The 144179-nt window shown below is 39.4% G+C and overlaps 3 protein-coding genes and 2 long non-coding RNA genes across 9 annotated transcripts; 4 read left to right on the top strand and 1 right to left on the bottom strand.

The window, feature by feature from the left end:
* Nucleotides 1–38843: 38843 nt before the first annotated feature.
* Nucleotides 38844–44862, bottom strand: CCNA1 (cyclin A1). The gene is made up of 8 exons (XM_014895380.2): nucleotides 44554–44862; nucleotides 43228–43471; nucleotides 42883–43004; nucleotides 41986–42209; nucleotides 41170–41374; nucleotides 40225–40338; nucleotides 39435–39568; nucleotides 38844–39111 (listed from the first exon to the last, which is right to left on the bottom strand). The coding sequence occupies exons 1-8, from the start codon at nucleotides 44683–44685 to the stop codon at nucleotides 39060–39062; spliced, it is 1227 nt and encodes a 408-aa protein (XP_014750866.2). The 5' UTR covers nucleotides 44686–44862; the 3' UTR covers nucleotides 38844–39059.
* A 307-nt stretch (nucleotides 44863–45169) lies between these two features.
* LOC148224788 (uncharacterized) lies at nucleotides 45170–54748 on the top strand. 3 transcript variants are annotated; one of them, XR_015801955.1, is made up of 4 exons: nucleotides 45170–45276; nucleotides 50433–50579; nucleotides 52047–52176; nucleotides 53239–54748. It is a non-coding gene; the product is annotated as an uncharacterized LOC148224788 (long non-coding RNA). The 3 variants fall into 3 exon arrangements; XR_015801953.1 differs by lacking the exon at nucleotides 53239–54748 and having other exon boundaries at nucleotides 52047–53218; XR_015801954.1 differs by lacking the exon at nucleotides 53239–54748 and having other exon boundaries at nucleotides 45196–45606; nucleotides 52047–53218.
* A 2542-nt stretch (nucleotides 54749–57290) lies between these two features.
* LOC148224787 (uncharacterized) lies at nucleotides 57291–63796 on the top strand. The gene is made up of 2 exons (XR_015801952.1): nucleotides 57291–58737; nucleotides 61029–63796. It is a non-coding gene; the product is annotated as an uncharacterized LOC148224787 (long non-coding RNA).
* A 15149-nt stretch (nucleotides 63797–78945) lies between these two features.
* SPART (spartin) lies at nucleotides 78946–95674 on the top strand. Of its 3 annotated transcripts, XM_014868913.2 has the most exons (10): nucleotides 78946–79011; nucleotides 83907–84742; nucleotides 85865–86062; nucleotides 87062–87166; nucleotides 88914–89043; nucleotides 89821–90015; nucleotides 90992–91150; nucleotides 91229–91319; nucleotides 92301–92361; nucleotides 94032–95129. In XM_014868913.2, the coding sequence occupies exons 2-9, from the start codon at nucleotides 83909–83911 to the stop codon at nucleotides 92359–92361; spliced, it is 1773 nt and encodes a 590-aa protein (XP_014724399.2). In that variant the 5' UTR covers nucleotides 78946–79011; nucleotides 83907–83908; the 3' UTR covers nucleotides 94032–95129. The 3 variants fall into 3 exon arrangements, with proteins under 3 accessions (XP_014724399.2, XP_014724397.2, XP_014724398.2); XM_014868911.2 differs by lacking the exon at nucleotides 92301–92361 and having other exon boundaries at nucleotides 94032–95674; XM_014868912.2 differs by lacking the exons at nucleotides 87062–87166; nucleotides 92301–92361 and having other exon boundaries at nucleotides 94032–95674.
* A 5529-nt stretch (nucleotides 95675–101203) lies between these two features.
* Nucleotides 101204–131465, top strand: CCDC169 (coiled-coil domain containing 169). Its single transcript, XM_088159569.1, has 8 exons — nucleotides 101204–101302; nucleotides 107217–107299; nucleotides 107776–107886; nucleotides 107983–108023; nucleotides 121865–121963; nucleotides 122163–122216; nucleotides 125525–125601; nucleotides 128386–131465. The coding sequence occupies exons 1-8, from the start codon at nucleotides 101226–101228 to the stop codon at nucleotides 128486–128488; spliced, it is 645 nt and encodes a 214-aa protein (XP_088015695.1). The 5' UTR covers nucleotides 101204–101225; the 3' UTR covers nucleotides 128489–131465.
* Nucleotides 131466–144179: the final 12714 nt, after the last annotated feature.

Raw genomic sequence — 144179 nt, 5'->3', positions numbered from 1 at the left:
GAAGAATTAGGCTTTGTTCACAGAGAATTCCTGAATAGAAAGAATATTCATAAGTTGCTTATTAGAAATTGTTTGCCTCACCCCAATGTAAACAAGTGAAATAAAATAATTACCAAATAAGTGAAATTAAATTATTTTGAAAACATAATCTGAATTGTATTAATCTTAGTCATAATTAGTAAAAAGAGAAGCATATTATACACATGCACACATATGTATACATGCATATATATATATATATATATATATATAATGTACATATAAACAAGATAGAGGACAGGACATAAGTATACATTTTGTTTTGCCTTGGTGAATAAATTTTTTTTTTTTTTTTTAGAAAGCCGAAAGAATAAACACACTCATTTTGTTTCTGGATTTGATCAAGACAGCTTTCAAAGGCAGATCTTGAACAGACTATATTTACTTAATTTGCTTAATCTTTGGGCAATTTATCCTTAATCTTCAGGTAATTTTCTAAATTTAACCCAATGATTTGTTTATTATTTTTCACAATTGCCTTTGTAAGAATTTGAGAGGTTTTTGTAAAGCAAAATTTTTCTGCTGCAGAAGTTATTTGATTGGATTTTTTTTCACTGAACTGAAATCAATAGAAGCTGCTTTGAAATCAAAGCATTTCTTCAGGGCAATAAAGCTTCATTTATTGTTGGGAGACATGCAACTCTGACTAACTTTGATCATCTCAAAAACACATGGGGCAAAAGCTTTGCAACAATAGTACAAGGAGAGAAAACCAGAAAGAGAAAATGGAAATAGGTAGCTCACTACAGAACATCTGGTTTCATGCATCAGTAGTCTTGGCAGGGGAGGCTGAACCTAAGCAATACCTTTTTGCCATCTCTCCGTCCCTATTGCTTCCAACCTAACACAAATCAAATCTCCTAAATTTGTGTCAATGTAAACTCATGGGACCAATGATCTTGGCTAAAAACAAAACTTCTCTTTTGGAGATTAATTAATAAAAAATAATTAATTAGATTAAATTTACAGACTCAGAGAAAAGATTGGCAGAGGCTGAATCCAGGAGAGGTGGGAGGATGGGAGGTCCTGGTGCTGAGCAGCTGCAAGCACAAAGGTTTGCCAGGAGGAGAGTCACTTGGGTAAAGCAGATGCTCAGTGAGCTCATTCTGCTTTGTGCTTGTAGGGGCACTTCAGAAAAACTTGGCAATTCCTCAGGAAAAGAAAATGGCCATGAAAGGATTCCCTGAGAGGCTTCAGTGAGACACAAACTAAGGCTCAATTGTGATGCAATGACTGAAGAGGAAAGTCATCAGAGATTATTAGTTTTCTGACCCACAGAGTAGAAGACATGAATGATTTGATCACAGCATGACCCTCTCATATTCCCTCATTAAGCAATGATACACAGGCTTACACACTATCACAAATATTGCTACTCCACAGACAGAAGACCAAATAAAACATTCATTCCCTGACACTTTGGAAGGCTAGTCAGAAGATTTATGACCACTATTAAGTTTAGAACTGCTAAATAGAATAGTTCCTTCATTAGCATGCAAAAAAAAATTGCTAAATATATTTTTTGTTGGGGCACCAGCAATGAAAAAACATTTTATTCCTAAAACAAATACAGTGTGGCTGAAGTGCTACTATTTATTTTATAGACATTGGGTATGTAAAGATTATCCTAATTCTGGTCTTGTTCTCAGGAGGGGTTTAGTAAGATAATATAGCATTCCTGGACCAGAGGAGAATTGATACCTGGTGAAATCTTAGAGGACTATCTCTCTGTGTCAGTTGATAGAGTCACTTTTCTAGTGATTTTTCTGTTAGTAGGAATGCTACTACTTTGTGACAATTTTTCATTCTGGTTTTTTTTTGTTTTGTTTTTTTTTTTTTTTTTTCTTTTGTTTTGTTTTTTTTTTTTCTTTTTTTTTTTGTTCATTTTGTTTATTTAGATGCTGATGAGAATATAAGGGAGAAACAATGAGCAGTTCATTATAAACATTGTAAATATAAAGGTCTAAAGAAAGACAAGCCAGTAGAAACTTTTCCAAAGAAGGAAAGGAAACATAGGTATTTCACCAGCTTCAGGAGATCCAGTGCCTCACAGCTGTCCCTCCAGGATGTTTATTAAAGGGATAGCATTCTGAGAGCTGCCTGGATTTGCCAGCATGTTCCAGTTCTTGGCATTTCCAGAAATTTGAATGAAGCTAATATAGCACTTACTGATCATCAAAATGTCACCACAGCTTTAGAGTGAACTAACTTGTGATCAATACTTTGTCAAGAAAGAACATGGCAATTACTCTGCCAGAGAAGAAACTTACAGGAGATGTCTGAGAAGTGTAAATCATGTACAGAAAAACATATTTTCAGACAAAAATAAAAAGTATCTGTAAGGACAAGAAGTGGTAAAGTGATGGATGTCCAGACATACATACATATATACAATGCTGCAGCAAAGATAGGCATTAAGAACTTTGTCCTTGTCATGTGCAAGATGATGAACTAGCTGAGGGTGAGTCACGGCTTTTTCCCCAACCTACATCAAAGGTCAATGTGCCAGCTTCTGTTGTGTGCTTCAAGCTGGTAAAAAATCACTGTGAGAAAATCAAGCTTCGGCCCCCATCTCAAAGGAAGGCAGATGTCATTTGCATGGACTCTGGTACCTGCAGGAATAACCACAACTAGCAGGTACCCCGGGGTTGAGCAGGGGGAACAGGTTCTGCAGTACTGATAAAGTAAGGTGGCCGTGGGGATTGAGATGGGCATTGATACTGATCAACTCCCACTCCTTTTCAAGGTTAGTGCCATTGCAGGCAAGCAAAAGCTTGGGGAAATGAAGCCTTTCTTTCACAGAACAGAATCTTTGCAAATTCGACCACCACAGGAGCTTTTGCAAGATCACTTTCTGAAACTGCAGAAATTTGTGTGTTGTTTTCAAGTCCCTAAAAGGACATGAAATGCCATATTTGAAGCACAGTTGTTGGAATCTACTTTTTTATGCTAAAAGGTGAAAGATAGGCTAGATACCATAAAGAATTATCTCTTTTGACAAGTATTTCATGTAAGCTATCATGCAAAACAAGTTGAAGATGATCTTTGTGATGTGAGTCCCCTGGGCTGAATCTAAAGTATTTAGACTGACAACTAAAGTAGAAAAGAATTTGTACAGTGGTAAGGCAATTCATTCCCTAAGACCCAAAGCAGTCCTGCAGCTTAGGAAAGCAGCTTTCTCTGCTCCTGCCAAAACACTGAACACACATTAGTGATACAATCAAGGGCACAGAGATCAACAATACAAAAAAACTTTGTGAGCCAGAACTACTATCACGTAGGGACAAATTGTGTGCAGGATTGCTCTAGTGAGGATTTGGAGGAATGGGAGGGGAATTACATGAATATTGTGGAGGAGAAAGAGACCAGCATGGGATTGGTGAGGCTAAACACACACATGTGAAAATGCAGCTCTCTGTGCCTGAACTTGTCACCTAGGTGCATCCAGGGTGTAATTAATTTGTCCTAAAGGACCTATCTAAGCCTTACTACTTGACACATGTCCTCTAAGTGACTTTTCCCCTGCTGCCCCAAGGGTAACCAAAGCTATCAAATTCAGGTATAGATGACTACAGTGCAGACGTTTAACCAGCCAGGAAGTCCCTTGTTCCTGTCTTAAGATAACTTATATCTTCATGAAAGGAAAGTGTTGTATTATTTGTCTGGTATACTTTGAGAGAGCTTATATTTCACTGTTACTAAGAATTTTAAAATATTTAAATATTAAACGTTTTGGTGATAATGTTATAATAATTTTCTTTAATCACCAAAAGGGAGTATTCTGTCATTCTAAGGACAGTTACCAAACTACAATTTGTTCTCTCTAAAGATGGCTTCAGCTCTAAATGTTTTTTAAAAATACACCATTATGGTTTGCAAAATTAGATAATGCCAATTCCTGACCTCCTTAGAGGTACAAATGGGGATTGGCTGAGAAAACAGGCATATGGAGCCTACTACATATATATACTAAATGTATGCTTTTTTTTCTAAGACCTTTGAGGATCAGAGAAAAGGTTTTGCAGAGAGAAAGTTAACAGGATCAGATATCCAAGTAGCATGACTGGTGGCTTGATGCCTGTGCCTAAGTACCTTTACAGGTAATAAAATCTGGATACACAAGAAATTTTAAATCTAGCAGAGAAGGGCATATTTGGGAGAGTACATAGACATATTTGGGTGCTGAAGTTATACACATTACAATGAGAAATTATACACACATGTTTAAATGTAAGGACAATTTTCCCATTAAAATGGATAAAGAGGAGAGCATTAAGATCTTGCAACTCTTGGGGTTTTCAATCTCATCCTTATTCTAAAAGTTGTGCTTTAGTCAAACGAATTGTCTTCATGGATGGATGACTGCATGAAATGCAATAGCTTGTGAAAATGGTCAGACCTGATGATGTAAAGCTCCTTATTCTTACATGTAATGAGCATAGGAAGTTACTAATTTATATAAAGTTGTGGTACATTATTACTACACAGGAACGTTAGCCTTCACCTTGGATAGCCTCTGGAATCCTATTCAGTCTTTGTAAGTTAGAGACAGTGATTTTTTCCTTTCTTCTCAAGGAAAATGCATTCGTCTAAGATCAAGCTGTTTGATAACTTCAGAATTTCTGTTCCCTTGCTGCTTATTATGTATTGAAAAGTACTTCATAGAACTTTTTATGAAGATGCTATCTCCTAGCCCTGGAAGAAAGTCAGGTATCATTATTTCACTTTTTGGTCCAATAAATGCAGAGATGAGCAGTCACTTGCAACTGGTGGGGAATGGATTGGAAGTCCCTGGTACAGGTGATGCTTTTCAGAAGGATTGCACCAGACCCCTTTGCCTAGCTTTCCTTTGTGTGATGCTGGCTCTGTGCTCTGTAGAGAAAGCCAGAATTTCTTATCTTTGTGATGTTTCTGCTCTCTACAAACAGCAGGGTAGGTAATACACCTTCTTTGGAGTACTCACCCTTATTATAGGAATTTTCATCTCAAATTAGGGATAAACCTCCAACAAGCTTAATGAACAAGGAGAGATAAGACTAACTGTGCCCACTACAGGAAGGACATATCAGAAGTGGAGAGGGGAAAGAGGAAAAAAAAAAAAGGGAAAAAAGAGCCTTTTTGTCTGAAGAGGCCACCTGCATTTTTTCAGTGCTTACAATCTGCCCCAGCAGGAAGCACTTCAGCATGAATCACAGCTGTCAGTCTTTCGGTTGATGCTGCTATGTCTGCTCCCCTCTATGAGCTGAGGAGGGATTCAGGGATTTGCAAACTATAGAAGAGGACCTGCTAAGCAACAATGCTGCCAAATGGCCTGGTACTGTAAGTGCTCCGTTTTTACAGTTCTTTCAGGGTTTGGTAGGAACAAAAAGCTTTCCCTGTGCTAGGTGAAAGCCCGTGTGGGGATGCTTGCAGTCAGTCACAATTCCTACATTCCCTGGAAGCAAAGCCTAAGGGGGTAACCTGCAATTGTGGCCAAGAGTGATCCTGTGAGGGGAAAAAACAGGATCCCTGTCAATGTCAGGCATTTGGTCAATGTAGCAATGTACTAATGTTCTTAAATTCCATTGTCCTTCTTATAAAACATGAGAAGTTGACTAAAAGCTTAAGCAGATTTGATTTTTCATGATAGGACTGGAACAAGGAAACTCCTAGACATATAAATAAATAGATGAGAATAGATGATATTGCTAAAATCCAAAATGTTCTTACTTCTGCAGGGTTAACATAAGATTATATAAAATCTTTGTCTTGTTAAAATAACTGGAGAGATTTTAATATTTCCATCTAAATTCAAGTCCTAGGGTCTTTAAAAAGACCAACTGATATCACAGGCTTCGGAACATAAAAAATGCTCACCAGGAACAAAACACCTCAGCTGAAAAATTCTGGCATAAATTAAATTCTTCTTATCTACATTAATTCAGTGCTAAGAGCCAAGTGCTCCAGAAGTTGCAGATTTAATGAGTAACATGGATACCAATCTGAAGCAAAGGGGCATATTGCTAATGCAATGGTCTCGGAAGCCCTTGTGAGTTCTTTCAGCTGATGGTGAAGGTGGCTGAAGTATTTTCCTTTATTAAAATATGTAACAGGACATGCATCATAAGAGGCTGTGTTACCAATAAACATGTTATGAACCTCATCAAAGACAGCTGCTGTTTACCTCACAAATTTCCCCTGCCTGATGGAGTAGGCACAGCTACAGCTTCAAAACTTGCTGGCTCTCAACTCCCAGCAGAAACAGCAACTCATTTAATGCTAATGGCACAGAATGTAATTAGATATATGTGTGTAAGTCAGAATGAGAACCCTTTCCTTTTTTATGTCTATTTTTTTTTCCCTGTATGTTGTGTTTCAGCTCAGGAAAATATATGTAGACAAGCTATAAGCCATAGCAGTGTTAGTGGATAGTAAACCCTTTAGCAGGTACTCAGCTACTGTGATGCAAGTGGTGCTGGTCTAGCAAATTTACATGTTACTAATAACAAATATCTCTTGTTAAACGCATCTTACAACAGAGAAAGAGAATGCAAGTTTACAACATGAGAGCAGAAAGGCTGGAGCCTCACATTGCAGAATCTGAGATAATATTTAGATGTTTCCCTTCATAGTTAGAAGGCCAGTTGCTCTATCATTATAACTTGTCTGTGCACAATATCCTCTGCAGACAGAAGTACATTACAGGCTATGATACAATTCCCTTACTGCAGACACTCATATACAGAGATTGTTGTCTTGGGAAAACTTTTTATTTTCAACATAATTAAAGTGATTCACTTGAAAATAGGCACTTGTTTCTTTTCTTGTTTTATATCAATATCCTAAAATCTTCTTTCTCCTATTTTGTCTGTTTTCTTTTCTTATATGGTCCAGCCGTCTAACCTGATTTTTCCACAACAGGATAGAATCATAGTATGAAAGAATCACAGAATAGTTCGGGTTGGAAGGGACCATCTAGTTGCAACGTGGAACTTTGTCATGATAAGGGAATCTTCCACTAAATCCTGAATTACTCAGGGTCCCAATCCAGCCTGACCTTGGACACTTTCAGGGATGGGGAATATACAACATCTCTGGGCAACCTGTTCCAGTGACTCACCACCCTTATAGTAAAGAATATCTTCCTAATATCTAATCTAAAGCCATTTCCCCTTGTTCAGTCACTACATGCCCTCCTGAAAAGCCCCTCTTCAGTCTTAAGTTGCCTTCTTTAGACACCAGAAAGCTGCTATAATGTCTCCCTAGAGTGGTTTGGGTGAGATCCTTTGCTACTTATTTGCTCAATTCTTTTCCCAAAGGCAAAATGGGGAATCATGCCCAGCAGGAAGTGATTTACATCTTGGCCTGTGAGCCTCTGGGAGGATGTGGTGAGGCTGTTGATGTGGCATTATTGCTTCCTACAGACAGTGATTTGGAATCACAGGGTAATGTTATAATACAGACACTAAGGATTTGCTTGCCCCATTATTTTTCTTATCTATATTGTGTTTTTCTCCTTTCACTGGTACTTTCTCACTTCCTTTTACTGTCTCTACCCTGTGATAATGCCTGCACCCAGGGTGACTATGCAGCAAAAACAAATTATTAGATAATTGGAAAGGCAGGTACTTAGATTTGAACTACATGCTGAAACACTCTCTTGGGTGACTTAACACAGAGGTCTTCACAACAAAAGGTTTCCAGGCTAAAAATTTCTGTTCCACTGATAATTCATTTTCAAAACAGGTAATTAAGCAGTGAGACATTCCAAAGCATTTATTGCTGTTCAATAATGCATGGCACAATACATAAGAATTTTGGTGCTAATTAGTTCTTGATAACCTTTCTGATTCTGCAGCCTCTGCTGAATTTTTTTTGTCTTTTTATTTTGTTATTTTGCTCAAAATGCCTTTAAAATGCAGACTTCAGTGCAACATGTGAATAATATAAGCCCAAGATGACAATTAGGTTGTAAACATATGTTTTATAAAAAGTACATGCCTGTGGTTCAGCTGTGAAAACCTGAGGCTGGTAGGTTTTCTTTTCCAGAATGAAACCAAACCCAGCCAGTTTTAATTAGATATCTGTGGGACCTTGTCCCTCTCTTTCTCCCTGATTCATTTACATGCATGCATATATGAATAGAGAAAAGCAGATTGTGATTCCAGCCCATTAATGAAACTCTTCTGAAAACATAACAGAGAAGAAAAAACATCAAGGGTTTGTTCTGGTTACTCATGTGTAATTTTCTGAAAGCTGTGAAGGAAAAAAGGCAGTGCTGCTAATTGTTAAAATGGGATATGATCCAAAAGCCAGAGCCAGCAGCCATTGGAGCAAGGTATATGTTGGGGGTTTGGAGGATGTTTTAATAATCCAGGCACAGCTGGGAGGCAGGTAAGGCCACTGGTGGTGCCATTTCCTATACAAAGCTGTCAGTATGGCTTGTTTTCCAGTTGTTTCTCTTTGCAAGAATTATGTCATTATGTGTCCATTTCTCATCCCTAGGAGACTTGAGGGCTTCAGATCGATACTTCAAGTAGGTGATTAGTGGATATCAAGGATTAGGGTTTGCAATTATCTAATTGAAAGATGAAGAAGCAATTGGAAGCAGGTGGCTTAATGGGCTAAAATAATCAGATGACATAATTCTTCTGATGTAAAGCACATATATGCTGAAAGACGGAAGAGAAAGAATTAAGTACTCACTCATTTCTAGAACTGCAGACAATCAGCTTCATAGGATCAAATATCACTCTGATTAAAATTATTGTCAAAAGATAGAAGAGGAAAGCACTAGTTTATAAGCCTGCATGTTAAACATTTTTATTCTGTCACTGTAAGTAGCATTTGAATGTAGGTGTCACAGTAGGTTAAATCCCTTTTCCAGGCCCTGCAGACCCTTCAGTGTAATCATCAATGGAGATCAGCCACTGTCCTGCCCTGCCCCGCCATGTGAAGGTCATCCAAAATTTTTGCCATGGATGAGTGTGCTGTGATTGGGTCAGGTGCACTGATTCTGACAGCAGGTGAATCTGGAGAGAAAGCAAGAAATGTATTTAAGTTCTCATCTGATTTTCTATAGGACAAAAAGAGCATTTTGGAAATTAAATAGTCTTCTGCATGATTTTTCAGGTTCTCTGCAATAGGAAAAATGTGTGGAAAAAGACCTAAAGTAGTAAGTGTTGATTTCAACAAAAGGCATTTACCCAAGCACCTGAAATTACTCCAAAACAGCTATAACCTTTTAGAGGGGGGAGAATATAATTCTCTCAATGAATGTTATTGATTCCTCATGTAAAAAGAGAACCTTGAACCAAATTTGTAATCGTTAATGTAAAACATGAATGTCAAACTGATAGAAACTCGAGCACCTTCCACTGAGACACCAGAGCACTGTGAACACCCAGCTGGCAGCTGAAGAAGGGACACAAGCTTCCAGTGCTGCTACAGAAATGTAATTGAGAGTGAGCATGGCAAGCTTCAGAGCCAAGGGGTGTGACATGTCACTAGATGCAGCAGCACTCCTGGATAAATATATTCCTGGACACCTTACAGATAAACTCTGAGCTGATCCCTTACATTAGTAGTATCCACAAAACCCTTCATATCATCAGTAGGTATGTAACCACAACAGCTCTGTGGAACTTTAAAGTAAAAAAAATGATAGAACTTCTTTTCTATTTTTTTTAACATGGCAATACAATATTGGGAGACGCTTTTAACCAGTGTCAGGTTAAAAGTGTATCCTGAAGATGTGTGCTTGCAGTTCTGTGGGCTGTGGCTATATGTGCCATGAAAACTTGCCAGCTGTGCCTGTAGACCCTCCAGCATTTCAGTTTTAGTATCTGACCCCAAACTATAAATAAAAAATATGGTATAGTAGGTGGTTTTTTTTCTTTTACTTCCAGTTTCTGTATTTCTGTTTCATTAAAATGTTATATATTTACTGTTATTATATATTTAATATTCTTTATTAGAAAATACAACAGAATCTCCCGGGTACAACTGGCCATAGCATTAGAATTCTAGAGACAGATTTAAGGACATTGAAAGGTCACCAGAAAGGGAATTAAAAAAATTGATCTCCATAAATCTCAGCGGGATATAAGAAAGTACATTTTGCATGTAGCTAAGAGGAGTTTTGTACTCTCAGTAGAAGAGCCAGTGTTCATGGGTTAAGTGTAATCACACAACATTGTTATCCTCTTGTGAAGTTTCAGCTTCCCTGTCATCATGGACACTGAGTCCTGTGTGACTCAGCGTTGCATCAAAAAAATTATTTGTGAATATGAACCACTTTAGCAAGACTGTGAAAATGTCCTGTTCTCCAAGGTCTTGGGAAGGTCTTCCATTGTGTAGAGTGCTATGAAATGGGTATGTAGGTTTTATTAAACTTGTATAATTTTTGTATGGGTTTAAATTTGCTATTCTTCTCATTCTCCCTCCATATGTCTCATCTGGTTATCTGTATCTTTTATTTACCATATTGGCTATAATGAGAGGCCAGGAGTTAAAGGATTGTGCTGCACATAAACAAAATGCAATGGATCTACACTGTGTGCTGCCACCTTGAACATGCTCTAAAGGTGAAGGCTGAAGCTTTTATGCCTTTGCATCTTCCTTGTGACAGTAAGTTAAAAAAAGTCATGGCTCAGATTTTTAAATGTCTAACTGTGGTGATTTCAGTTTCAGCAAAGAACATGATAGACAGAATCCAACAAATCTGCTGCAGCAGTGATGCCTCTGTCCAGTATGAGAAACCCAAGTTGTTGCTGAGTGCTCCTTAAGAGGTTTTGACCTGTAAAATAAATCTTTATTCATCTTACCTCAGTTTACCATATAAATAATTTTGACAAGTATTTTTCAGGTTTCTAGTGGGCTGCTAGCATAAAAGGGAATTAATAGTATCCATTCTACGGTCTCTTGCTGGAGCATAAATGAATCTGCCTCTAACATGCTTTGTGAGTTACCGTGGATACAGAATCTGGCCTCATGTCCCTGGTGGAAAGCAACATCTTAATTGGAGGGGTTTAATGGGTATAATTACTCAAGATCTCCACTGACATTTCATAAGGCATTTCAGTTATTTAATAGTAGTAAACTCCTAGCTGGTTCTCTGTGCCACCCTCTGTGCAAGTCCATGCTAAAGAAATTCCAGAGCACAAATGCCTTTCATTTAAAAACTACCCTGTCAGCTAGTCTAGCTGTGCACTTCATTACCAGAAGCAGAGGGGTGTGGATTTTGCCAGCTTGCAGAGAGGAAATGACAGTAGTTCAAATAAGCAACAAAAACAAACTAGCGAGAGGCAACCTGCAAATGAAGGTGAGTCAGTGTTGTTGTGTTGCATTCATTCACAGCTGCTTATTAGATTCTGGGACTTAGTCTTCATGGAAACAAAAGGGTTGGTTTTAGAGCAGAGGCTGCTGTGCAGCGTGGGAAGTCTGATAAGCACTGAGGAGGAGCTGGTCCTGCCCAGTCCGGGTGCTGGGAGCCTTGCAGGCTGCAGGGAGGTCTGGTGTCCCTGGTGCTGGGAGCAGAAGGTCTCTGTGCTGCCCAGGCAGCAGCCAGAGCAAGGCTGTTTGCTTCTCCAACAGAGTCCAGTTATCCCTTTTAATCTGCATGCAGAATTAATTACCTGTCCTTCCACACAGATGGCTTTGGAATAAAATTCAGTACTCAGCTTTCATTTAAAGCTCCTTTCATACTAAAGCAGTGGCTGGCAAGACCCTGTATAACAAACCCTGACAGTCAAGTAATATCAGCTAAGGCTCCAGTTAGAGAAGCTGAATTGGAAAAAATTGATCTTGAAACTGTCCTCCAAAAGCTACATCTCAAGGTTACTGGCAGCTTGTGTATATGGAACCGAACAGAGGGCACGAAACCCAGCTCCCTGGGGTACACTCTTCTGTCATCCTTGTATACAGGCAGAGAAATGGATGAATAAACCACACTGTTTTACATTTAAATATGTGGAAACACACTTTTTTGCTGAAGACATTCCACCTCATTCTTAATTTCATCAGTTTCTAGTTTCATATTACAGAACAGATCACTGGGATTTTTTTTGTTAAGGAAACTGTGATATTTCATTAAAATGTTGGCAGTGTGAGGCTCTGACTTTCTTACAAAAATAAATGCATTTTATATAACCTACCAAGTGTACTGACTGTTGCTTTTGCCCTTATGATTAACCTTAGCACATAAGGGCTGTAAAATATTTGAAGTGTATAGCAGACATTCACTAGCTTCAGTGAGGAACTGCCTTTTCTTGAAGAAATCACACAAGAACCATTTAAACATATTGCCCTTCAATATTAATGGCACCTTCTCTCTTTGTACATTGTAAAAAAATCAATTTGGTCACTTGAGGGATAAGAAGTCAATTCTTTTCACTGAAGTTATTTATGGATTTAAATCCCTCGTGCCCTAATGGAAGAACACTCCTACCATTATTACCATTAAAGAAACACAGGCACTGAAAGACAGTACTAGGAACTTTATTCATATCTTCCTTAAAATGAAGGAACATGAGCAAACCCTTGATTTGAGTCTTTGTACCTAAAAAGACAATCAGCTTTGACAGGTGAAGAGATATCTTTTTAATTATACAACTGACAACTCTTTTATTTTTTTGTAATGAGAAGAAATTTAATCTTTGCTTTTTGTCTAATTATTAATTTTTGCAATTCACCCCTCCTTGGACAATGTCCAGCCATTAAAACGTTTTAGTTAATTTTTTTAAAGTTCCGAAAATACTGTCCTCACTGGAAGAGGAAGATATTTCTTCTAAAACAAACCCTTTCATAAACCATACAACAAACATTGGGAACATTTCAGCAAGTCTTAAACCTTATTAAAGTGATTGTGAGTTTATATCTTTTAACCTACTCTTAGAAGCTACCTGACAGATAGCATCTTCCAATTCCAGAATATACTGAGGAAAGACAGAAGCCCACTCTTAGTCCAAGAGCATTGTCCAGCCCTCAGAGTGCCACTGCAATAATCCCATTTCAAGAATTTGTGTTTCTTAGGAAGAATTATCCTGCCTCCTGCAAAGAGGAAAAGTTGTGGCTGATAACCATGTAGAACACAAGGGGTTTCCACATCACAAAAGGACATCAGCCACAGGACTTTTTCCCAGTCTTGGTACTTAGATGACAAATATCTGGACTGTACATGACTCCTATCTGCTGCCTCTGATCACGGGACTTGCCTCTTAATTCCTTCTAGCTCCCTTGTGGCTTCAGTTCAAAGCTTTCCAAGCCTTGCAAAGGCAAAGACAGAGAGGAAGCCAGTGTGCATATCCCAACAGTACAGACTATTCTCTCTGCTATCACATATTCACACAGTAAAGTGAAAGTTAGTCTAAGAATCAATGTTTGATTTATTCTGCCAAGCAGACTAATTCAGCCTCAAGTCAGTAACTCAACATAATAAGATTTCTTCTTTCCTCCAGAAAACAACTGATTGCAATAGCTTATTTTCCAGAGTGCTACAGAAGAAAATGTACTTCCATGTTTCAGCTCATTTCACCCATACATCAAAATGCAATGATTTTAAAATTACACAAATGCCACCTCATTTCAGTTGTACAGCAGAAAGGGCACAGGTTAAAAAGTACTTTTATATTTAGATAACTTTATTTTTCAAATTTTGACTTTTCCTCCTTTGAGGCAAAGGCATCAAATGTAACTCTGAAGACTGGAGAACCTGCAGCATAACATTGATGATATTAAGGATTTCTTTCCAGTGTAAGTGACTTTCTGATATCTGTCTCATATTCATTAACTGTGTCTCAACTTCACTGACCTCATCTGAGTTTATGTGATAGACCAAGATGACAGAACAAAAATTTTTCTATTTTGTACAACTACTGCTTGCAGCTCTAAAGCCTTTAAAGCGTGCTTCACTTGGCTCAGCAATTAAGAAAATACATTTGTTTTACTTACCCTTGGATCTTCTATTTCTGAAGATCAAAAGATAATGTTGTGCTTCTTTGATGATAGAAAGTGTTTGATAGCATTTAATACGTTTAGTATGATTCATAAAGTACGAAGCAAAGTTCTTATATCTTAACTAGCTCAGAGTGTGACTTGCATAATATGCACAGATACATCAAACACTGTCTCTGGCTCATCACTGAAGCAATTTCACCAGAGGGCTGATGGCAGCCTTTCCCACAGTCAGGGCACATTCACAAGAACGAGGAATGCATCTGCTCTTTTAATCAGCCCACTGCTCACAGGAGGAGAAGGAGGAGGAGGAAAGCCCCACCCTGCACCTGTGGGACTAACTCAACTTTTTTATCAACTTTATGATTAAATTTTTTATCTAAGAAATTAATATGCAAAATTGGAACTTACTAAGGCTCATTCCTTGGGGAATATATTATTATGCAGATATGAAGAGAACATAACTTACACATTTCACATTTCCACAGAAAAACGTGGACTGAGAGCCAGCTTTTCCTTGTCATTCTAGTAACTGACTACTTCTAAGAATCTGGTCTAAAATATGTACATTTTTCCCCCTAAGCAAAATTTAAATGTTTCAGTTAAACCAATTTTAATAGAAAATTAATTTATGCTGTTTAAAGGACTAACTGCAGATAGATCTGTGCACAGTATTTTTTTTCTAGTTGTCAGTTAATTATTGCAACAGCACACACCAAGGACTGTGTTCATGTGAGATAACACTTCTCTCAGGTCACTGACAATTGTTGGAACCCTGAAGCTGGGAGTTTTGAACTTTCTGTGCTGTCAGGCACTGATCCCCAGAGGAACACAGCTTTTGACTGGAGGCCTTGGAGAAGGCCTCCAAAACTGAGTGATGGAACTGGAATCACTGGTGTGTAGTTTCAACAGAAGTGTGTAATGGCACATGGTTTTAGAATACAGTATAGATATGGGACAAGATGGAGGTTTTGGGGAGCTGGCTTTTCTTCTTTCTTCCTTCTTCTTCTTGTTCTTCTTCTTCTTCTTCTTTTTGGGCTTAGGTAGTATTTTTTAATTGGATAGAAAATGCTGCATTGCAGGTCACTGTTTGGTCCTTGGGTTAAAAGTAAAAATAATGTTGGTGTTAGCTTTTAATTGGACTGTTTAGTCTTAAAGGACCTTGCAACGAGTGACATAGACCTCCATTTTTTAATTTTTAGCTTGTTAGCTAGAAGTGCTGTAGCACTCACTGCACTATAAATATGAATTAATAAACGACTGAGTCCGAACATAAAATCCTGTCTCTTGTGCTTTCAGTCTTGACTCTGACTGAAGAAAAAAAAAAAAATTCAGTTAAACCAATTTTAATAGAAAATTAATTTATGCCATTTAAAAGACTAACTGCAGATGGATCTGTGCACAATATTTTTTTTCTAGCTGTCAGTTAATTATTGCAACAGCACACGCCAAAGATTGTGTTTGTGTGAGATAACACTTCTCTCAGGTCACTGACAATTGGTTCACAAGCCACCTTTGAGGTCTGTGTTATCTCGGCATAACATGCAATTTCAAGGAATCTTACTTCTTAATTCTAATCCGTTTTTTTACCTAGAGATAATTTTCTTGAACATGAAGGTTTAAATTTTAAAGCCTTACATATTACAAAATACGAAAACACAGCCAAGGCAGTTCCAAGGTCATAGAACCACAAAATATCCTGAGTTGGAAGGGAAACTCAAGGACCATCAAATCCAACTCCTGTCCCTGCACAGGACAACCCCAAGAGTCACACCATGTGCCCCAAAGCATTGTTCAAGCAATTCCTGTACTCTGCCAGGCTGGTGCTGTGACCACTTCCCTGGGGAGCTGTTCCAGTGCCTGACCAGCCTGTGGGTGAAGAACCTTTTCCTGATACCTAACCTAAACCCCCTGACTCAGCTTCAGGCCGTTCCCTTGGGTCCTGTCACTGGGCATCCCAGAGAAGACATCAGTGCCTGTCCTTCCTCTTCCCCTCACAGGGAAGCCACAGACTGCAGTGAGGTGTGCCCTCAGGATGGTCACAGTATTAAAATACCAGCGAGCCTGAGTTTTGTTCTGTCTCCCTCACATAGACACCAAAAATTAACTAGAGTCAGAAATATTGAAAAGAATGAAAAAATGAGTTACCTTTAAATTAGTAATTGTGGTTGTTCTGAGCTTCTGAATTAAGACTAATATTCAAAAAGGTGCAGGGGAAAATCTGCAGAAGAAAAATCCAAATGTAGAGATGTTTATGGGAGAAAATAACTTCTATAAAATGCCATCACTTCGGGGCTCTCAGCATCAGAAATGGCATAAAATGCCATATAATTAATTTGTTAACATCTTTTAATTGCTTCTTTTGTATCAATAAACAACATCTTTTGCTTACATTCTGGATATGAACTGTAGTTTCCATGAACCCTCCTGGATTCAGAGAGTCAGAGGGAAGAGCAACTCTTATCACTGGTAACATAACAGTGACCTATTCAAGATCTATGGATAGCATCCTTTGAGCCTAAGTAGGTGCTGGAAGTCAGCTTGCAAAGTCAGGTGAGGAGAGGTTACCTACTGGAACCCACTCTGGCACACTGGAAAAGATGACATTTCTTTCTTTTCCACATAAATGAGGAAGGCAGAGAAACTGTTTCTGCAGTCTTGCACTGCCTGCCCAGCAGTTCTAAAGAACAAAGACTTCAGGTACTAAAGTGTATTAATGATCCTAAAAATATAAAGATTAAAAAAGAAAAACAACCCAAACCTGTAATTAAACCTTTCTTTGAAATAGCAAGTGTTTTTCTGAAGTGTGAAGAACTGCAAAAATCAGTGCCTTGGGCAGGTAGGAGGAAGAACACAGGTTCCACCAAGGCAGGCAGCAGTGTTGATGAGTGTTGTAGGAGGTGTGGGCACAGCTTTGCCACACACCACAGGAGATGGCTGAAGTACTGACACAGCCTGTGAACAAAAGCTTTTTCCTCCTTAGAATGTCACTGACTCAGGACAACATGCTCAAATATAATTTTTCAGTTCAAGTATAATTTTCCAAACTGATGAGAATCTGGGGTCTAACATGCCAAGTCCCCCTCAGCTCTGCTGGGGGTTAGAAATATACTGAGTAATTTCCCTCTCCTCCGTCAGAGACACACAAAGTCAGTAAAGCACGTGCTCTCCCCTCTGTGACATGATCAGAGTAGCCTGGCTCTGTGAAAGCCTATTTTGAGTCAGACTATATCAGTTCCCCAGGTGCATTGCACTGGATGATCAGTTGTGAATGGTTGTATGAGGCTGAGGTTCCTCAATGCCTCAAAGAGCTCTTACAGCACTCCAGAGGCTTGCTTTCTAGCAGAATAATTAAATTTAACTTCTCAGAAACTATGAGCAAGGATGGACTATGAAAGTTAAGAGAAACAAGTCACTTTAGTAGTGGCAGGTAGCTTTCAGTAGGCACAGTTCCAAAAAGAAGAGAAGATCTGAGACAGAAACTGGGGAATCACAGTCTTTGGAGATGACAGCAGGGAGATAAAAAATCATTCTAGGGAAGATAGAAAAGAGTCATTAGTTACCAAAAACGAAAGATTCTTAAGAATATGGAGCTCTTCAGTCTTGAGACCAAACCACGTTGATACCTTAAGCATATCAACAGAACACATGAGAGGAGATGAAGGATAGAAAGTACCCTAAAATAATGACAAATATTGCTATTTATTCTGTGCTTTGCCACCTCTTTCAGCAGAAAAAAAAAAAAGCCTTTTAGGACAACTGCTATTTGTATCCTCTGTTTCACTTCACTGTTTTGTTTATTGTCTGTAGAAAAATTGTCACTTTTTTTCCCCCATGCCCTTTTCTCATTTCCCTATCCTGCATATTTTTTTCTGCAGAAATTACATCATCAGTGCTACCTATGATGCTAATAAAAGTGAAGGAAAATGTTTCTGGGATCACTGTGCATGTTTAAGATTAGATGTGGAAGGTTAGCTTCCTGTAGCATCCACAGAAATTGATGCCTTGAGGGAGTCATTCATCTCCTCTCAAGGTGGGTGTGTGAGGCACAGGGGATAACACCTTTTGAAGGCACCTTCCTCCCTCCATGGACTGTAGGGAGTCCAACCTCAGGCAGCAGGTTTTGGCAGAACATTTGAATTTTAGATCAAATGAATGAAATCCGCCTTGATACTGCAAAAGTTTTACTGACTAATGAAAAAAAAAGTATAAAAAGGCCTGTATACTGTGCCTATAGACAGATTTATTATGCATTAGAGGCATATTTCTATGGAAGTTTAGATTTTTGAGGATCTTTGGTCCATATAAAAATCTCAGTAGGGCCAAAGCCCCGTTGACACACCCAGTAGGTGTGTCAAAATATGCAGGGTTCAGGAGGAAAGATCACTGAACATGGTTGAGAAAAACATTTACCAGCTACCCTTGGGAAACCGGCTCATCAAGACCTTGCAGAAGGGGTCAGTGATGTGTGGGATATTATTGCAGAAGCATGGTTTGGCTTATAAAATGCTGCTTGTATTCATCTCCTCTCAAAGAGACCTGGTTTGCCACAGAGGATCTGTTTCTCCAGTGAATTTTCCAAGACCAAAATTCACTGCTGCTTACCACGAGGGTAGGACTGAGCCTGCATGCTTGTGTGGCTACAGACACTGCAAATAAGCCTCTGGACTCTCAGATTTGGTCCTCATAGCCTCTTGACAAAAATTATAATGTTACTGGCTAAGAAATATAAGACAAATTGATAATTCTGTGCCTTTCATATTAGCAGATAATAAACACAACATTTAAATTTTTTTTTTTTGTATGGAATCTCCAAGTCATTTGATTAAAAAATAAATTAAAGCAGGAGAAGTGAATTTAAATGTAATCAAATGGCAAGGGAGGGGACTTAGCTACTGCACTACACCTGGGAGTATAGATAAGAAAATATTTCTTTTCTGGCTCAAGTAGGATTAAAATCCAAGAAGATCTTTTCTGTAAAATCCCCAAGGCAATAAATTAATCATTGGCCTGTGTATACAAGGTGCATTACTTGGACAAATAGACAAAGTATCCCAAAGACAAGTGAAAAAAATTACAGAGTTGTCTGAGGTTTTGATTATTAAAAAAGAAGGCATGTTGCTACTCTTTTATCTGTGAATAAATTCTGCAGTAAATGCAAAATAATTCTGAAGGATCTTATTATATAAATGCATACTGAGTATCCTGATTTATGGAAGAGTTTTAGCAGGGTTGACATGGCTTTTGTTTTATTTTTGCTTGAAAACACAATATTTTCCCTCTAACCTCATTAAAATCCTTGCCACTTCAAAATAAATGAAAACAGAATTTCAGGCATGGATTTAAAATGCATTTATCTATGGCACAAATTTTCACCTAGATAGAATCATCTGTATCATTTCATAAGGAAAACTTCCTCATGTAAAATAGGAGTGAGGAGAAGGGAAGAATAAAGGACCTTAGAAGGACTGTGAGCTGTAAACCTTTAGTTTTCAAACACATACATAAGAAATCAGGAGTAGATATAAAGATAGCATTAAGATCTTACAGTTAAAACTAACCCAGTCTATTTCTAGATCTGTATTAAACACAAATCACAAGAGACTCACACTCCTCTTCCAGAATATCAGATGATCCAACCATTATTTAAATCCCAAAGGAGGTACCCACAAGATTTCTACTCTCCCTGTGAAAGCTATATAAAGCAATGTACATATAGAGCAGAATAGTTCATTACTCATAGTTTTCATTAATAAGCTTATTTCCTGACTTTACCTGACATCACTAAAAAATTCTGTTTTAGGTATCTGATGCCTGGGCTAGTTAAACTACATATCTTATTAGTTTGTTTAAAGAAAAAAGGGCAGAAGATAGTTGCCTTTATTTCTGTTTCTTTTTTTCTCAGTCAAAAACTGAGCTTGATGAAATTAGTAAACAGAAAATACTGGGTATAGCATAGTTTAAAAAGGAAGAAAAACTTGGAAAATATTCTAGAACAAGCTTCAGCCTTTAAAAAAAAAGAGCTATAAATGTCACAACCTTATATAAATCTTAGTGGCTCATAAGCTGCTCAAAAATGAAGTTTAGTAGCACATCTTCCTCAGCTGCATATGCCCATGGTAACAATTGATCCTGAAAGGTAGCGGTGGAACAATGGAAGAACTTCAGAGATTCACTGTTTTATGTTTCAGAGACAGAAACTCTGAGAAAAATTCCAAACTCGGGCTACACTGTTGTTTTAACTCTTAGGCGGACAATAAATTGTGAGTCTATGCCCTTTCCAAATGCAGGGGTTAATGGAGCCTTATCCCTGTGGGAAGACCTTACAATTGCTCTCCTATTGATGTTAATGGAAAACACTGCAAGGGTTTCCTTCTCTGTGAGCAGAGTGCCTCTGGGCTTCCACACAGGGCCATGACTGTGATTCATCAACATGGGCTGTGGCTAAGCACTAACAAAGAGGGGAAAAAAGAGAAAATTGAAGGTTTCAAGATGCTTTCCCATAGTTCATTGCCCATCAATTCTCATCTACTATCCATGAGCTGGCCACTAGCCCTCCAGCTCTGTCTTTGCCTGAGCCACAGAGAAATCCAGGGGCTAGTTATACTTTGGAAGAGCTTATCTGCAAGGGTAGGAAAATCATTGCCCTCCAGAGTTAAAAAGGGTAAAAGAGAGATATGATTTTTAAAAATGGAATAAAATACAAGATCTCCACCTAATACACTCTTCCTGTTGTTGGACATGTTGAATGACTAACAAGTACACGCCATAAATGTAGGTCTTTTCCTGCTGGAAGACAGGTTCAGAATTTCATGTCAATGACTAGAACCAGTTACTAAGGTTCATCTTCTTAGAGAAGCATGCTTGAAGAGATTATTTCCCTCCTAATAATCATAAAAGAATAAATACTGTATCTGTAGAGTAGCATACCACACTGGAATAAACTAGAAAAGCTGGGTTTGCTTTCCTTTTGGAATATAGATTCATCAGAAAGGATCAGCCATCCTACTAACCCTTTCTTGCTCACTGGATTTCAATCTAGTACATTGTCATTGTGAAGAACTAAAACTGTACATAGATGAAATCACTGCAGCACAAAGCACATTGCAGATATCTAGCCTCATGAATATGAAGATTTCAATATTTTTTGGCTTTTCCATTTCAGAATATTTGTCATAAATGACAAGTAGAAATAGGAACAAAATGGGAGGCATGGGTCTTTTAGAAGCAATGAAGAAATGATAGAATGATGTTGTATGGCACTGTTTGCTTCATAAGTTGCACCGTCCATGGTTTTATATTGCACTGTTATGTTTTATATTGCACTGAGGAAATGGTTTGCCCTGTATCTCCCCGGGGCTTGTGAAGTTGGTTCAGCCCTCCCTTAGCCCCTCCCCCTTGGCGGTGTCCCATTGGTCGCGGGTCCCTCCCCGCCCCTTTCCCTCACTTTAAAAGCGCCCGCCATCTTCCCTTGTTCTTATCTTCCCTTCCCTCGTTCTCCTTTTGCCGTGCGGATGGGATAATTTATCTCAGAATTACTAGGTCTGATTATTAAAATTTTACAGTTTTAAGTGTTCTCATTTTTCATAATTCTGCTGTCTTTATCTTCCCAGGAAACTAAATAGGTAAAACAAAATTTTGTCTTCTCTCCCCACACTTATAGAAGACTCACTGACTCCTTATAGCTTTCTTTTAGAAGTAATTTAAAACTATCTAAACTCCAAAACCAGAGGTTTTTCAAATAGCAATAATCACACTAGCAAAACCCAGTGTCATCCTCTGTTCATGTCCAGTTGATTATTTGTCTTTCTCCTGGCCTGATTAAACAAAAATTGTCACCTGAAAGACAGAGGCTTGTTGTGATATTACCCAAACCATCAGTGTCAGACAGGTCCTGGGGAATGCCTGAGGATCTAGAGAACAGGGAGACATCAATGTACAGATAAATGCCACAAAGCAAAATCCTCTGAACAGCAAGGATATTTTGCACCTCTGTCAGTATTTTTTCATTTCATGTATTTAATAGTGCACTCTCATCACAGTAACCACAAAAGGAATTAGAATTTCTAAGGCTTTTCAGGATCAGAGCAACTATTATTTCCTTAGAAGTGTTAAATTATTTCAACTGTCACTCTACTTTCATGTGCATTGAACTCACCTCTGTAACAGGCATTAATTTTACTCAATATTGAATCCACTGTCATTTCCACATCTCAGTCCAAAAGGAGGCTGTCAAAGTTATTCAAACTTACTCAAAGTTATCTCAATTACTTGAGATAATAAATCACAGTGTTTAGTCCCAATGCCACTGAACTGGAAACCACAGGGAATGCGTTGCAGAACTGTCAAACAAAGCTCTGTACATAAAGAAACGTGTTCACCATTTCTCTAGCTGCTCCCAACAAACTGTGCCTCTCTGTTCTCTGATATTCACAGAACAAAGTCACACGGCTCTTCCAAAACAAAACATTTCTTCCAGTGCGTAGGACGTGGAGCATGCACTTGAGATGCAAATTCAAATTATGCTCTGCTGCTGACTTTCTCTATCAATCTTAGCCATTTTCTCCTCATGGAATTCAGATCTCTGCAGTACAGGAGGCTGTCTGGGAGCCAGGGCCACTATAGCCAGTAGAATCCCAAGAACCACACAGCTAAACAGAAGTGTGAGACAAACATCTTCACTCTGATGGCAGCTTTGACTTCAGCTCCACTGAGTACAATGGGAGCTTTCACAGTTCGAGTGAAAGCATGCACAATTTGGATGCCTAAAACTCATGGGTCTAAATCTAAACTTAGGGGGAGATGAGTTAGACCTTACTGTCAGATCAACAGGACATAGAAATAAGCTAATGAGATTACTTGGCCGAGATTTGTTGTCTACCTGGGAAAATGGACATATTGATAATTTCCTGACAGTGAAGGACAAATATATGAGAAAACACTGAAAAAAATACTAATAGAAGTGACAGAAAAAAAGGGCTGTGCAACATCTATGAGGAGCTTATCAAAGAGAACAAAGCTGGGCTCTTCACAATGCTGCATATTGGGAGGATGAGATACACTCATCAGTTGAAAAAAGGATGCTCTAGCTGGCTATATAAACTTTTGCACTGTGAGGATAGTGAACAGCCAGAGAGGTTTCCCAGAGAGACTGTGACATTTCTGCCCTTAAAGGTTTTCAAGAACAGGTGGAATAGTTCTGAGCAGACAGTTGGCTCCTCATGGCTGAGCACTGCATGCTACAGGTTGGACTAGACTCCTTCTAAATTACTCTGGCAGAGAAATCTGTCCTCTCTATTCTGTTATGGATATTCAGAATTCATTTTCTGCAAACTTTCTCCACATGGGAAAGGCTTCAGCTGAACATTCTTGAAAGTCAAAAGTCACCTTTTCCTTTTCTGCCATTTCTTCTTTTCAAAAAAAAAAAAAAAAGTAACCAAACCAAATTAAAAACATGGAACCGTTCTGACGTTTGAATTGGAAAAGACTTCTCAGATCATTGAGTTCAACTCTAAGGGGAAAAACTGAGGGGGATGTGTAATTCAAAATACTGTGCTTTATTGATACCTCCAATGAAGCATATCTTAGATGTCTTTGGACCTTTCATGTGTCAAAAGCCTGGGAGACATGTTATCACTGCTGCCAGCACAGAAAAGCAAGGCACCAGGTGGTGTACAGTTAGGTTTATTGAAGGACAGATCACATTCTTCCCCGAAAAAGTACAAAGACAAACCACCTGCCCTTTTAAACAGTGATTTCATATCAGCATTTTAATTTCCACTTGATACTGATCTCCATAAGCATTAAGGCATAACCTTTGTCAGATGCCCATGTTTACCCACCACAATCTCATTATTAATATAATTTTATTTAATATGGAGCATTTGATGTACAAGTACAAATGGGACAAGTCCCTGTGGCTAATATTCATTTTAGTTATATGGCTATTATGTTGCTGAGGGCTATCTGCAGCTGCATCAAAGACAGTATGAATACACAGAACAGTGCTGAGTCCACAGAGCCATGAGAGCGTGAGCTGGCTTTTATTCTCTTCTCTTGCATCAGCAGCATTTCCAAACCATGTTTTAATGAGCACCAGCATGAGCAAAAACAATCGATTGGATAGTCAGCAAGCCCTCCAGCTATATCCTGATTAGGCAGAAGTGGTAGGTAAAGAGCCATATTTTTACTCATATCCTAGGAAAATGTGTAAAAAACGATATGAGTTCTGCCCTACTAGTGCTACTGTGTTTCATAAAAATCATACTATTGCATCTTCTCATGCACTTACTGGCCCTTCCCATTTCTGAGGCAGCAGAATCCATACCTGTATTGCTCAACAGATACTTACCCACATTTCCCTTTCTTAGGTGTCATCATACACAACAGCCTTACTAAAGAAATAAAATAAAAATGATGTATCAAAATGATGTATTAAAGCAAAACACCCACAGAAACCTAAAATTTCATTTTACAGTTTTCTTAAACATACTTGCCCCCCAGTTCTGGAAGAGGATTGCTAATGACTCACTCTTTCAACATTTTATCTATCATAGCTCTACTTCTCATCTAACAGTCCACATCTAACTACAACCACAAAAGGGTGAAGGTTAAAGTAGAAAAGACATTTAATACTTCTGCCTTCCCAGCCCCAGAAGTGGTTAAATTGGTTTTTCTTTCTTTTGGGCACCTATAGAAATATTCTCACATTCATACTCTTACAACTAACATATTGTTTTCTTATAGCATATACATTTTTACCGCTGCAAATTGTTCAGGAAAGAGCCTCAGAATATCTTCAAAAAGCTATATTGAAATAAATTTGCCTTTACAGGTGAAAAAAAAAAGGCACAGAAGAGCAGAAGGCAACATTCTCAGCTTCAGGACTTCCATTTATCAACCACCCACACAGAAAGCTTGATTTTCAGACGAAAAGAGCTGAGCCCCCAGGATTCCCATTTGTCACAATTACCATGAAAAAGAGGCTTAACCTGCCCTAGTAGGAACACAATTGAATCCAGGAGCTCCTGAGCATGTAAACCATCAAAAGCAGGTGTCTCTGACCCACAGCTTTTATCCAGAGATGCCCCAGGGCAAGGCAGTTCTGTACCACAGGCTGGAAACAAAGTCTTTTAAACTTGCTCTTTTTCTTTGGAGGAGCCTTACTCCTGGTAGGGCTGGCATCAAGCCCAAAAGACTGAGAAGGTTTTACTTTATTTCTGGGTTTGGTTTGTTGGTTTTTTGGTTTTTTTCCCCTTTTTCTTTTTTCCTCCCCCTCCCTCACTGCTTTCTTCCTCTTCTGGTTGCGTAAGCAGGTTTGAATGCTCTAACTCACATGAGTAAAGGCTTCTGGAGAAGGGAAGATTACACAGATTATTTAATGAGAGTCAGACTCATCCTCCCCACGTTCCCTCCTTCTAGCTTCGCAATCCCTCATTCTTGGCAAGCTCCAAACAACAACTATCCCTGCACCTCATCTATTGCATGTACTAGCTGTCTTTGTTCTTGACCAGATCTCTTCTCTGAACAGATGCCACCAGTCCCAGATGCCTGCTCACTTACCCTGTTCCCTGTTTCTGTTTTTTGCAGAAGGGAGGCAAACTTAGATCATTCAAACACCCAACCAGAAAAATCTGAGTCACAAATATACAAATTTTCCTGCTATGTGACGTTTTAACAGGCTTTTTTGTTCCTATTACTAGACATCAACTGACATGGCTGTGAGGGATTATTATTACCTTCATTTTTGCAGGCAGAGAAACTAAGAAAATGATGTTTCACATCATTCCTTCAAGCAGGCCTAGAAGTTCTGACACTCCCACCTACTTCAATGGGAATATAGATTAGCTCAACACTGAGTGCCTTTGATAACCCTTCCCAACATTTCTGCCTCAAAGCAGCTCAAAGACTAACTCCCAGGCTCCTTTTAGTCAGTAAACACTGCATCTGTTTCTAGGAAGTTATAAACACAGCGTTTTGTAAAATAACTGTGCAAAATCTCTGGAAAAAAAATGCATAAAGCTACCGCACTTAGGTAATACCAATGTGGACTTCAAGCCATTTCCCATCAAATATATGAAAGGGCAAAAGAGCACAAACACTGCAGCTGCTGATCTGCTCAACACATCTAATGCAATATGCAGTCTTTTCCAGAAATGGAAATCAATTATGCCTAGAATTATTAATGCAGAGGCAATATGTAAATATGCAGAACTGCCAGCCCTAGAGTGAACAAAATACACACTTCTTGCTGGATTACAGCTGAGACATTTTTACAGCATTGGTTCCTATGGAAGTTTGAGTAAATGTGTTTACATAGTCATTTCAAAAGGCACAAACTATTTTAAGTTACTGCCATAACTAAGATCAATGGTACAACTTAAGTGTCACATGACCAAAAACATTGCAGTATGTGTTCCCTTATATGTTAGAGGTGGAGCCTGGCACTGCTTTGAAAATCCAAAACCTTCACTGAGGTTCTAGACAGGCACATCTCTGCTCTTGGTACCTTATAACACTTCAATTCCTGAAATACTAATAAGCTTTTTCCTAAATAATGTCGCAGAAACATTGCTACGGTTTGCAACAACCCATTGCTATATTAGTAGTGCAATCAGTTGAAATAAATTAGAGATGAGAGACTTAGTTCATCATCTTCTTACTGCACTTCAAAATGAGAACAAGCTGCTCAGTGAAGCTTGGAGAAACATTAACACTGATTCTGACAGTTTTTAAGTGCTTAAATAATTCAGGAGTGTAAATCTCTAAAATTTCAGAAGTCCTTGGCTGCTTAGTCATTGAGGCACTCCTCAAAGCTTTCTCCAGGTCCTCAACTGAAACCTGTCACACTCAACATCAAATTCAGCTTTAGCCCATGATTATTTCTAATAAAGTTACAGGATAACATGGATTGGGTTGGTTTCATTTAATCTTCTAGGTTACAAAGATCAAAGCTACCAAATAGCTTTTCTGTTCATCGTGGTAGTAGATGGCATAAAGGATCAAAGAGACATGAAAAAAGTTTTGAACGCTGCTGTGGTGACATTTTTGTCATCAGTTATGACAGAGATGTCTGTAACAGAACAGAGGCCATAGGTGATTGATCAAACATTGGAGCTCTGTGCAGCATCTCAAAATTTAGGAATCGTGTTGGCACGTGTGACCAAGAACAAGTTCAAACCTGTCAGAGGATGTGTGCAGAGGCACATTCAAAGCAACCAAAAGTAGAAACGCCCCCTCTACACACCATATCTCCACGCCAGGTAGAGAATTTTACATTTCCTACCTCTTACTTTGGAACTTCTGAGGATCAAGCCACCAAACTGGAGAAGGCATCAGACTTCAAATTAAATAAATCAAATAAAGTTTATTGAAGAAGATATTGCCTTCTGCTTTTTGAAGAATCACTTTATCCTATTTTTTTTTTATTTTCTTGGCTTTGATAAGCATTGATGAAACCAAAATACTACTGGCATATATGATTCCCAGTTATGAGAACTATATACTCCTGGCATGTAGGGCAGCCAAGCACTGTATTTGTGATTCCAAGCTACAGCAACACAACTGCTGTATCAGCCTGGGCTCTGCAGAGTATCTCCCAAGCTGTGCTATGCACCTCAAGGTTCAACACTGTGAAGATTGCTTACTGTTGAGGATTAATTTGCCCCTGGACTACTTCTCAGTGACAAAAACTCCTAATTTTGTCCAGGTGTCAGAAGGAGGTGACCAAAACTGTCAGCATTTTCTCAGCCTTTGAGATCACATGTTTGGGTTAGGCATAGCCGCTCACCCTTTTTCTTCAATGTGTATGTGTGTGTGTATATATATGTATGTATAGATATACATAAAAACCCAAACTCACACAGAACATACTAAAACGCAGACACTCTCTTGCACAGTAGCTCAGGAGACTACTCCACACATTTTATAGAATGTTGTTCATCATCCTTCAATGTCATTTTATGTCCTTTTAATAAACATTTAGCTGTTCAGCACAGCTGTTGAACACAGGGAAAAACCGGTCCCTCTACACTTAAGTTTGTCCATTCCATCTGTGCATTCCGTGGGATGACAGAAAAATCCAGGTTCTACCTCTGCTCTAGAAGCCCCCAGCCCAGCACAGAGCTAACTTCACAGCCACAGCAGGTGTTCCAGGTTTGGTCCAGTGACTTCTAGACACCTCCAACGGAAAAGATTCCAGGATATTTCTGCTTAAGACCAGTGTCATAATGAAGTATTTTTCCTCAAGTGTAGACAGAGAGTTTTCTTTGCTGCTGTTGCAGCTGCTGCATCCCAGCCTCAGCTATATGCTCAGAGAAACCCCATGCTTGCTTTCTAACAACCTTCTTTAGACAGTTAAAAGCAATTTTCCTTGGCCATCCTTTCCCAGGCTAAACAAACCCTGCTTCCTCACTTGTGGGCAAAACAGACTTGAGTTGGGGAAAATGAACTTAATTTATTGCCAATTAAAATAAATATTTAACTACTGATTTGATTAGTGGGAAAGAAAGAGGCAAACTTCGAAGCAGTTTTGTTCCCAAAGCTTGGCCTCCCTCCAGATGCAGTCAGTCTGTAATGGCTCTGTGTCTGTGACACTCCACCTCCCTTGCTATTCCCTCTGCTCTGGTGTGGGACCCTTTCCCAGTGATGCAGAGAAACCCTTTGCCTCCAGCCTCCATCTTCCCTCGGGTTTCCTCCTGTCAGGTATTCTCCTTTCTCAAATACACTTTCCCTGAGGAACAATCTGTTGGCTGCAGGGCTCAGCTGTGCCCTGCAGTGCATAGGTCAGAGGAAACTGGAACCATCTCTGTCCTGCACGGGGCAGCCCCCCACTGCCAGCACCTCACCACAGACACCCAGCAGAGCCCTGTAATTACATGTTCCCTAACTCAATCCTCTTCCACTGCAGATGGAAGGCATCAGCATGATGCTGCCAGGAAAGATTAGGAGAAAGGCACCACTGCACGCCTCAGGCTTTGTTGTGTCCTTCACTGCTAAGTTGCCTGCTCCTTTCAGAGTTTTAACTTCATAAACTGTTTATCCTCCTTTACCTTAATTATCTGCTTCTGGTTCACTTTGAAAAAAGGAGAGTTAAGAAGTCCAAGCCGTCTCTGACTATCCAAGCAACACGGAAGTGAACATTACTAAAAACAAAATAGGGATCAAAATCCATGCTATTACCTCTGAAATTTAAAGAGATTCTGGAAGAGCTTGAAGTCGTTTAGTGACATTGATTTCAGATAAAAAACAAAAGGTGATATTTAATACTAACATATTAATTACAGTTAGAATACATTAGCCGTGCTTTTCCGCATGGAAGACATCTGGCCAAATCCTAATCTACCCAAGCCTAACTGATGGCTTGGGTAGCTTGCCAGGAGGCAGAGAGGCTGCCTCCGATTTGTATACACTGGGAAAAAAAATGGTGAATCAGCTTTCATCACAAGCAGGCTTCAGCTAGAGACGTATCTCCAGCTGCGTGATGCTGCCACAGCAGTTACTCTCAGTACTCATTAGGAAATTACTTTCCCAGGGACTGTGGACCTTGCGGACCTGCAGCTTGCACCTACTGCCTTCACAAGACTATGATAAGAGCTGCATCCACAGTCCATCCATCTCTCAATGCCCATGATTTTAGAGGATGTTCAGTAACTGGGGAGGACTGCTGCAAACACACAAGAGATGGACCCCAAAGAAACCCAAGCATAGAAAACTCAGTCCATTTTATTTACAAGAGGAAAAACCATAGGGTAACTTAATTGCTGTGATTAAATTTTCACATGAGAAGAAAATGCAGTTAGTGAAGGACTCTTTAGCCTAGCTGGTGAAATAAAAACTAAAGGACTTGAAATTAGAGTCAGATATATAGAAGTTAAAACTATAAGTGTTCTAGTATCAACAGGGATTTAGCAGCACCCAAACATGGTTAAAGGCATTAGAAAGTCTGATAATTGCTTTTGACCTTAAAAATCAATGCATCTATACAGACAACATCAGCCAAGGCCTCTGTACACTTTGATTCAATATTGAGCAAAAAAACCCCATCACGTTTTGTTGCCAAAGCCTGAGCTACAATAAGCCTTCTAATTAAGCATCGCCCACAACCATCCTAACGCACCACTTACTTCAAATTATACACATAGGTTTCTTCTACAGCTGAAGCACAATTCGAGACTGTTCACACACAGCAGCCTAAAAGGTTCACTGGTGAAACAAATGAAAAGCAGTCTGCTCAGCAGGGTCCTACAAAGCATTTATTAAAGACAGAACAAATACAAACGAGACGATGAATTAAGCAAAAGAGTAATCCTGTTCTCTGAAGAGTAGCCATGATCCTGTTCAGCCCCTGAGCAATGGGATCATCCACAATAAGACTACCCACTCATTTCAGTCCAAGTGTTTACTGATGAGCAGTGCAGGCTTCATGTGTTTCCTTGGCTTTCTACAGTGGCAACAGATCTTTCCTTAGGAAAAATCAGAGCCAAACTCTTTATCAAAAAATGGAGGGTTCTAGGCAGAAATTATCATCATCTCTAGATGCAGAGTATGGCAAAAACGCTTGTAAAATATGTTCCTATCCTAAACTCTGATAATGAAATGCAGGCCCCATTTGATGACTGTGCAAGATTCCATGAAGATTTCACTAGCTGAAGATGGGGCAATCAATAAGGTTAGAAAACAAAAAAACTAGTGATAGCCTTTAATCTCTACCCATTTATAGATCAAGGTCAGATGGATTCATTACATTCAATACTGTAGTGAGCTTTTTTTCTTTAGCTTTAATGTTACATTGAATCTTATACCATTACACTTAATGTCACTCTTGACTTTTTAGTTCCTTTGAGTTACCACAAAGAAATTCCCACAATTCTTTGAGCATCCTTAGAATGATCACTCCTGTCACACCATACCAAGAAAAGCAGCAAATGTTCTATTATTTTTTCAGACACTTACCAACCAACCTTGTGGAAGCTTTTCCCATCCCAAAGCATCTACAAGTTTCTCCAGATGGAGGAAATAGCAAATTTTGATTAATGTTGTGTTGTGCTAGAGACAATTCAGTACAGCATTGATACGATATTGACAGCATAGTCTTTATGTTATTTTGATTAATGAATATAAGTTTGGTGGGTGTTGAGTTTTCTATACCTTTTTGTGTGTTTGTTTCTTTAGCTTTAAAAAAAATTGCTTCCCTCTTTACAATACAGCTATGAAAAGTTCTAGAGGTTTCATCTGAAAATACAATAAAGGATTTTTCCCCAGTTAAGTGCAGTCAGCATTTGCTTTAACACAAGTGGAAGTTACAGAGATCAGCAGTTCCCATACAGTAACCAGAGAATTATATTCAACAGCAGAATCCACTCGTACATCACTAACTTACTGGTCAGCTCAGTGATCTGGGAGCACGAGCAATGGTTATGCTGTGAGTACCATGACAGCCTAAAGTCCATGCACCAAAACAAGAAGCCGTTTACAGAAAGTTTTGTGAGTCAAAATCTGGCAAACTGCACTAGAGCTTTCTGCACTGATTACTTGCAGAAAAAATAGGGCCATTGGAGCCTGTTTACTCCCTGTTGGGCTTGTCTTTCCACCAGGTGACACAGGACAAGTAGCCAACAGCAGATTAAGAGGCAGCTTCAGGTTTAAGACTGGATGCAGGGAGATACTTTTTAAACTAGGTGTGCTCTGTTCAACACTAGTGTGTCAGTCCTGCACCATGGGTTATTTATTACTTGCTGGCTTTGGGCCAAGAGCCCTGCACAGTGTTATGCTGCTGGCACAGGAGCTTCTGCAGGGCCACATCACCCTTCCACTTCATTTGAAAGTTGTGAGCAGTCACCAAATAGCAAGAAAAGAGAGAGAGTGTCTAGCAATGTCCAGCTAGCAGTGCACAGGCATACGTGGGAAATTGCATTTGTTCATGGGTGATCAAGTGCCTACTGAAGACATTCCTGCATGATGTGAACGCATTCTGCTCTCCCTGGTACCTCTTTCATTCAGAGACAACACCACCTCCTGAAAGCTGCTGCTGTTAGGCAAAACAAAACATTTGTTTGCCTCTAGCCAAGGTCCATAGAGTACCTCAGGCAGCCCACACCTCTGTGCACATGACATGTAGTTCAGCAACTGTCTTAAAATAAATCTGTACAAATACCTGCAAAAGCTCAAAGAGAGTAAGGAACACAGGCTCAGTCACAGCTCAGCAACATAACTGTCCATGGAGAAGACATTTCTCTTTGACTTACAAAGCTCCACTGACAAGTTTTTTATTGAACTGTTAGACACCACTGCAGCACTCAGATGACTACCCTGGATAGATATTTTCCACTGACTCTGACAGTGCAGCTTCTGCCTCCTATTTAACAGGTTAAAGATGAGAACAAATGCATTTTAGAAATAGCTGTAGAAAAAGACAAGTATAAATTTGAATGGGCGAGCGGCTTGTGAAAGTAAAACTCAATTCAAGTTGGGACAGGACAAGGACAAAATGACCAAGTTAAAAAAATGACACTTAAACACCTGAATTGGGCAACAATTGTCGTACAAAAACACTCTCCATATAGCTAGATTACCTAGAAAAAAAATCAGCACTCAAATTTCAATGAGCAAGAGAAACACATTCAAACTTTAAAATTACAGCTAATTTCCCCGCTCTTTCCTGCACAAACCATACAAGATCTGTAGTATTAGAAGTGCTTCATCTGCCCAGCCTGCAGTACAAGGAGATACTCCTACATCAGACTTGCTTCCACAGAGCACTTATGTCATGAATATTAGCAGAGCACTTTCCATCATATTTTTATCCTCTCTGAATCAAGCTTTCAGTCAACATCAGTTAGCTTGATTTTTATAGCCAGGCAGAAAAAAAAAAATCTTACAGAAAATGTTGGACAGACTAATGCAAAGAGTCAAGCTTCATATACAAGACTAGAGCTGTTCTGAAAAGATTATTTTCTTTAAATATCCCGGGATCACCACATGTGGAGCTCGGCAGCACAGCTGACAACCTTACATTACAACTTTGCTAAATCTGGTTACATTTCAGAAAGCATTAATTGAACAAAGCTGTGTTGTTGCAGTGATCGTGCATGTTGCTGGTCTACATGTAAATCATGTAAAAAGAAACCCAAAACCAAACACCTTGTTGGGCTGTGACCCTTTTGGGGAAGGCTGAGGTTGGCTTTCCCATCAAGCCCCAGACCAAGGATGCTGGTGCCCTCTTCTGGTCCCGTCCTTCGGAGAACATCAGGATACAGCGTCTTCCTGATTTAACAAAACAAAAGGCTCAAGGTCTTTCCTTGTGCCGGCTGAACCCAGCTGTGCCTCTTCAGTAAAAGAGGTGACAGTACACCCCGCACGGGGACAGATGTGCTGTTTGAAAGCATGTTCTTGCAAATGTGCTTCAGAGTGAACCTGCTTCTGCCACCTCAATGCCTCACTCCATTGTCACATGGAGGTACAGCACTGCTGTTGCTGCTCATCTGCACCCTTTTTTGCCATCCATTTCGTTAATGCTCAAATATTTCTGCCCTCTCTATGAGGGGAAAAATACCCAAAAATATCCAAATGGATTATTCTGTTTTGAGATACGTCTGTGTCTGCCTAAACAGGGATGGAGTTTACATTATTCTACTGTAAGGAGCTCACGTCATCTGTTGAATGCTGTGGGGTCTAGCGCCCTCTCTTACTTTTTCAAGTTATTTACACATCAAAACACAAACAACAGTAAACAAGCAGAAAAGGCAGCTTGGTTGCAGATGGTGGAGGGAGGAGACTACTTCTTGCCAGAACTCAATGCTTCATCATGAGCCTGGTTTTTCAGCACTTGGCTCCAGTAAACCTCTTCTGTGTTCAAATAAAGAAGATTTGAAAAACAAGGACTTATGGTTTAACTAGGTATTTACTGGTATTAATGGCAGGGACACTTGGTTATTCTAGACATATTGCTAAGACAAAAGAGGGGCAGACTGCAAGCACAAGCTCTGAGCACAGACACCGGCACAGCTTGTTAGCTTACACTGAGTATTTTGTCCTGCTCCAAAAGCTCTCTCCAAGACAAATCTACTTTAAAATCTAGCCAGCCCTAAACATCATGGAAACAAGCTAAATGGAGACAGACATTTGGCCAGGAACAAAACCTTGCTCAGTCCACAATTATTTTTCAGTACCAGCACAGCCTAACTAGGCAAGCACTGTAAAAAACTCCAAGACAGAGCCATAATTTCAGCATCTTCAGGGGGATTAGGGCTAGGACTGTCTGGTCTTTCTTGGCCAAGACACAAGTTAGTTTGATGCAGGTAGGCATGTACTTTAGGACTGGCTCTATTATGTGGTCAGTATCCATCTGTAGGCTGTCCTGTCTGTGCTAATTCTCTTCAATGTTTGCAGGGCTGCCATCTACAGTGACAAGCCAAGGAGCATACAGAAGAGCTGTAACTGGCTAGATCAGACACTTCTCGCACAGGCTGCCTAAACCACTGCCTCTCTACATCTCTGCACTGCACATCCTCCATAAAATTGTTGTCAGGGATGTTCATTATGGGCATCTCATCATGCAAAGTTTTGTCTTTTCTGCTTTTAAGTAGATGCAATATAAACGAGCATCCAAGAGAAAGTCTGAGCTTCCCATACAAGAGAACTATGAAACAAATAACAGCTAAAATAAGTATTCAGTGCGTTTCTTGTCTTATGCAATGGGAAAATACATACATCCACTATAAACACTAGAGGACCCAAGTAACTTCATAAAAGCCAGCTTGACAGAGCTCTAGAACATCTGAATAGTAGGGGATGGGTCTGTACTGCCTCCAGTTCACATCTGCCTAGCACAGTCTGCACAGCTTTTCAGTATAGGAAGATGATCTTGCTCTGGAGAAGCAGGTGCTGAGGAAAATTGCAAGATAAAAAGCTTAAACCCAGGAAGCAATCACTGATGTTGCTGGCTTGTTGTTCATGCTCAAGAGCAGCCCCACAAGCTGCTTCAAGGTCACCAGCTAAAATAAGTACCCACCTCAGCGATCAGGGCCAATTTGAGTAATTTGCAGAACTGACAACAAGCAGGTATGCACACAGACTAATCACACAGCCAGATTTCCCAGCAAGGCGGACAACCTTCTGTTGCTTAACTGTTCTGAACACAGTTAAAGCATTCTCTCTAAATACCTAATTACCTCTCAGACATCCTTAACTCACCTCAGAGAAGAGGAAAACAAAGGCGGACCATAGCTTTTAAACCAGCACCTTCCCATAAAGTATCAAGTTGCATTTATGCCTTTTAACCTTATGGGAACAATGGATGCACAATACATCTCCAGCTATAAGAACAGCTTTCTCAGGACACCAAAGATGGCTAAAATATTGTTAGAAATTATTGGTTAAAAATGTTAACTGCAACACAGAAAACCACTAGCATACAGCCAAGTTTCTTGAAAGTCACAGCACGTTAATATGGAAATTACTAGAATAATATTAGGGATGTTCGTGTTTGTTCTAATACCAATGTTAAAGATCTCTTGAACTAAACATCAAGGGTCAAAGATAAAATCCTCAACACCTCTCAGTTTCAATCTACTCCACTAGGAGTATTGAGTGATCCCTCAAACCTCTTTGGAGTGCTCAGCCTGCTGTTTCACCAGTAGGTTTTGTCCTAGTAAATATTAACTGAGGAAAGATACTGTGACCTGCATAGAAGTCAATATTCAGCCTTTGAAATCCACATGCTGACATTCAACAGGCTGATCTTCACAGCAGAGATAACTGAGGATGGTCAGCCTTTGCATCTCCAAAACTGCCACAGTTGAAGAATTTCCAAAACAAAAAAAAAAAAAAAAAAAAAAAAAAAAAACAAAACTCAAAACCACCCAAACAAACAACAGCAAAGAAAAGGTTTTATTTGTGGCCATGGTCTAAAAGCCACTAAATTTGAATTGAGACTGTCTCAGTTTAGGCTATAATGCTGATTACTTTTTATTTCTTCTCCAGGATATGGCTGTTTTCAAAAGGTCTGGCTCTGTTTCAAGCATCACACAAGGCTGTGAGCTTTATACCTCTTAGTTTCTCCATATAGCACAGGCACTATATCAATGAAAACTTAAAGCTTCCTTTTGGGTTGCTTTCATCTCCCTCTTTATAAATCCATTTTCCTGTATATCTGATTTCCAGTACAACCTTTAGTACTCCTACATGTATTTTCATCTGTATTCAAGCACTTCATCTATTAAAACAGCATTATTTCACCTTCACTGCCACTTTATGCCAAACTGCAGCATCTTTTATCCCTTGATCTCAGGTATCGGCTGCAGATAACAGCCTACAATGGATAGGCCAGAGTTAAGTGTGATGATTCACACTGAAGAAGAGAGGAGGTAGCACTCAGTTTTCACCTTGGAAGAGTCAAGGCTCACTCCTATAACAGCAATAAGTCTTTTTTCCTTGCTCTGAATAAGACAAATCCAGCAAAAGGAAGTGAGAATAAAGCAGGAACATTCAAAGTGACACTACAGATCTCAGATGAGACCACTTCAAGATGAGTTTCTTGTGTCTCACAAATTAAAATTTAATCCATCTCTCCCAAACTCATTATCAGCATTCACACTGCAGCATTATGTGATTCTTAGCCTTAACCACTTATTTTCTTTTACTATTTTAGCCTTGGACTGAAACAATATTTAAGTCAAAAGCTGAGTTAAAAAATAATTACAAAATAAGAAAGCAGATGAAGCACAGCCTTCACATATTATAGCTTAAAAAAAGCCAAAAAGTCCCCAGTACATTTGTATACCAAAGAATTGAAGCTCTGAGAATGTGAAGTGAAACTGCTGCAATTGCCTTGTAGTTAAGTCAAATCTAAGAAAGTAAAACAGAACAAAAGTGTGGCCTCTAGAAAGACTCCAGACATTAAAACTCATACCAAATTCAGACTCCTAGTTTGTTAGGTGCACCAAAGCTATTGGCCCAGGAACATAAGGCATGACAGTGGTTATAGACTGTTTTAAGAACAAAACTCATCTCTTCCCCATTACTACAGCAGCATGACCACACAAATCTTTAATCTCCTGTAACACCAGGAAAACATTCCTGCACTTGAGACATTCATTTCTGCTTTGAAAATGCCCAACACTACAGTTCACTGCAGTTCAGTGAACACTATTACTTACAGGTAGAGTCTTACTAACATGGGCTTTCAGAATATCTTATGTTCAGCCTGAAACACCAAACAAGCTGGTACTCATAAGCTGGGTAGACCTAGCAACACTTGCTCAGGGCACTCACCATTTCCTTGTGAAACAAGCAACCAAGAGCTGCCTGTTGCGGGTAGGTACCACTGGCACAGCTTTGCACTGAGACACTCTCTTTAAAGAGGTTGACTACAGGCAGGAGAGGAATTCATAGCCCACCTTTAGGACATACATCCACAAGCCATGAAATTCAGTGGATGGACAAAATCCACGGGATCCATGTAATGGGAGGCCCTCACTACATAATGAATGCCACAGACATGAGCATGGGATATCTGGTCACTTCTATTGTTATCAGTATATATCAAGACAAATTCACTTAACTGATTAGAAAGTGTTTGAAGCAAGAGATCAAGACCTAGACTGAAACTGCAGCATAAGACTGCACTAGACTGAAATGGAATAATCCCCTCCCTTAAAGGATGTTTACTTTGAGACAAATGAAGCAGTCATGACTACTACCTCCACTTTGGAGAAATACAAGAGTTTGCATTACTAGGAAGATCCATCAGGCTGCACAGGGAGGAATTAAGGGAATGGAAGTTTTACATACATTGAGGGAATGCCCAAAGCTAAAAGCCTCATGACACACATACTAGCATAATCAGGTTTTAAAATTAAAATAAGAGGCTTGTTAGTTGGTACTTAATATGTCTGCTGAATTGCATACTGGTGTCAAGTGTTAAACCTATTATTACTTGGAAACACATAATGAGCTGTACAGATGGCTCTCTTAGGAAGCACTAAGCCCTAGAAGTTTTAAACTCTTGTAGTACGAGCACAGCTCAGACTTACCTTACCATTTAGGTGAGTGGATTATAGTTCCCTACATGTTGATGAACATGACCAACTGATTTTTAAACTACTTTGGACAGGGGTTGTGTTTGTTTCTTTTCTCAAAGCACTACCTAACAAGTAACTGACAATGGGACACAAGACCATGTAGCAGCTCAGGCTAAGACAGCTAATAGTTCTGTCCCATTGCCCTCCCTTCGTACATGATCACCAGTGCTCTTGTGACATGAGGTCATCTCAGATAGGTTTGTTATAACACCACTCTACACCACAGGAATGTCTCAGCAGCCATCTGGATCAACTCTACTGTTCCAGTACCTCATAGCTTTTAGCATTGCTCTCTGAGGCAGTCTGTTCACCAGTGTATGAAATGTTCCTGAAGCTCTACCAGCCACAATTTCCTCCCTGCAGAGCAATCCCCTATTTAGCCTCCATAAAGGGAAGTCTGACTTTTACCTCAACATTGATGATCTTCTACAAACATGTTCAGAGTTCATAGACCAATTGCATGTGGATGTTCTTGGTCTGATATGGTAAACAAGTCACAGAAAATAGCTTCTGTTCATGCCCACATGATCTTGTCTCATTGAAGAAAGAACAAATAGGACTACAGCAAGTCAGCTGTGCCTACAGGGGTTTCAGGTTGTGGTGGTTCAAGCTCTGCTTTATCCACTCCAGCCAGCTTATAAGTGCTTACAGCAATTTAGTAAAAATACAAATCCCACAAAAAAAAAAAAAAAACCAAACCAACGAACCCAAACAACAACAAAAAAAACCTGAAAAATTCATTCCACTCACTGTTACTGCAGATATTAACAGGAGTCAGAAGATTCACAGAAGCAGAGTGTAATAAGACATTTATTAAAAGTGCTGTCAGTTATGTTAAGAGCTATAGTCTAATATCTATTTTTAAAAAGCATCTCATTAAGCAGTATTAGCTTAAAAACCATTCTGATCACTATGGTTACAGACACATGACCCGCAGTGTTCTATGAAATGTTAGACCAGCTTTGTTGATTGGGACACAGTAATCTTCAAGTCCAGGATCCACAGTGTCTAGCGTAGAGGAAGAACTGCTGGGAGCTCCAGAAGAGACACCTGCAGGTACCTGGAATAGAAATGCAGTGACTACAGATATTGGCTTCAAATTTGTCAGTTGAACTATCACTTGATTGTGCAATACATTGGAGAAGAGAAGCATCATCCTGCAACATTGCAGAAAAAGTTATTATCCAATGCATCTGCATACTTATGCATTAATCACTTTTCTGGTCAGAAAAGTTTTACCCTCAAGGAGCTGATGGAGGCTTCTGTTTCAGAGCTAGAAGCTGACAGCTATGAGGGAGCTACAGAAGTCACAGCCCAAGCTGGAAAACCAGAGTCATCCTGTGCTTACAGCCATCCAAGACACTGGCATACTGGCTTACTTACTTGGGGTGCTTATACTTCTGCTTAATAGCTTGCAGCTGGCAATGGGGAGCATCAAGGCATGCTTTGTGCAGGTCAGTCAGGCAAGGCACTATCTCACTTAATGAATATCCAGTAAATGCAGCAAGTGTTTCTGGCTGGTCAGATGAGAAAAAACAGTGTTACTCTATTGCAGTCAGCAGTCATCTATAGGATGGGTTTCCCACGGAAGCAGAAACTCTTTTCACTACATCAGAGCTCACTCTAATTCTTTAAGTATGAAAAAGATTCAATTGTATTGTGCCATCAGTTTCACTCTAGGTCCTCCTTGGTGCCATGAGATCTGACAAGCTCCTTCTGCTCTATGCACATGCATCCATTACATCTCTCCTGGATCTTACTCTGTACTAAAGCTATTCCTCCAACACACAGCTGCAAGGTCCACCAAGACTTATGGTAAAGCAGCCATACAGTGAAATCACTCAAGTAGACACATTCAGTTCTCCCCTTTCTCCCAGAAATACCATTACTTGTATCTGGGGTTGTAGTTTTGGAGATTTATGAGGCCTTTGGTACAGCCTTGATGTAAATGAGCAAGACAGTAAAATCCCTTCCATTTCAGAGAAGAGGCATGGTATTTCAGGTTTACTTAGCAGTCATTTATCAGGTAGTCTCATTAACTCAGGAACAGCTACTAGTCCTAGGATTTCGGCCTTTAGAACAACATACTTTACAGTTACTCCTCCTTCTCAGCTCAGTTTTATCAATAACAAAACGCTTGAGCTATTTATTAACACACAGTTGTTATTCTTACCCAGAAAGATCTGTTCACTGTATAGTTTGCTAAACAGTAGGCTGCTGCAGCAATTTGGGAAGGAAGGTACTTCAGAAGAGGATCAGCTTGAAGGAGACTCAGCTCTGCAAGATACTGAAAAAGAAAACCCAAGTTTTTCCAAAAGAATCAACCTAGCTGGTACAATCAGACCAATACAGCAAGTATTAAAGTTCAGCAATGGTCTCAGTATGATGCACAAAAGCATAAACTACATATCTAGTGAGGAGAATTAGCATTCTGGTCCTTACAGATCTTACAGAAGATCCTTTATCATGTTTCAGGTGGGACAGAAAGACCACATTTTGCCAAAGCTTAACCCATCTACTCTAATCTGAAGTTCTGGTTCCATCATCAGATCTGACTTGATTTTACAGGTAGAGACACAGAAAAGTCAAGTTTCATAAAAATGACAGACACAGTTCCCATCTGCTAAGGCTCTTGTTTATATAGATGGACCCCACTTGGATATCAGGGATAAATGGATAGCTCTAAGAAGCACAGTATGGGCTCTGCTGGAGTAGAGCCATTGTACAATCCTACACCCTTTGCAGAGAATCAGGTGATCAGACGTTTTACTGTAATTTTGCTGTTTCTAAGCATGGTTGCCTACTTCAGGTAACTGCTATGCAGCTATAGTCTGTGTCATTGTGGAGCAATATGCAGTAGTACCAAATCCAGGACAGATTTGCTACACAGGCACTGTTGAAAAAACCACCAGATTTTAACCACCTAATTGCCTAGTCAGTGAATTATCCTTGACCAAACAAGATAGACCAAATTCAGGATTTCCACGAGCCATTCTTCCAGAAGTCTCGGCACACAAGCCACTGCTATGAAACATGCAGTTTTAGGCCTGTTGCAGAGACAGCATCATGAAATGCCAACTCCTTTAAGGATCACTCCCTCCCAGTGTGCAGCTCATACCCTTGCAAAGTTCTCTGTCCTCATGCAGATTCCACGCCTCTGAATATACTGAAGGAGGAACTGGTTGATGGTTGGGGCTGTTAAGTCAAAACCCAGTACTTTGAGAAGCAAGTGTTCCATTCTTAGCAGCTGCTTCTTTGTGTAGGTATCATCTGTTATATAGACAAATTCATCCACATCTGGTGGGTAGATCTCTTCATACTTCCTGAAAAAGGGATATAGACACCACATTTGTCAGCTTGAAGTTATAGTAAAAGAAATCTTTGTGCAGGACCCACGTCAGGATAAGAACATGACATTACAAAAACTTGTGGAAAGCTTTAATTTTACTTGTTCCTCCAGGCTAGCTAACAACTTAGTTTCAAACTTGGGCAAATATGCTTAGAGGAACTCCGAGTCATCAGTCTAGACAGACACATTTCTAGCTCTTAACAGCAAGCCTTCAGTGGGGAAGTCTCAGTAACACAGCACACTCCAGACAAACACCCAAGCACTCCTAAGCTGTGCTGCTTTCCCAGTCTAGTTAGAGCAGTAAAGGCTAACTGCAGATTACAACTGAGTCTACTACAGCCTTACAGGCTAGCAGTTTAACATCCTACTGATTCTGCTATTGTGTTTATGGTTACAAGCTTACCTTACTACAGTTCTTTGCATTCAACATTTAATGTTTAAATGTGACCAAAGGAGGCCACATTGCTAATCTTGAGATATCATGAGAAGTTACCTACTAATGCAACCTTCCTTCAAATTACCCTACATGACTAAGCCAAACAATAGGCTTCAGATCACCAAGATTTCAGAATATGAAACACTTACGCAGCCAGAAGAATTGCTGCTGTTCCTACAAGCTGTAGCTTCCCTCTGAGAACAGACATGCAGGAAAGAAACCTGTCAAGGAAGTTCACTGCCAAGTACAAAGTCTCTGTCCGAAGTTTATATTCTTCCCCCACTTCCACCAGCCAGTCTACTAGGATAGCACGCATTCCTGTTGTGATATCTGGCTGCTTCTTCATGTAGTAGGGCTTGGGCCTAAATCTTACCTGTTTGGAAAGAGTTGAAGAATCAGGATGATCACTTTGAAGAGAACCATGGATGGCTGAGCTGATGAATGTTCTTTATACTTACACTAAAGGAGCAGGGATTGTCCCACTCTTATTAACTGTAAGTATTAACTACAATTATTGTGATAGTGGTAATTATTCCCAAATAGTGGCATCTCTGGAAAGTAGTATTTCTACACTGAAGAGACATATTGATGCTATGGTGATAGCAGGAGAATAGTAAAACACTTCCTGGACTATGGACAGCCTTTGCCATCAAACAACTGAGCCATTTAGAAGGACCTGAAAATGAACCAATCAGATTTTTCCCCTTCTTATCAGGAGACTGTACTTCACTGCTCTGACACCAGATGGTAGGAAACACTACTGCTATAGCCAGAGAGCTATCAGTGAGATAACATCAAAATGCTTTAGCATTTTTTCAGTGTTCTACTCCCATTTGCAAGAATTCTTCACACCAAACAGTCAAGAGATGCTCCCATGATAGGAAATAACAGGGATGCATTAATCCTGAAAGAACTTACCACTGACTACATGCTGCCTTAAGAAATTACTTTTACTATTTACTTTCTCTTCTCTTCAATGGCAGCTTTGGATCTCTGCAATATTGCAGCCTACCACAGATACCTATAAGCTTCTCACAGCAACTTACTTCAGCCTCTCGGAGGTACTGATGAATGTCTTCTGCATACTCTCCCACAGCCAGAGTTACAACATCTTCCATGTGATCCTCTGGCTGAGATTGGAAGGATGCGTCCACTACCATAGGAGAGCCTAACAGGTAATAGGAAGCAGCAAGACATTTGTATAATTAATCTCTTGACTTTCTCTTGCTAATTTTAGCTTAGAAGTGTTGCCCCTCATGTAGACACAATCCAAGTTAGCTTGTAGTGTTACTTACTGTAACATAAGCTACTCACTAGCTTACAATTCACAACTCATATCCACCCTAATGTGGTTGTGCTATGGACACCATCTGAGCAGTAACAGGAGTTACCTGAACTCAGATCCAGCAACCGGTGAATACTGGATGTCATTGCACTGGTATCTAGTTCACAGTGGCTTAATTCCAGCTCTTCAGACACTTGGCAGCTGTAGTTTTCTTTATCTTCTGGGTCATCTACGTAGATAGCAAAACCTTGCTTTGATGCAGTACTGACCATGCAGTTGGGCACTTCATCTTTTCTAGATAAAGGGATGGTGTTTTCAAAGCCAGAGAAGCGCTTGATAACAGCAGCACCCTGAAGCAGAGCACACAGTAACGCTGTGGGAGAGCAACTCAGGAGGAAAACAGAAAGTGACACTTATTTTCAAAAAGGAAATCACTTTCTTTGTGTAACAGACACGAGTAACAAAAATTCATGGGGAAAAGCCACCTCTGAAGTTGGCACCACTTGTTGCTGTCTTGCTATGACAGATTCTTCACAGGAAGAATGAAAGTGCAGTAAAAGTCAGGAAACCAAGGGAGCAGCATCATAATCAGTGCCTCCCACCAAGGAGAATGAGGGTGCTGCTCAGTTCCAATGGGGCTGGGAAATGCAGCCTGCTCCACATTCAGTTCTGGCAAGGAGTAGTTGCAGGTGCAGAAGTTAACAAAAGTGCTGAAGCACTGCCACAGATTTAGCAAGGACTGCACTGGCAAGAAGGCACTTCAAGCAGAGTTAAAAATGGTTTTGAATTTTTGAACTTAAGCATTGCAAGCCCAGGGCTACATGTGACCAGCCTACAATCCTTCACACCGTCTACTGCCAGTAAGCCATGACCTGAGTTAGGGGCTTTCCACAGCCAAAACCAAGAATAGTTTTTGTATACACATACCAGCTGCTGTTTTAGGTCAGGACAGTAACATTGTCCCTGTCCCACCAGCAGACTCCAGGAGGGTTCAAGGGACAGAAAAGCAGAAAAAAGACGTGTCATTAACTTGACCTTCTTGAAGGCGCTGGCACCGTGAACTGAGCACGGCTAGCCACGCAGCAATGAGAGCTTTGGGTCAGTGGACAGCCCTCCCTTAAACCACCCCTTACACTGTGGTGGGTAGGCATAGTATCCCTTCCTTCCAGGATGAATTATTTACAGGGTGCTTCCACGGGGAAACACCTGCAAGTTAGGACTCAGCGGTTACTAGCAGGGTTTCTCGGGAAACTCACGCTTAGGAACCGGAGCCCGAGGCACCTTCTGACCCCGCCGCGGCAGGCCCTCTCCGGCAGCCTCGGGGCAGGTGCGTGCACCGCTGCTGCCGGCGGCTGCCAGCCCCCGCAGGGCCGGCGAGCTCAGCCCGGGCTCTGCGGGCAGGGGCGGCTGTGCAGCGGGCAGCGGGGCTCACCTGGCCGCCGGGCCGCGGCTGCTGCCCGTTCTCCGTCAGCACCCCCAGCACGGCCCGGCCGCCGCTGCTGCGGGGCACGGCGGGGCACGGCTCCCGCCGCCCCGCACGGCTCTTCTCTCCGGTGCGATGCATAGCCCCGACGCCGGTACCTTTCGGAGGAGCGAAAAAACCCACAGAAATAAAACGAAGTCGTGGGTGGGAGGGGGTAATAACAATAATAATGATAATTCAAAAAACTCTCCGAACGACCACAAATGCACCCCGGGCAACGCGTCCCGTCCGCCCGCCCCGCAGGATGAAGGGCGGCCCACCGCCAACCCGGCTCCGCTCACCACCAGACTACGGAACGGTGCTGCCACCCCGCACCGCCCACCGCCCCTATGTAGGCGCGGCCGCTGGAGGGGGCGGCTGTTGGCCGCGGCCGGTTGGGAGCCCGGCGGCTCAACCCCCGGCGCACCGCCCCGCCCCGCCAGCCCCGCCGGCCGCGGGTCGCCATGGTGACCCCGGCGGCGCCCGGCCGCACGCCACGGCCCGACCCGGCCCGGCCCGGCCCGCGCAGCCACGGCCCGCCCGCCGCCGGCTGCCTGCGCCGCCCGGGCCAGCGGCGCTGCGGCCGCGCTCCGAACGCGCGGGGCGCAGCGATGTGCTAGAGACAGCCTGGGCTCGGGCTTCTCTCTGTGATAAAGGACGACCGAGAAAAAGGAGCTTTTAGCCCGTTTAAAGGTGCGTTTGACTCCCGTGATAAGTCCAAGCCAAGGGACAGCTAGGTGCCGACCTGGCTGTGCTGTGCGTGGCTAAGCAGTGCTCAGCTGCCAACACGGGAAACGCAGCGGTTCATTCAGTCAAAGTTTGTCACCAGTGATGTGGATAGCGATGCAGGCAGCACTCGTGCTCGGTTTGTGAGAAGGCTGTGGCCATGCTGGAGAACACGGTTAGATTTCTAAAACAATCTTGGCAAACTGGAGAAATGTTTGGGAAAATTAGGATGCTTCTGAAGCACAAGTGCAAGGCCAGAACCGGTGGATGAAGAAATGCGGGATGGGGAACAACCAGGTAGGAGCAGCTTCGCGAAGAAGAATCAGGAGGTTACAGTGAACCTCAGCCTGAGCATGATTTACCAGGGTCGTCGTTGTCCGAGCAGGAACAAACAGGAATACAGCCTGTGTGGCACATGAGCCCTCTGAAAGTCCATAGTGAGGACAAAAGAGCAAGAACTACAGCAGCCAAAAGCTCAGCGTGAGATTTCAGTTAGATACTAGAATTGCGATACTAGATTGCTTTTTCTTCCCCAGAAGAGACAGCGTGGGAATTTCAGAATTTCCTTTGTTGCAGATTTTTAAGACCAAATTAAAGAGAATTTTGTCAAAACTATCTGTGCCTTGGCAGTGATGATACTTCTTGAGATGCTCTCCAGGGATTGAAATGTAGAAGCTATAACCCAAAATCTGGATATATCAAGCAGCATCTTACTAGCTACAATTGGTTTTTGCAGTTCTGATCTGGCATTGTAAGAGCCTAAGGAGAGATGCAGGGCTCCAGATAGCTCTTTAAAATGCTGTTTATTGTATCCAGATGATACAGCAATTCACGGGTCGTAAGTGAAAGAGCCTGGCCTACGGCTGTCAGCCACAGCTGTAGGCTTGTCTGAAGCCACTCTCGTTCTGGTTACAATGCATTATATACTTTTCTATGCTGAGCATTTAAATGCATAACAACCAATCAATACCTTTACTATTACCTGTAGCCTATCATAATTACTAAGATTACCATATTCATGTTACTATTTTCCAGTCACAACAAGTTAGTATGGTACAGTTTAAGCTAGAAGTTGTTTTTCAGTTTTCTTGCAGTGGAAAATTCTGAGACTTTTTTTCTACTTGCAACATCGGCAGTCTTGTTTGCCTGTGGAATCTTTTTGCTTGGTAAAAACATCTTCTGTTTGAGGTGGGTTTATCCTTTGCTCTGAGCCATAAAAACCCCTTGCAACTAACATACCCTTTGCCTTCTTAGTTATCCAGTAAGACTGACTCAGCAATTCTTTTCTTCTATATCAAAACTTGCATTCATTTCTATTCCTTCTTCAGGTTCTACATTCAAAGATCCTTCTGTTAAGCATACATATCTGTGAGATTTTCTTGTCAAACTTTCATCCATCCCAACACTGCATTAAAGGGCTGTATTTTTTCTTACATTTGTTTTTTAACCAACTCCCTCTGATTCCCCCAAAAAGGAATTTACCATAAGGAGCAAGTGATGTATCTGAAGGTGAAAAATGTTACCATTGGTCATGACACGCTATTTTTCCTTTTGGATGGGAGGGGCTCCATGTCCTTGCAGCAGCAAGGTTGTAAGCAGGTAGTTACTATAGTGGATCTGTCACAACTACAGGTGTGGGCAAAGGCAAGTCAGGGGAGCAGAAGATTAGACTGTATATCCATGTTCTCTTTCTTTAATTTCTAATCCCCAGGTTAGCACAAGGAACACTTCACTTGGAGGAAGTTATTTAAACATTTTCATGCCAAGTTTTCATTTTTGAAAAAAAATGAGTCTAGTTGCCAGCCTTTGAAGTCAAATATTAGCCTAAGTGGAACTTAAAACACTCCTTACCCTTTTGTTTTGATGGGATTACCAAATTCGTCTTCAGTCAATGAACACTCTTTGTATCCAAGTACCCATCATATCTTTATTGCATTTAGACATAACTTAGGAACCTCAGCTATCCAACAGATGACTTATTAATATTTTTATGTATGAGCAGCATATGGCTATCCTCACTAGTCATATCATGCATTAATGCAACTGAAACGCCTCTCAAATGCTTTTAACGAGGTTATCTAAGCTCCACTTTCTCAGGAACTCTTTGAAACAGCCCAGTATGGATTAGTACCGGAGGGAGGCCAGTGAGCTTTGCCAGCCACTACTTAATTGTAGCAGCAAATCAAATAAAGCTTTGGGCCATTAGTCATATACTTCTGAGCTTCCCTGTGTGCTTGAGAGGAAGCTGAAGCCTTCCTGAGTAGACTCTTAGGGCTTCTTGCAGTAATCACTGTCTTACTGATGATTTCTAGGAAGACAGAGAAGTCAGAGCAATTCCTGATTTGGTGAGGATGCTTCCTTCCTCTGTGACTCTGGAAAAGACAGCGTTAAAGCACTCTTCTCTTGTCAGTCTTTCCTAGTTCCTTAGTTCTTTCTCCTTTTTGCAGTCTTAGCTTCAAATGTTGTCCAGCTTTGGTTCTTTTTTCAGCTAGAGGGTCTTATTCCATGCTGTAGGAACAGGCACTGATTCCTGCTTTTTCTCTGAGAAACACTGTTAATTCCTGTGTTTTTACACAGAAAGCTCTGTATAGGCTTCAGTTCACAATCTGGGGTCATGGATCCATCTGCCCACAAATTAAACTACTGTCAGTTGTCCCCTTCTCTCTTCACCCTTTGAAGTATTTTTGAGTCCCTAGTGTGTCCTCTAATCCCTAGGCTTGGCCTAAATAGTTATTTGGCCTGCAGCCTGGGAGTAGCATCTTCAATGACAATAAAACAGCCATAGTCTTACAATTAAGTGCAAGTATAAGATGAGAAGCGGTTCATGGAAGACTGTTGCAACTTCCCAGCCTTGTTCCTCTAAGTCTCACATTGAATTACAACATATAGGAAAAGTCATTTAGGCAGGTTAGACACAGTCACAATGACTTTGGCCAGGTCACATTCAGTATTTGGTGAGTCTTTCCAGACCAATGCATTGAGCTATCCATGTGTGCCATAGACTCTTCTGAGATCAGCTTTATGGCAGAGCAACAATGGAAATCTCCCTGAACAGCAAATTTGATGCACAGCTGCATAACACCCTGGAAAATATGTTGTGGGAGCAGTCTTAGAGTCAGAAAGTTTCTAAAAATAATTATGAAGTCTCCTTGACATTGAGAGCAATGCCTGTACTCAGTGACCTGCAAGGTCCCATCAGGACCTTGTTGTATGGTCTTAAAGTAGCAAAGCAGTGGAGAACATGACTTCTTTGACATGGCTGTGATTCCTTGGGTTGCACCCTGGCTGCAGTGTGTTCTAATCATCCTACCAGTACATTAATTTCATATTACTTAAGAATACATAGACTTATATCTTGAGTTTTGGTGTTTTTCTGAACCGTCAAAATCAGAAAAATGGTCAAGAAGTAAGGTGTAAGTGCAGGGCTCAGGAGTTGTTAGCCAAGGCATACAGACAAGACTAAGGCATAGTTTTGGTTGAGCCACCAACTCTCCACAGACAGGGTGACAGAACACTTTGGACTGTCTGTACTGGGCGTGTAGCACAGGCTCAAGCCAGCACTCAAGTACAAGCTTAGCTTGTGTTCTTCTGCATGAAAGCCCACAGAGTCAGCCCTGAGTCTGGGCAACTCTGCAGCCCAAAAGCTCTGTGCCCCCAACCACTTAACAGACAGGATCTCATATCACTGGTAGTCAGCAATCACAGACACAGCCCATGTTGCATGGCTTGTGAGAGTGCATTAAAGAGGGCCAGAAAAAGTACATTGCCATGCAGTTCAGTCATGTGTCCTGTACAGTTGTTGGTACAATTCTGACATAGTCCCTGCTGCTGCAGCAGGTTGTAATCATAATCCAAAAGTTAATATGGCCAGTTTTTCTGAGCCTGAATTCTTAAGTGTAGCAGCTCAAAAACTGAACTGAAAAATATTGTAAGGATTCAATCAAATTAGTAATCTGCCATCTGGTGTCCTCTAATCTCCTCACATTTCTCCTTTTGCTGTTCTTTAACTTTTCCAAATGCCTGTAGCTTCTGCAAAGTTACACCTGCCTTAATGAAAAAGTAGAAGAAAACAGGAGCTATAGATTATTCTGTTACCTTCACAGGCAAAACGAGGGCACAGATAAAAAGTGAGAAAACTGTGTTTAAATCAGTTTCAAAACACTAAATTGCTTTTCTTAAATATTTTAGGAAAGTTTTAGAAAAATAATTGAGTCTTAGAACATAGAAAATATACTGGGATGTTTATAATTTTTTTAATAATCCTTAATCTAAACTTAATAGTGCAGGTTGAAGTTATTGTCTAGAGTTAATTAGTATAGTTTAAATAGGGCTACATGTATGCTTGTATGTAGCTGAGGCTTTAATTTACAAGATGTAAAAGGAAGTAACTTCTTCCAATGGATGTATTTCTTTAAACTGTTGCTTATGCACACCTGCTATACTTTAACATCTGTTTCCCCTCTGTGATGCATCTGTGAATGATGTCTACAAAATTTTAATTATAATGCATCGGTATTCCGTACACTTCTTTAGAAAAACACTTTATATTTGCCTTTCAGAATAATTCAATGATCAAATTTGCTCTTATAAATTTACTAGTGCTTTCTGTTAAGCAAGTTCCACTAGGTTTCATGCACTAAACGTTTCAGTTATAAAAAACCAAAACAATTAAACTGCCAAAAATACATAAATAATTTTACATTGGGCAAAGTTATGCTTTCTCTGTGCATATTGGGCTGTGCTGTCATACAACTTTTGTGTATTTTTAAATATCCCAACTTTATAAAATTAAAGAGTTAAAGCTATCTTCCTAAACAGTCCTAAATTAATAACTCCTACTCATTATGTGTGTGATGGCATATTATCAAATCTGAGAGCCAGAAAGTGAACGGAGTGATATTCCTGAAGACTAATCATCAACCAGTGGGAAAGGTTCATATTGCTTGGCTTGCAGGATCAATCAAGCAGCCAATTTTGTTACATAGAGTGCTCTGTGACAATCCCTGATTTTGGCTAACCTGCATACCATTATAACACATATATTAAATGTAAAGTGGGCATGAGGGAAGACAATAAATGTAGGACCTTGCTAAGTAGAATGCTATTGAAAATCCATTCTGCAGAAGAGCCCAGAGACAACCATGTGAAGCTGGTATAAGAAGAGCTGTGATGATCCCAGAGCAGCTCTCAGAAGCAGATTCCTGTTCCCTAGATGCTGAATGTCTTCAGAGTTGCAGTACACAGTCTATTCATGGCAAATGCAGTGCAAGGTAAGATGTGAGATTTGCTTGTATTGTGCACGTACTCATCCTCCATTGCTATAGGATCTGTTAAAGTTGCAGGGTGTCTGCGTAAGGAAGGGAAGCAGCAACATAGCCTATGTCCCAGACAGACCCATAAGCACCTTGTTCTCTCTACATCAGGACTCTTGCTTCCATCTTCTGTGTTTGCAGCTGTGTTGTACATGGTGTGTGGTTGATGCTGTGAGAAGCCTGATGCACTCTGCCTCTTTATTATCCCAGTAGGTTGCCTAAGCTTGGAGCACAGCCTGCCTGCAAATCCCAATGCCCTTATGGTAGATAATACAGCAACCCTTCAGAAACAATCCTTTGCCACTCTGTCTCATGTGTGATAATAGGCAGAGCTCACTTCAGGGAGCAGTGGAACCTACCAGTGTGTCACAGAGCACCAGCTGCTGCCCACAGCAGGGAAGCAAAGCCTAAAGCCTTGAACAGCTGCAAGATTTTCCCCTTTAGGGTTGTAATCCTAACAATCCTAACTAGAAGACTATTGGGCATCAGAGAGTTAGCAATCCACGAGGAGTGTCAACCCCAGCAGGCTGTGCTGCATGTACAGCTTGTCCTTCAGGATAAACTCAGCAGGGTGATGGTAACAGAGGAGCCCACAGGCAGCTCCCACTCTGTGTTTCCAATTACACCACCTGTGTGGCCTTGGCATTATCTTAAAGAAGAGCAGCAGGTTCTCATGTGAACATACCATTGTTTGACAACATATATGATGAATACATTATTTTTTATCTAAGAAAATTCTATGAGGCCTCAAAACCAAAATTTTAGGGAACCTTTCTACAGGATGGGACCTATACCATATGCCCTGAGTAGAGGTCTGTGAGATGCTCCATGGCTCAGGGCTCCCAGCATCTGAAAGGATTTAAAATTACATATATTCTTTCTGCTTCTTGTGTTAGCTCCAGAAAATGGTGCTTTTAGCAATAGCTTATGGAGTCTGAGTGCCTTTCTTAATGGATCATAAGGTACACTGGGGTGGTCTCAGTGCCTTGTACTACAGGTTAGTAGCAGAATAGCCTAAAGTTGGCCCCAAAGGTGGTTCTGAATCAAGTGGTGTAACAGGTGACAAATAAAGCTGCAAAGAGTTCCAGCTTTGGGGTTGCTTCTCCACAGCAGTCTGCTCCTGCTACCTTTGTGACTATGTAGGATGCCCAGCACCACTGCAGTTACTCACATTTCACCCAGGAGTACAAGAAAATTAGCTTTTTCAGTATCAAAACAATAACGGAACATAAACTATACCCTTTAGTGCTGCATGTGAGGAGAAAACATCAAATTTAAAATGAAATATTTCTGCTAACCATATTTTATTCCTTTACAAGCTTCTCTGTATCATAAAGCAGCTGATAGCAAGCTTTAGCACTGTGCCTGTTTTAAATTAATGTCCTTCACAGAACATTAATATCTCAACTCTGTTTTTCATTTCAGAGCTACACAGGAAAACACCCATAACTTTGACAGAACCTTGAAATGGTACTGTATAATTCAGAATCAGCCATTTCTGAATTCTTCAAATCACTCTCTTTAATAACCATCCACTACCAGATTCTTCTGCCAGGTATTGCTGAAGTGAATGCTGAAATGCCCTTGCTGCATAATAGGTCTTTTTTCAGTCAAGCCCCTAATTTATGGTCCCTATACTTATGGCATCTGTTATTCAGCTGTTATTGACAGGTACTGCTCATTTCTACTTAGAAGCTGACAGTTGAAAAGTTTCAAAAGAAACTCATGTTCTGACTTGGTGATCCTGTGGAAGCTGACTCTTGGGGACTGTTTCTCGGGTTATAAATCACAAACAACTTCTCAGAGTGCAGCATCTGGACAGAGAACCAACTGAATCCTGGGCTGCATCCAAATCAGGGTGGCCAGTAGGGTGAGGGAGGAACTCTGCTCTGCTCTGCTCAAACCCCACCTGCAGTGCTGCATCCAGCTCTGGGGTCCATAGCACAGGAAGGACATGGATCTCTTGGAGCAATCAGAAGAGGCCACCAAGTTGATCAGAGGGATGAAACACCTCTCCTATGAAGAAAGGCTGGGAGAATTGGAATTGTTCAGCCTGGAAAAGAGAAGGCATGATCTAATTGTGACCTTCCAGTACCTGAAGGGAACTTAAAAGAAAGATGGAGAGACATTGTTTACCAGAGCATGTAGTGACAGGAGAAAAGGCAATGAGTTCAAACTGAAAGAGAGTAGGTTTAGATTAGATATTGGAAAAAATATTCTTTTTGAGGGTGGTGATACATGGGCACAAGTTTCCTAAAGAAGTTGTGAATGCCCCATCCCCAGAGGTGTTCAAGGCTAGGTTGGGTTGGGAGCCTGGTCTGCTGGAAGGTATCCCTGCCCATGGCAGGGGGATTGGAACTGGATGATCTTCAACATCCCCTTTCAACCCAAACGGCCCTAAGATTAAAAGAACAATTAATTTGTTGCTATCAGTTCTACTTGTTTGTGTTAGTAATTCAAATGCAGTGGTGTGCATACATAAAGCATATGAGTTTTGTGTGCATGACTAGTTGAAGATAACTAACTGCAACAAAAATTTTTAGTAATAAAACACAATTTATAGTAATAGCAACAATAATCTTGGAAAATTGTTTTTTATATTTGTTGTTTGGAAAAGTAGGTGCAACGATCAACTTCTATAGTATTGTGAAGGCAAAGGCTATTCATAAAGGCTTCACCTCAGCACAACAAAATCTCGGAACAAAAACAATGCATGTTTTGGTTTTGGAGGAAATGATCAAAATTACAGCTATTTATCAGAATGACTCATGACTTGTAACTGTTGCTTTGCATGCAAGATTTGGCGTTGCTGGAATCTGGCAGTGTTCTAACTAACCTGGAAGAGTGGTTGTCCTCTGAACTCTGTGCCTTATGTATTCAGTACATGCCACTATGCATGGGTGAAAGGAGAGATAAGACAGAGGATGGCTTAACAGAGCCATTGCCAGGTGGACTCATGTCCCTGGCACTCTTTCCCCTGCTTCCCCTAGAAGTTAGTGATTAGACTTGTTAAAAGTGTTGCAGGAGGTCCAACATGAGATATCAGACTATCCATGTGGATTCCATAACCTGTGAGGCAAATAGGCTGTACTGTACTGATCATACCTGGAGCATTGCAGTCCTTCTGTTTTCAAATGAAAAAAAAAGAGCAGTGCACTATATATACCAGCATTATTAGCCCTATGGCCAGAACAGTGTTTGAAAGAGGAAACAGGAGTAGCCAAACTCTTCCATTACTTGGAGAGTTTCCCTGCCTTTTTTCTTTGGTTTAATTGAAATACCTGTGATTTCTCCACAGTGTAGTGGAGAAATTTTAGATGGCTCTTGATTATCTGAGTAAATTAGTTAATGACACTTGCTCACTGCCATTGCAATTATCTGAATTTTGCTGTTTCAAGTCACCTATTATGTGTCTGTGTTCATAATTACAGTATACTGTTTGTAGTAGACGTATGGCACAGCACTGCTTATGTACATATACAGCAGCTACTATTTAATGTAGCTGAGCTCCCATGTTCTTATTGCTTGCTGCATGATTTGCTAGTGATAAATGATAGCCATTTTTCTCTACCACAGCAAGAACAGAGATTAAAACTCTCGATACCAATCTGATCTCACAGGTCACAACTTGTCTGTGTAACCTGTTTCATGTTATAACTGATAGCAGTAAAAGGTCTGCCATCAGCCTCGTTTATTTATGTCTATGATTCACAGTGATGATGACTTATAGAACACCTGTAATTCCAAGTGTATACCTCTTACGAAAATGAAGTGCAAAGCTGCAGAAAATTACCTTGTAGGAGGGAGAGATATTAAAAGTCTAGTGTGAATAAAGAAATCTAAACAATAGGATAATCCAGCTACTAAATATAGAGCAAATCTGTATATAAACAGTGGAGATGGGTAATTAGTAGGGAAAAATAGAGGACTGGAAAATTCAGCACATCTATTTTACATTATTTAAAATTTAAAAAGCCTATTCAGGTAGTTGTCTTTGCTCTTTAGCTTGTTATCATTGATCTTGGCTACATCTTGAAAAACTGAGAAGCTCTGAGATCACAGAGTTTGAATTTCCAAATTCAATCCAGTGGAGAATGACTCCATAATGTAGAAAACACAGTGATTTTAATAGGGAAAAACCAGTGCCTTCATGTTAAAAAGGGGTTAAAAATGTAGCAAGGCAGGCAGAACAGGAGAAATGCTAGGAAATAAATGTGGAGGCTGTTGTATAAAAAATTTAAAAGGGCATTATAGGAAGAGATTTAAATATCTTAACATCTTACTAAGCAGAAGACAGAAAGATGACAGGATTGCATTAGGATTCTCCTGGGAAGAAGATACCAAGCCTGCAAAGCCCTTTTATTCTAGCAGACACTGAGATAATACGATTCAGTGACAGGTACCTGAAAACAGTCAGATTCCAATTAGACATAAAGCAAACGTTTGTAACGTGACCTATTACAGCAAGCCCTCAGGGGAAAGTAGGATGTCTTTCAAGGTTTGCAGTGGGCCTTTACTTAAGATGTACATTATCCAAAAACATTCCTGCTACAGGACTGTATACTGGAGTAACTGGGGAAAAAAAGATTTTGGTATGCTAATAGGAAGCTCAATGAGATGATCTAACAGACCTTTGGCCTTTAAGATCAAAACAAGTTGTCTCTGAAAATTAGTTCCTGCAGAGCTGTGTTTGGGCTGTAGCATCACTGACTGAATGACTCCATAAGCTTTCACCTGCATGTTTTTCTTTACCTAATTCCTTATGCTGGAAGCAGCTCTTTCCTCAGAAAACAGAGTAACAAACTCTTTCCTCCCTTCTTACTGTGGACAGTCAAGAGATTGGTGTCTCCAGTTGCTGCCTTCTCCCAGTTTTTATCCTTCCTTACTTTCTACCCCAGAAGCCGACTCATGTCTTGTTCTCAGGTAGTTAATAGGCATCTATTGGTTGTCTCTAAAGCCTGGGAAAACTTTACCTCTCATACCCTCCTGAAAAGAGATAGACATCTGAGAGTTGAGGAAAGTGTAGCCATTTTAGAATCCTGTAAAGATTCATTTGTTAGGCAGAAAAAAAATAATTTCAGTTTATCTCTAGCTCACAGACTACCACTGGGGTACTGATAAGATACTGAGAAATAAATGCCTTTCTTGAAAAAGAATATACTATCAGATATAGTACTTAGAGAGCTTTCTTTCATTTCCTGAATTTAGGTTTCCTTTTAGTGTCTAGTATTCAGATTGCTTTTAAAATTTTTATATGTGCTTAGTGCCAAGAGAGTAGAGAGCTTTTTTTTTTTTTTAACCAACTTTTCAGGGTTTCAGATCTTATTTTCTGACAGCAATGCATGGTGGCATCTTTCAGCATGTATTTGGTGCACTGCAGAGAGCTTTATACCTCATTGTTGCAATGATCTCAGCACCAACGTGAAGGAGACATGGAATCCCACTGTTTTAGAGTGATTGAGGAAGCCTTTGGAGCTGGATACTCCCAAACAAGACTTAGATGTCACTGTTTTCCTCTTCTCCTCTAAGTAGTGTCTCCTTCTTGTTCATTTAATGTCAGTATTCCTTTTGGAGCATGGCCCAGTGTCTGTCACTGCAGGTCAGCCCCAGCAGAAGGGACAGCTCTTCTTCACAGCTGTGATGCTCAGACACCACGTGGATGTTCCCCTTCAGGGTTCCTCCCCGGCACCTGGTGCCAGTACGGATATTTGGCAATCCCTGAACGTGTTCTTCCACCAGAGACCATCCCGACACAGTTCTGGACACCATTTTTACTCTAGAATCATGAAGTTACTACTACAGAATACCTTTCCTAGATTCTCTGTTCACTGAAGTTAATCAACCTGAGATACACTATTTAAAAAGCTATTTCAATCAGTAAAATGTACTAACTCCTTTACTGATTCTAAAAATTAAGTGTTCCTTCTATCTTGCAGAGCTACTATTTATCTGTTATGAAATGCTTAAAAATAATAAATTAAAATGCATAAAGTGAAATAGGAAGGAGTTTCAAAGTTTTCTGAAATGAAAATATTCCAAAATTAAATACATGGAGAACCATGTATAGGAATTTTCATTGAAATAATATGATTTTGTGAGGGTAAAAGGACCAAACAAATGTGTTTGTGCTAGTTTTAAGTAAGCTTCTGGAAACTTTATATAAAGACAGAGCAAACAGTCATTCAGTTTGCATTTGCAGGGAACTGTGGTTACAATAAGCTATTAGCAATGTCAGGACTTTGGGTGACTAAAGGGTCATGAATTACAAAGTCACAAAATCACTTAGGTTGGGAGGGAGCTCTTGAACTTGTCTAGTTCATCCCTCTTGCTCAAGCACAGTCAGCTGCAGTAGGTTACCTGCCTTCTGCCCAGCTGGGTTTGAATTATCACTGCTGATGGAGACTCCACAGCTTCTCTTAGCAATGTGTTGCAATGTTTAACCACTTTCAAAATAACAACAAAAAAAGTCCTTTCTCTGATCAGGTGGAATTTCCTGTGTTTCAGTTTATGCCTTCTGCCTCTAGTCCTATTATTGGGTAGCAAGGAGAAGAGCTTGGTTCCCTCTTCTTTATTCTCTCCCATCACATTTTTATACTCATAGGTGAGATTCTCCCAAGGTTTCTCTTATAAGGCTGAACAGTCACAGCTCTTTCAGCCTTTCTTCATCTGTCAGATGCTCCAGTCTCTTAATCATCTTTGTAGCCCTGTGCTGGACTCACTCCAGAAATCTGTACCTTGCACTGAGGATCCCAGAACTGATCCAAGTGTGGCATCACCAGTGCTGAGTGAAGAGAACAGATCACGTCCCTTAGCCTGCTGACAGTGTTCTATCTAATGCAGCCCAGGCAGCCACTGGGTACCCTGGCAGCAAGAGCACATGGCTGCCTTGCTGTCTATCAAGACCTCAAGATTGTTCCCTGTCAAGCTGCTTCCCAGTTAGTCAGATCCCAGAATATGCTTGTTCCCCTCCAAGTGCAGGATTTGGCATTTCCCTGTACTGAACTTTATGAGGCTTTTGTCAGCCCATTTCTTCATCCTGCTGAGGTCCTTCTGAAGGGCAGCACACCAGCTCTCTGTATGAGTTGCTCCTCCCTATTTTGTATTTTGCAAACTTGCTAAAGGTACACTCTTCCCACCATCCAGGTTATTAATAAGGATGTTAAAACAGGGTTGGCCTCAGTACTGACCTCTGGTAGTGATTTGCCCCCATCTGGACTTTGTGACAGTGACTACAGTCCTTTCAGTCTGCCATTTCAGCCACTTTTCAATCCACATCCTTGTCACTTTATCTAACACACACTTTGCATGTGATAGAGTTGCCATTTCTTATATCTACAATCAGTCCTGAAGGCTGCATGGATATGGCACATGAGAACACCCTCTCCCAGGCTCACGTTTTTAAATACACCTGTGATTTCTGTCCTAAGGCATTGTAGTAAACTTATCTATTTTGTTTTTGGGTACTAAAGTGATTCTCAGAACAAGCTGGATGCCTTCAAATCAAACTATATAAAAATGTTACAGTGCAAAGTTCTGAAGGGTTTGTAAGCATTGAGCAGGGTACTTCACAGTAGGGATCTTGAGAACCAATAAATATATTTTTCATTCAGTGTCTGCATAAAGACAACTTTTCTTCAGAAAGTCAGGTCAAGATTTTAAAATGTAATGTAAAGCTCTTACAAGAATATGAAAATAGGTAAGAATAAGAAGATATTAATAAGTACATGACAGTCTTCCTAGCAGATCAGTGGTTCATCTAGTTAAACAGCCCACCTCAGGCAAGGACCAACACCTCAAAAAAATATGAAGTTTCTTTCAAGGGCCCGTTGTGTGACTACAGAAATTGCTGCATCCTCATTATATTCCAGATATCTGGTCATGATAGTGATCAGTAGCATATAAATCAGAGAAAATGTTCTTGTAGTCCAGATATGAAAAGTATAGTATGTCTTACTTGAACAAATATCTTCTCTAATGACAAGAGAAATTTATATTCTCTTTCAGTGAAGGGAACATCTTATTTCGAACTCATCGTCTAAAGACTGAAAACCTGAGTCAGCCTCAGGAGGTGCCTTTCTCCCTCCTTTGGCTACATTCTCTCAACAGGTTATGTGAGGTGAATACAATCTCTTGTGATTATTTTGTATCTAGAAGCATATGAATGTCTAATTTTTTCAAAGTCTAAAACTAAACTCTCAGACTATGATATCTGATGGCAATAAGTAATATGTACTCAGTATTTAGAATTATACTATTTTCCCGTGTGGGAATGTTATATTGACATGTCTAGTTTTGTGTTTGGCTTCAGCTTCATGCAAGCTTTTCATGCTCTTTATACTTTCTAACAGGTCAAAGACGATTGCTGCTTTCTTCTAAAATAGAAAAAGGGCACTAATAGCTTCCCTTGCATACCCAGAAAGTCTGGTGTCCCTGGATTTTAACACTGTGAAAGATTTGACAGTGTTTGGACAAACTTCTTCCTCCAACATGTTAATGGAGCCAGGTTGCTTGTTACAAATACCACATTGACTTCTTTTAGACATTCACATGTGGCCATCCAAGGCTATTGCAACACTCCAAGTAATGTCAAAGTCATGCTGGGAGTGCAATTAACTATTCTTTTTTTTTGTTTGTTTGTTTATTGCCATTGAAAAGTTGTGCTCAAGATGTGCTCAGACAGAAGGGAAAAACACTCTCTCAAAGTATTAATTACAGATTTTATTAAAAGCATACAAAAGACTTGAAGTGTAACCAAGCAAACAATCGCTGTTCTCTCACCCTAGGAGAAGGGAGAATAAAGAATTCCAGTGGCAAGGAGCTTAGTTGCTTTTGACAAGAAGGGAAACACAGGCCTCCTAATTAACAGTGCAGTTAAAGAAGGGTGAGCAGGTTGTTGCCAAATGTAACCCCAGGGAAAACTCTAACTGCTGTAATCAAGGGAGTTATTTACCCAGTCAACAAAAACAGGCTGAAACAAATGACATGATGCCCTGAATAACGGAGGGAGTTACCAAGGAACCTGGCTCTCCTTCAGTCCTGAGGAGCTTGGGGTGATGTAGGTACTAGACTGAGGGTGTGCTATGCTGCATGTTGGGCACTGAGCTTGGATCTCATCCCTGTGAAATAAGAGGCACCAAACTGAACATGTCTACACACTATGAATATCCAAAGGGAAACGATGGTCTAAAAACTCCTCAAGTATTGATCCAAATCAACTTTCAGGCTACCAGATGTTGAACTGGGCTGCAGCATTTTGGATTTTGCAATGAATCTCAGGAGATTTCTGTCTTCATCTAATGGTACCTGGAGAAAAAATGAGGTTTTCCAGTTATTTTATTTATTTATTTATTTATTTCTATTTGACTTGTTGAGTTATTTATTGAGTCAGGACTTCATTAAAGAGCTAAAGATCTTTTTCACAACATTCTCAGCATCTTTCAGAATGTCCAAAAAAAGGAAAGAAAACCACTTTCACAAATTTCAATCCAAAAGTCATTGGGTATGCCTCAAAAAGGCAAAACTTTACTAATTTTGCCTTGGCTCATATTTAGAAGGATACCAGAAAATACCCCAGATTTAGAGCTTTCCTGTTACTCTGGGCCATTCAGTGTTAAGTAACTCAATGTCAATGTTGAGGCCAGTCCTATATGCACTGTATGGTGAGACATAATGGTCAGCTAAATGGGTTTGCTTTTTTTCTTCCCCATCCACATTAGATTACCCAGAACATCTGCAATAGCCTCACATTGCCATCCATAGGCTCATTCCTACATTCTTGATGTCCTGATGTCTTGATATCAAATGGGTCAGTGACAATAGGTAGTCAAAATACAGCAGTGGCAAAATATTTGAAAAATACTGAATACTGTTGGTTGGGGCACCAATTAAAATCTTAGTTCATATAAAAAATTTCTTTCCTAGCTTCAGAAACATTATTATGTTGAACCTTAGAGCCAGCTCCAGGTGATATGTGACCAGATTTTAGATTCTCTGGTACTCCTTCAGATAAAGAGGGCTCTAATAATGAGGAGGTGGTTGTGTAAGATTACCAGGATCAACAAGGATTTTAAGGACTTGGAGTGACATACCATAGCATTCCTCTAAAACTGTCTTTTGATTAGCTTTGATGTAATCTTATCAAACTCTGCTATCAAGAAACTCCAGCCAGTACTTTTTGTGTGATGGCAGCCAAAGTAACAAGTAACATAAAGGTGAATCTGGAATTGAAATGGTTTCCTGCTTTTGGTTGTCTGAGTACCTGTGTCCATGAAGTCTCTTTGTTCACACATAAGATCAGTTTCCAAGGAGATTCCCCACCATGAAAGACACTTCTGAGATTACATGTGCACACCCACCAGGTGCAAGTCATTGTGCTGAGAGCTACTTGTCCCTCTCTTGTTTTTATAGGTGTAGCAACTACCTGGTTACATCAACACAAATGAGTAGAGGATGACACCTAGCAGATGTAACTAACCTAATTTTCTCATCCACACAAGTGGAAAGTAATCAGTGGAAACAACTAGATTTATAGTTGTGGAAAAAAGCATTGAAGGCAAATGAAAGATCTGACCTAGGTGGAAAATCTGCCTGTAAATCCATCAGTGAACTCTTTGGGTTTTTCACTTCCCTAGAAAATAACTAGAAGCAAGCTTCCTAGGTACCAGGGGCAATGACAGAGCAATTAAAATGCCAGAAATTTTAACACTGTATAGTACTTGCCATAAAGGTTCTCCCCATGAGGCCCAGCTGCTAATGGGTGTTTGGTCATAGGGGATCCACAGTCTCCAGACAGGACAGTAGCCTTTTCATACACCTTTGGCTACTGACTCATAATAAGCTTCACCTCCACATGCCACAGGCATTGCTGCAGCATGGAGAAGATGTAGAGATCAGAGGGAATTGGGGCAAACATCAGATCAGCATAACAGCATAGAAATGGCTAGCAGCAGACATTTCTAGCTGAGCTAAGTGTTTAGTTACTGTTATTTAGGCTTTCTGTGAAGCAAATACTGGGTAAGAGACAACTTCAAAATCATATAATCCACACAGCTTTTAATTGGAGCATGGTAGCAATGGCACCTGCTCACAGCACACATCAATCTCATCTATAAGTACTTCCATCATTGCAGAAGACAGTTACAGCTGTCTCCTAGAAGTATATTATTTTGTTGAGTGATGAATGGCATTGTGAAATATTACCTATAATCAGCACCCATTCTGGCAAAACTAATTAAATTTCTGACAAATCTAGTGTCGACAGCACTTTAATTTTGTTTTATTGCCTTCTTTTATCTACACAATTTCTATCTCTGGTTTACAGTTAATAATGAAAAGCAGCAGAACTGCACTGTGTTTGAGAATCAGAAAAATATGTATTCATCTTTTTAAAATTCCCTGAATTAGGCCATAGGAACAGTGGGTACTAAACAATGCACTCATTGAAAAGGGGATTAAAGTTTAATAAAACTGTCAAGTGAAATAAACCAGTCTCCTTGCCAAAAATTCTGTTTGCCAGGTGCTTGGACTTCAGCTGTTAAAAAATTCTCTTTCCACACTCTGTTTAAATGTGTAGCAGACTAATGTTGTGACTGCAAAGACACAATTCAGTTTTTTTGCATGATCTGTTGAGGCTTGCTAATAAAGACTTCTAAAACAACATATTCAGAAGCCAGTATAACAAGTTCTGTGTAGGATAAATAGCACTTTTACTTAATTGCTAAAAACATTGCTATCTCTCACTGTCCAAATTAGACTTTGGAGCCTGGTCTTTCGCCCCTGGCTTCATAGAAGATGTGAGTGTCTACCCATCCTGTCATCTGCAAATGTCCAGACTATGTTGCTATCTGTCTGACTTGATGTAGTTTTGCAGCATTTTTGCAGTATGCATGTGATAATACAAAATCCAAGGCAGTAAGAAATCAAACACAATACATATGGATATAAAAATCTATAGTCCCTAAATTCTGTAGTTGCCACAACCATCTGAAACAACTTCATATCACAAGACTCTATTAAACTTTAGAAATTGTTGTTGTTGTTAGTGGATTACTAATTATTAATTTATTTTCTATGCAGTATACCTGAGGCAACATTTTACGACTTTTTTACAAGTTGTTTTCTCTGTAGAGCTGTAGGTGAGTTAACACAGAATGATTCACCAATGACATATTCCTGTGATTGTGCCCGATGTGTCAGTGTGTACATCAGACCTTTCCTCCGCGTTCTCCAGCGGCCTCTCTGAAGAAAACAGCTCAAACAACAGAGTTTCTTGAAGGTCAGGATGTTCCTGAGGGATTCACAGTTACGAGAACATCACTGTGTTCTTTAATGAGAACATCACCTTGCCTCTCACAAGGTTGTGCCGTGCAAAGCGCATCAGCTCCCTGACTCGGGGGCAACGCTGACTGACAGGAGCGAGAGACCTCAAATAATGAGGAAACAACAACACCCTGGCACTGCCCTGAGTTAAAAAGGCAACCTGGCTCTCAGGAACACAAGCTTTTATAGGGGCACTCTGGAAATATGATGTGGCCTTGAGAGGGGAGAAATGTCCCACTGAACAAATATGTCTATGCACCTCCCAGCAGAGCAGGCTTTTCTCTGATGTTAGAGGCAGCCAGAAATACCCACCCAGCCAAATGCTCACTACATAGGAAATTAAAAGAAGGCCTTACAGCTAAATCTACAGTGCCTTGTGTATCTTGGTGCTGAGATATCCTGTTCTCTCCCCACATTCTCCCCAGTGATTATTCCTTTTGCTTGCAGCTCACTTTAAATTGTATTTCAAGGTTCTTGGGAAGAGGGTGGATGTTTCTTTGTGTCTGTATTAGCTCAGCTTCAGGTGTGAATTTTCTGTTCCACATGCAGGTACTGCTACTATGGCTAAAACATATGTGCAAAAGATAATGCTGTTTCTTAACAGGACAGCATTAACTTCCCCTGCAAAAGTTCAAAACAAAGATAGCAAAACATGCAAAATTGAAAGATTGGTTGTATGAATGTCTTGAATGTTTGATTTCCCCATACTTTCTCTGTGCTTATTACAAGATGTGCGAATTTACACAAAGCTTTAATTAGAACTAGATAGTGAGAACTGGAAAGCTTTATGAAAACACACCCATTTGTAATTTTATCTGGAGACTCCTAAAGATAATGAGATAAATTTCATATTTTTCTTCCATTGTGCTTGGCTTTTCAATAATACTGCCAACATATATTGTACCATGTACAGCATTATCTGTGCAAACCCACCACAAAGTAAGAACATAAGAAAAATAAGATATGCTATATTTAAGAAAAAATTATTTTGTTTCTTTATGCTTTTGACAATGGTTTTGAAAAGAGTGTGCATAGCTTCTTAGTAATGAACATGCATGACTTTTTCAGCATACAGAAACCAGGCTTCGTAGCAAGATCCTTTAACTGATAATGCCTGGCATTCCACTAAATGCATTGCCAAAGCATACAAAGCATACAGCCTTGCCAACTGGAGCAGGGCTACCAGTGAGATTAATTCCTCCACTCACACTGATCAACACCCAAGGTTTGAAACTGCTGCCTGGTAGTTTACATCAAGATTGTAGAGTCATCCTTTCTTCTTTTCTGGCTTAACCAAAAAATCCACCAAAAAAAAGCCAAGAAGGGATACTAAGACAAAAAAAAAAACAACAAGTATTTTCAGGGGGTTTTATTGGTGTAACAAAGTGTAACAAAGGAATATATATATTTTTTTGAGGACTTAAGTCCATTGAGAAGTGTGGGAAACAACAGCTTAGGTTCATAAAATTGTTAGTGCTGCTGGTGACAATGCTGAAATAATAAGCAGGAGAAGGAACTTTAGTTTAATGACCTGGGACACCAAGGGCTCTATGGTCGTTTTGATTTCTGTATGGAGAAAGCAGTGGTCACGCTCTCATTCTCAATCTGCATTGTCTCAATGGCCTAGAACAGTCCTCAGGCCCCCTGGGGCAGAGAGCCCCTGGGGCAGAGAGTGCTAAGGAGATTATTTGAATTCTCCATGATGGGAAAAAGCAAACCACCATGTCCTGCTAACTCTGCCATTGCTAACTTGCCCAGTGTGATCTTACCCTGCAAAATGAAGTTCTAGAATGCTGGGAGAGCTGTTATGTACAAATTTGCCCCAAAGCTTACAGGAGATTCTGATATGCAGCTTGCAGGGTCAGGATCTTTTGGTTACCCATGTTTTTGAACAATTTGTTACTGCTTTTCTTCTCCCTAGGAGATAGATGTTTTGGATAGGCATGTATAGAATTGTTGCAGACAGTATTTTTCTCCTGCAAATCTTTCGCTGTTGGATTGTCAGGAGGATGAAGCAAACCGCCCTGGCCTCATGTTGGCTCAATACACCTCCTTAATCCACAAGCCCACACATAAGGCATTCTCTCAGACCACCTTTAGCTGATTTGAAGGAAGATGAAGGATGCCATCTTTCCCTCTTGTGCTTTTATCACTGTTGGAACAAAGAGGTTTATTCTTGTTATCTCCCTCTGGTGAGCAAAAAAGATAACCACAGGACTTAGAAACTCAAAGAAAAGCTGAGAAATGTAACTAAAAAGAAAAACAAAGAGCTGGCTGCTGCAAGGCACTGCAAGAAGGCAAAGCTGGTGGGGTGCCCCATGCAGCAGACAGCTGGGCCTAATGGATGAAGATAATGTGAGAGAAAAGTAGCAAAAAGATGATAAGGATGTTTGTCTCCAGTACCCTTTGGTCTTTGTTTTAACATTTACCAGGCACCTTCTCTGGTGCTCAAATCTGTACCTAGATTTTTTTAAATAGCTATAGCCTTTTTTTTTGTTATTATTAAAAAATAATGGGCTTGCTCAGTCTATTTCAAAGAAATTATTACTGCACCTGAATCTCTGTGTAGATTTTAGCTCTACTGCTTTAAGATCCAAAACACCTGGTCTTCTAACCTGCAGTATGTTTTAGTACCAGTACTAGAGTACTGCAGTGACAGCCACATGTTTCTTCAGTTCCACAGGAGTTGTAGCACTGCTGATGTTAGCTGCTGATAGTGCTTCCAGTTGATGTGCAATCCTGCACATCAGGACTAGTGTACACATCCACTAGTCTGCAACTTGTAGAAATTCATACCAAAACCAAATACACGGGAGGTCACTTTCTTCCACTGGTAACAGCTTCTCTAAGAAGTCTTTCATAAATGACTCGAAAAGCTGCCTCCTCTATGTGCCTATTGACATTTGTGTATTGATCAACATAGAATATTTATATGCAGCTTCCAGCTGATACTAGTCTCAGAAGAAAATACTCAATCAGTGATGCATATTGTTTTTTACTTGCTGTCTCCAAGTCATAAACCAAGTGTTTTTCCAGCCTAAACTAGAAAACAGTGAAGTGATAGGACTTATTTCATTTCTGAGAACACAGGACACTATTTCTTAGTATAAATTCAATTTATTAACACTTGAGTTGTTTGTAAAGGTGATGTACACCAGGAGTACTAAGGTATTACTAATGATTTTCTGGCTTAGAATTTGCTTGAAGGTCAGACAAGCAAATTCAAGGTGATGGCTAAGTGTAATTTAAGCTGTAATGCAGTCTCCTAATTGGAGTTTATGTCTACTCTGTGCAATGATGACTGCTGAAACAGATAATACTGACACATCTAGAAACCTAAAGCAATAGAAAAGATGATATCACCACATTATTCATTATTTTTATGCCTTTTTCCAAAGGAACCAAACTAGGAAAAAGAATATGGAGATAAGCAGGGTTTCAAAATCATTTTGGCAATGATAATAACATACTTATTTAGGACACTTCATTCAAAAAAGTTTTGCACCCAGAGATTTTAATTAACTGCATACACCAGACAAAGGAATCACAGAAACTCAGCCATTTCTGAGAAAGAACTCAAGTGATTCTACAGATAAAGGATGGATGAACTGTGAAAATCTGCTTCTCCAGCTGATATGAGGACTAGCTGCTTACATCAAAGCTGTAGAGTCAGTGTAGGCAGTTGCCCCCCCAGGGCAGTGGGATGTACTATGGGGAGGGGCTGGGAACTACAAGAACTTTTTAGCTCTTCAGGTCTTGGCAGGGGTGGAGCAAGGTGCAGTTCATCAGTTTTCAAGCAGCTGCTGCTACAGGAGCTCCCAAAGGACATGCTTGCCCCAGATCTCACATACAGCCTCGTGTGCCTTTACACACCAAGCTGGGCTCCCTGTCCCTGTCCTTGGCTGCTTGTCTGGGGCTCCCCCATTACCCCTCAATGCCACCCAGCACTCTCACAGCTGCCACCACTGCCTGACACCCCAGCTACTCCCAGCACACCTGGCACCCCACATCACCTGGGGCTCATTCCTGCAGATTTACAGCTCTTACGGCAGACACACCTTCCTGCAGTTTTCCAAATTATTGACCCTGACTGTCACTTGTGCAAGAAATGCAGCTGCTTTGACAAAGAGCAGTGCTGGAGTGCCTGCCTGAACCTCCCCACCACTCCTGGAGTTGCTCAGGAGTCAGCATGACAATACAGTTTGGTGGCCCTGCACATCTTCTTCTTTCTGTCTGGAGACTGAAAACCTTCAGTTTTCAAGTGCTTCACAGGGAACCAGTGTTTTGTACCTGTCTCACAGGGACACACTTCCTGGGCTCTGTAGAAAGTGAATCACAAGACATGAACAAGGCCTTGGACATATGTCCTTTTCTGCTTCCAGCTTCCCAGCTCTCACCAGCTGCAGCCACCACTGCTGCTCCTCAGAAAGGGGCTACTGCCCAAAGTGGATCAGTGCTCTGGCTGGCACTGCCAGCAGTAAGCCCTGCATTGTGCTTTGTACTCCAAGAACACACATGGCAGCAGCCTTTATAGCAATAACTGCCTGTAAGGGTGGGAAGGTGGAGGGATTATCCTGCTGATTCTGAGGACTGTATTCAATTATTTTGCTAACAAGTTTTTTATTCATAAAGTTCTATGTAATTTACTCTGTATTTGCAAAGTAGAATGTTTGTTTCAAGAATGTGTCCATAATGTAAATCTATCAATTAGGGGTTCAGGCTGAAACAGTATATCATTGCAAGATGATTGCCTAGGCTTTTCTGCAGTTAATGACAGAATTTGTTCAAGGAATTTGTGAATCGACTTTGGTTTGATGTATTTGGAGCACAATTGCCAAGTTTGATTTAACTATACCACGTGGTGTATGTATATAAAGCATCTATACTGAGGTGCTTTAGATTGACCCAGGTTGACAATGAACATTTGTTGGCCCATTGCTCTTAATTATATAAACCTTCCCATTACTTCATCAAGTTTTTCTACTTTACAGTCAGAAAGAGTACCTAAACACTAGGCTGGAGTAGGCTCTTCTCCCCTCCAGAGTCCTTACCTTAGCACAGGTAGTGCAATGTCCTGGTTATCACTGAACTGTAAACTTCAGTTTTCCATACCTATATGGTATTACTTCAGTCATACATTTTGTTTTGTTTCTTCCTTTTATATGATATCAGTCTGATAGCAGGATACTGTTAACTCTTCTTGGTCCATCAGTCTCTTTAAAAAATTGGATCAAGACTTTATGGTAGTGTCAGAGTCTTGTTACACATCTATTTGAGTGCATTTAACGTAGACTAACACCTGGGATCATGCACTGAACTTAACATCAGGTGCAACTAAACAGGGTAGCATACTCAGTGCTCGCTAACAAGCAAATAGAATTATTTTAGTCAAGTAAGGTTACAAGAGGCAAGTATGATTTTTAGGAGGGAGCAGTGCATGTATGTATTTAGGGAAATGTGGTATACTGCCATATTTGTTTCTTTACATGAGGTTTCTTTTTGTTATTACTAATTTTTAATTTCTGAGATCTTTTTGTCTATAACATTTTCCAGAAGGGAAGATTAACAGTGGGGCAACAGGTGATTTGTGGAAAATGCTGCTTTTACTGTAAGTGCAAAAGCTGAGACAGAAAGATCTAAATGAGAAAATGAGAATGCTATGTTTCAGAGGGGCTGTAAGTCCTCTTTAAGTATTTCAAACTAGACAAAGAACTAGAAGTTGTCTCGCCTCTAATGTGTATAGTCCTGTTTAAATAGAATTCAATTCAATAAGGATTAACTCAAATTTTGGTTTCAATTGGCTCCTTAATTTCATTCAAAAAATTTAATGTACTGACTTTTTCATGCCTACCAGACAAAAAAGTATACAGGAATTTTTTTTTTTTTGTAAAGTCTTCAAACAAATAAAGAAAACTCTATAAATAACTTAACTACCCATCCTTAAAATCAGGATAACAACGTTATGCTCTTGAATATCTTTTTTACTCAGGCAGTTCTTGAAAATACTTACAAAATGTGTGTAGTTGACAAGAACAGTGGAACAAGTTCCACTTCAGTAAATATGTATTGAATTTAAAGCACTTTACAAGTAAAAACAAGTCATAGAGAATGAGTGTCTTCAAAAACACATTTTCTTTGACTCAGAACAAAATAAGCATTTGAACAATCCAAGAGGAAGATGGCATATTGTAAGGAAAGCTAATTTACCTTTCCTTGTGAGGTGCTGTACTGGTACTGTGCAGAAGTGTTCTTTTCCTGGATGATGCAAGCCACCATCTCCAAACGCAGGTGCTTCCCTGTGCACACAAGTCTGCCTTTCTCACAGCCCCTTAGTTTTGCAGAGAGATCCACGTCTTATTGCTTCTTGTTAGCTTATGCAAACAAAAGAAATGAACTAACTACTGCGCACCAAAGAAACAGACAGAGGTATATTTTAGATCCTTAGGGTGCTGGTGGTGCTGCATTTTCTCTGGCAGCAAGGCTATTTCAACAAGTTTCTCAGCTCCTTGCTGCAGTTCATCATCCCATCAGGTCTGCAGATGATGGAAACCTACCTTCAGTAGCATAAAAGGCATTAAAACAACTGTCAAATCAAAGAAAAAGAAACAGTTCTTCATATGTTGTTTTTGTTTGGTTGGTTTTTCAACCAGGATGATTTGACTGTTAAGGTCATTATGTCCTTGGCCTTTTTGCATTTCATTAGTATGCAAACAGCATGAAATCCTGAGTATTCAAAGGGTGAAGTGACTATTAGTACATTTGCTCTGCAAGAGGGAAAGTGAAAGGATGATTTGGTCCTACAGGTACAGACATCAAGCCAGGTTAATTTCTTAATAACATTTATTGAGATGATACACATTAAAAAACCCCTAGGTTTAATTAAGCTACATATTATGTTTTCTTAAATTTTTTATTAAATAAATGATATTTGAGGTAATAAAATAACCATTCTGAAGTAGAATAATGTCTCAGGCGCTGAGGGAATAGAGTATGAAACTCATTAAAATGTAATCATTGAGATATTACCTTGTTACTTGCATTTCAATATCATGCATATACTTTATGTTGTAGGTTAGAGCTCTCAGTGATAGTTATTGGGACTTGTTTGTTTTAAATTAGTCCCAGAGGGTTTTCCTTGTAATCCCTTTATAAAAAGGTGGATATTAAATATTTCAATTACAATAATTATGAAGTTTAATATAAATTCAAGAAAGTAAAAAAAATACCAATTTCATTTCAGGAAAGTTTCATTTCCACTAAATTTAATACATATTTCTCCTTCATTCAAGAAAATTGAATGAAGAAAACAGTAATTTTACTGTAGCTTATTTATACAGTGGAACGAATTGGCACACTTGTATTAGGCAGTTTACCTGAGGAAGTACATAAAGACAGTAACAAAGCTTTTGTTTCAAGTTCAACTTTTATATATGCTTCAGGTACTTAAATATTGTAATATCCAAGCTGGAATAACCATGAGACATGTCTGGGTAAAGGATGCAGCCTCCTAACCTAGGCAAGAGGAATTAGCATAAACAGAGAACTTAACAGGTCACAAATTCTTTAAACACTTAGACAAAATCCTACAGATGTTGGTCCATTTACAGCAGGTCAGTTCATTTCATTTCAAAAGTACTTAGGTGTCTGTGTCATTGTGGTCTCATTTTTCTCCATGTTTCAGCAAATTTAAAAATAAATTCAATCATACTGCAAACTAATGTATTACCTAGCATGTTTACCTGTATATCCAAAGTCAAGGCTTCCCACTGAGTTTCCTATCTAAGTATTGGTAACAGAACTGTGAACTTTCAGGTGGCTTTTTCATTCAACTTTTACAGCTTCTGATGATTAGATTTAATGAACTTTGTTCCATATTATACAGCTTTTTATTATGAGATTTACTGACCTTTACTTGATAATACCCATCTGAAGAAACTTCGGAGCTTTATGTCAGTTTCTGATGGCAGTTTTTGTTTATCAAACTGGTAAATATAAAAACTTTCTCATAAAATAAAAATGACAGGCATTAGATTTACAGAAATCAAGAAAATTCAGGAAGTTTTTAGTCTATGGGTTAGCAAGCAGTGCAGTCAAACCAAGCCTGTAAATCCAGAATTACTGAGTTGAAACCTAACGGTGCATTTTAGCTAATAAAATCAGGCTTACATTTTACATTATGACTTCAAGTAGATATGACCACAGTACAACCTTCAGTCTTATGCAGAAATATTGCAAATAGGTGTAAACATCTCTCTGCTATCCTATAGTCTGCAGTCCAGACACTGAACAAAGCCTGATTTTTCACTGCAGTAGTACTTCATTTCAGGCTCACACTTCTGTACCTTACATAGCTATCCTGCTTTCTTTTCTGCAGTTTAGTCCATAAACAAGAGATAAAAATGTACGGAAAGCAGCAGAAAAGATTCTTCCAATCTTTCAGTAGCTTCTCCAAGGACAGTTGGCTGAAATATATAAATAATTTAACTGCGGTAGCAGAGATAAACTCAGTCCTGTTTTGATTGCTGAGGCCACAGCAACAGCTTACCAGAAAAGACAATGCCAGGATCTCCTTTTTCCTGCAGATCAGGTCAGCACAATCCTAAAGGTTCCTTCTTGAAACTTGGGATTGTTGTGACCCAAGTGCAGCACCCAGCACTTTGCCTTGTTGTACCTCACACAATTGACCTTGGCCCTTTGATCCAGCCTGTCCAGATTCCTCTGCAGAGCCTTCCAGCCCTCCAGCAGGTTCACACCCCTGCCTGATTTTGTGTCATCTGCAAACTGACTGAGGGGGCACTGGATCCCCATGTCCAGATCATTGATAAAGTACTGAGCCCTGGGGAACACCATTAGTGACCGGCTGCCAGCTGGGTGTAGCCCCACACACCACCACTTTCTGGGCCCAAACAGCTGCCCAGTTTTTTACCCAGTGAAGAGTGTACCTGTCCAGAAACCATGAGCAGCCAGTGTTTCCAGGAGAATGCTGTAGGAAATGGTGTCAAAGCCTTTACTTTGATTTACAAAGTACTGTCTGTGCTGCACAGAATCATTGCCCATGCCTATTTGTCTCCTTCCTACCACCCATAATAATACCCATCTCCCTGCTCTCACTTCTCTGTCTTTTTTGTCCACTCAGCTCTTTGCAACTCACTCTGGTCTTCAGCTGAGTGCAATCAAAATCTATTTCTCATAGTGCATTGGGCATCCAAAGCTGCATGTAATTGCAAAACAGGCTTTTAGCAAATGAGCCTCAGGGCTCAGGTCATCCTGCAGAAAGCTGAAAGGACAAGGTGAAGAGAGCCAAAACCTTGCTCACAGTAGAGTGTTCTGTGTATGTGTCAGACTGTGTGAGCCAGCAGGGCCCAAGCTCCCTGTCCTGGGTCTTCCAAGGCTCACTTTCATGTGGGCTGACATGTTAGAGACAGGATGCTTGTGTGTGTAGTAGCCTGGACTAGACAAATAAACATCTTCAATGAGTAGGGAGAAAAAAGGGTTAACGTTCTGAAAGGTGTCCTTGTCTCCCTTTACAGGGCAAGGAAAGAGGTGGTGGGGTTATACTTGAGGAGATTGGTAAGCCTTGGGATAGATAATAGGAGGAACTTGTTGGACATTCAGGACTTTGTTGAATAGTATTTAGTTCTGTAATAGAAGGGAAGTAATTTTGTGTATCATCCAAACAAGCTTGTATGCATGATACAAAATTCAAAATGTTTGTATTATACAAGCATGATACAAAATTCTCACATAAATGAAATCTTGTATAAGATAAAGCAAAGCCTGGTTTCAGGCTAAACAGGCTAAACATTAGCCTGTTTAAAAGCTGTATGTACATAATCAGATTTTTATCCTTTTAAATAAATGGGTAAGTACTACATTTCATACTCATTATCTGTAGGGCCAAAGTATAAACCTCCAATATAGACACCTAAATGAAATGGTCAGATTTTCAGACGTGTTAGCTATTCAGACATTCTCAGGCAGCATATTTCAGAATAGGACCATGCCATTTAACTGTAACAGAGCAACCAAATTGTACAAATAGCTATAGTCTTTCTCAAAGCAATGTGAATGCTGCCATCTAGCTATAGAGTATCAGCATATCTCTAGTCTAGTTCTGCTAGACACAAACCTTTTTAGTTTCAGTTTGGAATAGAGTAGAATAGAGATACAAAAATCCCAATCGCACTTCTGTCAGTTAAAAAAGTTGACTGCAGCATTCATTATTAAAAAGAAATTATAGTATTATAAAACACTATTTTGACAGCAAACTGAAAGGATAAGAACAACAAGGTTAAAATCATTGCATCTGATGGTAAACAGGCCTTGTGAATGACATATCTTACAAATGCAGAATTTTATTTTTCAGAGGTTTATACATGCCTTCAGATAAATGGACTTAATAATAAAGTCAAGACCACACATATGAAAACTGAAGTCTGGATCCATTTTCCAGTTCAAGATTTATTTACCAAAGATCAGCATTTCTACAAAACACTTTGTTTAAGAAATATCCATTTTGTTATGTTTGATCCATAAACTGTTTGGAAGTGTTTATGTCAGCTGAACCCTCAGTATTCTCATAGTACTGTTTGAGTTCTGCTGTGGGCAAATGGAGGCACTTTGGGATGAATATCATTGCATGCTCAGCATGTTGATGCAGCAAGCATCCTACTGAACACCTCTTTGAGTAACCAAAGGACCAAGAGACAGAAGACACGTGCACAGGACTCGCCCTGATACTGAGAAGGCCATGGGTGCTCTCAGCACCTAGACTTGGGAACTGGGAGAACTGATTTTCACACCTCGTCCAGAGCATTATGTACAGAGCTGGCCAGAGCCAAACTGCTGTTTGAGTTTACTCAGGGGTTAATTACATTCACTCTGGTTGAACTCCTGCCCATCCATTTGAGGAGCTTGTATTTCAAAACAAATAGAGATATACGACTCCTTCAATTATTTTTCCTAGGTGGGGAAAACAGATGTAATTACAGGACAGATAAGCCACCTAGTTAAACACACAGTTGCTATGTACAAAGCTGTTGGGAAAGCTATCCACTTCCCACCTGAGGGAAAAAAATCTACTTCATCTAGCACACACATAGTGGGACTCCAAATAGACTCTGAAATTTATCCAAGGACATACCTTAAACATAAGAGGAGAGGAAATCTACATAAGCAGATGCTTTAAATCTAGTATTTCATATAACTGTGCCAAAAAGGGCACAAAGAAACTGAAGAGAATCAGTTCATAGAATTCTCTAGTCTAAAAACTGGCCAATACCAGGTTCATCAAAGGAAGATGCAAGAAAACATGCTGTAATTTACAAAATAACACTCCTCATACTCTTTCTACTTTAAGCAACAGGAGATTGGTCTGAATTTCAAATTGTGAAGAGTTGAGACTACAAGATGACCCAGAACTTCCATGGGCAGGGTTGCAGGTTGCCTCATCTAAATCGTTAGGAAAACAGATGTTCCCCTACATCATCTGTAGTAAAATCTTGATGAAATTTATTTTTACATGTAGTATATCACAAGGCCCTAATTCTGCTGGTATAATTTTGGAATATCACACTGTCAAGTTTGGGTTTATGTGCTTTTGTGTAAACACACACACACACACACACACACACACACACACACACACACACACACATACAGCTAATTGGAATTACAGCTTCTTATTAAAAGACAAAGAGACTACATGCAATCAAATTACTAACTCAATTTATCACAAAGGCAGAGCCACTTGGACATGGAATAACATGGAAAAGCAACACTTGATTTTAGTGGTGCTATACGTTAGTTTTCAGTTTGACATATTAGTGCTTGATGGTGGTGTGAGCCACAGAAACCAGAAGATAGAAGTTACCTTTCATGTTCCCAGAGAAAATAATTTATGGTGAAATGCATATTGATGCAGACCTCTGTTTCTCCTAAACATCAAGAGTATTAAAAAATATATATTTAATTATGGATTAAGTAAAAGATACTCTGCTTTCTAACACTGCACTTTCAATCTTGCATTTTTAATCTTCTGTATAGCCTTCTACCCCCTTCAAAAAACCTGTAAAACAACAACCAAGAAACTCAGGATAAATGTCATAATTCAGTATTATTTATTAGTTGTATACAAATTCACTCCTGCACTTACAAAGTGCAAAGTGCCCCTCAAGAGTCTCTCTTTTTTCACAGCAGTATAATTTTCCAACTTCGGTGCTGAAAGAAATATATTTCAACACCTCTACTGCCTTTTACAGTCTGACAGTATGTCAAATCATTCTGGGAACCATGTAGCTGCTATCTAATAAAGTATCCACTATTCAAAGCACCACAAAGGGGGCATAATGGACCAGTCACTCCATCAACATTTGAACTTATTCTTCCTCTGAACTGAACAACCAGCATCTCAGTATTGTATCAACATGTGTGAATAACTTGAGTTTTGTGGTGCCCAGCTTTGTTGTGGTCTGTCCCAGCACCTATAAACCATCCAAGAGAAGAGCTTTGTTACCACTAGTCTTTACAGAGCCAGATATTTCCCTGATATTTCCTCTTCTGACCATTTTTGTCAACTCAGTTTATGTAATGCTGAATAAACAAACTGAACTCACAGTCAAATTAAGCTGGTCCATCATCTGTCTGTCTTGTTCTCCCATTGCTATCCCCATCAGCAGACCCTCCAAGACGACTTTGATCCCTTTCCAGAAACGTTTTCCTTAGGCCAAACTTGAGTAGTAGATACTTTGTAGTATCTCCAACAGTCAGAAATGTTAAATCTGGGGTCCCACAAAATGGTCTTGGTTTTCTGTGCTTGCTCTGTAGGTACAACACAAGAATACAGCAGACTGGGGAGACAGCATTTAGTAATTACACACATGCAAATAATTGCTCCCACCAAAGGCAGGGAAAAACCTTGCACAGGATGGCAGCAGCCTGGCACATGGCCAAATGCAGTGCACAGATGCTGTCTGGACCCAGATCTGTTTCTTTGAATTAGAGCCTCCTTCTTCCCAGGGCTGTACTGGTAACAGCCAGGTTATTCCACCACCCTTTGGGGCTGGCCATCCCAGATGGAATAATCTCAGGCTGTAGGTGCTTTTACAGATGTTTCATACTTGTCTGCTCTAAGTGCATTATCCCTCCTCGTAGCTCAAGGCTGTCAACACTGCACAGAGATGCTGAAGATATGTTCTTGCACCTTAATAAAGTGCCAGTTCAGTTTGAGGTCAGTGGCTGGCATAATTAAAAAAAGGTGTAATACTACCTTTGTCAAACAGCTGTTATTGCTGTTTCCTCAGTTAGCCTCAGAATAGATTTTCCACAAATGATTATGGAGTTTGAAGTCAGGAAAAAGGTAATAATCACAGTGAGATCATTCATCTACCACAAAAGTTTTTACTGTCGTTAGGAGCTGTGGAATAATTACATATTCAGTTGTACCCACACAACAATCATTTATTGTGCTTCCATCAGGGATTCAGGGGCTGCTGCCTAACAGCACTCTGTCTATGCAGCCTGATTCCCATCGGATGTGTAACCAGGTTACAGCTGTACTGGCATTTGGTGTGAGTCAATGAAATTTATTTGCAAATGACAAAGTGGTTTGGGAGAATTCTCACATCATTTTTACTCACAGCCTCACTCCGCAAGGTTTGTTAGCATTTATAGGTTAGTTTGAGATTCCCACTATGATTTTACTGTTTGTGACGTTTAAATAGCTTGGAGATACATATACATGCCTATATACCTTAATACAGATGTATTCACAGAAATTGCCTAGCTTGCATAAAACCTTACGTTATTAAAGCATAAAAGGAGATATTTGGAGGAAAATATTTTTATGAAAGTGGAGACAAAAATTAAGCAAGCCCACAGTGGATGTTAAGATTGATATCACTAAAGATATAGCTTACTATGAGCAGAATTAGCATCTACAAATTAAGTTGAAAACTTACAGAAAAAACAAACAGTTTAAAATTTGCAGATTCAGGTGAGGCAAAAGCAGTTTACTTCTATAGCTGTAGGAGGGAACATGTCATGATAGCAATTCACCCCTCAGTCTAATTCTGACTTAAAGCAAAAGTACTAGGGCTTATATAAATTCACAGCAGATACAGTCTGCCCTGTGAGGTGGGGAGTGATACAGCAGAGCAGTGTCTGGTGGAAGGAAAGGTTGTCAGGGCACATGTGCCCATGTGTTCCTATAACAGCTCAGAGCACAGCCTTGGTACTTACCTGTGCTGCTCATCCCTCCCTCACTTCTGACACTGCTGTGCCCCTCATCAACTTCTGGACCTCCCAAGGTTTGCTCCCACAAAAAAAAAATTGGCAAAGGGGTACCCTCTGCATAGTTAAAAAAACTTTAAAAGTCCTTCTGTTGTCTCGCAGCCCTGCTTCACAAGAGAACATTACATTTTGTTATAAAAACATTTTTTTATTTCCTTGTAAGCTTCGTGTATAAATGATAAACATAATCCAGTGGCATCTAGTTACCTGAGTGCAAACTACCATCTGTTTAAACAAATGTTTAGGGCCCTCTCCACCAGTCCAAACCCTCATTGTCTATACTCTGCTTCGCATACAAATATCGTCCTCATTGCTGTTTGGAAAGAGGAACCCTCCCTGATTCATGGACAGCTTGTCTCTCATCATCACTGCTGTTCAGAAAGAGGAACTCTCCCTTATTTCTGGACAACTTTCTCTCTTTCAGGTTGCTCTCTGTTTCTTGGCAGTAGGGAAAGGACTGAAGAGTGGGCACATGAAAAGTTTGGAACAGAAAATTCCTAGAAAAAAATGTTGTGCTAGAAACTGCAATATGTGACTAGTTTCCAGAGATACTTTGGAGCTAAATGAAGAGGTAAACCCATCTACCAAAGGCAGTGCCAGACAGGGCTGCCACTACCTAAAGTCCATATTTACTATTAATTTCTTATTGTCTGTGGGCCTGAGTGTGTTAAAGGTTGATTCACGGTCAGTATATACACACAGTACCTGAGAAAGCAAGTTAGTGAGCCCTTACAGGGCTGGAACGCAGCATGTCTGACTGAGAACATGAGTGTTTAAGGCAAGTGCTGGATGTTGAGATCATTTTTCTTTTGTTCTTTCACAGCAGCAGTGCACAAATGCAGTTCCCCCCTCCCACAGCCCAGCACTTACAGCAGCAACCAGCTCCAGCTTGCCCAGGCTGATAAATGTCACCAGCCACCTTTGGAAATACAACCTTGATCAGTGCAGCCTGCCTCTTTGGCACAACTAAAATAACAATCAAAATGAAATGTGAAAACATGACATGAAAGGGGAGACTTCAGAATGATAGCTTTTAGGTCTTATTTTTCCATTTTTTGGATATTCATACCAACTCCATCACTAGAATTTGGGTATATGTGCTTTTGTACACACATGTATATACATATACAGCTAAATTAGAGTTACAATTATTATAAAAGATGAAGAGATATATGGATTTAAACTACTAACTCAATTCCTTACAAATGGCAAAGCTACTCGGCTACTGAAAAAGAATAGGAGAAGAACCCATGGTATCACCAGGGCCGTGCATTATATTTCAGTTTGCCATGATGGTGGTGTGAGCCACAGAAACCACAAGACAAGAGAGAAGCGATCTTCCATGTTCCCTGCGAAACTAATTTATAGCGAAGTGAAACCAACACGCAGACCTCTGTTCCTCCCAAACATCAAGAGCATTTATTTTTAAAAAAACAAAAAAAACCCCAAAATAGAAGAAGTTTAATTAGGGATACAGTGTGAGACGCGCTGCTTTCTAACTCCACATTTTCAAGTTTTCATTTTAGATCTTCTGTGTGGCCTTCCAACCTCCCACCCGCAAAAAAACCCCAAACAAACAAACCAACTCACAGAAACAAAATAAAAACAGACAAGCGCAAAACCACAAAAACAACACCAAAGCCCAGGGCAAACTGCACAGTTCAGCGCTATTCATGAAGTGATGAGGCCCGGCCCTCCGGCCCCGCCCGCTGCCGCCTGACCCGGGCGGAGGCGGCGCAGGCGGGGCTGGGCTCGGCTGAGCGCGGCGGAGGCGCTCGACTCGGTGAGGCGGAAGGGGGGTCTGGGCCCTGCCGGGCTCTAGGGGGTCCCTGCGGAGCCGGGTTGTAGCGGGGCGGGCAGGGGGAGGCCGCGGGAGGCACCGGAGCGGGCCGGGGCCGGGGCCGGGCGGCGGCGAGCCGAGAGCCCCCGCGGGCAGGTGGTGGGAGGGAGCGACGGAGAGGGCCGCGGTCCGGGCAGGTTGAAGTAACCCCCTTGGTAAATAATGTATTGGATGTGTTGAGAGGCTGTTTGTCGGACTGCTTGTGAAAACTGCTGCTTTTATTTTGTTGTTTTTGTTTTGTTTTTAAAGGATTCGTGTCAGACAGTTTTGAGTTTCTTGAATCTGGCAAAACGTTGGTAGTGATAGAAACCTGCAGGCACACACAGCTAATGAAACAGTATTAAATAGCAGTCTTACATAACGCTGAATTTTCCATGACGATCTTGCAATGTTTTGGAATGCTAGTACAATGTCTTTGTGCTTCGGTGCCGCGAGAAACGCCAGTGCTGGGCAGCAGAGCTGCGGGATGAAGGGCATTACTGCCCCACCGCGTTTCTGCTTTCTCTTCCAGAGAAGTGACAAGTGGGCACCCGGGGCCTGAAAACTTTGTGGTGACAGCTCGTGATGGGGGCACAGACCAAGGAGTCAAGAAGGAAGCTCTTTTATTTGCACAGAAACCATCTTAAAACAGCAGTAGATGAGGAAGATTAGAAGTGCTGGCTGAGTAGGTGCTAGGATGGCCTGAGAATAAGGTGTAGGTTGAAATGTCAGAGGAAGGCAGTTTACTGAAGTATGTGGTAATTTTGAGAGTAAGAATTACTTTAATATCACTAATTATTTCTGTTGTCTAGTCTGTGATATTGTCTAGCCTTACAATATTTTTTCTTTGCTTAAAAACTAGCAGTAGGCCACCACTTAATGAAAAATTTAAAGGCTTCTCTAAACAAATTACCTTTTTATGCTTTTAGCTTATTTAAATTAAATTTATTAGCTAGTACTTGGCTTATATTAGTTTATATTCTAGGTACCATTTAATTCTTTAAATTCTTGAAAGTTACTAATACTTCCTTACTTACTCTTTTCATACAGAAATAAGGCTTAAATAATCGTGTTTGCATGGTATTTCTTAATTGGTGACTGAGAGAAAAACAGTTGACAAAGAAGAAGAACTCTTGGATTAAGGGTGTTTTAGTTTGGGGTTTTTTTAAAATTTGTTTTGTGTTTTCCTCTCCTACTCTCTTTTAAAAATAGTGAGTTGGCAAGTGTATCCTACCTCTGTCAGTCAGGCTGTTTAATCCTCTTAGTAAGCCTTAGACTTCATGTTTACAGTCTAGCACTGAGATCCACCATTGACCTGTATTTTCGTTAATATACATTACTTTTCAATGAAGTGGGCGTTGCTGCTTCAGAGGAAGGATGGTTGAGATGTTAGTTTACAATGTCAAACTCAAGTTTCATTGTTGCACTGTAGCCTCCCTTGGTCAAGTCACTTAAAAACACAGAATATATGGACTAATAAAAGAAAAAGGTCTCAAGTGCTGGATTGATCTGTGATTATCTACAGTGCCCTTTAGCACTTATCACAGTTTTGGACTGGCTTTCTCTGAGAAAAGTCCCTCTGAATCTTGATTAACACTAAATGGTACAGGTCTGGGCTCATCTGAACAGGCCATAGGGCCAAAGATAGGCTTGCAGTGCTCTCAATAATCAGAAATACACACTTTTCCATTCCTTACAGCTTTAAAACAGAGGAAATAAGATTCAGCATTGTACAGAAGTGGATTATAGATAAATATTAAAACATGCAGGACACGTACATGTTATATTAAGATTGTATACTGCAAATAATAGTAACTGATTAAAACTAATATAAAAGAATGGATGGTATTAAATAAGCTTATCTAATTGCTCCCTCACAACGCAAGAACAAATATTCTCTGAAAGAGAACATTTGAATAGCAATCTAATCATATCCAAGGAATATTCTTGTTCACTAAGAATGAATGAAATTCAGTTCTTTGGGCTTTTAGTTATCACATGTTTAGCTTGAAATCTACTGTAAAGTCCTTCCTCCATTTCCAAGTGCTCTGCCAACCAAATGCATTATTTGGAGGTAACCACGCTGCACATATACTGCAGATTTGGGATGTTTCAGACAATCAGAGTTCCTGAGCCAGCTTTTGTAGCTCTGCCATACACCAGTGCTGTGTGGACCCTGATGGTGCTGACATCTCCATTTCCTTACAGACTTTTCTAGTGTCAGTAAAGACTGAGCTTTAGCAAGAGCAGTGCTGCTGTCAGGATGAGAACTATACAGTGAAGAATACATCAATTACATATTAAGTTGAAATACAGTTAGGATTTTACTTGATGTCTCTTCTTGTTGTATGCTAACAATCACTATCAGAAGAATGATTTGAAATCTGTAAATTATCTTTGCATTAGCCTCAGCCAGAAAAAAAACAAATCAATAAACATGGGGCAAAGGGGACTATTATATTGCAATTGTGTTCACACAAATAAATCATTTACTACAAGCCTTGAGACGGGACTTTATATGGGCTTGGGGACACAGGCACTAAAAGTCTCAAACCTGTATATTTTGCTCAATAGAGAAGTAAACTGTGATGACAGATTAAACTTTTCTGTCCGTCTCATTCTTCTAAACATTTTCTGTGTTTTAGGAACCTACAATTCTCAAATCAGAGTTATTTACTGTTAAGCTGGTTTTCATCTTCATGCCCTACTTAAAAGGAAGAGTGGATTTTTCAATAGTAAATACAAGTGTTGACATACAGTGATGTGGTTTGGCTGTCATCAGGGTTTTTTTGCTATAAGGATTCAGCTATATTCACAGCCTTGTAAGGAGTTCTTTCCAATTGCTTTTACTCTAATTGCTTGCTGTTGTGCTGGTCAGGAGAATACTTTTAACTTCTAAACGTGATGTCTTGGTGATTAGTAAATATACACTTATGCCAATGTTGTTCTTTAGCTTAAAGATACTGAGCCTCTTGGCAACAAGTGACTGTATTCAATCTCCAGCCCAAAATTTGCTGCATGATGGGCAGCGAAGCTGGTGACTTGAGTTGCTGCTGACCCACCCCTGTGCTGCCTTCTCAGACCACCCTTGCTACATTCTGAGCTATGTGTCTGTTACTGTGCTGAAACACATCTTGACTTTTATGTGAAATTGGATTCTGTAGCATCCTAAGAACAGATGCCTCCCAGATTACATGGCACTTCTGTTGTGTGACTGCAGATGCATCAATCATCTGCATTTTGTCTGCATTTTGATTATAAAGAGCACGGGAGTAGAACACGGCATTCTTTGCCTCTTTAAATTTTTTTCATGTCCTGCACTTCCTAAGTTTCTCTGGTTTTGTTGGAGTAGAGGAAGGATATTTTCCAGATCATTTCTTTGGTTTGTTGATTGTCTAAAACAGGAAGAGACATTAAGTAAACTGAAATGTAGGTACTATTTCAGGATTTTATTACAAATTTGGATTTAATTATTTTTTCTTTACTGATTTACTTTCTTTTCATGCATTATATTTGTAGAGACTAATCCAATCTCTTAGCCTTTATTATATTGCCTTGGTAAGCCAAACTTGCACCTTTCTAGGGATGAGTGATTGATTCATCAGGAAAAAAGCAGTAGCCTGCCCGCCTCTTCCTCTTCTGGCACAGCTTGTTTGAGTGTGACTCAGTGTGTGAATTCTCACCAATGACCTGCATGGTGGTATTAATGCTTCTGCCCATGTAATGGAAGTATTTTTATTTTTGCACTTTGGATTTTACTTAACCCCATGTTTTCTTTGGCTTATTAAGAAGTCAATCATTGTGACTGACAGATGTCTCCTTTCTTTCATCTGCCTTACAGCAGAGAATCATGGTTTTGCTTGAACATAACTGATCTTTAATTTAATATAGTGTCCCATTTTTGTTGTCCACAATCATTATTCTCTTCTAGTATAATTGCCTGATTTTCCTGAATTAACAATACCTCTCAAGGCTGCCAGGGAAAAAAAAACAAACAAACAAACCAAACCCAAATTCATTGGAATTAATTGTATTTCCTGTGTTTGGCCAAGACCAACAATCTGCATACAGTTAAAACAATAAGTTAATACATTTTAGAATTCAAACAAACCTACTGGATTCTTTTGTGCTCTTCTGTTGAATACATGAGGCAGTTTGAGAAATACATTCCAAAACAGAAGTGGAACCTGCAAACTTTTGTACATATTGGTACTTCCAATTTTTGTCACCAGAGGAGCAAGGAGTGTAAAACACCAATTGCTTTTTCTCACTCTATAAACACTGTGAAGGAAATAAGTAAATCCATGTTTTTATTTTGTAAAGCACAGCTTTGAATTGTTCAAAGTATTTCACAGTTCTGTGTGTTGATGTTAGTTGATCAAGATCTAAAAATCTGTTGGGTGTTCTTTCTTAAATTATTCAAATGGAAATGTGCTGTTTGTAAGTTCAGCCTTTATTTAAATAGACAAAATGGTAACTGAATTTTTTAATACCTTAGAGATGTTTTTGGAAAAGTCAGATTTTTAAAGCTATTTGTTTATTCATCTTGTTTACTGCTGATCTTGAAGATGGAAAATTTAGTGTCAGGCATGTCCATGTTCTTCTGATGTTTAAGAAATAAATATCTGTGATGTAACTAGATTTGATGGTTATAGATTCCTTGCTGTCTTGGAATCATGTCCGCTAAATATGAATGTTATTGGGAGATAACCATAACATATCAGACTCTGTTCCAAGCAACAAGATAGATGTCTGCTAATACATGCAGTAGGGTCATCATTAAGAAGACATTTTATTCTAAGGTAAACATTGTTTGGCTTTATGTCTGTATATTCTTATTGATTTTTTTCCAATTGCAGTAATGGAACAACTGCGGGATCCGGTTACGCAAGAAGATGCAAATATTAAAGCCATTAATGAAGAGTACAGGAAAGCCTTTATTTTTATCAATAAAGGACTGAACACAGATGAACTGGGCCAGAGGGAAGAGGCAAGAAGTTACTATGAGCAAGGGCTTGACCACTTGCTCCGAGGAGTTAGCATTCCATCAGAGGGACCTGCATGTGTAGGGTCCCAGTGGGAGTCTGCCAGGCAAATGCAACAGAAGATGAAGGAGACCCTGCAAAATGTTCGTGCTCGACTCGGCAGTCTAGAGCAAAACACCCCACCAGTACAAGCATCTCCTGCTATGATGGATACCCCTCCTGGGGTGCCCAAGCTGTACCCTTCCATTCCTTCCAAAGAAAAGCCAGAAAGACCCCCTCCCCCTAATTCTCTGCTTGTACCAAGTCAGCCGCCTGCAGCAGATGGAGTTGTTGCAGCTGTGAGTCAGGGGCAAATTCCAGCTATGAGTCCATCATCTGCAAAACCTCTTTGTCTGCCAAACGAAGCACCTCCTGCCTATACTCCTCAAGCTACCAATGGCCACTTTACTGTATCCTACGGCACAGACTCCGGGGAGTTTTCTTCTGTCAGTGAGGACTACTACAACAACAAATGTACTCAGCCACCTCCCCTGGAAAACCTGGGAGTGGATGCAGATGAGTTGATCTTAATTCCCCAAGGAGTACAGATATTTTTTGTGACTCCTGATGGGCAGGTTAGTGCTCCTTCATATCCTGGATATCTGCGCATTGTGAAGTTCTTAGATACGGATAGTGAAGCTGCTCGGAATCGTCCACCAGCATTTCTTCAGGTAACAGAAAAATAGTTTTCTCCTTTAATTAAAAGTCAAGAACTGTCATAAAGCTCTAACAGGCAGTCTTAGGTGCTTGCTCTTCTGAGCCTTAATATCCCTATGTTAATACAAAGGATGTTACAGGTGTTGCAGAAATGGTTTTCTGCAAGTACACACTTTTGCAACTCTTTCTGTGAAAAGCATCTCTGTGTCTTCTCAGGGTTTTCAAGTGCTCACTGTTTTGGTGAATTCCAGTATGTAAAGGACTTAACACCATTTCATAAAATTGTCTTCTTTCATCACATAGAGAAGACATTTTGATTCACCTATTGTAACAAATCAGGATAGAATGGGGTTGAGTGCTGCCCACTTCATTCTCAATTAGTGATAAGGTATTGCAGTTATGACAATGGAAAATTTGCAGTTTGAGGGTCCATGTTAATCCAGACTCAAAACTACAAATACAAAAGTATGCATTATTTTTACTTTTTTAGTCTTAACTTGCTTCATGTGGGCATGTTCTGTAATGAACATTGTGTTGTTGGTCTGGATTCTGAATTTGAATCTGCTTGTTACTGCTAGGATTGGCTGGTTTGGGGTCTGCTGGATCCTGGTTTGGAGTCTGCTGGTTCAGCTCCACTCATGTTAGCAGTCTTCAACAGTAGGCCAGTGACAGCCATGCATTTCTATTTGGCCTGTCATACAAACCTGTCCTGAGATCTCCAGAGTGGGACAGGCAGGGTGAGTCCTGACTGTTTGGCAGTTCTTTTTATCTGGGCCTCAAGACGAGACCTGTTAAGAGGGTACCAGCCTGAATTCTAGTCCTGTGAAAATCAGTATTTTCTCTATATTACACTGTCAGAACTAATCAATAGTGATAGTTCCAGAATCACATGGGGATTGTTTTTCTTTTTTCTTTTTTTCAAGATGGTATAAGGCTTTTTATTTTTCATCACAGAATCATAAAACAGTTTGAGTTGGAAAGGACCATAAAGATAATTTAATTCCAACCCCACTGCCATCAGCAAAAGGTTCCATTAGAAACTTTGTGGAAAATCAAGTTTATGGTGTATATCAGTATGTTCTGCCTATCTTTCTTTTTAAAAGCATCCTTTGATTCTATGTACTTGTTTTCCCTAGGTTTGTGACTGGTTGTATCCTCTGATGTGTACCCAGTCTCCTGTTCTGTGCTGCAATACTGGGGTCTACATGTTCCCTGACACAATGTCCCAAATACCAGGGTCCTATGTAGGAGTTGTGCTGTCTTCAGAACTTCCAGCAGCTGACAGAGAGCTGTTTGAGGATCTCTTGAAACAAATGTCTGACCTACGTATCCAGGTAAATTTCTGGGCAGTCTGTTACAAGCCAATAAGGTAATGTGTAAATCATTGATAGATTCTCACATTTACATTTAGTTGTGTAAAAAGACCGAGTTTTGTCTTGGTTGGTAAACTCATCCATGAGAAGTAGATAAAGTAGCCATGATAAAGCAGTTTTGTAATGAAACTGTAGGTCTTATGAGATGAGACTACAGAAATTTTAAAATACCGAATTTTAAGCAGAGTGGAATTTTAGACAAGTTTTTAAATTTTCTGTATTTTTCCGAAAAAGAACATAGGGCCCAAAATGAAATTATGTATTCAGGTGAAAGCATGCTTTTCCTTACGTGTGCATGCACACAACTCCTTGTGTAGTTTTGGTGATGCCATTCTTGCCCAAATGTGTTTACCGTTCAAGAATCTTAAGCTGCCTTAGAGAAGATCTGTGAAAATAGTAAGTACATCTAAAATCTGCCTTCCAATGGGATCTCAAAGCAGATAAATCTAGTGCCTTATTGCACCAGATATTGAGATGTTGATAGGTAGAAAAACCAAAAAAAACCCCCGTAGTCTAACAAATGTGCAATGAAATTCAGTGATTTGTAGCAAAGTGGAAAGTATTACTCTAAGAGCCCTGAAACATCATTTCAAGAAGAGTGGTAATCAATAACTACCTAAAAGATTTTTAGCATGATTAAATCTTTTCATGCAAGAATTTGTTGAATCGCCAAAATGTGCATGCAATGATGATGAAGGACCAGTTTGGAGCATCCCATGAGGGTGGAGTTCTGTTGTGGTGTAAATCCTGGTGAGTTCAGCAAGGAATTTCACTGGCACAGGAAGGCCACTAATTTTTATTTAAACAGGGAAAGTACTACAGAATTATGTGATACTGACTCACTGGATAAAATTCTGTCTTTTTTCCTGTGTAGAAGTAGTTCAAACTGGGTATCTTATTAGTTCCTTATTTCCCTAAAACTTTGTGGTTTTGTTAATGTTCCCTGATACGATGTCGCAGGTGCCAGGATCCCATGAGAGAGTAGGGTTACCTTCAGAGCTCACAGCAACTAAGAGAGCACATTTTGAAGATAAATTTAAACAGAAGTCTGGCAACAAAGTCCAGGTAAATCCCAGGACATTCCAAAATCCTGTAGTTGAACAAAAAAAAAAAAAAGGTTGTCATTGAAATGCATGTTAGAACTGCTGATTTGATTGACAGCAGCTGTGCATGCTGTGTCCTGTGGTTATTTTTTTATTGGGTGGCTTTTTTGTATTGTTGTTGTTTGGTTTCTTGTCAAAAACCAATTCAGTTACTGCAGCCTGCCACATTTTTCAAATCAGCATATTTCTGAAGTTCTAAAAACTGATATAGTACAAGTATTCCAAAGCCTAGTCTGATGGCCATTTAATGTATCTGTTTTACATGGTAATCATAAGGATATAATTGACTAGTTATATTTAATATAATTACAGCACTGAGTCCCCTCTTTTATTAGAGAATCCACTTTTGCTCCTTAGTGCAAAGTCTTGTTGGCTGGTTTTCTATATAGTGCCCCAACCTATGGCGTAACTAAATTACATCTGGAACATAGTTTGGTTTTTCAGTAGTTCTTTTTTTTTATTTTTTTAACCTTTAGCTGTTTATTTAGGTAATTTCTCCTGCCCAGCCCTCAGAGTGTTTTGGTCACATGCTGAAGACATTTCTTGAGCTCCAAATTTGACATTGCTGTGCAGGAGTAAATGATGATGTAGTACATATCATTGATACATTGTTAACCCTCTGGGTAGCAACTTCCTAAGGTTTAATCTACTCTCTCCTGTTAATGTTGGTTTTACTACAACATTCAGCTATGTGCAATGTTTCATATCCAGTAGATATTTCAGGGGAATTTTAAGAATTCCCTGTAACTGCAAATACCATTCTGTATTGTGTATTCTGATCTGCCTATGGGTTTAATCTATAAATGCTCTCATTTAGACTCTTCTAGACTAAACAAAAATGTTTTTTCTTTCTGTCATTAACTAACAATATTTGAAATGTTTGGAGGGTTTATTTACTTTACATTGGAAAGGTTCTCTTAACAAAAATTTAAACCTATTACAAATTTTTTAGGTTTCTGTAATTAAAGTTTAATTATACATTGTCTGGGAACTGTGTAAAGTGATGTTACACATTTTAGAAGTGCTAAGCAGCCTGTGGTAGTGGTTGCTGTGTTTGAATGACTAACATCTCCTCCAGAAACTGTAGAGTTTGACATGAAGTAGCACAGAACCTGTCCACCCAGCCTTAAATAGGGGCCAGTATTGTGCACAATGTGATGTTTTCCTTGGCTGTGCCAGTCTGAAAAAGCAGCAACAGCACACAGCATGAATAATCTCTTTTATTTTTGAATTTGGGAGGAAAGGATGAGGAACAAAACAACCTCAACAGCTGCATTCCTTTAGTGCAGCTGGATTCTCTAACCAAAGACTGAAGTTCCCATGCTGAATAACAACAGAGTTGACTTCTGTCAGAGAAGATAACAATGAGAGATGGACAGTCACTTATCTGTTTTGCTGGTGAACTAATACCATAAATTTTCCCTGCTTAGCTATTTGGCCATATGGCTGCATTGGCAAGCAGATCTTTTCATTGTAGCTGGATGAAAAATGTGTACAAAAAAGCTGACCTGTCTGATAAGCTTTTTTTGATGTCTAGGATTTCTGTGGAAAAAGTAATTTGAGTGTTAAATTTAGCTTGAGTTTCTGTACACTTACCCAAGGCATGAAGAACTTTAGTATTATTTGATAATGGATGTGTATGATCTAAACCAGAAATACTGATGATATGTTGCAAAGTCGATGCTCAAATGTTTGCTTTCACTTGTCAGCCTTCTGAAGCCTCTAGTGATACAGTTCACTTGCCTCAGACTGTACATATCCAGCCACAACCTGAAGAAGCAGAAGATCAGAAAGAGTTACCAGAATGGAGTGAGAAAGTTGCCCATGGAATCTTGTCAGGTAATAAGGGGACTGTGTTGAATAGAAACCAATGTGAGTGACATGTGAATAGTATTTTCATCTAACTACATCTGTCCTGATAGAAACTGAGTGATCAGAAGTAGTTGTTCACTAGTTCTAATGTTGATCCGCTAAAGGATGCCTTGATGAGCTTTATAAAAATTATGCAAAATATAAATCCCATTGCCAGCAGTTTGTTCATTGCAAATAAGTTTGGCTCCTCATTTGACTCTGTTAGAATATCACCTGCTGAGACTCAAAGCACTGTGACAGAACAATTTTATCCCTGTATGAACACATATTACAGCAGGCATCTGTTGTGATTTCTGAAGATAAACATGTGGGTTTTTTCCTCTGAGAACTTTAGGAATATACTAATGATGACCAGCTGATTATAATAAATATGAATCTGCAAGGAGGGCTAGAGGCTTGGGGTTGTATGTTTTCCTGCGTATTAATAGCATTGAGATGTGCAGTTCTATCACTTCTGACTCAGCTGGTGCTTGCATATCCATTAAAAAACTGAGTATCTGTATTAGGCTGACATTTGGATGTGGGCTGGTTATATTAAATAAAATCAATGTAAAACGTGGTGGTACAGGTGCAGAAATTACTGCAGGACTTCTGTGCTGTCCCATTCAGGGGAGAATATAATTGCAGACTGTAATCAGGAATGTTTCTAAACATTCCTGTTTTGCAGAGACAGAGGAGGGATAGCTGAAGGAATCAGAGTCCGTAAAATTGTACATACTAAGAAAAACAATTTTTGCCTTGAAGGTGCATCTTGGGTCAGCTGGGGCCTAATGAAAGGAGCAGAATACACGGGTAAAGCTATTCACAAAGGAGCTTCTAAACTGCGAGAGCACATTCAACCAGAAGAAAAGCCTGTGGAAGTCAACCCGACTGTAGCAAAAGGACTTCACGTAGCAAAACAGGCTACTGGAGGAGCTGTGAAAGTCAGCCAGTTCTTAGGTAAAAATTTCCATCTCATAGAATATAATAATTAGTCCTTAAATAATAAAAACTTTGTAAAATGCAAGCTGGTTTCTCTATCCAGTAAACTAGAGGAGATACTGACCTGACAAAATAGAGAGATCAGTAGTTTCTGCCTAGTTATCTCCTGTAAGAGATGTGCTTTAAGACTAGTACATGTTACTTGGCCTCGAGACGTCCTTTCCTAAAAAAATAGTCTGTATAGTCATAAGTTTGACATGCTTTTGAAAGTTTAAGACAGTTAGTTCAAAATGATGTCTCCTTTTTGTAAGTTGATAACCATGTTTTTTAAAAGCTCTACTCTCACTGGCTGCTAACACACAGTACTACAAGAGAATGTGTGCGTGCATATTTTTAAACACGCACACCTGAAACAAGTCTATCAGACTATGTATAAATACCAAAATAGAAATGGCCTGGTATCCAGAAGTGCCTGGCAACCCCAATGGCTCTCAGTAACTTCATTTTGTTATTTATTTGCATATAATGTTTATATTTACTGTGTAGTGACTCAACCAAGTTTAAAAATAAATTGTGCTTATCTTATAAAACTACTTTGAAGAGCTGGAATGCTTGAAAGAAACACTTCTACAGAAGACAAGTCAGGAAAGCAGCAGCTTGTACTCTATCTACAAGTTAGGGGTAACAAAGCAGTGGAAACAGTTTATTGAAATTTGAGTGTGAGATATGTGTCTGTCTTTTAAGGCACTTTTCAGTCACAAAGCCAACCTCGTTTCTTAGGATTTGGAGCTGTGTAGAACCTGAAAAATAAGGTTACTCTGTATCAGTTGGGCACCTACATGTGGATTAATCTCTGTCTTTCATATAAGCATATTTAAATAGAAGCATCACTTAAAACTTCAGTGAAGCTTCCTGTTAATTAAGAGTAAAGATTTTTAAAGAAGGATCTTCTGTGTTCTCACTAAATAGTCTGCATACTGTTGTTTTATGGTAGTTGAAGGAGTGTGTTCTATAGCGAGCTGTGTTGGAAAGGAGCTGGCTCCACACGTGAAGAAGCATGGCAGCAAATTAGTTCCAGAATCCCTAAAGAAAGATAAAGATGGCAAATCTACTTTTGATGGTGCTCTGGTTGTAGCAGCAAGTGGAGTTCAAGGTAATAAAAATTCCTTACACTTTTTTTAATGGCTTATTTTTAATGGTATGAACTCAAATACGCTGACTGTTTCTACAGGGTTTTCAACAGTGTGGCAAGGTTTAGAAAGTGCAGCGAAGTGCATTGCTAAAAGTGTTTCAACTGAGACTGTAAAAACGGTCAAATACAAGTAAGTTACCTTTTTATTATTTTCATCTTCTACAGCACACTTTTATTGTCTCTGAATATTGGCAAAAAAAACCTTATGAAAGTGCAGGGAACTGAAATGCTTCCTTTGCTGTAATTATGTAGCACATGATGAGGTGATCAGTGCACAGTAACGACCATCTCCTGTATGCAAAAATGTGAAATGAATAGATGATTGTAGGAAGTATTTTCTTTAGTTCTTTGTAGAAGTATTAAAGCTTCAGGCTGTGTTACAGATAATGTTCAGATTTATATCTTCGCTCTATGGTATAATATAATTATGAAAAAAATTACTGGTTTAAACATCTCAGCTCTAATCCTGAATTTATGCAAACTTAGCTAAATTTATGAAAAATGAAAGAACCTCATCTATCAGCAGGTTTGGTGAGGCAGTACAAAAAAAGAAAATTTTGTAAGGAAATCTAAGGCTTATATAGCAATAATAGAACAGCCTTGAATTGCAGAATACAGATGTTCTTAGAAAAAGATAGTGGGGGAAGAGGACAATAACATTTGAGATTAAGATGATGTTCTAGGTTGATGGAAAGATGAAAGCTGTATGCATGTACTGGAATATACTGTGGAGAAGAAAGGAATATATTGAAATAATGAAACATGAAATGCACCCCTCTCAAAAAGGGCAGTAGATTTAATAGAAAGTGAAGAGTAAGCAGAGGCAAGCAGTCTAAATGGAATCGGTGATAAGTGTAGCAAAAGAGGTATTAAAAGGATTGCTGAAAGTGCATGCAGGCTACAAGCCAATGGTAACAAGATAAACATCAGCATACAGTATTAAGCAGATTGGCATTCAGGGTTGTGTTGTGATGCATTTCAAATAGGAGGCCAAATAGCAAAGTTGTAGTCAGTTGTGGTTTATTGCCAATGTTTTTTTGCAGTAGGCGTGTCAGGAGAAATTGTACTGGTATTTTTTTCACATACATTCACATTAATGTTTTTGTTTTAGATACAAATATAGGAAATATGGAGATCAGCAGACCACAGACACTAAGACTGAAAAACAATAAGTAACTACCTGTTGCAGCTAACTGCAATATGATTGAAAATATTTTATATGTAATCCTTAAAATCTATCCTTACTAAAATTTTACGTAATCTCCCTTTCATAAGCTGATTTTTATTTCAGTGACAAAGATATCTGCCACCCAAAATACCAGTGAATGAGCCTAATTCCACTTAATGGAAACAAAGCTAAAGGAGCACCATCAGTGTCTCTAAATAAAAAAAAAAAAAAAAGGTTAAAATTTAGCTGCAGCACCCTTGTGGATGGAATTTTAAAGTGATGCTCATAATATTCATGTTGAATGGAATGGGGGGAAAATGTAGCTTCAGAAGTAATATGTCTGCCAAAGTCCCATGCTACTACCCTTTTTAAAAACTATTTAAATAGATGCAGTGTATATATCTGCACAATTTAAAAAAAAAGAAGAGTTAAAAATTATTCAATTCAGGCATGCAACTAAAAAATTAGTTATCAGAATTAAGAAGTTGTTAGTCTTACTGTACTGGATAAGCTACAATCTTACTTTAAATAAGGGTACTTATTTTATTAATACTATAATGGCTTATGATGTTTCTGAGGTGAAAATAATCGAATTGACAGACTAATCAAACTGACAAATACTTCTGCTGTGAGATTTATTCTCTGACCTGCAAATCTGATGTTTATGATTCAAGGCTGTTGCTCTATCAGAGAATTAAAGGCAAAACAGAAAACCCACTAATTCTTTTTATTTGGTTTCATTGTTAGTTCCAGCGACATGCTCAGGATGCTATACTGATATATTATAGATTTTTGGATTCTTTGATATTCTTTGCTTCTCTCTAGCCTTATCTTGAGGTCCTCAAAGAATCTCAGGTCGTAACAAGCACAGGGAAAAAGTAACTCTGCTAACTGCTGAGATTCTGATGCTGCCAGGAATACTTCCCTTTGCCCTGGTTTGTCTGACTGCAGTGCTCTCTGGAGAAATGTCTGGCTACCCAGAACAGTTGGAGTTACTGCCCTCGCTGTACCCTTGTCCTCCTTCATTGTGCTCTCTCTGCACAGTTGAGTCATTAGTCTGAGACAGCCAGCTTTCCCACTAAAGCATAAAGAAGCTGGACTTACAGCCCATGGAAGAGACCAAAGGTTTTTATCTCTTCATAATTTTCATTGCATCCTCAAGATAATTTTGTTGAGCCTTTTGGGGTTTTGTATGATGGAACACTCCAAGTGGGGGTTCTCACAAGAGTAGAGGGCTAGAATCCCCTCCTCGCCCTGCTGTCCCTGCTGCATTGGATACAGTTGGCTTTCTATATAGAGGTAGGAATTTTACCTAAGAACTAAAGTGACAAATAACCTTTAGTTATTGCACAAAACTTCTCTCCCCTCCCTTCTTATCATTCTATAGATACATTTTTTACTCTTCAAAATTAGAGGGGAAAAAAGGAAGAAAGGTTGGAAGCATTCTTGAAGAAAAAGAGGAGAAACATACTGATATTTTCAAAGAGCAATTATCTGATAGAGGAGCAGCCTTTACTCAAATGGCATCATAAATTCTAATTTTATTCTTTAGACATTCAGGCACTGTGCTTATTATTTTTTCTTGGTAATGCCTGAGTTTTTGCTCTCAAAAGAATTCCAGTGAAGATTAAAATACTAAGTATACAAATCTACAAAACTGCTTTCTTTCCTTAGGTATGGAGAGGATGCTGGCCATGCTACAGACAACGCTATGAATTCTGCAATCAATGTTGGTGTTACAGCATTTAACATTGAACATATTGGTATCAAATCTGTTGTAAAGAGAACTGCAAAGGAAACTGGTCATGCTGTGCTAGATGAATATAAAGTATTAGATACTGAGAAGAAGGGTAAAAAATGAAAGCAATTAAATACTTCTCAAAGCCTTACATTAGAGATGAAATTTCCTATTTAGAAGTAACTACATTGCTCATCTGACACTGAACATAAGTCACACTGTACTTTTCAAGCAACTGTTACTTAATTTGACAGGAAAATGTAAAAGTAGGAAGAGCATTTGTAGTAGGAAAAATGAAAGTTGTCATCTCCTTGTTCTGTACTGAACAAGGGGTTTAAACAACTGGATCAAGCTTTAGGCAACTGGAAGGATATGAGTTTGCAGTTCATATACTTGCCTCTTTAAGCACTTTTTCAAAATAATATATGGAATAATAGATTAATATAGAAATACTATTGTGAATATTTTTGTAACACTATATTTATAAAGAAGGTGGTGATACCGAAAGAGTAGGATTACTAAGTCTGGAACAAGTAAAATTACCAATTATGGCTTCATAACTATCCTTAAGAATTAGTTTCACTAATCAAGCCTTGTCTTATTTAATATGCACTACTAAAATAAGCATTGTGTTTCATTGTTTTGTAGAGAATTTATCTTTTCACTTACAAAGCAGCTGATCTTGTCCAAAGTTCATGTTAGGAGAAATGAAAGATGAACCTCAGGTAATTAAGTAGTCATTCTCTTTCAGTCTTTTTTTTTTTTTTCCTCATCCAGCATAAAAGTAAACCAAAGATACCAAGCATTTTTCTTAAAGAGGGTATTTACAGGTCTAGAAAAATGCATTTTCCAGTTGACGCCATAAGGAATATACCAAGATTCTTTGAAATTCAGGGTTTTATGTAACGAGGATAAGTATGGTTTTGCATAAACTATTTTTCTGTGAAAATATTAAATGGCACTATGAAATTCTATGCATTCTGTACTTTTCAGCTGATCCAGAAAGACTCAGATTATATATCATGAACTCCTAATGCAAGACTCTTAATATTTGAACAAATAGTTCTAACGGTCGTCATCTTTATTCCATTAAATTCATAGTTGCACAAGGGTGTGAAGTGTTTAAAAAGACTATGAAGACTAACCCTTTTAATGAAGAGTTGTGTAGAATAGACACTGTAGATTTGTCATCCTGTTTATTAGCACAGTGTAAAATAACTGAAGATACTAAATTGTTGAGATGCTTTGACGCTGCTACTTACTTAACACATTACTATTGAGTTTTAAAGCTGCTGCACATTCTAATACTGGCTGGACCTGCAACAGGCAGAATGCCGACAACTTACAACTTATCTCCATTTCATATAGATGGAGAAAATAACTATAAATTGTTGTTGGCAAGTGGTATTTGTAGAAGATTGAAAAAATACAGTAACAGCTACAGTCTGTTAGAATGGTAATAGGTGCATATTTTGTGGTAGCTATTGCAGATGTATGCTTAGGGTGAGAAATGTGAAAGGATCTAACCACTTGAAGTGTAACTTTGATTTATGGAAATAAAGATAAAATCTGTGCTTGACTTTTTATGATATGAAACTACTATATGGATACATAAGTGGAAAAAATACGACTTCTTCAGAAGTAATAAAATAGCAGTATTGGGGTATATCTATAGTATAAAAAAGCTCATCAACTAGAGCTTAAATATTTCAAACTAAAAAGTTCCATCCAAAGTACACTGCAACAATTTCTGTTACTATAGTCTGCCACTTGCCTGCTTGTATAATCAGTTAAAGACTGCTAAAGACTTCACACTAGCAAAACCTTTTTTTGCTACTATGAGCTGTATTTACAATAGAGATATAGGTATTTGTATCTTCTTTCTCCCTCCCATTTAGAGGTTTTGCATATTGCTCATATCCTTTAGTTTAGTCTGTAAACCATCAAAAAGTTGTATTAAAACAACTGTTAAGATCAAGGTGTTACAGTCTTCAAGAGACCACATTGGAGCACACAGAAAATAAAAACATTTAAATGCCATCAGTATCAGGCAAGTGGTGTCCCAACCTGCTGTTGTTCTCTTCATGTGTATCCAGTCTTTCAAAATGGATTAAAACTTTTTTGAATGATGCCTACCCCATTTTCTGTTTTGTAATGTGATATACCCATTACCTTCCCTTTTACATTGTTCCAAAGTTTAGTTAATTTTCCCAGCTGATAATATGATGCTGTTGAACTTACCTTGCTTCACCTGCCACTTCTTGGGCCCAGGGTAGCAACTTCATAGGCTTCTCCTCCCTTTTTCTACCATACACAACAGCCTTCTCACATTTACTACCTTTTCTCAGCTCTTCCTTTGACATACTATGCTCCCCAAACCTCCTGTCTTAGGTTGGCTTTCTATTCACAGCTTGGTTTTGTTTCTTTGAACACTGAACATCTTTTGATACATAGCATTCATAGAAGTTTTACTAAGCTGTGTAATGCATGAACTACTACCTGATTTCTTAAGGCATTCTTATTTCCAAATTTATTTAAAAATCTTTTCTGCTACAATATTGGTCTCAGATCTTGTCTTGAGAGGATTACTTTCAGTGATCTCTAAGTCATTCTAAGCTACTGCCATCTCTGGCATTACATCATTGTGTAGTTACAAACCACAGTTCTTATCTCAAATCTAAACCCCTGTATTTGAATGGATTCCTCTAGATTCCAAGGGTCGTTTGATTGGTTTGTTTAATGCTGGTTTAAAACCAACTTAGAATAGCTTATTTTTAATGTCTCCTGAATAAATCCATAATCCTTTAAAAAGGATTAAACCTAAAGGAGTAAACCTACCTTCTACTACAAAAAAACATGCTGACCAGCTTATGATAGAATGGTGAAGGTTGGAAGGGACCCCTTGGTCTGTAATCCACCTCCCATTCGAAACAGGTCCAGCCTGGAGCACAGTATTCTGCCCCACTTCTGCTCACATTGTGATTATCTCCAAGGATGGAGACTTCACAGCCCCTCTGGCAAGCTTTGCCCAACTTCACTCTGCTCAATATTTCCCCTTATACTAAGCCAAACATTTTTATATGCAGGTGCATTCTATTGCATATCCTCCCATCATGCACACTGGAGGAACTTTGGCTTCTCCATCTTATTTAGACTTCCATATTACATAGCTGATTACAGCACTAAGCACTCCTTATACCTTCTCCAGCCAGAACAAAGGCAAGTTCCTGACGTAATGCAGCCCTTGGGACTTGTTTGGGAATCAAAAGCTAAGCTCTTTAGTATGTCTAGAACAGAGTGGAAGAACTGTCTCCCTCAGGCTCCTGGCCGTGCACTTGCTATGGCAGCTCAGGAGCTCTTCAGTCTTGCTTGCTGTTGCTGGCTCATGGCAGCTTCTTCACCTGTGTCTTCTACAACATTGCATTCTAGACATTGCTCCAGCCTGTATTGGTCCATTGGCTTCACCATTGCCAGATACTGGGGTTTGATTTGATTTTTGTTGAATTTCATTAGGTTTCTCCAGGCTGTACACACACCTGTGAATGGTCACCCTTTTTTTCTTGCATACTGTCTGCTCCTCTCAACTCATCATCGTCTTCAAATTTGCTGAGCCAGTGCTCAGTCTTACAGGTTGTCAATCAGGAATTAAGGGTATTGGCTCAGGTATTGATCTCAGAGTCAAGCAGTTATATTGTTGATCACCATACTTCAAGCCTGATGGCTCAGCTAATTTTCCAGCATCCTTATGACCCAGTTATCCAATCCATAACTCACCAATTCAGCTATAAAAGTACTGTGGGAGACTACATCAAAGCCCTTGATAAAGTCAAAATATACAAGATCCACAAGTTTCCCCTTGCCCACACAGCCATTGATCATACCTTAGTTACTGGTGCTACAGAAATAACTTTTTTGTAAAACTTATTTATGTCTTCAGCAACTGGTCTACCTTGCTTTTACATAACTCTAGGTGTTTAATGCCTTCACATATCATAAATACATATTTAAGTATAAAATTGTGTTTTCAAAACACATTGTTTTGTGACCAAGTTTCCTAACTTCTTACTAAAATTTTTGATCTCAACCCATTAAAAGCCTTAAATGATAATGCCTTTAGCAGTATCCATATACCTAATTTTAACCAATTTATTTGGAATAAAGAAATAGAGGAAAATTCTTACGTGTTGCAAGTTGTCACTGTGTTACTGCTGTCGTTGTTAAAAATATTGGTGGTTTGAAGTTTTACACACTCACAAAATACCTCAGTCCACAAGAAACTTTGCTTTTCTCTCACTCCAGTTCCCAAACCATCAGGCAAAGCCCCCAGTTAGACCTTCTGTGCTGTGCCAACCCAGCCAGTGTGGTCTGGGCTCATCCTTTTGTGCACAGTGACCTGGTTCCTGAGAGCTTACCTGGTTAAAACAATTAGTAATCCTTGGGTGAGGGTGGGATCTGAAAGTATCCTGGAGAGAAGGTCAAATTAAAGTCTCCTGAGGCAGAAAGAATATGCATTGGGCAGGGATACAGCCCTCAGTTGCCCTGTGCCCTCTGTTCTCAGACTGCTTGTGATTCCAGGGCTCTTTCTGAGCTTTCTGAATGTGCCCACCCATTGAGAACAATTCATCAGGCTGGTTACATTAATCTTGAAGCAGTTGTTCACAAAAACTGGTAACAAGAAAAATGGTTTCTGATTAAAACCTTTGCTGTTAATATTCAGTACACTCAGTGAGTTATGAATGCTAACCTAGGTCCAAGTCATTACTTAAATTACTGGTTTGTTATCAAATGTGTTTTCAATATGAATCTTAAAAAGGTAGCATTCAGTAAAAGATGAAAGCAAAATGAGCAGCTAAATTTAAATACAGCTATAGTGCAGCACTCTTCTAAATTTGTTTCTTGATTAAATTATATCAGAAAATTCTGAATTCAACCCACACCAAAGATGATAATTCACTGATTAGCTGATAGCATCAGTTACAACTTGAGACTCAAAAATAACCTCCTGCTCTAATATATATCAGACAAGTGAAATTAAAATTGCTTTTTCTTCTTAGAATCAAACTTCCCACTCTCCATCCTACTGTTCTACTCCCAGTCATTAAATCCTTCTGGATTATTCTCAGCATAATGCCCAGCTGTTGCAGTGGTGGTAAGGCATTAGATTGAGCAATTCCAACATGACACACTACCCCTTTAGGATTACAATTCACAACGTTTCAGGACTGACTTGTGGATGGCAATCCTGTTTTATGCTGTGTTAAAATAATGGTAATACATAACGCATATTTTAAACTTTTAATGCAGTGCCTCTGTTACCCAGCAAGTGGTAGGGCTGTGGCTTGCAAGTCATGGAACAGAATTACTTGAACTGAGAAAACCATACCCTTTTTCATAATATATCAGTAAAGGAAAATTTAAGTCCACCCCCTCCCTTCCTGGGAAAGTGAACAGATAGTTCCTCTAGTAAGGATTAAATCTTGTGAAATGGTGAGTTGATTTAAGAGTGCAGTAATTACTCCCAGTTTCACCCTGTCCCTTGCATCAAGTCTGGTTCTTTCCCGTGCAGCTGGTAAGCCACTTCAGATCACCAACCAGCAGAAACTGAACATTAAACATTTTCCCTTATGTAAGGTTTCAATGTTTCAGGAGCTGTACTGGCTCATTGAAGAGTCACATAAATGTCAAGAGCTGGCACTGAAGCTACCAGAGAAGGTGACAGAACCTTGTGGAGGTGATACCACTCTTGCAGCAATAATCTGATAACTCACCCCATAAAGATGTAGCTTGAGAAACCCATGAACTGATCTGAAATTCCTTGTTTGAAAAATGCAACATGAAACATTTTTAAGCATCAATCGAGACCAATGTAAGATAATTAAAGTATTTTATTTTCCAGTATATATTGACTAACTAACACCACTGACTTGGTCGGTGATGATGATTAAGGCCGATTATTCTAAACTCTTCTGTCTCAAGTTAGGGTTGTTATAAATGAGAGACAAGAGTCTCGATATTCAGTAAAATTTAGATTGCTTTATTTGATATAGAAAGAGCAAGCAGCCCGCTGGGGAACGTGAGGGGTCACCGCCCACTCCACTCTCCACCGAACCTCGTCTTGCAGCCTCTTCTTATACTGTGGGTTCTCGTACACAAATTCACAAAGCCTTTGGGTGATAATCAGTCACAGATAGCTATCCGGTCCTTGTAGATGACCACCAGGGAAGTTCTGGAGGTCTGGTCTTTGTGGATAACCACCAGAGAAGTTCTGGGAGTCTGTTTTTTGGGATAGGCAGTATTGATTAGACAAAGGCAGGAAGGGCTTTTTGGGAAGTCCGATTTTGCAAGCTGGTAGCCGATACAACATAACATAACATATTATAATGTAACATAATACAGCATAATATAACAAGGTGATTTTAAATAGAATTATTTAATCATATAATTTCCTTTATCTAGTGTCCATGCTTCACTTCAGAGTTTAGTATTTTGGTTTATACAAACTCTAATGCTTTTGTGATTAACACGAATCTTTTATCAATTGTCACAGGGTCTTAAGCACTGATTTGTGAATAGCGCAGATCACAATAATTGAGCGTGCTAAAAGATGGGCTGGGCATGCTGTAGGCCACCGTACTGTGCCTGCCTTCACATGTGGGTCACAACGTCTACTTTAAATCCCGCTACTTCTCATCCAGAAGAAACGTTTAAAAAAATCTGCACACATCTTTGTTTCCCAAGGTCATGAAAAGCTCAGCACCTACACGGTCAAAACTCTGAACTGGGCCAAAGCTGAACCCTATTTCCCCCATTCGTTCCTGGTGCTGCCCAAGCCACATGCTGGGCATTCCGCTGGACAGAGGACACAACAGCCCGTCCAACCTCACAGCTGCGGCGGGCGGGGGCAGGTGCCGGCGGTAGCGGCTGCCGGTGGCGCCCGGCCCCGTCTCTCCTCTGGGCTTTGCCGGGGCAGCCGGAGAGTGGCGGGCATTGCGGAGAAAAGGGTGCCCGAGGCGGACGTGGGGTGGCCTCAGCGCGCCGCTCCCTCCGGCTCCGCCGGCCGCTCGCAGCCGTCACCCCGCGCAACGCCGGCGACGCGGGGGATGCGAGCGGGACGGGCGGCGGCGGCGGCAATGGGGGACGGCGGCGGCCGGCGGGTGGCAGAACCGGAGCGCTTGGCGCTGGAGTTGGGGCGGGAGAAGCGGAAGCAGTGAGTCCGGGGCACGGCAGCAAAGCCGGGCACGGCGGCGGCTCCGGGAGCGGCCCCTCAGCACCGCCCGTGGGGGGCTCCCGCCGCCTCCCTGCGGCAAAATGGCGGCTGGCACCGCCGGCCAGGGGAGCGGGCTGGGCCCGCGGTTTGCCGGAGCCCTGCAGCGAGCCCCGGCTGTGCTGGGAGAGTCGCTGGCTCTGCTGGGCACCGGGAAGGGCACAAGGGATGCGAGTGGCACGAGGAGCCCGAAGAAGCGGGATAAATAATGTCAGCCGAAAGGGAAGATAGGGCCGGCTGCCGTGCTTAACCGCAGCAGGCAGCTCAACACCTCACAGCCGCTCGCTCCCTCTGCTCCCAGTGGGACTGGGGAGAGAAAGAAGAAAGGGTGAAAGAGAGAAAAATCGCGGGTTGAGACAGAGTTTAATAACTAAAAAGGAACAACAGCAACAAAAAGGGAACAAACCCAAGAAAAGCAACTGATGCAAAAACCTCCAGGTGCTCCCCACCAGTGGGACAATGCCTTTCCCGAGGCAAAGGAGCCCCAGCAAGCCCCAACACCCTAATTTTTATTTCTGAATATGGCACAATATGGTCTGGGATATCCCTTGGGGCAGTGGGATCAGCTGTCCCAGCCGTGTCCTGTCCCTATGCCTTGTGCATCCCCAGCCCTCTCACTCGTGGGGTGAGGAGCAGAAAAGGCCTTGACCCAGTGTAAACAATGCTCGACAGTAACCAAAACACTACTGTGCTATCAACACACTATTCATCAAAAATCTGAAACACAGTCCCATACCACCTACTGTGGAGAGAATTAAATGTGTCCAAGGCAAGCACAGTACACTGGGCTTGGAAGCCACTTTGGGGGAAAAACAGAGAAGACTTTTACATGGTGCATGCCTCGCTGGGGCAAGACAAATAAAATTGACAATGAGGAGCTTTTTTATGCACACTGCTTTCCACAATGTTGAGTAAAAATGGAAAGCTGGATTTCACCCATCTCTAGTATCAGTAAATATCTCTGAGACCTCTAGGTAAGGCCATGGCATCTCTGCATGCAGTTTGCAGGGAGGAGGACTTGTTCCTGTTAGCAGTCAGTCCCCTTGCTAAAGCAGCAGTTTCAGTGCTGTGATAATTGTTGATGCTCATGCCTGGTGGGATTGTTTTTCTCTCCAGTTTGCTTAGGAAGCAGCACATTTTTCCCTGTGTTAAACAACATGATTGCCTTTTGAGTGCTAATAAATGAAAACGGGAAATGTCAGAATCTCCTGTGCTGTCTTAATTCAGACCCTTAATATTTACATACCATTTTCAAACATTCTATTCATACTGATTTTTTGCCTGAACAATGTGTCTTTCAGTGTCTGAGCTGCAGACCTCTTCAAGCTAGTCTTGCAGTTGTGAATTTTATGAAATGTTCATTCATAAATGGAAAGGAAAAACACAACACTAACACAATCAATGTATTCAAAATGGCACAAAAAGTAGCTTGGACATACTTGCCACAACGTGTAAGCAAATGACCTTTAATAAATCTCCTGACTTAGTAGTATCTCAGGGTAAGTAGATCAGTTATCCTCTGCATGCACCAGTTCTTTTACCTGACACACGATCCTGATATTAATGGTGTTCAGGTAAAAAGCTGAGTTGTGGTGACATACTTATGGATAAAAGCAAAATATATATTTAATAAAAACCTTTATGGTGATGGCAGGTCAGTAAAAGACTTTCAGCTCCAGGTTGGTTGGATAACTATATTCTTTGTGTGCAAATAAACAGTATTATTATTGTCTATTTCCCAGGAGTTGATTATTCAGCTTAATTGCCAATGACCAGGCTTGTTAGATACCTCCATCTGAACCAGTGGCATCTATAGTCAATGAATACAGAAAAGCTTTTTGAAGGTGTGATTCATCTGACCTACTTTGCCTGGCTGTTCTAGCATGAGATGACTCACACCCTAGGAGGTGCCAGTTTCTCTCCCTTGGGTAGAAAGCAAGCTGAGGATGAGTGGCTTGCAGATAGATGTCTGCATTCCTTCACTGCCATCTCACCCTTGTCATCTTTTTACTGGCATATTTGATTATTGTGCCAATTAGGCAGTTTGCTAACAGCCCACCTACCACTCTCATTTAGTAATCATCAAGAATAGGTTTTTACTTCACAAAATAAATCGAATCATCCATGTCCGTAAGGGGTCTGTTCCTAATGTACTTACTGATTCTCAATGATTGTGGATGTTGTACTGTGAAATCTTTCAAATTTTTTTCTGACTGTAATGAAAGTCAGTTCAAATCTGACTCTGTAATCAAGATTCAGCACACATTTTGATCAGGAAATGTCATGGCAAATGTTTCTGGGAGGGAGAGAGAGAAGGCATATAATACTGCAGTGTACTTCTTATTAGACAAAGAGATCTTAAAGACATATATTTATGCATGTCAGCTACTTAGTAATGTTGATGGAATTGAATGTTACTTGAGCTTGTGAGATTTCATTTCCTGTGGCGTTCCTTGCCAGGAAAGCTGCAGCATTTTCCCCAGTACACTGCTGACTACAAGTGTCAGGAGTCCATAGCTTTCAATAACTGTGTGTGCTCTTCCATGTGGTGCCCCTGCACTGTGCAATATTGTTTCTGCTTTGTTCGTAGATTCTGAAGGAATCTGTGCATTTTATCTTCTACAGGACTCAGTAAAGATCTTCCATATTATAGAGCTGATGCCCTGAGCTTCTCCTGAGTTTCTCTGTTCACTATAGAAAATCGCTTCAGGCAGCCTTTTGCCTGATACATCTTCCAGATATCCAGACTTGGGTAGCAAAATGTGCAGGAAAATGGTTTTCATCCTAAGTAGCTGCCATTGTCGAATAAAATAACACCTGTACAGAGCCTTAAAAAGAAATCTAGCATTTTTTCTCTTTTGTCGTTTCAATCAGAGCCTTCTTATCTGAACTGCACAATTTTTTTCTCATTTTCTTAACAAGAGCTTTTTTGTTATACTTAGTATGTAAGGATGTGGTTATGTTCTAATGATTACTTGCATGTGAGGTTTCAGGATTTACAGGCTATCTTCTGTGATGACTGTAAATTGTCCATTGACATGGAGAAGATTTACAGGCCTTGAATAGTCTAATTATGTTTAACACATGTGAGGTTGCAGGTAAGAAGTCCAGTGCAGTCCCTCTAAGCACAGACCAAGTCTCTGTGCAGGTAGGCAGCTATAAACAGCTGCATTAAATTCACACTAACAGATAAATGGCATGACCTTAATTTCCTATCACAATTAGAAATAGCTCCAGAAATGCAAAATACTCCAATATGTTAAACCCCAGAAATACTTACCAAGCCTCTCAAAACTATTTATTTCTACATCTCTTCTCTGTCATGGCAGAGATTGCATTTTACTGAGTATATACTGTCTAAAATAGAGTTGTTTCACCATGCATTCTGGATGCTAGTGGAGTATTAAATGTTTAATAACAATTACATTAAAAAAAAACCTAGTTTTTGTTCCCACGTGGAAAAAAGACTTTCTGTTGGTGTAGCAATTACAGTGTGACACCTGACAATTTACCATTTCTGTATATATATTCATCAGAGCAAAATATAATTGGAATTTGGCTTCCAGTTTTGTTAATGGTGCAGAAAGAATAATAGAATCTAATAAAAGAAATTTTGTATATAGTCTTGGAATGGTAACAGAAATTGAAAATTGGAAACACTAAGTTTAAGGAACTCATTCTTCCTATGTTTTCCCTCTGCATCTGAGCACTTAATTAAAATTTCTTTGAAAACAAAAACAATTTCATTTTGATACAGCTCAGCTCTGGTTACAGCTTTGACTGTTTCTAAATTTCATTATTATTTCCTTTCAAAAAATCACATTTTAGCACTCACTGTCATCATAATTTCCACTTTTCCAAGCTCTGAGAAGTTGATAGAAATCTGCTTTGCAGAAACTTTATCTATTTCTGTTGAAATGATAGCAGCAATGTAGTAAGATTTTGTCTTTCTTCTTCCTAGCCATCTGTGTCTTTTATTTGGAGTGGGAGAAACAAGGCAGCAGCAATCAGATTTCCTTTAGTTTTCCTGCATCTAAAGCTTTTTGAGTCATGTTTCAAAGCTATCTTTGGCTGGGTTTCACCTTATTCTTTTTGTCTTTAGCAATTTACCAGTACTGTCGTTATATTTTGCCAATGTGCCCCATGTCTAATTTAATGTTGGTAGAGACAAAAAGAGCAATGGAGCAAGGAGGGCTTGGAAGCCCCACCTCTTCCTTGCTATTTGAAATGTCTGTCCTACTGTTCTCCAGTGTGTCTCTTTCACTGAAAAGAAACTTGGCTTACCTTAAATTACTCTTTATATTTCTTTGCAATTTCAGCTCTTCAGCCCTCCTTATTCCAAGCTTACTCATTCAACTCCCTATGAGCAGTTGGTTTGCTTCTGTGGGTTGCAGTTGAAATCTTTTGTTTCAAGCTGTGAAAAAAAGAGTTACCAACTAAATGTGGGCACAAGGAGTGCAAGAAGTGATGCAATTTCTCAGTAATCAGTCTCTGTCATCAGAGCTTTGATTTCTCAGAGGTTAGATAATTACTTCTTGAAGAGCATTTCTCATGGACATGTTCAGAGAATGAATATCCGTGTTGAAAATGAAAGCTCTCCTTTAAACTTCCCTCCTCCCCGCCCCCCTCCCCCAAAATATTACAGCCTAATAATTTTGTCTTGTGCATGTTATAATGAACATGTAAGGTTTCAGAGACATTAGTCATCATATTGGTATTTTAAAACATTTCCCAAAGGGTCTTCTTTGTAGAGTTTGTGTTCTCAGTTCTTCTGGAATGTCTGTTTGTACTCTGAAAAATTGAGGTGTCCAAGAACCATTGACCATTTTTTTGAAATGTTCACCTTCCAAACTTAACTTGAAAGGACAAAATCACAAATTGCCTCTGCATTTTTATTCGTTGTGGTTTGTGCACCTATCCTGGTATGATCTGACTTCCTGAGACCTCACAGGCAGGAGCATTTCTCCATAGACGTCTCCTCAAAGAACCAGGCTGTTAGCATGAATATGGTCAATAACTTACCAGTAATGTCTTCTTGATGTGATCAAGATCATAGGTTTCATTGTAAGACACTAAACTACCACCTGGCCCCTTTGAAGGATGAGAGTCACCCAGCACCTTGTCTGAAACATTGCAGGTGGGTTGTGCTCTCATCAAAGTCCCCTGCTACCTTCTGCTTCTGGTCAGACCTTCCAAGGCAGAAGGAGCCTGGTTTTCATGGTACCTTTCAGCTTTCTGGCTGACCACTATATAGGATTAATCAATGGGCAAAAATATATTTTCCTAAAAAATTGTGGCTTCAGCTCCTGTATTTTTTTTTAACACTCATCTTAATTTAATTACTCGCTTTCCTTTCTGATAGTTATAGAACATTGTTTGTTTTGATTTGATATGGGTGCAATTTTGGAAATTGCTATTAATCATTGAGCAGTAAGTCAAAATGAACAATTATTCGAATTTTAAATGGCACATCTCTCAGGCATATTCTTGTCTTAAAAAACATACTCATTTGGCATCTTCTTTTGGATGAAAAATTAGGGTCACTGTGCCCTCTACGTTTTTTAAATTCTGATGATCAGCTAGAAAATAGTTATATTTTAGGAAATGTCTGTCTTGGGTTTTTGTGGAAGTAATTTTATTCACAAAGTAGAAATGCTTCATTGTTTTAAAGGCACTGTATTAACCAGAGAGAAAAATGCATTTAAGAATGGACAAGATAATGTAACTATATAGAAATGACCAAGAGATATTTCTGAAAATATATTTGATCTAATTTTTTTAATTTCAATAATAGGACTAGTACAAGAGCCATTTATTGGCTATTGTAGCAATATATTGACTTCTTTTAATACCACAGGCAGATGCTTGAACGCTCAATATTGGAACTGAGAAACACTGTAACAGAACTGGAAAAAAGTCTTAACACTGTTGAAAATGAAGGTAAGTGAATTACAACAGTCGTGCTAATTGATTCAGAAACAGAAAAATAGTTCTTTTGGGAAGGACCTACAGAGGTTCAAATTTGTATTTAGAAATTTAAATTTTCACTTTTCAAATGTGACTCTTATAGCTGTAGTGCTTCACATGTGAAATTAAGAAATACTACATGTGGCCATGCCAGCTTTTTTGGTTGGTTGGTTGGTTGGTTGGTTGGTTGGGGTTTTTTGTTAATTATTAATGAAACTGTGAATATTATGACTTCACTGAGTTGGTTAATATTCTGACCACAGTAAGCTTAGTGAAAATTTTCCTTCATTTATATTTTCAAGCTCTTTTATATGCAAAGATGCTTAATATAAGGATTACTAAGTGAAGACTTTCTCTGTTAGTTAAAAGGAACAGTTTTTAAAATTGCTTTTGCTTAAAATGACATTAACTAATCTGGGAAATATAATAATTCTGTATTTTTTTTTAAGATAACGAATGGAAAACCAGGTATGAGACACAAGTAGAATTGAACAAACAGCTGGAAAGGCAAATTAATATTCTTCGAGATAAGGTGGAGCTTATTCGTGGAAATCCAGCAGGTAGAAATGGATATTCATAACTTTTTCAATAGAATTAGTGATTATTAGATATGTTGAAATTATATCACCAGGTCACAATTTTCTGCTTATTTGTAGATAAACTGTCCATTGTTCGCACCTTTGATAAAATGCCTGTGGTAAGTACTGTGACATTTAGTTGGCTTAACAACAAATCACAGGCTAATTGGAAAACTCATATAGTCTCTGGTTTTTTTATGAAATAAAATAGCAGCAGCCTGGTCTAGAAGCCAAAACAATCAGTACTGCTTATGTTTTTATTGTTTCATGTATGCAATAGCTTATAAAATATAGAGTGAAATTCTAAAGTAGGAAGTACATAAAACCTGAATGTTGGGAAGAGTTATGTAGTGAAATTTTTTCCTGTGTGAAGGTTTTATTATTGAATCTGCAGTAAGGCATGCAAGATGGAATAGCTGGACTAGATCTATTAATGAATGGGAAAACATTAAACCTCATGAAATCGTTTAGTCTTTGACCACTCTCACAGTAAAAGTTTTCAGTTGTGAAGTGGAATTCCAGCTGTTGCAGTCTTCTTGTCCTGTCACTGGGCACTGTTGAGAAGAGCCTGGCTCCTTCTTCTTTATCCCTTCCCATCACATGTTTTTACACATTGATAAGAACCCCTGGGCCTTCTCTTCCCCAGGCTGAACAGTTGCAGATCTCTCACCCTTTCTTCATCTGTCAGGTGCTCTGGTCTTTTAAAGATCTTCATAGCTCCGTGTTGGACTTGCTCCAGAAGTCCATATCATTCTTGTACTGAAGAGTCAAGGACTGAACCCAGCACTGCAGATGCATCTCACAAGTCCTAAGGATCAGGGTCAGATTACCTCCCTTGACCTGCAGGCATAATTCTTCCTAATGCAGCCCAGGCAGCCACAGGCCACCCTTGCAGCAAGAGTACACTGATTACTTGGGGTCACCTTGCTCACCAGGACCCCAAAGTCATCATCTCCCAGGCTGCTTCCCAACTAGCCAGCCCCAGGATATACTGGTGTCTGGGATTATTTCTCCCCCAGGGGCAGGACTCCATTTCCACTCCACATGATTCCTCTGCCTATTTCTGCAGCTTCTTGAGGCCCCTCTGCATGGCAACAATCCTCTGTTGTATCAGTCAATAATCCCGGTTTTGTGTCAACTGTGATAAACTAGATGAATAATTGCAGTAACATTTTGCACCATATAGTCACAGGAAAACTCCTCATTTTACAGTAAATTTTTGCATCACTGCAGGAAGTATCTGTTTTCATTTTAAAAAATGTTATTCCTTAATGCACTCATACTTCACTTTAATTCAACACAGCATAAAATATTTTTTCTGCAATCTTGAGGAGAAAATGCCAAGGAAAAAACACCAGCAAATATTATGGCCATTTTGTCTTCTAAGATAGTAAATGAAGTAAAAAAGTCATTGTAGATTCAGAACTGCTTTTTCCTTAGCCTATCATCTGCTGAAATATTTGACAACTTTTCTGTTTCTTACCCACTTTTAGAAACATGGAAGGTAGATAAAGATGTGATAATGCCTTGTAACACAAGCAGGGATAATGAAGATTATGAAGCAGAGCTGTTACGATTTTTATTCTCTTGCTTATACTTACAGAAGTATTACCATCTGACTTTTTTTGGTGCTTCAGATTCTAAAGATTAATGGGAGTTTAGTGACCCTAGAGGAGGCTGCATGCTCTTTTAGTGGGAAGGATTATTATCTGCTGTAAACAGGGTGTGAATAATTAACTGCTTTTTCTGTTCTGATCCATGGCTTTCAAACAGTCGACATTTTTGCCAGTTTTAGTGTTGTCCTAGAGACCATGGTGTTTTGTAGGTAGGCAAGATTCTTTTCTTTAACAGCCAATTAAAAAGAGAACAAAATCTTCCCTATCCCACTTTCCTGTTTCACTGAGTTCATCTGAAAATACAACTAGGATTATATTCAAAGAAAAGTCTTGAAGACAGAACACTGATCTAGAAAATTTACAGCAGAGTCTGCTTCAGACGGTGTTATTCCAATCCGCCTGTAAAGCACAGACTGGTGTGCATAGTTACAGTGTCAAAAATATTTATTTCTCATCAATTGCCTGTACTCCAGGAGGCATTGCCAGCGAGATAATCTTTCCCACCAATCCATTAGTACATTTCTAATCCCGCTAAATACTGCATTGCCTCCTCACTAACGAGCCATGGTTTTGAGAGGTTTGGTTACTGTTCCCATGAAGGGAAGAATGCCAGCCCAACTGAAAGGTTCATACTGCCAGGAGGAGTCTAGAAGTGAGCCTGAAGAGTCCTAGGCCCACTTAGTGAAGCCTGGAAAAATCTGGAACCTGTGTGCTATGACATGCAGTTTCAAGTCCTTCCTTCATTCTTCCAACTTAGGGTTAATAAATCCTCCTGTTTGCTAGCCAAAAAGGAAAGTGCTTTAAGGATTTAATGAAATGTTTCATTTTTCCTTGTTTAGATTTTTGGGAGATGGAAAGAGCAGAGAAATATTGAGGTATTATGAGGGCTTTGCTGTTTTTTGGTTTTGTTTTGTTTTTTTTAACTGAAGCCATCAGAAAAGTCAGTGTTTATTTACAAATACTCTTGGAGAATGAAGAGCTGCTTTGCTTTTTATAGATATAATTTTAAAAGATAAAACTGGTAAAAATACACAGATAATTTTTTATGGTGTTCAAGCATTTAGGTTTGTTAAAATTCTTTTGGGGTTTTTGAGAGTTGTTCAGGGGTTTAGCTTCTTCACATATGAGAATATAGAGCAGATGTGAGTGGTAGAAAAACAAAGAGTTTTCAGCCAGTCATCAGTATGCATTTGCTCAAAGTAAAAATGCTGAGAGTGGGTATATAAAGCATTGCGTGTGTCTGTAAAATCAAAAGTACACTGTGATATTCAGCTTTCAACTTGCAGTTGCATATGAATAGGAAATATATTCCTATATGAAGATATACTTCTGAAATGTATTGCATAGGAAAGATTTCTTCACTGAAAGGCTTGTCAAGCACTGGAACAGGCTGCTCAGGGAAATGGATGAGTCACCATCCCTGCAGGTATTTAAAAGACACATACTGTGGTGCTTGGCAGCATGGATTAGTGATGGACTTGGCTGGGTTAATGGTTGGACTTGATGATCCCAAAAAGATTGATACAGTGATTGTGTGAAGCTCTGTGGAAAGACTGAAAATTGGTTCTTTCAGCAAGATGAGACAATTTCTAGAACATGGCAGCAGTAGACAGTAGATTTTGTTTTGAGCAATGTATTTAGAAAATTAAATACTCTTTTCAAGAATTTATAACCTGTGTTCCCAATAAACTTAGAATTATAATTAGGGTTATTAGAAGGACCTCTAACAATTCTTAATTTACTAAAAAATTTTCAGTTATCTCAAAGATACTAAAGAGATTTAGCTCTCTCAAGCTAGTCATTTAAGGTTCTACTATAGTGAAAAGAGGGAGGAAAACATGTCTGTAGAGTAATTCAACCTATTTAGACATAGGTAGCATAAAATATTTTCTTGATATCAAGCACTACAGGGAAAATTTAAAATAAAGAGATTAGTCATTGGGGACCCTGGCAGTGAGCAAGCTATAAAAACCTGAATGAAAGAGAAGAATACAAATGCAAATTCTAGACTGATGAACAAGGAAGCACAGAGGATTTTCTGTGTTGAAAAATTGCAGTAATTGTTGCAGATGGCTAGCACTATTTTTCTTTAGAATTTGAATTGTACTGAGGAATAATTTCTTTCTATTAAAAATACCCCTACACCATTTATATATACAGTTATCTTTCTGAAGTCCTTATACTGATATGAGATAATACTATTTTTTGATTCAGAAAAATAATGTAGATGTAACATAGTGATAAATGCAAAACCAGCACCTTGAACATAAAAATTCTTACTGCCAGGGTTTAGAAAATACTTTTTGTGTACTGAGGGCAGATTCAAAATAACAGTGACAAGCACAAGGGAGTTCCAACAGTGAAAACTGTTTAGTCAGTAATTTCCTTTATGTCCCAATGAATAATAAAAATGTCATACAGTACTTCAGAAATAATTACAGAAGGAATGCATTCTCTCTAAAGTATAACAAGATGTGAATTTTACTTGCTTCTTTTAAACATGCTGTTTTCATTTGTTTGCGTTTCTTCATAAAATGAATTTTGGTAAAATACATGTTCTCTGCTAAGCATAATTTCCCATATATGCAGAAAGAAAACTATTCCTTTCTCTTTCACCATTTCTGTAAGAATGAATCCCTAGATAGCAGCTTTAGTATGCAAATACTGAAAAGCGTACTGCAAAATCAGTTCAGAGGAGCACACTCCTGATAGCATTGCCTTAGCAACGCTCTAGTTAAGATTAGCCCAGGAACCAGGGCTTCTGCGATAAATCACAATTTTTTCATAATGTCCAGCACCACAGAGGAGAAAATTCTGACATTAAGGGCTGGATACTTGCTTTGCAAAGCTGCCTTTCTATACGGACAGTGACCAGAGAACTAATAGCCTCACACAACCATGTCAGGGTTTTTGCTGTCGATTTTAAACTCTAAGTAGAATGTGTGGCAGTGTCACACTGGAGACATACATGTTTGCAATATGACAGGAAGGCAATCCTGGGTTTGTGAAAACATGCGGTGAAGACTTTGTATTTCAGTAGGCGTTGATAACTGCCTATAGGGAGCATCAGCGCTTATAATGGCATAGGAAATGGTTGCAATTCTCCTAGCAAGTGACTCTTCAATGAACCTTGTTGCTCTTCCTAGGTTAAGCTATCTATGGAAAAAAGAAATCTGGTATCCTTGTGTAGCTGCTGGGTTAAGGATTTAACCCTTTAGATGTGGCAGAAATAAGACACACAGCTACATGGTCTTTCTCGGGATAGGAAGGAGATGTTTATTTAGAGTACGATTCGTGCTTTATATAGTATGTTTCACAGAACTAAGACAAGACAGTAGCTTATTGGATAATTGAGGGAACGTCCGTGGGACAGTACTTTAGAATGAGTTCTACAATCCACACCAAGTGTTGATTTTTATTATGAATTTTATTTTGTCTTGACCAGATTATCATCTTGGGAGAAAATCTCCCTAACTGAAGCTAAACCTGCTATCAGCCTGGGAACGAAGCTGAAAGAGCAGGAGAAGCTCCAGCCTGAGAATGACTTTCCAGGATGTAATTTTCTTAGCTCTCTAACAGTGTGTCCACATCCTTGCTTTTCTTGACACTTGGAAGTATTTTGGAGAAAGTTCTCCAAAATTTTCTGGTCTGACTGCCCTAAGCTGTTATCTTGCCTCCTCCTACTCCTTTCATTTAACCTCAAATAAATACTTTGAATATCTCCAAGAGACATTTTTTCTTTTCCTTGTCAGGTTGGCATGAGTTGTTCTTCCTGGTGGCCTTGCACAAACTGGGAGACTGTTTTACTCAAATCACTTTGTGGTGTGCCCAGAGGCAGAATACACTTTCTGTTTCAAAGAAAACAACCACAGAAAAATCTTGGAATCAAGTGACATTCCTATCTGTCTGTTCTCAAGAATTCCTTAGCAATTGATGGGGATTCTGGGATGTCTTCCAGAGAAAATGTGTAAAGAATCCAGCCTTTTTCAGGCCTACTAGGAGATGCTAAGTGAGACATTTCTGAATAAGCAACACCTTGTTCTGTCAATCTGAACCACAGCGCTGGATGTCTCCGTTTTAACTTCTCCTTCCCAAGTCAGCACATGACCCCTGTGAGCATTGTGTGGAGACCACTGAGATAAGGATTTAGGGAGTGAGCATCCCACCGCTATTACAGTGTACTAGAGCAGATCCACTCCGGGTCTGGTTTGGATTCTAAGGATGACGCTCACCACAAGGGGGCACTTGGCATTTAAGCAAGTGCAGGGAGCCTTTCCTCGTCTGCCCTGACACTTTCACAGGATCCAAGTGCATGTTGCATGGAGAAATAGGCTATGCTAAATAATTTTTAAGTATAATTTTTATGCAATGTATGACTCGTGAACTTATTGATAGCAATCTAAAACCAATTTCCATTTCAGTAAAATTAAAGATGTATTATTTGGTTTTGCTACTAAATGAGTTTAAAATTATATGTTAAAGGATTCAGTTCAGTCCCCTGATGAATGTCAACTCTTCATGTTGGAGGAAAGGGAGCTTATTTTCTAAACTGAACTTAATTTAATTAAAAATGTCAAGTAGAATGGGTTGCAAAAGGCTTCTTGTGTTGCTTTTTTTCCAGCACAACTGAAAGATATATTGCTTCTGTTCTAAATGATGGAGAAAAATTAAAGAGGCAGCAAATTGCCATAAGTATCATTAGTCTACATGGGCAGGGCTCTGAAGAAAACAAGTTTGAGCTGTTTGATGATGCCATGGATTTGTCACCTTGTCTGTTGTGAAATGATTGTTAGAAATTGTCACCTCCCTTGCCACTGAGAGCAGAGCAAGGAAAAATCCAGAATGAGAGCAACTTGTGTGGGTGACCTTAAAATTCACTTGCAGTATCTTTCCATATTTTCATTTTCTTGCAACATTAAGTCAAATGTGTAACTTCAGTCACGTGAACAGAAAATGGTGAGAAAAAAAGAACTGGAGAATTGGTGCTCCCTTCGTGAAACTCTGGGCATTGTCATTGCTGGACACAGATTAATGTGTCTTTCCTCTGAGAGTGAATCATGCTAAGCACTGCACAATTCTTTTATATAAAGGAAGTATTCATTTAAAATCTCAGTGTGTCTTACAGCTTTTTACCAGCTTGCTCAGAGTAGTTTGACATGGATGATGTATTGAAAACTAAGGATCTTAAATTCAGGTTAAATGCCTTAGTCAGCCTATGTCTTCTTTTCAGGTATACAATGTCCTGCTATTCAAGGCTTAGTAGAAGAGCTTGTAATGAATCTATCTTAAAAAAAAAAAAAATCAGGATTCAGTTAAACTACTTCTAAAAAGCTTTTCCAGAACTTATCATTGTGGTTTATCCTGGAGTTTTGTTGACAGTTTTTCATTCTGGGGGAGATCTGCACAGCTGGGAAGCTCTTTCTGGTTCTCTTGAGCTCTCACTGGTCCTTGCTATGTTTTTAGGCTTTTTCATGATGTAAGAACTCTGCTACAAGTCAGTGCTACTGTATGCTTTAAGTTCTGTTTTCTGTGAACATTTGTGTTGTTTCACAGTATGAAGCATTAAGCTGATTATACAACCATGATCACAGAGAATTGAATCGGTTTTGGTGAGGTTTCTTTCTACATACTTCCCACAGAACTCAGGAAAGGCAAATCCAGCTCCTAATGATTTGGCTGAGTTGATATACTGTTATTTCTCATTTATGGATTTGTATTGATATACAGCAGCTAAAACCTTCAGATATATAAGGACTCTGCTAGTTCCCCAATAAGTCCCTTGAAAGTAGGAGTGCGAGACAATAACTTCCAACCAGTCCTGGCTAAAGTAGACATCTAGAACCTCTCTGAAGTTTGGTCCTTTTGAAGTTTCTTAGTATCTGGTTTTGAAATTACATTCTATAGTGTTTGGAGACTTAGAGAGATCTTATAGTTAAGTAGTAACATCTGTGTCACAAGATTTCCACAAGAACTTCAGTACTGCCATACTGAGTTCTGTGTTATCAATTAGGTTCATGGATGCAGGAATAGAAGTTCTCAGGCTGGGTGAGATGAGTAAGTTTCCTAGGTATTAGCTGTGAGAAAAGCAGCTGGATTGGGATTCAGATTGCATATTAGAGATGGAAAACCAATAGCAATTCCCAATTTTCTTTGGGAAGAAAAAACCCAAGAAGTGTGCCTGAAATCCTGCCTTCACTCCAGAAATAGACATGACCTTTTGGCCTTTCTCAATTTTTCCATCTCCCTCCTTGCAAATATTTGTATTTCTAACTCGTTGACTGCCTGACTTCAAAAATTGTCTCAGCACTGGTTAAGTATGATGGTGGCAGGGGCATTCTCAGGCTATTAGATGTGAGAATGGAAGCTCTTGAGGAAGCAGAGGACTAAAATGTAACTCAAGTAGTTTATTTCTGGGTTAAATTTTAGGCTGTTAGACAGCAGAGGCTTTCTTGCCCAGGTAGTATGTGTAGAGCATTCTTGCCATGTTGTGCCCTGTTAGAGGGATGACCACTGGGAAGGTTTGTGTTGAGACTCTGTGAAGGCTTTCAGCAAATAAACCAGGCTGCTCAATTCAGCTTGGTCTTATGGGCAATCACAACAGCTCAGATGCATCCCTGTTATTTGACAAAAGCAGTTGTGAAGAATTTAAGACATTGCATAGACTGCTGTAGTAGCACTAACATGTTAAATTCTGCCTGAAGTGCAATTGCAACTCCAGTCCTACTTTGATTTTGGGCTTCACTTCCCAAACTGTAAATTTTGAGTATTTTATTTATCTTTCTTATTTCATAAGAGATTCGTAATCATGGGTTTATTACAATTTATGAGGTAACTGTATACTTTTAGACATATTATCAACCTATTTCTGTCTGCTTGCTCATCGAAAGCAGTGGAGTGCACGGTTTGTTTGCTTGCATTTGGATAACATCCTTGCTCCAGAACTGAATGAATGCCCAGGCATCTGCAGTGGACCAGCTGCATTGGCAGCAAAAAATAGACAGTGCTTCTGAAAGGACTAATGAAAAAAAAGATCTAAAAGTAGTTTACTTTGTAAGTGAAAGAACTCAAAGAAATTAGATGAGTACCATCACTGAGGAGATACCAAATTACTCTGTTTTAAGTAACAGCTGCAGCACCAAGTCTTGCTGTCTTATATAACACTGATGGACAATCTAGTAAAGAAATAAATAGTGTGTTGTGGATTTACATAGAACAAATCTGGAGAGCAGCATGAACTTTTGTATTTACTCTATTTGAGCTTACTGTGGTGATACAAAATACGTAGTAGGTGATACAAAAGATGTTGTACAAAATATGCTGTCACATGGTTATAATCTTTAATGTGCATGAGGTCAAGGAGGCAAAAAAATTAGTTTCCTATTTCAACAGTGCTGAGGTCTTCTCTGCCTTGTTTAATTCTGTAGAGACACTGATGTTAAAATGAAATAGCACATGACCCTAGTGGAATTAAGCCAAATCTTCACTTTAATCTGCAGCTTTCTTTTACTCCTTGAATTGGCCAACAGTGCCTGAATTGACTGTAGGAGCCTTCTGTATTTGGACAAAGATTTCATCTGCATCCAAGGTACTTCTGCTTTAATTAGGAAAAAACCCTGCAACTGCCCCTTAATTCTTTTCATGTCTACAGTATGCCAGTTGTAATAGATTAAAGTTAATAACAGTTCAGTCAGGAGCAAATACTCTTCAAAGATACAGTTCTTCTGGATCTCTTTTTTTTTTCTTTTAACAGTGAGAGGGGTCATTCTTTCTTGCAACATGTTTTAAACGTACTATGCTTTTTGCCACGCGCCTGCAAAATCTTGATTTTAACAGAAATAATTCCTAGTGATATCTTCTTGCAACCCACAGTTTTTAAAATTAAAAGTAAAATTTGGAGACAAATAAGTAACATATTTTGCAGAAAATTATGCAAAAGACTAAAAGTTGCAATAATCTGCAGCTGCTAGAAAAGACTGGAGACTTAAAACAGGCAGATGTAATTTTTTTACCAGCAGCCAGCATTCATAAACTCTCTGAGAAATAAGCCATATATGGATATTGGCCTTCTGGATCTGAGGCTAGCATGATAAATAGGGAATTTTAAAAAATATTCCCATGGAAAAAGAAGGGGAAAATATTTGGAGAATTTTTATCTTGTTTCAGTGTTTACCAGGAAAATCTGGTAAACAAAGGCCTAGCAAAGCATTAAGGTCATGAGAAGAAATTGATCATTATGGGAATGGTCTAGTAATCAGTATAAAAAGGAAACAATTCATCTATTTTGACTAAAGAGGTGCTTGTGTTAGAAATAAAAAGAAAAAAAATTTTGGAACAGATACTTATTTTACACAGGAGACCTGAGCAAACAAATGGATGAACCTGACTGACCAGGAATATAATAGCATTGATAGCAAAAACATGAAGGAACAACAAGTATTAAAGGTACTCACTTGCCAGGAAAGAAGAAAACAGAGATAGATGTGGTATGTAGCAGGTGTGAGAGACTTTGACAATGTTGTTGATTCTTTCTTCATCAGCTGTTTGGATGAATTCATCTTGAGGATGGATTGGAAAACAATGTTTAGTCACAATAGTATTGGGAAATAATATTTAAATGTACATTGAAACAAGATGACACTCTTAAACATTAGGACACAAATATTTACTTTCCTATATGTAGCTGTTTACCTCTTTAATAGGTCTTTTAATTCTTACTATAGGCAGGAATACAGGTATTATTAAACAGTCAGCTGAGTTCAGAGATTTGTATCTAGATTTATTTGATTGGCATCTTCAGTGGAATAATTGTGTCAGCAGAGAGTTTTTATGATGTTTCAGTGCACAGTAACCCATTACTGCTCCAGAAGGTCGTGTCTTGTGTAACCTATGTGGCATATCTGCCAGAGTGAATGTCTCAGACTCCTTAGAGCAACTCAGATGGAACTGAGTTGAGCTCTTTAGCTGTTTAGCTGAATGAATCATTGCATATTGATTGTCTTCACTGTGACTCATTAGGAGTTCAGTTCACTTTTGGACACTCAAATGTCAATACCCTCACCTCAGGCTGAATCCCATCCAGTCAAATATACATATAAATATAATATTTGGATGGATGAATTTGGATACAATATTATTAGACTATGGACAAAAATTGAATTGTAAATAAAGAGTAAAAACCAAGTTCTAGTAATGATGAGGCACAAAACTCAATGGATAATTAACACATTTTATGAGAAGATAAAAGATAAGAAGGACTCAATAGTGTATTATATTTTTAAAATGTACAAGAACATTACAGAAAAGCCAGTCAAAAAACCTGTCAAATCAAGTGATCATGAATTTATTCACTTTAAGTTAAACATGTATATATTGCCTGGGGTTTAAGTAAAGGCAGAAACAATAAAATGCAGGACAAAGGAAAAAATAGCTAATGTCAGCAAGTACTTGGAAGAAGAAATGACAACCAAATCCTAAGGAAAACTCAAAGAGCTGGATATGCTTAAAATGAGGGAAATGTGTCATCCATATCGTAGGATTCTGAAAGAACTGGCTTGTCACATCACTGATCTGATAGCAAGTGGTTCTAATAAACATGTGCACATTGTGTACACTGGAGAAAAGCAATTCTTTCCCAATTTTGAGATAAAGAGAGGAATAGTTGTTGCAAAATGAAATTGAAATATGGATATATTAAAAGGGGCTCATGGTGAGCAAACCTGTTGACATTCTGTGATAAAACAATAGATTTGTTGTCACAAGAAATACAGTAATCTTGTTCACTGTGACCTCTGATAAAGATATCATGTCACATGGGAAGTAACTGATTAATTTTGAGAAAATGAAAATGAGTAGATTTGTTAAATGAGTAAAGAGCTGGCAAATGGAACATGATAGCGGTGATTAGTGAAGGCGTCTGCTGGGAGAGTACAAGCAGAGGTCTTCCAGGACCAGGTTTAGGATGAATCTTAATATTTAATGCATGACCTTGATACACAAAGTAGAATTAGATTGTGATATCTCTCTCCTGAAACCAATTATATAATATAATTGGGATCTGAATGTGATTTAAAAAAGACAGTGAAGACTAGATTATTAAAAACGTTAGTAAAATTTAAAAGCGTATACCAAAGGATTTAGAAAATAATAAAGAAATTATGTTAGTAATTGAGAACTGATACAACTGCAGAGGAGCATCTGGGTATTCTAGCTGATGCCTTGTTGACTGTGAGCCATTATTGTGCAACTGTGCAAAAGGAAAATGCAATCCTAAAATTTATATAGATAGAGAAGTAGAATCACTGACATTGTTCAAGGCAGTGAGATGGCTTTTGGAGTACTGCGTGCTGTAGGCCAGTTTTGTTCTCCAGCCATAAGAAGGTTGAGCTCCAGCCTGGTGTATAAAGGGGTTACTAGGATGATTAAATGAAAGGACAGCCTGCTGTGTGAAAGATAATTTTTCCAAGTTCATCTGAATTATCCTAGTAAAATGAATGTGGAAAAAAGATATTCATGTCTTCAGTTTATACATGCTGGGAACAAACACCAGAGAGGAAAAAGAACAATTATATTAAAATACATTTAAGTACAAGAGCAAACAGGTGTAAATTGACTTTGAATAATCATAGAATCATAAAATGTTCTGGGTTGGAAGGGACCTTGAAGGCCATTTAGTTCCAACACCCCTGTCATGGGCAGGGACACCTTACACTAGATTGTTTTGCTCGTAGTCCCATCTAATCTTGAAGACTTCTAGGATGGGGCATATACAACTTCTCTAGGCAACCTGTACCTGTGCCTCACCATCCTTACTAAAAAAATTTCTTCCTGATATATAATCTAAACTTTCTTCTTTCAGTTAAAGCCGTTACTCCTTGTCCTGTCACTACATACCTTTGTGAAAAGTCCCTCTCCAGCTCTCTTGTAGGCCCTCTTCAGGTACTAGAAGGTGCTAAAAGGTTTCTGCAGAGCCTTCCCTTGTCTGAACAATCCCAGCTGTCTCAGCCTGTCTTCAGAGGAAAGGTGCTCCAGCCCTGTGATTTTTGTGGTCCTTCTCTGGTCCTTCTTCTGCTGCAATAGGCCCAAATCCTTATCTTGGGAGCCCCAGAGTTGGATGCATTACTCCATATGGGGTCTCAAGAGAGCAGAGCAGAGGAGGGCAATCACCTCCCTCGACCTATTGGCCACACTTCTTATGATGCAGCCCAGGATACAGTTGGCTTTCTGGACTCCAAGCCATATTGCCAGATCATGCCAAGGTTTTCATCTACCAACATCCCCAAATCCTCCTTCTAAAGGACCCTCTCAAGCCAATCTCTGGAAAGGAGACACATTCTCCTTAGACTTCCTGTTATCCCTAATGTACCTATAGAAGCTTTTCTTGTTGCCCTTGACATCCCTAGCCATGTTTAATTCTGTCAGGGCTGTAGCTTTCCTAAACTGATCCCTGACTGTTTAAACAATCCCTGTATTCTTCCCAGGCTACCAATCTATGTTTCTACCCTCTCTTACCCTCTCTAGGCTTCCTTCTTGTGTTTGAATTTGTTCCAACTTGGAGCTACTTGTTCATCCTCACAGGCCTCCTGGCATGTTTGCCCAAATTCTTCTTTGTTCCTGAACTTGGAGGGCAAAACTGTATGTTAGAGACTTCTGTAATAATGTCTCTACTGGATGAAATGGAACAAACTATGAATGGGATTATGAAAAGCAATTTCCTGTGTTAGAAGTAGAGGAGCACCTGCTTGGGTGCATGTTTTACTTCCATTAGACAGCAAGCAAAGTTTTGGCCAGTGCCAGTAACCCAAATGGACTCTACTGCTGTTACTCATACTGAACAAGGTAGATGGCTGCACACCTCGGACAGTCTCCCCACAAAGTACTGCTTTCTAGCAAAATTAGCTTGAGTTACCTTTGATATCCCATGTGGCTCTTCAACCAGCCCAGCAGCTCTCTCAGCAAGTGGTTTGAAAATGGATGTGCTGCTAAGATGTGAAATCTTCCCACTGAAAAAGAGCCATCAGGGGGAATTTTCGTTAGAACTAAGCAGCAGTTCTGACTGCTCACCACAGAGTGACTTTGCTAAGATGCCAAGGAGCAGCAGTGTGGAAAACTGTACCTGAATCATTTTAACACTGTGGAAATGTGTAACGCATAGCTGATAATTGTAGCATATCGTTAAATTGTTTTGTCTCTGCATTGTGCCAGCCAGAACCATGAAAAAAAAAATGCACAGGAACCAAAGAGAATGACAAACATCATAATGCTTGAAGAATAAGGACTATGGTGATGACATCTTTATAGAGAATGGAAATAGTTGTAAAACACTGTTTTATTTGCCATAACCATAGGGTTCCTTAAAGAGGGCTCTTAAACAGCTGGAAGAAGAGAAGAAAAGTCTCCAGAATCAGCTAAAGGACTATGAACTTAGACTGGAACAAGAAGCAAAGGTTTGTAATCACTCTATTCCTCTAGACTGTAAAAGCTGTTATGTTGTGTGACAACAGACACTGTGTGTGGAACACACAATAGAATAATTCTACTAAATGTGTCACTGGGAAAAGGCTCTGCTGTATATCTGAATCTTTTGTATGATTCAGCTTTTAAAATCTGTGTGTAATGGTAGCCTATATCTCATTTTAACTGTAGGCTTACCACAAAGTTAATGATGAGCGGCACATGTACCTCTCAGAGATCTTACAGGTAAGAAGCATGTGTGACTCAGTAACTTTTAATGCTTTCCTAATATAACAACAGCATCTGTTAATGCCATTGGATCAGGGTGTTCTATCACTTCATTTGTATACCAAATATCTTACAAAAACTGCTTTGTAAAAATTTTAAGAGCCATAAATTGAAAAATTGTACAGTTTATTTATTTTAAATACTTTTTTTGTATCGATTTATGTACTTTTTATATCGATTGGAGTTTCAGTGTTCCCTAGCATAGTAAAGTGCCCATAACTGAGAAAACAAGCAATTCGCTGATGCTTGGCCATCCATTACTCACAAGACTGCTATGCAGTTGAACAGAACAGAGGCGAAATTAGCAGCACTAGTGACACCCCCCTTAAGTAGTAATTCCTTCTTTTCATGTTTCTCCTTTTTTCTTTTAAAGACAAATTATGTGACCAGTTCAGAATGAAATACAACACATATTTCCATTAACTTTATTTAACAGGGATGACACCTTGATTTGGTGAAATCACAGGTTAAATTTTATTGTTGCAAATTATGTAATACTTAAGATTTTATGCTACTAACTGGAGGAATCTGTAAAGGAATCTGTGAAGATTTATATTACTTCTTATTCTAGAAAAGCTCTAAATTCCTGAATAATGTAAAAGTAATATATTACATTTAGTAATGCTTAGTGTGATATTCAAGAATTGCTGCCACTGAGTCCCTTTCATAGCTAAGTGGGGTAAAAGCCTGTAATTAGCAGTGTTTGCATGTGTTTGCACAGTGGGCAACTGATTCCCTTACATGGTTCATTGCTACTTTGGGAAATCTAAAAGAATTGCTTAAGTGAACTTTCCAGCATGAAACCAAGAAAAAGCCTGGGAAATGCTCTTGATAACTGTTAATATCTTTACATTAGCAATGAAACTGAGAACTTCTGGAGGAAGAAAGGAAATAAAAGCAGACTGTATTACTAAACATGCTAGCAAGAGGAGTGCCTATGTTCAGCTCCCTATAAAAACACTTAAATATGTGTAAAACACCATTTGAAGAGAGGTATGTGCACTGGCATGTTGCATAATGGAGGACTGGGGTCTAGGATTTTGCAGTCAACACTCAAAGTAGTTAGTGCATTTTATTTTCAGGAATTTCTTATTTACTCTCATGATTTCAGTATCATATGAGAGCAAAATAGTCGTCTTCAGATTAATATTCCTTTGTTTAGTTCTCTAAATGTCAATAGCCATTCTAAAGTAGTTGTAGAGGAATCCTCTGTAATCTCTGAAGAAAGAATCTTGTCTAAGGTGCACAGTATCACTTCTATTTTAGGTCAAGATGAAATTAATTACCCCAGGCATTTTTCTGTCCCTCCTCCTGAGCTCTAAGCAGAGCCTAAGTGAGTAGTTTAGATGAATCATCTACCTTGTACATTGCTGCTCTGAGCAGGGCAGTAACCCCCACATGTGTGTGCAGTTTTGAGCACCTCAGTCTAAGCAGGACATCAAACTACTCAAGTGTGTCCCAGGGAGGGTGGACAGTGTGGTTGGCCTCAAGGGCAGGATTTATGAGGAGCAGTTGAGGTCATTTGGTTGCTTCAGCTGAGATGAGAGAATGCTGAGGGGTGACAACATTGCTGAGCAGTGACCTCATCCCACTCTACACCTTCCTCCAGGGGGGCAGAGGAGGGGGAAGGTGCTGATCTCCTCTCTGTGGTGACCAGTGATAGGACATGAGGAAAGGGAATGAAGCTGCATCAGAGCTTCCCTTCAAACTGAACATTAGGAAAAGGATCTTCGTTGAAATGATGGTCAATCACTGGATCATGATCCCCAGGTAATTGGTTGTAGCACCAAATCTGTCAGACTTCTGGACTACAACTCTAACTGCAACTGGACTACACTCTAATTTTCCTGCAAGGAGCAGGAAGTTGGAATTGATGATCTTTATGGGTCCTTTCCAACTTGAGATATTCTATGATTCTGTGGTTTACTGTTGATTTCAAAAGGATCAGTGGTACATCTGTGCCCCTCAGGTCTTCTTCTGCCATGATTTTGATTTAACTTTTATATTACTTTAAAATCTGCATATGTATGCCTTCACTTTCAACAGTTCACTTTAACAATAGAGGCAGAACACTGTATTAAACTATCAATGTTCTGCACACTAATATTGGCTACTCTTGAGTTAGAAGGATTTACCCATAGGCTAACAATTTCCATACCTTGCACAGTAAATATACCACAGGATATTGCTATCCTGTGACAACGATGTATCCTAGTGACACTCTTTTATTTACAGAGAATGGATATAGTGTTCTTTTAAGCCTTTGTTTTCTCTCATTATGTTTGTAATTTTTTCATAGCTGACAGTAAGAAAATAAATATCATAGAAGTGAAGTTTTTTACTGGTAGGTATTAAAAAATACCAGCTGTTTTAGGCTTTTCTTGCAGCGTTTTGGATCTCTCCTGAAGCCTGCGGCAGAAGCAGAAGACAAAGATACTTCTGAGCAGCCATTTCTTTTATTTACCTTTAAGTTACTGAGTGCTTTTCTGCTTTTTTATATTTACAAAATATATTTATCTTCTGAGTGCTTTTGATGTTTGTCTTGTCTGGTCCATAAGGATGTAGTTAGTTTTAAATGATAGCTTTAAAATAAATTTTAAAATTCACAATCTTGAGAATTCATGCTAGAAGCACCAATGGTGTCTGTTGTATTCTTGTTTGCTTTTTTTTGTTTTGTTTTCAATCTGGAAAAGCATTTGTTTGGGATTTGGAGTCCACAGATCTTAAAGGCACTCTCTGGTGGTGTTCAGAAATCAATTTGAGAGCCAAGCAAAGAAGAACGATAGCAGTTCCTTTAAAAGGCCATTCTTTCAGGCCAGATTTTTGCCACAAACTGTTGCTAGCATAGTGGAATCTGACTTGAGACTGAGATTTCTTTGCAGAAAAGACCCATGGTTATAGATTGCTACAGCTGGAAAGCTCCTTGTACAACAATGGCTAATTTTAGTTGGGATAGGCCTGCAGTAAACGGTACCAGCAAAAAGTGCTATGGATAATAATCATATAGCGGCACTCTATATTCATATAAATTACAAAAACAGGGAAGGCAACCGTGGCATTGTTCTTGCCTCATATGTCACAGAATCACATCTCCTCAGATATGATAAGATGATAAATTATACCAGGCATCATCTTTAATACTGGACATCCTCAAGTATAAAAATTTCTTGCCTTCAATAAAGTAAATCTGTGCAAATCCTATTTACTTCTGTAACTGTGATTGTGATTAAGATTTAACTTGCTTTGTAAAAATTTGGCTTTTGCAGACCTCAGCTAAACTTAAAATTGTTGAAAGGCAAAAAACAGATGCTATGACTGGGAAGGGAGAAAAGCAGATACTGAGGTAAATTTCCTTTATATTCCCTGTTTTCTGGTTAATTATTTTTTGCTAAGTGCCATGTTTTGAACATTGCAACTTTCTGTTCATAATAAATATCACAGCATAATCCCACCGGCAAAATATTACTCAACATAATTTTTGATATTGCTTTTCAATCAGTTTTATTTCATGCAAATGTTGAAAATACATGTGTTTAAATCATTGTTTAACAGACTTCTTTTTATGGGTTAGAAATATAAATTGGTGGTCTTGTGTAGAATACCAGCCTTTTCCTTTCATTCTTTGTAAGCATAGAATCACAGGATTTCATAAATTGGAACAGTGGATCTTCATGTTCCATGAGAGGATATTAGTAGAAAATGAATTAATGCAGTACAATATTAATTCAGTTCTATAACTGAAGTTTCTCAATATATAAAAAGCACTGTGTGGGTTTGAAGTGCCCCATATGCCACTGTATCACTTCTGGCCCCAGCGATATTTAACATGGTTCATATGGAGAAGGTCAGAAAGCTAGAACCAGGAGGATTCACTGCCTCTGCAGTGAGATTAAATATCATCAGCCAGATACTGAGGTTTGCTGAGGGTTAGCACTGATCTGTGATTATGGTGGGGTTTTTTTACAAGCTATTTTAATAGACCATTACTTACCCTGAAATTATATGACAGTGTGTTTCTGTAATTTTTTTATATCAAACAAAAGAAAATAAAGTGCAAAAGAAAATAAAGTGTCCTGTAACTGCTGGTCTCAGAAGATGTGTGGTATAACAAAATATCCCCTTTCAATCCATTTTCCCTAAGAGGATTTTTTTTAACTTTTCAATGTTCTTTAAACACATAAAGATAATTTTTCATCATTTAAATTGTCCTTAGTATAAAATGACTTTGTTTTCAAATGATTGACTTTTATAACCAGAGACTTAGAACAGGACAAACTTTGATCTTTGCTGACAGCATGGATGTAAGAATGGGGATTTGGCATAGTTTGTATTTTAAGAAAATACTAGAATATAAGTATGCACCTCATGAACATCACAAGGTAACCACAGCCACTGTTATATTATTCCTTTTAAATTATGTTTTGACTTACAACCTGGAGGTTGGTTGTTCAAGCTGACATTAATGAGAAATAATTTCATTAAAATAAGAGAAGACGCACATGTTCTTGAGAATAATTTGAAAATTTTCTGTCGAGAGTTCTTATCTCACCTCTGTTGCCCTTTTACAAAATACCTGCATTGAAATTCAAACCATATTAACAAACTGCTTAATGCTTATTTTATCTATAGGAACAGGTATAGAAAGCCTATCCTGTGTATTAAACCAACACGGAAAATATTTTTGGGTAGTAGTTGTGAACACTAATGGTTGAGGCATTCCGTTTTCCTGGCTGTCCGAAACAGAAGCAAGTTCAGCAGAAGTCCTTTTTGTGGATATTACAGGACAAGATGATAGGCTAGCTGACAATTGGGAAGAACATGGATGTCTTGATGGCTCATATTTCTGATGCAGTTTGAGCAGCCAATTTATTGTCATTCTGACCCTTGCTCTTACACTGAGGTTTATGGTGGGGCTTATTAGCTCATTTTCAACACTGCAATTACCTGGCTCCTAATCTGTAAGTTCAGCTGCTTTTGAATGGAAGAGGTTTTGCTGCCTGCATAATTCCACACAGGCATTTTCTCTCTGCTTTGTCCAGCTGTACAGTGATCTACAGTTCAATCATTTGATTTTGAGTATTTTTGAGTTTTTTTATTTGTATTCGAATAATTGATTATCGAGCACCTTGGGGCCTTGGATTGTGATTTTCCAACTCTGAGTAGAAGTAGCGCCATATCTGTATGGGCACAGTTCTCCCTTCAAGACAAAGACTGCATGTAAGAGCTGGAACAAAGGATGTGTCAATCCCAAGAAGACTAGTGAGCAATAGGTTTGACTTCATTGACTCTTTCCCCACAAATTTGAAACTTCCACAGATACCATCATTGTAGCTTCTATCATGTCTGGGTATCATGAAAAATATAATGGTGTGATGTTGTGATATATTTTCCTTCAAAATGCCTATGCTTGAGAAAGACAATGAAGCTCTGCATATTGTTATTAGAGTATGTAAAGTGCAGTCTTTCCTCTACAGTAATGAGCAGGAAGAGAAACAAAGGGACATTGCACAGGAGCAGAGAGACAGGTTTCTTGGTCAGGAGGATGACCCTCCCAGCTTGGGGAAGCACCATTCTTTCCCTTGAGATTTTTTTTACATTCCCACTGATTTCTTAGAAGATCAAGATGAAGCTCTAGCTGGTTTCACGTAGATGGTGTATGTATCCATGATGAGTACCACTTCAAAAGTCTGCTGGCAGCATCTCCCGCAGGCATTTCTGGTGATCATGGGCTCAAGAGCCTGGCTCTTCAGAGTAGAATACCTGCAGAGAGCTGTAACTACATCTACATGAAGTGTTTTCCCCTATTCTGATGGGAATTCTTTAACTGATGAAAATGTCTCTGTAGCCAGTTATCATTCTCCTGTTGCCAATATTTAGTATTCTATTCATGTTCGTCAAATGACATCACTTAGGTAACAGGAATCATGAGATGAAATTGAGTTTGCAGAATAATTAGATACTCTGCTAACCTGCAAACCTAGAAAAAGACTTGTTTTTTTCCTTTCTCAGGTTTATTAATTCACAGTAGTAGTCAGATATGCAAATATAGAAAGCATGCACATTTTTAGCAGTTAAAACTTACAGGCAATATGACATTTGCTGACTAACTTCACCCATTTTATTTCAGAGGAAGACACAGTGTTCCAGGAAACCCGAAGATGGTTAACCCTCAAAAAAGATCAATTAAAAAGACTGTAGGAATGAACCAGCTTCCACAATTAAAGCACTGATTTAATAGTAGTGCTAAGAACTTCCAGTCACTTTTAAAAAAAAATTAATTTGACTGAAAGTTTCTAAATTGAAAATGAAAATATTTGTGTCTTATTGCAATGCCAGATCCAGATTGGAATGTCTTCTTGGCTGCCTTGATGTAAGCGTTCCTCTGCCTAATGGAATTACTCTTCCAGTTGCCATCTTTTTACTTGTGATCTCTGACCCTGTCTATTCTGCTTCACATCAGTGATTCTAAGTGTGAGAGTGTTGCAAGACTTGGAGAATATTTAATGTCTTTATACACTGTGTAGATCCTTGAACTATGCAGCCATGGGAAACAAACAAGCCTCTAGCATTTTTGACCTCTCAACAAAGAAGGAAAAGGCAGACTGATGTAATCTGAAATATTGTCTAAATATAATTTTTTTTTTAAAGCTGGCTTGCCACATATCCTGTGTTGACTACCACTTTCTATCTGTATGATTTAGAAGCACTGCACCATTTCCAGCTGCTTTAGGCACTAGTAATGGATAGAAATGATGGAAATATTGAGCACTTTTTATTAAGGAATCTTCAGAGCCTATCTTTTGGAATGGTTGTTTATTTTGAACACTATATATATGCTATAAAGAAACTCATATCCTGGTATTGGTATGTTGCTCTTTGGAATTTGAACTCTCAGATGTACCCTTGTATCCACAGTCTTGGGGTCATAAAAATCTCTGTCTTCTTCAATGGCATTGATCCTTGTACTTTTAGGGTCCAAAATAGTGCCAGTCCTAAAAGTCCTCTCTTCAGTGAAAGTAGAACTACTTTGTCTTTTCATTCTTAAGCATGCAATTATTGTTGCAGTTTTATTACCTACATTTTAGTCATTAAATTAGAGAAAAAATTTTCAAGTGGCAATGGGAAAAATGTTTTGGTAATGAAGCTTCAATCCTCTAGGTTACATCTTAAAAGCTCTTGGCAAGCAAATGTGGTTGCTTGACTGCCCTTTATTATTTTAAGAGCATTCTGTGCTCCTTGCAATAAAGTTTTTTGCCTCTTTAAGAGCAGTACTAATAGTTATTACTGGCAGCATTAAAGTGACACTATAATTAAACTCACCGTAGAAGACTAACCAGTGGTGTCATTCTAAAATGCAGATAGCAAAGACCTGCAGCATGGTACAGCATATTCAGTATGGAAATCTCATTTTTTTCTCTTACATAGTATGAAATTAATTCCAGGTACTTGTCATGTTATCATGATGCACATGGTATCATTCTTTCATAAGCAAGATGGTCTGCCTGGCCAGTTTTTTCCTCACAGCATAGCACAGCTGGTTAGGTTAGCACTCTTCTGCTTGTGTTTTTCACATGAAAAATTTCCAAATGATCATTGTGCTGGCATTTGTCAGTGTGGTGAAGGATAGGGGAAAAATCACCATAATGGTTCTATTGGCATAAAAGACAAGGGACATCTGCAGTAGTCAAGAAGATCCAGTTCCTGGATTCATGCAGCAAACATTTCCTACTGCTGTCTCTTAATCAAATGTTAGTGCACTCAAGTCTGGTCCGTGTAGCACCTCAGAATTACTGGAAACATGGCACAAATACGACAGAACATTTTTTCACAACAGGAGACTTGGATGCTTCCCTCAAGGATAGTCCTCACTGAGGACTTAAAAAGAGACTTTTTTTGAAGACTTAAAAGAGACATTTATTGGTACAGGAATGACCTGGGAGAAGAGCAGACTATGTCCTATTTAGTCCCTGTTTCACCTTGCCAGGACCAATTTGATTTAATTTGGGATTCAAAATGCAGTAGTATGATAATTAATTGCTAAAACATGTGGTTTGACCATTCTAATTGTATGTCCAGCTGTAATCTTTGTCGTGCAAAATGATTATAGTTCTGTACTCATACTCTTTGAATTGGCATTTTGTTGTCTTTCTGGTTTTCTGAAAATGAGGGCAAACCTGATAATAATATTTGATTACTCCAATTTCTTTGCAACAGCAGAAAGAGAGTTTTTGGTTTCAAAAGTGCAGTCTCTTTGGATCTAAATAAAACTTTTACACTTTAGCTTTCCCAAAACATGCAGGAATTTTTCATTTGATTTGGTGGGTTTGGGTGAATTTTGTAATTCCTGGATTTATCTTGTGTGAACTTTTCTTACTGTTGCCCTGTGAAATGCGGTTTGCTGACATTTGTGGCAATAAACAGTTAGATGGCTTTATATAATATATTCTATGTGAATATTTCAGGACATTTAGGATTAATTAATCCCTCAAAGCATAGTATGCAGTATTATTTTTGGCCTAGAAGACAGAATCGAGATAGGTTTATTTAAAGGGGATATGGGAGTGTAGTGATGTCTGGTTTTCCCCTGATTTCACAACAGGGTGATTTTTTGTAATGCTGCCAACCATTTCAAGATAAAGTCTGCCTCCTCTTAAGTCTCTGTGCATCATACATGACACTGAAAGAATCTGAAACCAAAAATGGGAAACCGAATTGCTGATAGTTGTGGTCAGTGATTGAATGGAGCTAAACAGAGGAAGACAGGATCAGAGATGAAGGTTTGAGTCTGGCCAAACTTCTTCATTCAGTGTAGAAAGTGTACTTGGGATTCCAGATATACTGATTGTAGCATGTAAGTGGCTTTAATTGATGGACTGAGAAATTTGATATCCTAAGTCAGCACTTGAAAGTATGCATCTTTAAATGGTTATTCATGTAATTCCACTAATTTCAGATGAGTCATGATTTTGAGGTAAATAAGGTATTTTAAGTATTTGCCCATAGTGTTTCTGGAAAATATAAATTTAAAATCTCAAATGCTGGTAAGTATACATTTATTTCCAAAAAAAAAGAACCCTTGCTTTTTTTCTTTAAAAGTCTCATGATTAAAGATGGTATTGAGTCATGATATTTGTTTTTAATTAATAATTTTAGCATCAGTGTACTCTCCTATGATGCAATAAAATTAAAATGTTTATTGTACAGGCATTGACTGTGTGGATGATTATTATTATGCAGCATAACCACAGGTTGCAGAGAACTGGGGTGTTGAGCTTCCTCATGTTCAGGATATCATTAATCATAAGCAAGATATTTTGCTGCTTAAATACTTTGTTTAAGGGGTTCTCTGTATTTAAACTGACTAGGTGGTACAGCTGACAGTTTCCCTGATTCCTGTGATATTCCATTTCCACTGGTAAAGATGAAGTGCATAATTTAGTCTTAATACATTTCCAGTAGAGGATGATGCTGTGCAGCCCTTTTTACAAATGTGATGCAGACATAAAGAAATAAATTAATAAATAAGCAAGTGAACCTTTGTTTTATTAAGCTTCTGCTGGTTTTTGCCAGGCTGGTGTCAAACATAAACTGTACTTAGACCTCACTCTAGTTGGAAGCAGATATAATGTGCATGGACTAAAATTATAGCTAATTGCCACAGCTTTATCTCTTTACACACAGTAATGGCAGACAGCTCTAGACTGGATAATGAGGCTTTTCAAAGGTGGCAGTACCTTATTTACTTGACAGATCAGTTTAACCCTCTCTTCCAAAAATACAAACACTGTTTGTATTTATAGGTTACATCTTAGAATCCAGTTTTCCTGCACTTCACTAATCTGTGCCATAAACTACCAACTAAGAACCATGAGAGGTCAAATGAGTCTCTCATGCCTCCAGGAGTAGCATACAGGTGGGACCAGGCTTTGCCTGTGGTTCTGGGAGCAACTCAATGCACCACCCCACAGAAAGGCCTCTCACAGGCTCCATTTCTAGGCTGGTAAAGTTCCTCTGCTCTGGTTCCCATGTAACTTCTCACCCCTCCCTTTGTTGCCTGGGAGAAGATGAATTCTACTTCTGGAACCCATCTGTAATTTGGGGAGAACAGTATGTTTCTGTGCTGAGAAGTGACACAAAGATAAATACACCAGTGGTGGAGGGAAGCCAGCTGGTAAAACCACAATGAATCTGAGTAAGTCTGACCTAAATCAAATGGGTTTTCTTTTGTCTTACAATGAAGATGGATAATATTGGTGCTCAGTTGGTGCAGAAACAGCTGTGGCTGCTGCATCTTTGTGAAGAGATTTACCAGTAAAGAGTGATGTCAGGGTATTTCCTGATGAACACAACCTAGTGTGACACGGCAGTGACACCAGTTGCTGTGCTTGTCTTGTCACAGGGAAAAATGTCAGCTATGAAAAGAGACGGACCCCATGTGTGATCCAGGACAAGCCTCACTCCCATACCACTGTACAGCAGGCACTTCTCCCTCCACACAACAAGCAGGTGTCCTGTGGGGAATCTGCTCAGGAATGATGTGGTGTAACACAGCAATGCAGACTGGGGACCAGAAAAATTGGGAACAGCTGAAGGGTTATTTTGGGGGAAGGATGAACCAACAAGGCTGTGCACTCTTGGCTCATCCTGAACTGATTAGGAATAAGATATTGAGAAATCTTAAAAAAAAGATGAAAAGAAAGAAAATTAGCCTGGGAATCATCTGTCCCAGTTTGCAGCTTAAAAGTCATTCATCTAAGTCTGAACTAATCACTGTATACTCAATGAGTAGTCAATGGGGGAAAAAAAGCAAACAGACACCTTCAGAATGCAGCTCCTCTCATTCTAACAGAGATGCTTAAAATGGATCAGATGACACATCAACTGGATTTCTTTCCCTTGGTTAGAAAGAGAATATAGGATGACAAATTCAGGATAACCTGTCCAGCATGTAGAAAGGTAAGATGAACCCTGTTTTGTAAATTTCTTTATTTTTCTTGCTCTGGCTAGGGACAGTGACACCCAAGATCAGTAGAGGGTCTCGGCCAAGAAATAATACTGAGCTGCAATTTGACTCTGCTTTGGCCTGATCTTTTTCTCTTGCAGCAGCCTAGCACTCAACAGAGGACCTGTTCTTTAGGCATTGAATTTACAAGGCCCACAGATCTATTCTCATGTTGCATCAGTACTTACAAGGACAAATTACCTTTCTTTTTTTTTCTTCCCTTTGAGTACATTTGGCAAGCTCCATGTGCTTTTGAAATCAAACCAACAAGCTGCTGCATTATGCTAAAAAACCCTCCCTAAAGCCTGTAGACCTCCCATATACAGGTGGGAAAATACAGCCCATAGAATCAATTTGCTACAGACTTTAGGAGAAAAATTGATGCAATTGTGATAGGAATCAATATCCCAAAGATCAATTCCTTTTTGTGTGTTCCTGTCTCTTAAAAAGCTGATCTAAGATTTTACTGATGACAAGTCAAATTATTGCCTGAGCGAATGTGTTCTTGGAAGATTAAAATAGTTTGCAATTCCTGCCAGGCCTGCAATGGTTGACAGCATAATTTCATTAGTATAATATTTTCCTAGGGCAAGAATAATTTGTCCAAATACACTTAAAATGTGTGGATGAAATCATCTACCTTGCCTTAGGCTACCATCAGAAAGCACTTATCAGGCCAGACCTTCAGTCTCATTGACACCTATGCAGTGAGGATGGACACTGCTCCTGTGCCACAGCTCAGAGAGGTGAGAGAGCCCCATGTCCTTCACTGACAGAGAGGAGAGGAGAGGAGAGGAGAGGAGAGGAGAGGAGAGGAGAGGAGAGGAGAGGAGAGGAGAGGAGAGGAGAGGAGAGGAGAGGAGAGGAGAGGAGAGGAGAGGAGAGGAGAGGAGAGGAGAGGAGAGGAGAGGAGAGGAGAGGAGAGGAGAGGAGAGGAGAGGAGAGGAGAGGAGAGGAGAGGAGAGGAGAGGAGAGGAGAGGAGAGGAGAGGAGAGGAGAGGACTTTCTAATCCAGACATCTGGAGCAAAGCACCAATCCTGGAAACATACTGTGTTGTGCTGTGCTCATGACTGCCTTGGCCAATAATGTATCAATACCTCCAATGGCTGGTGTTTCTGGGTGTACCCACAGACATGCTGAGCTGGAAAAGTAATAGGAATTCCTCACAGTCCAAATCAACAAAAGGCTTGAAGGAGATAGAGGAAATCTCTTTTTCCAGCCTAATCAAAACTAGAAAACAAACTTAATATTGTAAAACCACACTCAGTTCCTTGACTTTGCATTGATGCTTCAGTCAACATGACCCTGGTTCCCCTCACAGTTCCTGATCCCCAGCTCCACTTGCAGACAGATGTCCTGCCCCAGCCTTGGCTGTCCCTGTTGCCAGGGATATACCCCTGGTGCTCTGTCCCCAGTTTGTACTTCTCCTGGTGAGGGCAGTGAGATGGTCTCTGTCCTGCCCTGCCCTGCTCTGCCCTACCCTTCCCTGCCCAGGGATCCCCTGCAGCTCCCAGCCCCCAGTTTCAGGGGTTACTGGCCACTGCCCATCCTGTCAGATTTGCACTCTTTGGTGGTGCTGACATAAATAACAATTTGCTGACTGCAGGAGCGATTTACTTTAAGCACTTTAGCACCTGCTGTTGCTCATTATGGGATTATCATGCCCCAGATTGTTCCTGGCAGTCTGGGGTTTACAGTGTTATCACATGGCACGTGTGTAAGAGTTACCTTACAGGGGTGGTGGGTTCATGCACTTGCTCTGCCCTCTCCACGACCCTGCTTCATGCTAAGATCACTCATGTAACTGGAAGCCACATGTTTGAGACGTGTGACAATCAGAAAAAAAACCCCAACAATTAAATCATCATGAAGGTTTTTAATGGTAGATATCAGCATCTGACAGTATCTCATGGTTCAGGATAGCAGCACGTTCTCCTCCATTGACTCATTTTGTCACTATGTGGATATCATTGCAATTAGCTTTTCCTGAGAAGGATAGGAAGGATACAAAGATGGAGCTTGAGCTGAAGGCTCTGCAGACATCTGGCATTTCACACTGTTCCCCTGGGCTGACATTCAGTGGGGGAAGTGATAATAGTTTTTAGGGCACATATTCCAAAACTCTTGGCAAAAATAGCTGTCTCACTCCTCCTTGTAATCTCCCCTGCCTACTTAATTGCTTAAACTGCTGGTTCTTCTGTTTTCTGGTGTCTGCAGCACATCCTTTCTCACTGCAGCATTTCACAGGGCTGCAGACTTAGAGCTTCAACTTCTTTTATTAAAGCTGGTCACCTGCAGCTTGAGCCATAGAAGAGTTCAATTATTATTTTATGGCCTGGTAACCATCTGTTTCCTAGTGCCAGCACCAGCCACAGCGGTGCCTGCTATGTCCTCTCTGAACTGTCTTTCCTACCTCCTCTCACCATCAAAACTTTCACTGGAAATTACATTAATTGTACTGCTTAGAATGGCTCTATAGACAACTATCACTTAAGAGGAGTGCCTATGGCATTTCTAAGTAGGAAAGATGAGCAAAGATACAGAAAATGGGAAAAGAACATGCTAGCACTACAGAGAACAAGGCACCCTGCAGCTTTCTCAGCCAGTGCTCTGATGAGGTGCAACAACAAAAGAACCCCACAGACACAAAAAAAATCCCTAGCCCAAAATGATCCCCCATAAAATCTAAATAACAGGTTTATGCAGTGGAAGACAGAACTGGTCCATACAAGTTCTGAGTTGTTTTGAGGAAAAGTTCAGCATGACTATAAAAACATTGTAGAATCAAAATTCATATAAACTTCAAATTTAAATAAGCATTGGTTCAAAGCAGGGTAAAGGAAGAAGGTTACCCTATAAAAGCCTGTGAAAGGTTTACTTAAGAAATACCTTTGAGGAACTATTTCAAATCTAAAATAGTGCTCAGGGTCAAGGAAGATACTTCTGCTACAGAGCAAAAGAAGTTTGCTGAGGCTATAATTTCTTTACTTGTAAAGATAAAGTTTAACAAGTTTAACGGACTGGTAATATTCATATATAAAGAAAAAAAGAGATATTCTTAAGTAAACGTGCATGCTTTTGGCATCCTTTTGAGCTGTGGAGTATAAGCATAGCTGAGTTATTTGCCCCATTTAACGGTGTGAAGATGGCCTAAGAGCATCTAGTAGATTTCTGGACCACTAAAAAAAATAGTCGAGATAATATAGAAGGTATTTTATGCTAAGAGCAGATTTTCAAAGGACTTTACGGAGCAGAATCAAAGAGGGCTTGAATGATATAGGACTGACAAGTTGTTTTCCAGAAGGGGAATGCACTGCTGACACTCTGTATATTGCATGGGAAAAGCTAAAAATTGTAGGATGAGATTTGCAGTAGTCAGATGCTGAATGGGGTGAAACCTAAGCCAGCCAGATAAAAGTCCAGGACTATGACCAGAAATGGTGGAGAGCTCCTGTCAACTCTGCTTTATCTTATCCAACCCAAGTGGGGAGAGCTTCCATTTCAGTTATTGGCCACTCCATGACAAAATGCAACTTAACCGGAAAAATGCTGCACTGTGCTTAATTTCAGAATGCTCAAATGTCCTTGGAACAGTTGAACCTTTAGAAAGTTTCATATTACTGGAGTTTTCTACTGAGCAGAAATGAATGCATCACTGATGTAATTGCAGGTACATTGCAACATGCATGGTTTTCACAGTCATTCAGAATTCTCTGGTGTTTGACAAACAGAAAACATTCTGCTGAAATGGTTAAATAAAATAGGTTATTAGTTGCCTTTTTAAAAAAAATACCATTTCACATTTTGAAATGTATTTGTATAAAAATACTGAGAGTAATCTTAATCAAGGGAAAGAAAAAGGTTTCCTTATTAAGGAATGCTGAAGAGATTTTGTGTAACCTTTTCACCCACTCAAATCAACAGGCAAATCAACATTTTGATTACGCACATCTCCAAGAGCAATGCTCTTACCAGTTTAGTTATTTCACTTTGTTGTTGCCTAAGAATCATTATTTTAAATATAACAGGTCAGTCTCCCTCTTCTATTTCTTCACTGACCTTAAACATAACTGATATTTAAGAGCCTGAAGTTGTGATTTTGACAATTTTAACAAAGCAGTGGCATCAAAAGTCTTTTGTCTATGAGCTGATTGGTCAGGCTGGTGACTCTTGATAAGTTCAGGTTTCTTCAGCGTGTGTAGAAATACCAGAAGATTTTCTCTCCAGGTACGACACTGCTATCAAATAAGCATTTTCTATTTGTATGCATCTTGTCCTGCATTTTTAAACCAAGGCTGTGCTGGAAGCATTGAAGGTAACAATATCTAAAGTTGTTTTGTGGCATCTGACTCTTAACTGGATAGTGGAAACACAAGCCGTAGAAACGCAAATAGTTTTCAAGAAAAACTGCTTGATTTTTCTGGTAGAAAAGAAAGGAAATTGAAGTCAGTCTAGACAACCTGTGCATGCAGCTTTTCTGGAAAAAAAGATTATTTTATATCAGAATAAAAAAGAAATTTAAAAAATACACTACTAGATGTTGATGTTTATTTTTCTAAAATATGTCTTTTATTTTGTACTAAAAAAATTGACATATCTGTGGGAAGTACTTAATACAAAAGGTCTTTAATGACTTTTTATGGCTCATATTTATAAGTCTTGATTTTGTCTTAAAATTTTCAGGTAGAAGGCAACTTTTCAGCTGCTGAAAGCAGTGGTTTTGGCATGGAGGTATCTAGGTTTTGTTTTCTGGGATTATCTATTGCCATCTATTATCTATTACCAGTGGAATCATGTTCAGTAGGGGGTGAATGTACAGCCTGTCTGCCGACTTGGAGGAGATGTGCATTCCATGAGAAAACTTGAAGTTAATGTATGACAAACCACAAAAATCTGCAATACCTGTAGTTTTGTTCTCAGGTGACAGTTACGTAAGTGAAAGAGGATTTTCTTGGGTTTATAAAAGGAGGGATTTCATTCTTGTTTCTGTGTTGTACCTTTAACTATTGGGTACCTTCTTCAGGCTGGTGGGTAGAAATTGCAGGCAAGCTGTACAGCTCCGTGGATGACATCCCATTCATCTGAGCAGGGCTCTTGGGAAAACATTTTTCAAAGGAGAAGTGGTTGAACTAAGAATAGATGATTACTTCTAAATTTGCTTTCTAGGGGTCATTAAGTAATCAAATGAGTTCCTTTGATTGGAAGGAAAGCTCAGTAAACCAACATAGTGCTGGGTCAGCATGTCTTCTAGGGAGTACACAGCAGGGAGCTTTGCATGGCTGGGTGGAAAGTTGCCAGTGGTGGCCATGACCTGTTCTATTCAGGATAAAGCATTTCATTAGGTGAATATTGTACAGCCCTTACTTTGGTCTACACCACCTGCCAAGGTGACCCTGAAGCTCGTGACCCAGCCTAGGTGTCTGTAATTCAAATGTGAGACAGCAAGACAATGCAGTATGTGGAGGTACTTACCTTTAAGGCTTCATTTTATGTAGACAGTTCTGAATATGGAATGATGTTATAATTAGGACAGTCGGCTGGGCTGTAGGAGATGATGATGATACAGTGACTCAATTTCTCACTTGTCTGTGGGATAACAACTGTTTCCTGTGGGTGTTGTAAGCACTATAATTCTGTCATGTTCTAAAGGTGTTTCCAGCTCAACATGACAGGCATTACCGGTTAAACTCTGCCAGAGTCCTCTAACTCAGAAAAATGAAACAAGAAAATTGAATGAATGGTGGAAACTGTGCATTCTTATATTTTTCATACACCAAAAAATGGGATTATTTGCGTTTATTGGCTGGTCACCAGAACGATGTAATACCCAGATTTCTGCAGTGCCTAGATTCCTGCAGGCTGCTCAGGCCATAGACCACTTCTGCAGCACAGCAGAGCCCTGATCCTGATTCCTTGTGACAGCCACTTCCACCAGTCTAGACCAAGTGAGTGTGAGAAATCATGGCAAGTTAATAATGTTATTCATCCTCTCTTCCTGAAGGCTAAATGCCTTCTCTGTAGGGACAAGGATCCTCCAAAGGGTAAAACAGAGCAGTCCAAATTTGCAGGCAAAAGGACAGCCACAAGTAGGAATCCGTAGTCTCTTTTGCACAGTGCCATGGGCGTTACTTTGAATTTATGGTTTCAAAATCTGTCACGTTCTCCTTCAGAAACTGATGGAGGAGAGGGTCTTTTATTCTTCCTTTCTTTACTGGCATGAGAGCTGGACAAAATCTACTATTTTGTCCTAGCTGAGATTGGTACAGAACATCCCTTATAACTGAATCATTGCCAAACACCCTTGGGTTAGAGACATGAGCCTGAATGAAACTGTCAACTGTACTGGGAATATTTTCAGTTCCCTCCTCATCTCTGGCTCCCCTACTCTGACTTTCTCCATATATTTTCAAGGAAAAAGACAGGATATTTGGCTCAGATTTTGGATTTTGTCCAGGTAGATGTAGAGATGGAAACCTCTTATTGCCCAAAGTGAGAGAAACACACACAAAAAATATGGAGAACACTTGTATCTTAAAACTGATTCAGAACAAGTGGAAAATGGTAATAATAATATGTAAAGTGGCTTCACTCTGTTTCTTCACTTCAACAACTTTTAAAATGTGAGTTTATGGTTTATAACTTAGCTGTAGCTGATTTCAGTTTGAATTCTTCAGGTTTTTCAATCTAAGCTCAGAGATCCACCCACAAGAAACAGCTTGCAGACTCAGACCTTTAGCTGGAAGAGTTGGCTGACTTATGTCAATCAGCCTGCCAGTATATTCTCTCCCTACTCTCTTCTTAAAATAGCAGTAGCTCGTTGAAAATTTGTTTTTGTGGGGGTGGGAAGGTGAGAGGAATAATAAAATGAATTCATAAGCCTGGTTGTGCATCATGAAATATATCTATTGATTCCTACATATATTAGCCATTCACATGTGGCATATGGCTTTGGAGTTCACAGTAATGCCATTCAAAGGGATTCTGACATTTAAAGGCCAAGTAATACCTCATTCATTGGGAGAGCACAATCCAAAAAAAAAAAAAAAATTAAACTGAGCCTCAGAGAGAAGAATTAAGTGAACAATGGTGTGATAGCTTGCAATTTTGCTTGCAAGTTTTTCTGAAGATAAGTTGGTAGTTTCCCTTGCCATTCACTGTGAAATATAGTTCTAAAAGGGGTATGGAAAGACAAGCTTCTGGCGTAAAAATGGCTACAGTGCCTCTCTGCTAGACATCAAATAGCCAAGGTGCTTTGAAAAGAAGAGGAAATAACAAAAAAATTATATGACAAAGTTCTGCTTTATGCTTTCTGCTTCTTCCTTCAAAAAGCTGGAAACTGAACTAACCTTACCTGTGGTCCATGCTTTCCTCCATTTCTTTGCTTCTCTTTTTTTCTTTTTCTTAATCTTTGATTTTTTTCATCATAAAAAAATTGGTAGATTTAGGAAAATGTTGTTACTAAGGAAGGAGAACCAACTGAGTTGTAAAGGCCCTCTTATTCATTTGAAAAGTCACTGAGTCATGCTGGCAGAGGGCACACAGTGCTGCTATTTGCTCAACCTAAGGTCAAGAAACATTTTTTTTAAGCTCTTGTTGTTACAACACTTTTATAATAGGCACAGTCAGAGCAAAAACCTTCAGGAAAAAATGTAAACATTTTTATAAATTTGTTCTGTTGCATAAGAACTGAAAAGTGAAACCAGTGTTTTCCCCATTCCAAAGTAAAAATAGACCAGAAGAACAAAGAGCATATTAAACTCTCAACTTTCCCTGAACTCCCTTTAAGATTAACACAGAAATTTGATTTCGCAGCTGGACACTCTCCATGTCTGTAAATCACTGTTTGTTATCTATTTCTCCACACCATCCAGCTCACCTGAGAATCTGCCTTTGATGTATGCTGTTGTAATGAACCTTTAAGCTGGATTTTTAAAAGGTTGACATTTTAGCTAGATGGGAAATAAATACCACATGACTGTAATGATAGCACACACTCTTTCTCTCCTAGCTTTGGAAGGATGAAAGCAGAGACCTGTCTTCTTTCAAGGCATTTTCAAACTTCCAGTAATGAGTTAGCAGGAATTTATTGTTGGAAATGAAACACCATGACTGCCACTGCAGAGTTCCCTTCAGAGCTGCCATGCACATCAGCTTGGCTGGTTTGAAACTACCACATGTTGGCAGGGAAAAGATGCAACACAATTAAATCACTTCCAATATGCAGGATTTCCAGAAAAAAACACCAAAAACAACACAGTGAAAGGTCTCCCACTATCAGATTATGATTTGTCACTGCCATATGGAACACTTAAAATGAAGGTTAAAGAATTTTCAACTCGTCATTTATTTGGCTGTTCTTTTTACCAAGTTTCTGAATGCTGGTTTTACAATCTCGTAGTTTAATAATGAAAAGATTAAACATCAAATACTACATATGAGTGCCTGTAAAGGACATAGAAGACTAAGCAATATATTTAAGTTGTCTTAACTGGAAAAATTTAACTAGATTATGCTGAGATGTCATAATATACTTCTATGAACATTAATTTTCAAGGAATGCAACAGTTTTGCCTCTGAGCTCCTCCACTGTGGTACAAAACAAGGACATGTAGTAAAATGGGATTATTTTCCTTGGGAAGAACTTTAGCTGCTTTCTCCCTGCCAGAAGAAACTAAGATGATGAGTGTTGTTAATTCATTAAGCAACTACTACAACACAGCTTGCTTTCAAGGAGAATAGAAACTCTTCTGATTATTTTAACTAGAAAATAAATGAAGCTATTAGTATTCCAACTATGATCAAATGAAGGTATTACTATGAAGTTATTACTTTGATCTCCCGAAGCAAATAAAGGGGGCGAAATGATGTTTTAGTAATTCTTCAAGTACTATCTGGTTATACAAAGTATATCCAAAATATAATATTTCAGGCACTCAGAACTCATTCTAGATATTTTACAGTATTGTACACTCTGCCTAAAAGTATTTCCCTGTGCATAAATGATTTTTCCTCCTATCATTACAGCTCAAAACCACTTCAAAGCAATGGAAGGACTCATAACAGGCGCCTGATGCCTGGCCTCCACCAGCCTGTGTCATGTCACAGAGGTATTCCTGACAGATGTGGGTCCTCCAGGATCTGTATCTCAATTATGCTTCTTCACTGCTGAGTGTCAATACACCACAAGAAAACAGTCTAAGAGAGACAGTTGGGGTTGTTCAGCCTGAACAAGAGAAAGCTCTGGAGAGACCTTATAGCAGCCTTCCAGAACATAAAGAGCACCTGGAAGACAGCAGGAGACAGACTTTTCACAAGTGGATGTAATGATAGAAGAGGTAATGATTCTAAACTGTCAGAGAGTGGATTTAGTTATTAGGAGGAAATTTTTTACTGCGAGGGTGGTGAGACACTGGCACTGGTTGCACGTAGTAGCTGTGGGTGCCCAATCTCTGGAGGGCTTCAAGCCCTGGTTGGATGGGACTTTGATCAGTCTGGTCTAGAGAAGCTGTCCCTGCCCATGGCAGGGGCACTGGAGCAAGATGATTTTTAAGGTCCCTTCCAACCCAAGCCATTCTAGGATTCTATGATGCCATGATCTTAGCAAGTGTATAACCCGTCCCTCATCAGGAGTAGTTTTTCTTAATCTTGTAATAGCCTGGGACATTGTTCTTCTGACTGCTGTTTGTTTGGCTGTACGTGTCATCACAATGGCACCAAGTTTATACAGATCTGACATAGATGCTGCCTGAGACCAAGTCTCTTGGCACCCTGCTGTGAGCTACCTGGAAGCATTCCCACAAGAAACTCTGATGGTTTTATATTTATGGTGTGCAATGCTTTGGTCTCCAGAAACCAGGGCCAAACTTCTGTCCCAGGATTATGTATCACCTTCTCTAATGAGCTGGAAAACACACCAGAATACAGCGCTCAGAAACTCAGTAGAAATGACCACACAACAGCCACTGAGGGAGAATTTTCACTCCTCACAGCTGCCAAAGAGGCTTCGTGCCAACAAGAGAGGCAATGCAAGACTGCAGCAAGCCACTAGCAATACCCTTGTCAAAGAAATGTTGATAGCTTGCACTGCCTCTTCACGAGCCTCAAACCAGATTTGAGTTAAGTGACCTTTAGGTTTCCATTCACAAACAAGAAGGAATAATAAAATTTAAAGATGCTTTGTTCATGGGTTTGGCTTTCAGCTGTCCTGAGGATTTTGCTGAAGACTTTGGCTGGGCTGGTTTACAGGCAGTATGTGACTGTATTTTTTTTCTTTTTTAACACAGTTGCTCATCTTCCTCTTCCCATCAGTTTAGCCAGTCTGCAGCTGAGCTCCATGGAGATAGAGAAAAAGGAGTAAAGCAGTTGCAGTTAAAAAGACTATAAGTTACTCCTTTTTCTGATTGTGGGTGAGTGTAGGTTGCACTAGTTTTACATGCCAACATCCCACTTTCCTTAATGACTATCTTAACTTCAGCCCTCACCACTGTCTTTCAGACAGTTTTTGAAGCATGCAGAAGTACCAAGCAGAACCTTGTCATTTCTCCATATTTGCAAGTTGAGCTTTGTTAAGAAATGTAAGAAATGTTTTCATGAGTGAAAGCACTTTGTGCATGCAGGAGTATACAACTGCCAGGGATGACAAAATCTAACTGGTCAGGACTCTTTTTTTTTTTTTTTTTTTTTTTAATGCTGTTACATGAAATCTTGTTCTTAGTATTATTTCAGTGAACTCCAGAAATCTTAGGAAGACTTAAACAATCTGTTGGGGAAGGGGGGGTGGGTTTGGTGTGGGTTTTTTTTTCCTCATGGCCAAGAAATTATCCAGTTATAAGCCTACAGGAGTTATGACCCCTCCTTAAGTTGGGAAAATGTTCTTAAGATTCCCTCTCCAGACCAAGAAGGCAAGAGTATTGCTCAG

The sequence above is a fragment of the Sturnus vulgaris genome, chromosome 2 (genome assembly GCF_052056855.1).
Source record: "Sturnus vulgaris isolate bStuVul1 chromosome 2, bStuVul1.hap1, whole genome shotgun sequence".
NCBI classification, from domain to species: domain Eukaryota; kingdom Metazoa; phylum Chordata; class Aves; order Passeriformes; family Sturnidae; genus Sturnus; species Sturnus vulgaris.
Note: the sequence above shows the minus strand (reverse complement) of the source record. Positions and strands in the feature narration are given on the sequence as shown.

What these genes read in the sequence shown, in the direction of transcription:
- CCNA1 (XM_014895380.2), bottom strand. Translation starts at nt 44,685, where the DNA reads ATGCATCGCACCGGAGAGAAGAGCCGTGCGGGGCGGCGGGAGCCGTGC. An exon ending in CAGTGAACAGATCTTTCTGG is followed by an intron (nt 39,569 to 40,224) that starts GTAAGAATAACA and finishes TCATCTGACCAG; the next exon opens with CCAGAAACACTTGCTGCATT. An exon ending in CAGAAGTATAAGCACCCCAA is followed by an intron (nt 39,112 to 39,434) that starts GTAAGTAAGCCA and finishes TTTCTATTCCAG; the next exon opens with GTACCTGCAGGTGTCTCTTC.
- SPART (XM_014868911.2), top strand. Translation starts at nt 83,909, where the DNA reads ATGGAACAACTGCGGGATCCGGTTACGCAAGAAGATGCAAATATTAAA. An exon ending in GTCCACCAGCATTTCTTCAG is followed by an intron (nt 84,743 to 85,864) that starts GTAACAGAAAAA and finishes TGTTTTCCCTAG; the next exon opens with GTTTGTGACTGGTTGTATCC. An exon ending in GTAAAAACGGTCAAATACAA is followed by an intron (nt 91,320 to 94,031) that starts GTAAGTTACCTT and finishes TTCTTTCCTTAG; the next exon opens with GTATGGAGAGGATGCTGGCC.
- CCDC169 (XM_088159569.1), top strand. Translation starts at nt 101,226, where the DNA reads ATGGGGGACGGCGGCGGCCGGCGGGTGGCAGAACCGGAGCGCTTGGCG. An exon ending in ACCTCTCAGAGATCTTACAG is followed by an intron (nt 122,217 to 125,524) that starts GTAAGAAGCATG and finishes TGGCTTTTGCAG; the next exon opens with ACCTCAGCTAAACTTAAAAT. An exon ending in GGAGAAAAGCAGATACTGAG is followed by an intron (nt 125,602 to 128,385) that starts GTAAATTTCCTT and finishes ATTTTATTTCAG; the next exon opens with AGGAAGACACAGTGTTCCAG.